Genomic DNA, 144179 nt, shown 5'->3' with positions numbered 1-144179 from the left:
CCGGCAAAATCGAATTACCAGCAGGGAAAAACAAAGGAGCCTTCACTGCTCCCCTCCCCTTCCCTCACCGTTAAACATAGGGTTTTATTTGTAAATCAGAACCTAAACTAAATGAAGTTGCCAACATCAAGCCTTCCTGATTATCTTCCATCCATCCTAAATTGTCATGTGGGCCACGTAAGTAAAAACAATTTGTTCTCTAACACAGACCTCTCCGAACACGGATCACCACTATTAGCTTCATGCCAATCCTCCCTCCACTTCCATTAAAGTAATGAAAATGAGCTCAGATTCCTCTGAGGACAGAGATAATTGATATGAAAGGAGATGCAGCTGGATTCCTCTGGTCAAAAGCTGAAGTGAGAATGAGGAATGTTTCGTGTCTCTGTAAACTCCCAGGGACGTGCTTTCCCCCCAGAGTCACTGGAAAGGAGGACATTTTCACAAGTCTCTATTTTTTGCTCAATATTTTTAAGAGTGCAATGTTGTAAATGAGCAAAAACTTAGCACTTGAATGCAGGCTCTTGGAATAATTTCAAGGACCCTTATCCATCAAACCTAGCCTCATGACACGCTGGTGAGGTATTGCTAACCCTGGGCCTGCCAGGGGGCTGGCACCTCACATCCCACGTAAGTTGGGGGCAGGTAAGTATCAGCCTCAATATCATCAGCACCGAGATCAGACCTGTGAGAGGCAGGAAGAAGTACAAAATGAAGCTCTTGGACAAGTCCCTTCTAGCAAATCAGGCCGTTTTCAGAGGTCTTTATGGGAGAGTGAAGGAGGTCTTTATGCTCTGGGCTGCTCTGGGGACATGGAGGGTGAGAAGGAGAAGTGGGAGGAGCCTGGGCACCCATTGCCCTTCTGTCTAGCACAGCTCTACTTTTACTTCTTTCATGTACTAAATTTCTAAATAAGATTTCTTTTAAGCAAAGATCATGCTAATTAAGAAAAACAAAAATAGAAAAGCTGTGAGGTTCTTTCTAGTTTTAAAAATATGCTCTGATTATAAATCTATAGAGCAGCCACCCCCAAAGTGGAACGCTGTGATTTGCTGTGGCTTAAGGAGATCCACAAGGGTTTGTTTTTTCAAAAATCTATCCTGTAAGATTCTAGAGGGAGGATTGAAGAGGAACGGCAGCTAGGAGAGGTTCAGATTGCTCTGGGGAGGAAAGGGACCTATCAATGAGCCTGAGGGGAAGCACAAACTGCCTAGGGACATCACAGGGGCACAGAGAACCTGCAAAGAAGGGCCTTGAACAAGGCAGTGAGCACCTAGGAAAATTCCATGCTTTAGCCAAGACTGGCCCTATACACAGGTTAGGCAAAAAGCCTGAATTTTTTTTTCTGGTATCCAAGGAAACAGAATTAAGGGGACACAGGTGGTAATCCCTCCTAGAATTGACAAAAATTCCTCAAAGCTTTGAATACTAGGTTTGTGTCAAACGAACAAGCTTGGCTAATCAGAGGAAATCAGAAACTCCAATTAGATAAGATGAGATAAATGTTAAAGAACTTTGGGCATGGATGGGAAGTGGAAAGATAAGGGCCTTTATTAGATCCTTGTCTCTTCTAAGCCTGAGGAAGAGAGAAGACAGTGATTCTCAAATCCAGGGTCAATATAGAGAAGGTAACATTCTATCTTTGTAATATTTTATGTGACCAGGATTCATTTTGAGCTTATGAATAGTAAACCTTAAGGACAGAGGTAGAGTTATTATTCGTAGAAAAGTATAGATTGAAGATAATTCAGACATGTATTAGGCTATTTCTTTTGATTCTTGAATATCTGTATTCCCTCAGCAGCTTGCACATAATAGGTGTTGAATAAATAAGTGTTGCATGAACAAATAATGAAAAATATTTTTTTAAAAGATTTTATGTATTTATTTGACAGAGGCAGAGACAGCACAAGCAGGGGGAGCAGCAGGGAGAGGGAGAAACAGGCTCCCCGATGAGCAGGGAGCCCTGTATGAGGCAGGGCTCACATGGGGCTCCATCCCAGGACCCCAGGATCATGACCTGAGCCGAAGGCAGACGCTTAAGTGACTGAGCCACCCAGGCACCCCAATATTGGAAAATGTTTGTGAGTATTAAGCCATGGGATCATTGAATGCTTTCCTAACCTGAAGCCACGAATAAAATCTTCTAGGGAGCAGGAGGTGAATCCTTGAGCATTCTCACATGGGTGTTAGCTGAACATCATCACTATTATTATATACTTTAATATCCAGAATCAAGGATTCCTTCGTGGAAGGGTTGTGTAGGGATTTCTGTACATCTAAAAATGTGCTAAGCCTCTTGCTAGCAGTGTATATAGAAACCACAGTTTACTTCCAGGGACTAGCTTTTGGGGTGACAATGTTAAAGTTTTCCAATAATTAATTACAAAAATAAACTGAATTTACTACAGTGGCAATGCAGTGCATTTAAAGTAATTCTAGGAAAACGAAAACAATTGCAATGTAAACAAAGACTTTTCTGGAAAGTAGATCTGGTGTGAAGGCTGAGTTTCTATACATGAAAGAAAAGAAAGCAAGTTTTTATTCCATTTCTTGTCAAAAGATCTTCCTGGTTAGAATTTTTAGACTAGATTGACACAGTCAGGAAGGGCCTGCTCTTTCAGAAGAGGAACTACTCCTAAATGTTCTAAATTTCTTTCTGTGTAAGTCATGATTTTGTGAAATGGGATATGTTTATACAAACACAGAATGTTAATTAGAATCATATTTACATGTCTATTCCCAAATCTCATCATTCACTTGTTTAAATAACAATCTCCTTGATGATTACTGCTGAGCCAACTGTTGAATACTTTAAAAAATTATTCCCTGCTTAGTGTTCAACATTTTTATGATACGGTTGTTATTAATGACAAACCTTGATCATGGCAAGCACCCTGTACTTTTCTAACAAATTCTTCATTCATGAAGCTGTGCATATTCCAGAGAAGATGGGATGATTATAAACCCAAAATCCAGCCTTCTAGCCATCCATTCTATTTTTACCTTTATCTGCTTTTATTCTATTCTGTTAAAAAAGGTGCCAGAATATCTCACTCCTCTGCTCAAAACCCTACAGCAGCCTAAACCCCAAATCCTTACATAGTCTGTACGCTCCTGCCTGGCCTCATCTTCTATGGCCCTGCACCTGTTCACTCTGCTCCAACCACACTGGCCTTAAATAAGCCAGACACACACACACACACACACACACACACACACACACTGCTCGGGACTTTTGCACTTGCTGTTACCTGTACATGGAACATTCTTCTCCCAAATATCCTTGTGGTTTGCTCTGCTTTTCCACAACTTCTCTCAAATGTCACCTCCTCAGTATCTAACATCTCCCCTATTTAACACTGTAATATTACTCTCACTCTGGACATTCTGGACCCCTTTCCTCTGTTTTATTTTTTTCTCCTTAGCACTAATCATCATCTAAAGTAATATATATTTTACCTTAGTATCTTTCTTATCTGTCCCCTCACTAGAGGATAAGCTCTATGAGAGGAAGGATAGTCCTCTGTTTTGTTCCCTGCAGTCTCCCCACCATCTAAAAGAGTGCCTGGTATCTAACAAATACACATAGATATTTGTTGAGTGAAATGCATGAAGTCAAATAGCACTAATCTCCTGAACCAAGAATAAATAGAAAAAAGGTGAGAAAATATGGAACTTCAATTCATTAGGCTTTACTACTTTGGATCAACTGCTTTTGATACGGTTGGAACACCTGTATTATTTGAAGCTTCTGATTAGCAAATATTTTTCATTTACCCAGAGGTTTCTATCTTCCCACAAAAACTTCCAAAGATGATATAATGAGTAGAAAAAATACTGCTTTGTATTTCATCCACTTTCTTTATTCCTTTCTATCACTTTAAAGGCATAATGAGAGAGATTAGAAGTAAAAGCAAAAATTATAGATAATGTCAAATTGGGCAAACAGTCCCTGAAAAAAAAAAGACGGTTGGCCTTTTTTTCTTTTTCTTTAAATTTTTTTATTGTTATGTTAATCACCATACATTACATCATTAGTTTTTGATGTAGTGTTCCATGATTCATTGTTTGTGCATAACACCCAGTGCTCCACGCAGAACGTGCCCTCTTTAATACCCATCACTGGGCTAACCCATCCCCCCAACCCCCTAAAAGACAGTTGGTCTTATCAATGGAAATTATCAAGCATGGCCACAAAAAGGTTTTCTTCAATGAGGCACCCTACCTGGTTTGGGTTGTTTAAGCCACTTAATTCAAATGAAAACATTTTTCCAAAAAATTATGTCGACTAATGGGCTGGGAGGTAATTCTCTTACACAAGGAGGCAGTGTTGCTCAGAAAAACTAAAGATTCCACTTCTTTAGCTAAGTCATGGATATGAATCATCATCATATACCCAAAACCACTACAGAAAGAACCAGCATAATTTTCCATATAACTATTTGTTCAACTTCTCCAAAACTCATTACGTTCTGAATGAAAGTTGCTGCAAGAAACTCAACACAGGTATATTTATAAAAGCCCACTGGAAGGTGCTCTGTTTGAATGTTCACTCAATACAACCTTGTTTCAGATCCGGATTTTGCCTTCCACAAAATCTCCGATAAGATTTTCTTCCAAGAATGCTTTTAAAAGGTAACTTTAAGTGAAAAAAGCAGGCCTTTATAGTCTACAAATTTTCAAGTGTTAAACTTGTTTCAGCAGGAAGTAGAGTCTTACTTCATTTAAGTCTGCACCTAACCGGGGCTTTGTCAGTGCTAGTGATGAGTGCTAAGGATCTCCCTTCTGATGCTCTATCAGTATCTTATTAATTCACTCTTAGAGATAAAGATATTGACAAGGTATGCCATGGAGATTAGAGTTACTGCTGAACAAAGTCACAAATCAACCAGCGTAATGGGTTTTGCTTGTGAAATCAACTCTCAATTATTCCCTATGTGGATTACTATTTGGTACATTTTCTGCGTGGAATGTTAATACCAGCCTGGCTTTCTGCTGCTATCGGCATTCTCCCAAACCCACTCAGCCCACTCCCAGCTGATGGGTGCTTCTCAAACTAAAGTCATTATCAATACCACCCGCTTAAAGCCAATCATAATTAGGAAGGAAAATCCACTACAGGATAATAATGCAACACATTCCAAGACCAAACAAACTACTCAAAGTTTTAAATAATTAGCACCACAGTCACTCCTGTTTCCTATGATACTGGTTGCTAATAGAATTGTACCTTTTTTTGAAGACATCATATTTCTTAGGCATACTCCTTTTATTTTTTGTAGTTTCATGCTTTTATTTAAATTCCAGTTAGTTAACATAGAGTGTAATATTAGTTTTAGGGGAATTCAGTGATTCATCACTTACATATAACACCCCACACTCATCACAAGTGCCCTCCTTAATCCCCATCACCCATTTAGCCCATCCCCCCCCACTTAGGCCAACCGTCCATTTGTTCTCTATAGCTAAGAGTCTGTTTTACGATTTGCCTCTCTTTTTCCCCCCATGTTCATCTGTTTTGTTTTTTAATTCCACATATGAGTGAAATCATATGGTATTTGCCTTTCTCCGACTGACTTATTTCACCTAGCATAATATACTCTAGCTACATCCACATGATTGCAAATGGCAAGATTTCATTCTTTTTGATGGCTAAGTAATATTCCATTGTGTGTATATATACCACATTGTCTTTATCCGTTCATCAGTCAATGGACATTTGAGCTCTTTCCATAGTTTGGCGATTGTTGATAAGGCTACTATAAACATCCAGGAGCATGTATCCCTTTGAATTAGTATTTTTGTATCCTTTGGGCAAATTCCTAGTGGTGTGATTGCTGGATCATAGGGTAGTTCTATTTTTAACTTTTTGAGGAACCTCCATACAGTTTTCCAGAGTGACTGCACCAGTTTGCATTCCCACCAACAGTGTAAGAGGATTCCCCTTTCTCTGCATCCTGGCCAACATCAGCTGTTTCAGGTATTGTTAATTTTAGCCATTCTGACAGGTGTGAGGTGATATCACATTGTAGTTTTGATTTGTATTTCCCTGATGATCAGTGATGTTGAGCATATTTTCATGTGTCTGTTAGCCATCGGGATGTTTTCTTTAGAAAAAGTATCTATTCATGTCTTCTGCCCATTTTTTAACTGGATTATTTGTTTTTGGGGTGTTGAGTTTTATAAGTTCTTCATAGATTTTGGAAGCTAACCATTTATCAGATGTGTCATTTGCAAATATCTTCTCCCATTCTGGTTGCCTTTTAGTTTGTTGATTATTTCCCTCGCTGTGCAGAAGCTTTTTATCTTGATGAAGTCCCGCGGGTTCCTGTTTGCTTTTGTTTCCCTTGCTAGGCATAAACCTAAAGGCTTAATTCAGGACCCTGGATGACCCAATGACTTGCATTTTGACGAGTTGATTCAGAGAAGAACAGATGTGTTTAGAGCTCTCCCTGGATTCTTAGGAATAAATCCAAGGAGCACTTTTCCAATCATTACTTATTTCCTCTTCAGTTCTCTCCTCTATTCCAAATCAAGGTTGACATGTGTTTTAATTTGACAGAAAGTTGGTACAGGAAACTTTTCCAATCTCAGGATAATCTGGGCATGCCTTAGTATTAAAAAGCAGGATTTTTCCAAAAAATTGAACAGTCAAGATAGTACAAAACCTATTGGGGCCAGTTATAATATTTTTTTTTCTATTACACATGAATAAGAGAGCTTAAATAGGTGCTCTTGAGTAACAATAAAGACAAGGAAACAGGGTGTTTACAAGGAGACCCAATACTTAGTTTCAATATATAAATCGCTAGAATTTAAGGAATGAGCCAATGAGTACAAGAACATCTAAGTGACTATTATGTGAGCCCAAGTTGGGCACTCCAGGTTTTGTTAGAGAATATTATCATCGCCCTTTGTGCCGCAAACCATCAATGAATGTATATCTGAAAAAAATGTGTTGCTGACCATAACTGCAACGTTATTTGCACTCCAGTTTCTTTCCAAAAATATGATTTTATACACGTTGCTGCTAAACTCACATGGGCAGCTTACCAACCAGAAATATTTAATAAGAGTTGCCTCCCAAATATGCCATACATTTATTTCTCTAGATCAGTGATTTTTCACTTTTTTAAAGGCAAAGATTGCTTTCTTCAAAGTAAATCATATTTAGAAACCCAACTTTTAAATAAAATAAGGCTACCCTGGTTGAAATGGGGGTGGAGGCTCAGAGCCCCTTTCCCACACACCACTGACAGACCCCCAGTAAGACCTCTGTGCCACCCTAAAGCTCTGAGTGGTTTGAATCCATTGAATCCAAGATGGATATTCTCAATCTTCTTGTTGTATCAAACCAAACCATCAGAGAGATATACATCTGAACAATGATCTGGGTCTTTATAGAATTAATTTTCCAAAACTGCATCAAATTTACTCAAATTGCATTGAGTTACCTTATTTTCAAATTAATTTGGATATACTTAAAAAGTAAGCCCTACGATAAGAGTCGTGTTTAGTATAATGGTCAAAGGTGTAGATTTCAGAGCTAGACTGACCAGGTTTCAAATCACAGACCTACCATTTATGAATTGCATGATCTCATGCAAATTACTTGACCTCCTTGTGCCTTTGCTTTCTCATTTGGGAAAAGGAGTTGAGGGCAATAACAGTACCTACCAGAGAATGCTGTGAGGACTACATAAAACAATTGGAACAACACTATTTTTGAAGCACCATGGAGAATTCTTTCCTTTAGCCGTCAGCATTAAGAAAGTGTATCTTTCACCCTAAACTGTATATTTTTATTATGAAAGTATTGCCATTCTTTTATAATGACTATGAATTCTTTGTTGTGACTAAATATAAGGATGTGTCTCCACTTCTCCCTTCAGGGCTCATGGGTGGCACAACTAGCCACTCTCACACTGAAATCATACAAAGCCTCAGAATATTTTGTGAATAATCCAGGTAACTACTTCTACTCCTCCTCCTCCTCCTCCTCCTCCTCCTACTACTACTACTACTAGGTCAAAGCTGTCATGTAAGTAAAACGTGCTACTCTCCACATGCTGCAAGTGCTCCTTCCATTAAACCACCTTGCATTCCAGGTCAAAGGAAGAGCAACACCAGAGAAATGAATATGGAACATGCTTATGAAATAAAAGAAGTCAGCCTAAGTTTTTATTTATCAAAAATTAACATTAAGATACTATGTACCGGGTCCTTTGAAATATGAAGTGTTAATATTAAATAATATAAACCTCATGATAGCCCTTTTGAGGTAGATATGATTATCCCTATTTTACGTATAAGAGAAGTGAGGCAGAGAAAAGTTGAGAAACTTCCCAAGATCACACAGCTAGTAAATGGTAACGCAGGCAGATCGACTGCAAAGGACAGCGTTTAATCACCTTGTGATGAAGCCTCTTTGGAGTAAGGAAGAGAGAATGTCAGAGCTGGACTTAAAGAGGATTAACCAGAGGGCAGAAAGTAGAATGAACTAGGAGAGCTGAGCAGTGACATTTATTATTATGTGCTGAACACTGATTATGTGCCAGGCATTCTACTGAGTACATACATTCTGCCAGCTAATGCTCACAGCAAGCCTTTGAAGTCAACACAATTGTGTTCCCCATTTTACAGGGAAGGTAACTAAGGGTCAGGGAGGTTCAGCAATGACACATAGGCAGGAAGTGGCAGAGCTAGGACTCAAACCTAGTTCTGCTTGACTCCAAACCTATGTTCTTAACTGCTCACAAAATATGACTTTATGGGGCACCTGGATGGTGTAGTCAGTTGAGCGCCCAACTCTTGGTTTCAGCTCAGGTCATGATCTTGGGGTCATGAGATCAAGCCCCATGTCAGGCTCTGCTCTCTCTCTCTCTCTCCCTCTGCCCCTCCTGCTCATACACACACTCTCTCTAAAGTAAATAAATAAATCTTTAAAAAAATATGCCTTTATGTGACATATGTGAAAAATAATAGGAATGAAGAAGGAAAATTGATGTAAGATATACGGCAAAGGAGAAATCCATGGAGTTTAGACGGTTGCAACATTATCAAAGAAAGAGGAAGGGTTAGAGATGACTAAGGTTTGAAGTGTGAGTAACTTGGAGAAGAATGACACTGATCAAAGAGATGGAGAAGTCAGGAAGAGCCAGCTTCTGAGAGCCAGGTGAGTTCATACTTAGACAATACTCATTCTGGAGCAGGAAAACCGTGTGTGGGACAGAGTTGTCATTTTTACACTAGCTCACATTACTCAACCATCAGATTTTTCTAATACCCATGCAGAGGCTGGACTGGAACTCCTGGTTTTTGCTTACCCAAACAGATTTCTCTGATCTCTTTTACTTTGTGAACAATGAACATGATTTTAAAAGTCAAGTAAGAAGGAAAAAAATTTTAAGTTGTTGGTTTCTTAAAGAACAGGTTGGTCTATTTCTTCAGGAGTTACCGGTCTGTGTTTAACTTTTAGGCGAACAACAAAACCTCTGCACAACAGTCACCAATATCTTTTTTTAAAGATTTATTTATTGATTGATTTGAGTGAGAGAGAGAGAGAGTGAGTGAGCATGCACATGAACAGAGGGAGGGGCTGAGGGAAAGGGAGAGAGAATCCCAAGCAGACTCCACGCTAAGCATTGGAGCCTGACACGGGACTCGGATGCTTAACCAACTAAACGACCCAGGTGCCCCAATAGTCACCAATATTTTGGGGTGAGATATACAAGGAACATCCTAATAGGCAATGCCATCTTAGCAGAAGGAGTTCCACATTTTTGTGAAAACTTCTGTTTCTTCTATACACATTATCACCACCACCACTGCAAAAAGATAGTGAGAAGAATTGTTCTGAGAAAAAAATTCTCAGTTGATAAAAATGTCAGGTTTTGGCTATTAATTAGTTGTGTGACCTAGACAAGTAATGTGACTTTTCTGTTCTCACCTCCTCCCTCTATAAACTAAGGAGGTTGTTTAGATTCAGTTTAGCTCAGACTTAACTAACATTAAGGGACCCGACGGTAGGATTCTTTCCCACACTTTATATTCCATTATTCAAGAAGGTAGAAAGAGGAACTAAAGGTCTGGAGCCTAAACAGAACATTAGAGCTGAATGTGCTGCTTCAGGTCAATTCATGCAATTCCCTTAGTTTATAAACCAAGAAAATGAGGCACAGAGTTTGGATCCAGCTCGGTAGTGATGAAGTCCAATCCAGAACCAAAATCCTGATTCCCAGTCTTAGGTTTTTCCCAGTACACCCCATTGTCTTTTCTAACCAACTGACTGATTTAGAAATATTTGCCTTGGATGAACTCAGAATGAGTTGAAAAAAAAAAAAAAGCCAAAATACAAAGCCTCCCTGACCAGAGAGAGATTCGTGTGTTAGACTTAAGGTCCTTATAAAATGAAATCCCACAACACTTCAATTGCAATATAAAAGTATTAGACTGTGTTGTGTGCTTTTTATAGAGCGGTATAATGGCGCAAGCCTCAGACAGAACTTCTGGTCTTGCTGCTACAAACACAGTGTAACCTGGAAAAGTCACTCTGAAGTCTCAACTCCTAAGACCACAAAACGGAGGTGATAGTATCCTCCTACTTAGGGAATGCCCTTGGCCAAGTCTGCATTTGCTCCCCACATTGACTCAGCAGCTGGAGGAGCAAAGAGGAAAAAAAGATGTCCTGAATACTATAGACAGGAAAGAAAGTGGGTGACAGAGAGAGTGCCAGCCAAGTCCTCCACCCACATCCCAGATCCCCATCTTCAATTCCCTCTCTCTTTACCACTGGCCCTAAAAGGATACAGAAATAGAGGAACAGCAAATACAAAATCCAAGCACAGAAACTGAAGTGAGAGTCAGCTTGTCACTGCCTGAGGAGCTATGGGCAGAAGTACACCCTGCCCACCCCAAGGGCTGGCTCTGCTCACACCTCTGTACTGAGTTGCCAGGTGTAACACAACCATCTGGGAATTATCTTGGAATTCCTTAGAGATAAGCACTCAATGAACACAGAAAAAGAAAAAAAACCAACAAATAAAACAATTTCATTGTTTTTATAATCAGGGTATTTATACCTTCCAAACAAGAGCAAAAATGAAAAGATGAAATTCACCACATGCCTCCTTTGTGGCAAAACCAACCTGGAACATAAAATAGCCACCCCCTCTGAACATAAAGGAGCATGCCTCCTCTGACACTTAGATCTTCAAATCTACTTTGGGGTCCTTTTCTGAATGATGGACCTTCTGCTATTCACAATTCCAGGCCAAACGTGTTTAGGACAACTCTTACTCCAAAATGAATTTCTTAAAAAAAAAAAAACACACATTAATATTCATTCACTAAGAAGTATTTATGAAGTGGCTCCTATGTGCCAGGCACTGTTCTGAGGGCTAGGGAGTACAGTGAAGGAAACAGACAAAAATCCTGTGCTCGCGGAGCTTACGTTCTGGTTGAAATTTCTCCCTCTTTGTTTGCAAAGTGCTTAATTTCATAGATGTTTGTTGAATGAATAAATGACAAAGAATATTTGGGATAACCTGTGAGAATCAAATAGATTACTGTATAAAGATGAGTAGTGAGCCACATAAAACTTAAAATGTATATATATATTTTAATCAATCCTTAAATTTCAGCTCCGTTCCCCTTCAACTCTCCTTTTTCTTATTGACTAGACTGTAACAAAAATGGAGGTAATTCCTAGGAAGTGTTTCCCAAGGCCCAGTTAAAATATCAACAAAGGAAAAAAGAAGCTCTTACAAAGAGAAAAGAAGGGAGAGCCTACTAATGATCACCCTCATTCAGTGAAGTCCTACATTTAGACACCTCACACTTCTATGCTGAGCATCAATTTTTTTATTGAAGAATAGTTGACATACCATATTATATTAGTTTCAGGTGTCCAATGTACAACATAGTGATTTGATACTCATATACATTATGAAATGACCACCATAACAAGTGTAGTTACCATCTGTCCCAAACAAAGTTGTTGCATGTTAGTGACTTTATTTTCTGCTGTACATTAAATCCTCATGTCTTAATTATTTTATAACTAGAAGATTGTACCTTTTAATCCCCTTCACCTATTTTGTCTATCCCTCTATCTCTAAGCATCAATTTTTTAGAAATCCAATGACGTGGCATCTCAAAACCAATACTAAAATAAGTAATAATCTGGCTGAAAACTTACTTCAAGGAGGTTCAGAGATGACCCTCTACAGGATGGTCTTTGGGGTTCCATGTTGGTTTAGGTTCGTCTGAACCCAGCAGAGTACTGCTGGCCTCCAGTCAGTGGCGACTTCATTTTCATAGTGTCCTGGGTGGTGCAACCTATGGAGGGATGGGTCAGACAAACCCAGGTGTTTCATAATATAGTCAGGCACAAAGCGTGTCCTTTGCCTCTGGGGAGTAAAGTTATGAGGATAAAAGGTTATGAGGGAAATCACCTCCAGCATCAAGGAATGGCAACAAATACGGAAACATAGACATCAAAGCCGAGGTGATTATTAAAACAAATCTCCAAAGAAAGAAATGCCATCATTGGATGAAGCTACCCCTCACCCTCCCCTTCTAAGGTAACTAGATGAAAGAAGAGAGATATTTATTATTATATCAGAAGGTTAAAAAATAACAAAATACCAGAACACCACAATCATGTAACATTTGGTAGCACAACAACGCTACCTTCACCTCAGTGTAGCCTCTCCTTGGAAGGAAAGCCTATAATAAAAGGAATGAACTTGGCTTTCTTTGCCATCCCTCTTGAGCAAAGTACCATTTATATTACTATCAGTTACATCCATATCCCAACAAAACAGCAGAAGTCAAACAAAAGTTTTCAAATAATTCTAAGGACATACAGGTGAAAAGAAATCATATATATATATTTATATTTATATTTATATTTATATATAACATATAATTTATATATGTTATATATGACATAATTACATATAATTACATGTATGTGTGTGTTTGTGTGTGTGTATATATATATATATAAAACATGAGCAAGAATAGAAAATGACATTACAAGGCCAAGAGGACAAGCTACCTACATCTGATGATGGTAGCAAGAGGTGGAGTCAAATCTTGATTCCCCTCTTGGGTCACCCCTGTAAGAAGGACAACTTTACTACTGGTAATGAGAAAGCAGTCAGAAGTAGTTCTCTGTTTAGAAGAACCTAAGTAATGATGAGCAATAACTCTAATATGTATATTGAGAGAACATGTTCAAAACCATGGTGACTTTTGTGAAATGTCCCTCGTCAGCTGAAATGTTCTGTATAAGAAAGGTTTGGGCAGGAGATAGATGGTGGTGGAGATGCAGATGTAAAAGGAGAGAAGGCATACGTGCTACTTTATGTGTTTCTGTTGACACCTTCTCTTCGCCTCCATCCTCTATGTATGGCAAGGCCCCGAATTTCTGTGTCGAAGGAAGGAACAACACGCAAAGGGAGAATGAGAATATGATCAGGATTAGAGGAAGAACTGTTTTTCTCCCTTGAGCACTGGTTCTATGAAAAGATTTGTATAAGCTGGTGAGAAATATTGCAGAATGTGGCAGAGATGGACACTTAGGAAAGGAAGTCCACCATTCTAAATTCCAGTCCTGACACGTGATTCACTGTACCTCCATGCATTTCCCCATCTGGGTTTTATTTACATAAATAAATACAGGAAGCTTGGAATGGCAGACATCAGAAGGTGTTCATGAAAGAGATGACTAAGACAACACCTTGCCAGTGACCCTAAAGCCAATGTTTAAGATGGATAGGCTGTGTCCCAAACACTCTGACCAGAAGGAAGAGTGGCTTCCAAGAGCTCTTTCAGATGATCTAGAAAATGCATAAAGATTGTTCACCTTTGGACACAGGCATAATCATTGCTGGCATTTTACTGACTAAAAAGAGCCACTATAGACCCAAGAAGGCAATCTAATACATCTAGTAATAAACGTACACTCATGAGTAAAATATTAAGTAAAACAAAATATACAAAAAACACAGCAAAGTGATAATAAAGATGTCTTGAAAGATACCACTATTTTTATATTAAACTATTGGGGTGTTTTAAAGTGTGAACTTCTTTTCTTTTCTTCTTTTGTGTCTTTTCATTTTTCTTCTACCTCCAACCCTTTTCCCAATTCAAGGACATAGGAATTGATGTGTTTATTGGCTCTGAGTAGCTTTTGGGCAAAGTGGAAAGTAGAAGAGGCCTTCAAATCTTTCATTACTCTTCCAGGACCTTGGGAGAACATAGTAGTTTTAGGAGGGAGATGAAAGTCTCTATGCTAAACATTGAAAAAAGTGTCTTGGCCAGAAATAAAAAGGAAAGAGGATTTTCACAGGTAGAGATCTCCCTTGTTCCACATTGGTGGTTGAGGGGAGAAGAGAATGTGAGCGGAGGAGGTCTGCAGGTTCTGAGAGCAAAGCAAACCTAGTCCTACTTCTTGCCAGCATACTAGTCCAGCAGCAAGACCCACGGAGGAAAGGGCTGCCTGCTGTTTCTAAGCTTGTGGGAATACAACAACCTTAGTACAAAATTTCAAGCTATTTTTCAGTAGGTAAAGGTAAGCAGAGCATCCCCACAGGTGAGGTATAAATCAAGGTACTTGGCTTGGAAGCAAACTACACCTGGTTTGCGCAAAAAAGAATGTATTACCGTCAAGCAAAAATGGAATTCATTGGAAGGTTATGGGGAAGTTCAAAGAATCAAAAGCAGTCTGGGAACACCTAGTTTCAGAAAGGGGAAGACTGAGGTAAATTTGGAGGCCTGGATAACAGGAAGTATGGGCTTCCTCCAGGGTGCTGACAGCAAGTGAATCAGCTATAATCTTTTCTCATCCTCGAGTCACTCCTCGCAAAATTTAAGCTCCTGGAGAAAAGGAAGGAAGCTTGCTCAGATCCTTTGTTCAACTTTCAGCTAAGGAGGGTCTGACAGCTTGTCTGATCATTGTAGGCGATTGTAGGCATTGGAGAAGTGTTAATACTCCAAAGAAAGATGAGCTGCTATTATAAAAAAATGGAAGAAGGAAAGAATGGAGGCTGGGCCGTCATAAACAGTATATTCCCACTACAGATGGCCCTTAAGATACACAAAAATCTCACATGCTTGATTACTGCTTAAAACACTATTCATGTGTGATAATCAATTGGAAGAAGCTGGAGCTCATTTTGACTGAGCATTCAATACATCCTGTCACTTCCCTGCTTACAACCATTTATTGACTCTGTTCTTTCCAATCAAGTTCCAAATTCCTTCCTGTTCTTCTAGTCCTTGCAACTTCCTCCAGCTTCATCTTTAATTCTCTTCCTTCCCTGAACCTTATGTCCCCACAATACTATGGGACTTACAGTTCCTTGAACACATTATCCTATTTCATATCTATGAATCTTTACATGTGCCATACCCTCTGCTCAGAATTGCCTTCCCGATTCCTTGTCTGCCTGGAGAACTTGCTCACCCTATTCAAACATTTCCTCTTTAGGAATGCCTCTCTGATGCCTTCTTATTCCTATCACCCTTTCCCCCCACTACTTCTCTTCTTCATTTTGGTACTCCTACTATACATCTTGCACATGTCTCTATTTTTAAATTTATTCTCCTGTGTTGTAATTATTTGTGTATGTGTTTATCTCCCCTACAGATCTATGAGCTTTTGGGGGGGGTAGGTTCTGAATAGATGGTTGTTGAATGAACTAATGAACTTTCCAATCAGACACCAATATTCACCAAGGACCCACTCTGCCACAGAAGGCGTTAATAGAGAGTCATGCAGCATATCAACTAAAGGAGTAAGTCTCTAGGAGGGGTATGCCGACCATCAGTAGGCAGAAAAAAGTGGTCTAGGTAGGACAAAAGGTTTTTATTAGAATCTCCAAATAGTCATTCTTCCTTAATCCCCATGTCCACTTGCAAGCATAGGGCACCACTTTTTGCCTACTTTATTTGCTTTATTTACTTTTGCAAATTTTTACTTCTCTTCATTTCACATCTGTAGTGGTAAAGTGTATACTCCAAAATATTATCATCTTTTTATTTATTAGTGAAACACTTGGTTTCATATAGTGGATCATTTTATAGTGTAGCCCCTAAGAATATGGGTACAGGAGCCAGACTGCCTGCATGTGGATCCTGGTTCTAGTCCAATGACTCTGGGCAAGATATTTAATTTCTGTGTGCCTCAAATGTCTAATCTATAAAAATGAGGCTCGCTATAGTACCCAGTTCATGGAACTGTTGAGAGGATTAAATGAGTCATAGATGTAAAGCACTCAGAACACTGCTTGGCATGTGAACAGTGCTAAATAAATGTTAGCTGCCATTATTATTGCAATAAAATGTACTTCCTACCATACTACCACAATTTTTGGTCAGTAAAATAATACAGTAAATGAGAAGTATAATAACAGAATGCCCGTAACCATGAGTTTGTTTTCATCATCGTAAGATTCAGGTTCTTGGTGAAGTAATTATCAGGACATAAGAAAAAATTCAAAACCACTGTAATTGAGAATGACCCTTAAGGAATTGATAAATAAGTGGGGGCAGAGAATAAACACAAATCCAAATCCACTCAGGGATAGTTGAATATGCTTTCTTGCATAAGAGCTTAGTAATTGGACAATAATCAAATATGAGTCCAAAGGAGTTACTTAATTTGAGTGGCCAAAAAAAGAAAGGGGGCTGCCTTTTAGTTTGGAAGGAAGGCAGGAAAAAGTCTCAACCTTTCTGAAAAATAATTTTTTTGCCCCCCTTAACATGGGGAACTAGAACTAATTAATGAATCTAGCTGGTTCATGAGTCATTATTTACATTTTCAGTCAGTCTCATTTCCTAGGGTCAGAGCTACAAGGTTTATTAATCAACCATGTATCAGAGTCTACTCATTTACCCCAAAACTGACTTTCATTAAAGGGAATTTATGTAATTTGCCTACTCACCTAAGTCTGTAAATCCAGTTTAAGCTGGTGCTAGATAAAACTGGTTTTCCTGGTTTTCTAAGCATGCTGGTCGCTCAGTGAAAATGATATAAGTGAGATATATATTTCCAAATGGTCACTTTGTTTATACGGGAAGATGTTTGAAAATCCAAACTTATTTCTGTAGTTTTTATTACAAATTGATATTTTTGTGGTCATGAAAATAAGCACTGGCTTTAAGGTCCAGGGTCAAAGCTGAGTGATCTTAATGATAATTAAGTCTTCAGAATCCTGAAATCACTGAAATATATTTTCCTCTTCCCTGATCTCTTAGGGTTTAGCTTTGTTGGGGTGTATATTAATGAGGGCAATGAGATTACTGGCTATGGAAAAGTAACTGTGTTATTTCGTACATTTGGAACAATATGTGAGGATGTCTTGGAGGGTGAGAGAGACACGTCACCTTGGAAAACGCCTTAGTCAAATGGAATTTGGAATCTAAGAGGCTTCCCCTGATGATGGTAAAGCAATAATAATGAATAGTCTTTTTTTCAGTTAGCTAAAACCTCACCCTATGACCTCACCTCTACTACCTCAACAGGTCAGAAACTCTCGGTTTCCCAAACTGAAACCTACACCTCTATGTAAAATTGCACCCACACTTTCTCACTTTCCTTTTTCCTATCTAAGGTTGGTCCTCTTCCGGTGCTCTGGATCCCATCCCAAGTGCCTTCTCTCATGTGTTCAATTCCTAATGCCCTCTGTACTGGATCCTTTGCATCAGCTTTCAAACATACTCAGTCTCTTCACCTCTGAAACATTCTCCTTCAACCCTACCTCCTCCCCCTACTACCACCCTGTCACTGTCCTCCCCTCCACAAACAAACTGAGAAAGGATTTGTCCACTCTGTCTTCCTTCTCTCACTACACACTGCTTTTCAGACCCACTTCAATCTAACTTCCATTTGCACTCCCTTGAAAGGACTGTCACTAAGTCACCAATGGTCTCTAGGTTGTTAAACCCAATGGACATTTTAGTCCTAACCTTACTTCATCTCTCAGCAACGTTCAACATGTTGATGATTCTTCTTATCTCTTGGGTTCTAGTCTGTCACACACTCCTTGTTTTTCTTCTACTAGTCTTCCCCAGTCTCTTTTGCCAAGTTATCGTCCTCTATTCAGCATTTAACTGTTGGAGTTCTTCAAAGAGCAGTCCTAGACCTACTGTTCTTCTCAAGCTATGTCCTCTCGAGCTGGTTACATGCATATTGATGCCCTCAATTATTATCTATACAACAACGACTCCTAAATTTCTACTCCTATCTCCAACTTCTTGGAGCACCAGGCTCTTTGTCCAGCTACCTAGTTGATAATTCCAGCTAGATGTTTAAAAAGTACCTCACGTTTGAACCCTGCAAAATCAAAGTCAGGGCCTCTCCTTTACCCTGACAACCTGGTCCTTTCTTGACTTAACTTTGTCTCACCATCCCTTCATTTTCTAGGTCAGACATGTGGAATCACCCTTGACTTTCTTCTCCCTCATCTCCCATATTTGGTGTTTCGGGATGGTGAACTGTTCTCTCCCTGTGCTCTCAGGATTGCTACCAAAGCTCCAGAGCTGAAGACAACAGGCATCAAGGAACTTCCATCATCTAAAGATATCCAGTGGGTTAATGAGATGCAGCAGAACCGGTTTTGCTCTCCCAAGCATCAGTCTCCTTTCCTTCTCTCTTCTCCCCTGCACTGTGTGTGTGTGTGTGTGTGTGTGTGCGCGCGCGCACACGCACGTGAGTGTGCCTATGTGCACACACGTATACTAGAGGAACATGAAGGGAGTCCCCGGGGGCAAATGATGTGCCTCTTCCCCTCCCACAAGCCAAGTTAGAAAATCCAAATTAATTGCAAAGACAAGAAAAGCCTTCAAGAAAAAGACACAAGCATCTCATTGCTAATTGGACATCTACTAAGGCAATAGACTTGCCAATTTGCGGGCGCCTGGGTGGCTCAGTTGGTTAAGCGACTGCCTTCGGCTCAGGTCATGATCCCGGAGTCCCGGCATCGAGTCCCGCATCGGGCTCCCTGCTCAGCAAAGGAGCCTGCTTCTCCCTCTGACCCTCCCCCCTCTCATGTGCTCTCTCTCTCTCAAATAAATAAATAAATCTTTAAAAAAGAAATAGACTTGCTAATTTGCTCTCAGCAGAAAAACAAGAATTGGAGAACAAAGAGAAGTAGCACCAGTTGGGGTGGCAAGACCAGTTGGGGTGGCAAGATGTTCAGATTTCTCAGAAGGCACCAGAGAAGAAAGCCACACTTGAAGAAATTGCTGGTATCTTCCCAAGAGGGCCACACCCAAGTGAGGGGACCCCAACACCAAGAGGCTGTGGGCTACATTGCTAAGGTAAGCTATCGAAAGAGGTGACTCCTCCCACATCAGAGAACTCTACAGAGGCCCTTGCAGGGCGTGTCTTTTTTCAGCTATGTCTAGTACATTAGGGGCGTCCTCATTTTGTACAATGCTAGAAAGGCACAGTCTTCTAACAGTTCAAACAGTACACCTTCTTTTAGCAGCTCAAATTTTAAACCTCCCCATGAATGGTTTGAATGTAAAATCTTATTCCTGAGAAAAATTTTTTATTCCTGAGAAAGAAACCGGGAAGATCAATCAATCATGCTCCTGGTCTCTAGACCAGCAATTTTGTAATTGTGTCAGCCAAGTAATTTTCAGTTTATTACCTCACCTCCGGGAATCAAAAAGATCATTTTTCCCACTTTCTATAATTGGGAACCCCTGAGGTAAGTCTCCCTAGTTTAATTACATATATGGGAAACAATACATCAAATGTTTATATATTTTTTAGCTTAAATTCATTTTGCCAGGGCCCCTGAGTGCCTTTGGCTCAGGTTATGATCCCAGGGTCCTGGGATCGAGCCCCGCCTCAGGCTCCGTGCTCAGCGGGGAGCCTGCTTCTCCCTCTCCCCCATGCTTGTGCTCTCTCTTGCTATCTCTATTTCTTTCTCTCAAGTAAATGATAAGATCTTTAAAAAATAATTCATTTTGCCAAAATTGTATCAAGCTTCACCATATGTGCAAAAGAAAACAGGTTGAAGTAGTTCAATGTAAAACAAATATTGCGCCTACATTCACTACTTCAAACTTCATGTGTCTGACTCTTTTAAAGGATCCACACTGCACTTCATCCAGTGCTTTGTTCCTCATCATTCCCTGCAGTCAAGAAAAGAAAATGAGTTATATGCAGATGTATGGGGTTGTGTTCATTTAATAATTTACTCTAAGTAACATGGATCTAAAGGCATGACTCATGATTAGTTGAAAGAGCAATGGCCTAAGAATTATAATTTGTGGTTTAATCTGGATGCTGTTTTTTATCTCTTTGAATTACCATTTTCCCATTGGAAGAATGGTGATAATTCCTACCTTGCATCTATTTATAAGAATTTTAGAAGGTGTGAGATGATATATTGGAAACATTTTGAAAAACTCTAATGTTAGATGTATCATTATTCTTCATATTTTAAGTAGATTTGGTTTTTGTTTACAGAAATACTACCAACGAATATCAGAGAGCTAAATGGTTCCTTCTGTTACACACCTTTTTCAGAATTTCTCAACACATATAAAGAGCCACAGCAAGATAATATTTGTGATCCTTAATTACCTTAAAAAGCAAAATGTAATAAAACAAAAAGCATGGAAGAAATAAGACTGGTAACTTTCTGTTAGCCCAAAATTTATTTTAGAAATGTTAACTTCACCACGAACTATTCACCTTCAGTCTTGAGTGTATTTCATATGGATGATTTAAATTTTTGATATTCTGGTTTCCACTGACAAATTCTGCATTTTGACAAGTTTTGATGAAGTCTATTCATTCTAGACAATTTATGCAAACCTAACTTGAATACTCGATTTTGACTTTATCCCTTTGAGTTCCTAGAACCGCCCTGATTAAATTTTAAAATATAATTACAGGTAGCACATTGAGTCAGTCAGTTAGTCAGAGAAATCTGAGCTCTGAATGCCTACTTCCTGCAGTGCACTGCATTAAGTGCTCTGGAGGAGGGCGGGGGTGGATGGGAACAGTCATCCACGAAATGATTTGAGGATTATTATTAAAACAACATATCACCAAGTACAAAGTACTCAAGTAGGAACTATACATAAAAGTTCAAGGAATGAAGAGTAAAGGAAGCACATTTCCGCTTTAATAGCCTGTCCTATATATTTAGCAAATGTGTTTGGTGACTGTTAGTAGTCATCTCTTGCTGGCATCCCAAGGAAACAAATTAAACAATGTTGCTCCACCTGACAAATGGGCAGCCTGGGTTGGTCAAGAGCAGTTCTCTAATTTCTTTTATCTGGTAATACTTCAACAGCTTTGTTAAATGAAGGGTCAGGCAGAGCTGATGAGGTTTGTTTTAATAATTTTTAAATTTTGGAATAATTTTAGATTTGTGAAAATGTTGCAAAAGTAATACAGAGAGTTCCTGTACACCCTCATCCAGTTTTCCCTAGTCTTAACCTTCTACTTTGCCATACCACATTTCTCAAAAGTAAGAACCAACAGTGGCACATTACTATTACTGAACTTTAGACTTCATTCAGTGTTCATTAATTTTCTGCTAATGTCTTTTTCCAGTTCCAGGATTCAATCCATATATCACATTGCAAAGAAACTTTAATGTCTTTCGGCTGAGATTTTAAAAATCAGCCATTTGGGGGCAATGAAGCTAATCATTGTCAAAATATTAACGTGAGGAATGATAAAAATAAACCGAGAGTCTAAGAGCCACCTGAGCAAACCACAGTGTCAGGTTCTTAACTAACTGTAGCAAGAAGTAAGCATGATCTTATGGTCAGTCATTATCTCTCTTTTATTTACTTAAAGACTATGATTGCATCAATATGAGCTTTACCATCATTGCTAGGGTATTTTTTTTATATCCATGAGAATTATTCTTTTTGTATCACATAGGATGGGCACCTACATTTTCCTATATGAAGACACAGATACAGACTGATTGGGTTTCCAGTTAGGGAAGCTTACCACAGTCACTAGAGAAACAAAACCTTAAATACTCTGCTTGTATGAATCAGAAGATAATAATGGATCAAGACAAGTGGGTCTACAACTGGGGTATGCATCAGGATCACCTAGAGGGCTTATTAAAACACAGATTTCTGAGTCCTGTCCCCAGAGCCTCTGATTCAAAGGGTCTGGGTTAACCCAGGCATCTGCATTTCTAACAAGATTTCTGGAGACGTGGATGCTCCTTGGTCCTGGTACTACACTTTGAAAATCACTTTTGTTGATAGTTGCCTGAGAGAAAAGTAAAGTCATTTTGTTCTGACAAGGTATCATATAGGTCCCTAGATTAATGTTGCCTATCAGTCAGATAGGGAATCTGTTAAATCTCATTCCAAATCTGTGCAAGGACCAAGTTGGAAAATAAAACAAAAATATTAGTTTTCCATAATGGTTTTCACCATTTGTCTTCCTTTCAGGGAATGCAATCATTTTTAAAATAACAAAATATTGTTTTTAACAATAGTAAAATATCATTATAAATAAATCTTAAATTTGTGGCCTGAAACAAGGCCTCTGGCTGATCAATAGAAATCAATAGGGGTGAGGGATGTAACTAACACACATCTGCTTCAGCAGTGTTTCTTAAACTTTAACATCTTTATGAATCATCTAGGGGTCTTTTAGTTCATCTTGGGATGGACCCTGTGATTCTGCATTTTTACCAACTTCTAGATGATGTCATTGCTGCTGGCCCACTTTTGCAAAGTTTTAGCAAATACAAGGTGTTCTAGCATCCAGTGATCCCTGGAGAACATTGGAACTTCTTAGCATGTCTCTGTCATAGAAAGAGTGCCATTAACTAAGGCAAATTTTGGAATATATCAATCTGTATCCTGAACGCTAAGCTTTAGAATAAAGAAGGGATGGTTATAGGGAAACTAAATTAATAATATCTCCCTGGAGTATGACTGGAACATGGTGGAACTTTTGGAATCTGATCACTTACTGAGGGGACTTTTATTCCTAATCTCCACTTTTTCAGCCTAGTATCAATCTAGTAAGAATGACATAGGGAAAAAATACATAGGATAAGAGCATAATCCAATTTTGCAATCTCTGCCCATATCACTATTGTTAATGCTGATCTCATAAGCAAATCTTCAGTTCCTCAGACCAATCATCCATCTCCTTACCTCTCTCTATTCCAGAGGTCCTCCTGGCTCTTGTGATGAAGTTTCAAGAAAGCTACTGACGTTTGTTATTTCCCCTAAATGAAGCTTAGCAATTTCTCAATTTTTTGAAAGCAAAGACCAACATGATATAAGATCTTATCATTCCTATTGGAGTGTAAAGGGATAAATAAGGTGTCTTTTCTTGCTTTTTTTTTTTAAGATTTGTTTATTTATTTGAGAGAGCGTGCACATGCGAGCAGGGGAGGGGCAGAGGAAGAGGGAGAGAGAGGTAATCTCAAGCTGACTCCCTGCTGGGTGCAGAGCCCAACCTGCGGCTTGATCTCACAACCCTGAGATCATGACCTGAGTTGAAACCACGACTCGGACACTTAACCAACTGAGCCACCCAGGCACCCCAAGGTGTCTTTTATTTCTATTTGATCTGGTTGCTACAGGAAAAAAAAAAAAAGGAAACTTCAGAAAAATTGAAAAGGTTTGTTGATTGCCTCAGGAGAAGACAGACTATGAGAATGCATTCTCTTCCACGGTGGATCAGAAAAGAAAAACACTTCAGTCAAAAGCAACAAATGGTACAAACATTGGCTCCCTCAAGATGCTGCCTTATGATCCATCATATGGTGGGTTGGTAGCTTATATCCTGCACAAATTAATAGGGTGGAGGAACCCCAACAAAGCAGTCCTTGGACTGCCTCTGTAAGTAGACCAAATATATTCAGGTCTTCTGATAACGTTGCTCTTGCTAACTAACGGTGGCAACGGAAAAGTAAGCCAACTTTCAGGGGTCCACAGATAAAGGAAAGGCCCTCATCACAAACAACTCCCCTAAACCCCTGCTTCCAGCCCCTGCATTGTCATCAGTAATGGGGGTTGGGGGTAGGGGAGGTGGGAGAAAGTCCCCATCCAGTGAAAATCAGAATTTGGGGAAACTTTTCTCTACCACTATAAGCTTGACAGCTTACCAGTACCAGTATTTGAAGACTTCTCATGAGATTAGCAGTGATTTTAACAAATGTGATTTTTTGATGTTGTATAATGAAATGTGTCAACTTTTGGAAGATATGCATAACTCAGTGAACCAATAGTTTTCAAATGACCAATAAATGTATGATGTTACAAAGTCATGCATGGGTAAAAGATCCATTCAAAAGGCAAGACAGACCTGTAGATTTTAACGTGATAGAGTACATATAGTCTGTTAATATATTTCAGATTACACAGTACAACGAACCTTTAGGAAACTTAAAACTTCTCAATTTTTGGTGTAATATCAAAGATGAATATCCGTAGTTAACTCAAAAAGCTCTTAAATACTCCCTTTTTCAGCCACATACATGTTTGAGGCCACATTTTCTTCATATACCTCAACCAAAACAGTATGTCACAACTGGTTAAATGCAGAAGTAGGTATAAATCCAGCTATTTCCTATTAAGCCAGACATAAAAGAAATTTGCAAAGCATGTAAAAAATGCTACTCTTCTCACTAATTTTTTTTTTTGTTTTGGAAAATACAGTCATTTCCATAGAGCGTGTATATTATCATAAAATGAGTTTATTGTTACTATTTTTGGATAAATAAATACATATTTAATTTGTTCTCAGTTTTAATTTCTACAGTGTATATATTGATATAATCTAAATAAATAAAAACTCTTTGGCGTTCTCAATAATTTTTAAGAGTGTGCAGGGGTTCTGAGACAAAACGTTTAAGACTTGCTACTCTAAGCTAAGGACTATGCCTCATTACTTTTCATTTTATTTTATTTTTTAATTTTTATTTAAATTCTAGGTAGTTAATATACAGTGTACCTTTCTTTTCTTTTATTCATTTGAGAGAGAGAGCAGGGGGAGGGGCAGAGGGAGAGAGAGAGAGAGAGAGAGAGTCTTAAGCAGACTCTGCGCTGAGCGTGGAGCCCAACATGGGGTTCCATCTCACAACCCTAAGATCATGACCTGAGCTGAAACCAAAAATTGGACACTTAACCGACTGCACCACCCAGGTGCCCCCTTTCATTTTAAATATTGTGTCTCTAATAATTGCCCAAAATGTTTGTTATATTTTATGTTTGTGAAATGTATAGTAGAGAATGTTTTATTTCACATAGTAATTCTTTCTAAGGTTATGGAAAATTAACACATAAATATGGAGAAAAATTAAACAGTAGTGGCTGAAAACAAAAGAAACAAATATTTGTGTCTTTAGTCTGGGTGATCTAATCACTACATATAGGTTAATTTTTATGGAAAATATATCCTCAGCTACCAAGAAGGGACTTACAAATACACCTAATCTGGCTCTTAGAAGACATGAGAAAGTGTAATTCTAAATTTGGTCTTGACTATACAACAAAGTAGCAGTCATAGAAACTTTTACACTTTTTGGATTTGCTTGTGTGATGGTTTGTCTTTCCCAATGAAGTTCTTTGATGACAGGGAATAGTTTCTTTTTGACTGCTATAGCCAGAGGATCTGGCATAAAGTATGACTTAATAAATATGTGTTGAATGAATGAATCAACAGAAAAAATTCGTAGACACATAAAAGCCAATCCAGGTTGTTATTTAAGTTGTATTTATGGTTACTCCATTATCAGAAACATAAGCCAGAGACACCATATACATTCCAAAGATATAAATGAAAGCTCCTTTGATGAACTCAACCAATCAGAAATCATTTTAGGAGATAATATTTTAGTGAAACTGAAATTTGATTGTGGTGTTGCTTTCCCTGGTCAGGTAAGAGTCAAGAATATGTATCACCAGAGGTGCCTGTCTGGCTCTGTTGATAGGGCATGCGACTCAATCTCAGCGTCATGAGTTCAAGCTTCACATTGGGCTTGGGGCCTACTTAATTCAAAAAATAAAATTAAGTTAAATTAAATTAAATTAAAGTAAAATAAACTAAAAGTGTATCACCAGACAAGACACATGTGGAACTATATACACTACGGAAATATTAACAGACAGAAAAAAATCTGTTTATCCAAGCAGCTCACCTTACTGCTAAGGATCAAGCTACTTGGAAAATATAGCAAAAATTGCCCTTGTATCCTATAGCATCATGACCAAATTTAGGATATGCTGGAAAAAGTTAAATTCCACCGGGGAATGATGAGAAAATATTCCAAAGTCACAATCTGAAGACTTATTTCTGGAAGAAAACTTTTGGTTTCCTAATATATTTCTGGTTTCTGGAAAGGCCAGCGTATACATTAAGTCTCTTTCATAGTGTGGAGTATACAGAGATGACATTATTCACCATATGATTACTCTTCAGTTTTTTAATATTTGAAAAGTTTTCATGTTTGAGTCATTAATTCATTTTCCAGTAGGAGGGGGTGTGACTCTAACATCTCCCAAAATTGTACTGATTCTATTCTTCTTGACTTTAACTTCTTTCAAAGGAGAGCAGCTATTGTGAGAGTCCTATTGACACTATAAATCCCTATAATAACTTTTCAACCTACTTCCTGGCTCAGTAAAGCCTGAGAAACAAACCTCATTAATCACCTAGATAACCTAAAGTATAGAACAAACAAAAAAGAGTTCTCAAAATTCCTTGAGATAAGTAGTTGAAGTGCCAAAAACAGCTCTCGGGTACCTATGAGACATCCACAGATGAGAGGCTAGCTCTGTAACAGGTCTATTGTTCTTGTCAAAAGAAAATTCTGAGAGCTTTATTTGATATGAACATTCTATTGAGCAAGAAACAAAACTGTTCACAGACCAACAGGGAGACTTCAAGCTAAAAGGGGCTAGGAGCTCAGCTTTTAGCAGCTACAGCTCAGTTTATAAATCATGAATGAGGTAGTACTTTGGGAGTTTTTTAAAACTGTGATTGGTTACTAAAAACTTAGTCTTTTCAGCGTAGTAGCACTGTGCAAGCTTAATTGTGTGCAGCTGATTGGGTAGGAAGCTATAAAATGACATTGACCTGAAAAAAGCTTAAGTTTTGTTTTAGGTCAATCAGTATTTTGTGGAAATCAGGATAGTTTAAGTTTTGGTTACATGACTATGAGTGCTGGCCTAGGCATATTTTCAAACTGTGGTCTTCATGTTGGTTTTTCTTTAGCAGTTCTTACCAACAAATTATATGGCATAATTCAAGTTCAGGAAGCATTAATTAACTTGGTGTTTGTCAAAGATTTATACCACATTGTAAATAAAACATCTTCCAACGCCCAAACTGGTGCCCCTTGTTCTTATGCAATGGATTCATATTTTGTGCCTTTGGAATAGTTTTGTGATACAAAGAGCTTAAGTCATATTGTAAAATGATAGATCCAATATTCTGAACAGAACTTTGGTCATTTATTAGTTTGTATCGTTGAATTCATCCGGCGTCCAAGAGTTGTATTTCAGGGTAGCTCATATGTCAGAACTAAAACAAGCAAAAAAATATTTATTAAATATTTAAAATAAGTGTTTCATCTTAAAATAACATATACTCTATTGGGAATGTGCCCTAAAACAATGAAGCAATTAGTGGGAAAAAGCAAATGGCTGAAATGGTTAGATTTCAATAGTTAAGAAGCACTCTACACTGACCACTATTCAATACACACACTAGAATTGTGCTTCAACTTCTTCTAAACTATAAGCTACTTGAGGGCAATTATGTCTTTTTTTTTCTCCACAATGTTTGGCATAATCTCTTATACCTAGAATTATAAAAACAGCTTGTTAGCATTTATCGGCTGTGTTTCTACATGGCAATATAATTAGCCCCATTTACAGATCAAGAAATTGAGGCTTACATTGAGATTATGTGATTTAATTGAGATTTTATAGCATCTAGGTGACTGAGTAAAGGTCTGAACACAGACCTGAACATAGAGCCCACTGTTTCCATCATATTCATTCACACTGTTCATTTATTGAGTAGCTTAAATATATATCTGCTGAATTGACCGAAGTTTTTGTGACTTCTTCAGAGTAAGGATTTTATTCTGATCACAGAAATCCTTTCATTCAACTCACACAACTGTTATTACAAATAGGCCATGAAGGAAAAATAGGAAGTCTCTATGTTAAACAGCTATGGTCTCATTTGTATGGTACCTCTGAATAAATTTAAGACAGTTAATTAAATCCATTTCAGGACTGTTTTGTATTTTTATGAGGCAAGGGTATATTAAATGTAGGGAGATACAATATTAAGACTAGAAGATACTTCCAAAATATTTTTTCAGTCTATATTTTTTCGATAAAGGCTGGTTTGTCTCCTCTTGCTTCCCCCTCCTCCTCATTTTTGATCTGGTTATTCCTCTTTAAATAAGCGACATAATATTTTATGACTTATTGCAGCCAAACCCATATGTCAGGGATTTTAAAGCTCAACATTTTTTCCTTTCTATTGTATTGCATAAGTCAGATCCAGTGTTGTATCTAAGGATGATGGTTTTAGTTTTCTAATCACATTTTCAGACTTACAGCTTCATAGCAGGTTTTGATGGAGTTTGTATTCTGGAGAATGCAGTTTTGATGTTTTCAATATCCTGTTTAAAAGAAATTAAATGGGTAAAAAATGCAGTGTGGACACCAAACTACTGGAGTATCAAAACACTCAATGTCAATACTGAAACATATTATTTCAAAGTAAGGCAGTTTCTAACAATAAACCAAAAGGAATTCTTTTGTCTCTGGAGGACATTTTCATAAAATTAAAATGAGGAATACAGAAAAATTTAACCATTGGGTAAATACTGTCTTCACTTGGCTTCTATGACACTCCCTTCATTTTCCTTTCTCATTCTCTTTTACTGGGTTCTCCTTTTCTCTCCAGCTCTTTATGTAGGACTGTTCCAGTGATAAGTCCTTGGTCCTCTTCTCTTTTTCAGTTCTTTATCCACACTCACTATAATGATTTGAAATACTATCTGTATGCCAATGACTCCTAAATTTTTATCTCTAGTCCATACCTTTCTCTCCTACTGCAGAATCATACATCCCAACTGAAAACAACAATCAGTTGACTACTGTCTCAAACTCAATTATTTCCAGAACTGAAATCTTGATCTTACCCTTCAAATTTGCTCTACCTGAAGTCTCTCTCATCCCAATTGATGGTAACCCCATCCGTCCAGTCGCTTAGTTCAAAAGTCTTGGGGTCATCCTCGACTTCTCTCTCTCATGCGCTTCATTCAATCATCAGGAACTCCACCTTGCAAAAGAATCTGATCACTTCTCACTACCTCCCTTAGAACTACTCTAGTTGAAGCCATTGTCATTTCTCCCCTTTCACTTTCCTTCCCCTAAATAAAGTCTATTCTCCAAAGAAGAGCCTGAATGATGCTTTCAAAATGTAAGTCAAATCATGTTGTTTCTTTTCTCAAAATCCTCCAGATGTGCATCTCACATAAAAGCCTAAGTTCTTACAAAATCCTACACAATCTGCTATGTCTAAACCCTTCCCCCACCTACTCTCCTCCTTTCTCATATTACTCCTGGCTTCCATGGTGTTACACAAACATACCATGGTTGCTCTAGACTACAAGTCTTGGAATTCTATGTTTCTGTTGCTTGGGCAGCTTTTCTCCTAGATAACCAGCTTTACTCAGATGAGCAGCTCTTCCCTCAAATAACTGCATAGTTTACCCATTACCTCTTTCAAATCTCTGCTTAATTTAACTTTTTCAATGAAGGCTACTCTGACAATCCTATTTAAAAGGTGCAACCGGCCCCTTTACCCTCTCATCTTCCTTAATCCTATTCTATTTTCTCCATGCCATGTGTTACTTTCTAGCTCACCACACTGTTTGTGTGCTCATTTCACGTCTTCTTCCAGTAGGACATAAACTTTATACAGCAAAGACTGTTTTGTTCCAGTATTTTGAGGGCTTGGCCCATAGTAGATGCTCAATAAAGGATTCTAACAAACTCATCATTTCAGTATTCATACAGCTGGGCAAACCCCCTAAACTTTTCTCAAAGCTAAATTTCACCATTTCTTTTTATTTATTTAAGATTTTATTTTATTTGAGAGACAGAGCGAGAGAGAATGAGCAGGGGGAGGAGCAGAGAGGGAAGCCGGCTCCCCGTTGAGCAGGGAACGAATGAGTGGCTCGATCCTGGAATTCCGGGATCATGGCCTGAGCTGAAGGCAGACCCTTAACGACTGAGCCACCCAGGCGCCCCTAAATTCCGCCACCTTCTTAAATGGCTAAAGATCACAAAGTACTAGTCCACCTTTTTCTTTAAGAACTTCCTGACCCCGGAAGTAAAAGATTAAGTAAGGGAGTCACAGGGGGAGCTATTTCCGTTTCCGTACAGACGCCTAGAAGCAAACACCATGGCGAAAGTCGGGGATAAGAGCGGTAGCCGAGGAAAGAAAGGCCTGAAACGGAAAGCGACCGCCGAAGAACCTCAGGAGGCTGCAGCCGCTGAGGATGGGGCGCCGGAAAGCGGGGTCCAACTCCCGAAAGCGGCTGCCTTCCCCCCGGGCTTCAGCATTTCGGAAATTAAGAACAAACAACGGCGACACTTAATGTTCACGCGGTGGAAACAGCAGCAGCGTAAGGTAGGACGGGGCGGAGGCGGCAGGGCGCATGCGCCGCGTCATTCTTGCGCGCGTGTGGCAGTGGGGCGGGGAATAGCGCTTGCGTGGTCGCTCTTGCCTCGCGTCCCGGAGACGGTAATTAATCTAGACGAGTGAGAATGATGTTTTTGTGTCCTGGTCCCCTCACACTGTTTGGGAGACTTTCTCTAGGTTCAGCTTTTTACCTGAGCGTCAAGGTTTCTCTTCCTTTCTAGCCCCTTTCTAGGTACCCCCTCTGAGAATGAAAGCGAGAAGTACCGCTCTCCTAGCAGTGAAAATACCCCAGCTGACCTGGATGGCGAAATTCTTCCATCTCTGTGCTTCGCCTACTCCATCTAACTTTGGCTGATTCCTAGAATCTGTAAAACGGCCCTGCATAAACCCAAAGTGATGCTTCTCTGATTCCTAGACAGCAACTCTTACCGAAATTAATTCTGTGAAGTTTCTAGTAATTGTATTTACAACGTTCCCTTCAGCCTGTTCTAGGAGATAAATATGAGGAGATAAAGCTCAAGGTCACAGTGCTTATTTGTGGCTAAATTGAAATTGGAAGCAAGCATTTGTTTATTCTTGTACGTCATAAAAGTTACACACATAATATTCTTTTTACTTGCCTGTCTCCTCTTACTAGATGCTAGATTTTTTGAGGCGGTGGATTGTGCCTTATTCATTATAAGCGCCAAAGTGCTATTGGAGTACATAGAGAATCTAACTCATTCTAGGTGAGCGCGTTTGCGGGAAGGGTCTCCTAGAATTCTGACTTCTTGACACCATAATCTAAAACTTGATGGGTGGAGGGTAGATAGGCACTGGGGGGTGGGGGGGAGAGTACTTTGTATTGTGTGTTAAGCATTCTGTTTAGAAATCTCCGGAAGGTACAGATTTACAGTACAATTGTAATTCACCTTGCAAGTTCTTAATAATTTTAAAAGCATATTTTGATTATAAGATTTATGGAAAACTAATGGTGGTTCATTGGAAGCAATCTGAAAACATATCTCCCATTTTCATTAAATTTTTAGTACTTTCCAAAAGAAACAAGCAGCATAGCCATGGTTTTCTTTAGAACGCAACTTGTTAGGAATGCAAAATAAAACAAAAACTTGTTTTAAGTATACATTTTACATTTTTACTTAAATTGAGACTTTTTTTTTTTAAAGATTTTATTTATTTATTTATTTGAGAGAGAGAATGAGATAGCGAGAGAGAGCATGAGACGGGGGAAGGTCAGAGGGAGAAGCAGACTCCCTGTTGAGCAGGGAGCCCGATGCGGGACTCCATCCCAGGACTCCAGGATCATGACCTGAGCCGAAGGCAGTCGCTTAACCAACTGAGCCACCCAGGCGCCCCAAGATCTTTATTTTTTATTGATTGGCCAGCTTATTTGGTTTACATTAACTTAGGTATGAAAATCTGTGTCAGGATGTTTAATACATTACAAAGATTGCTCAGTTTAAGTATTCATAGCATTAGTAATGTAGAGTTTCTGTATGTGTTTGTCATATAACTGGTGGTTTCTCAATATTGTTCTTTGCTTTAAACTTTTTAGGAAAAGTTGGCAATTAAGAAAAAACTTAAGAAAGAGAGAGAAGCTCTTGGTGATAAGGTAAATAAAATTTTTAGCCATCTGCTTTTTGTCTTATATTGAGGAATGCTTCCAGATATTTATGTTGTATCATTTTCTTTTAAATTTATTATAAAATATTCCCAGTGTATAAAAGATGTGAAAATAAATAGTATAACAAACCCCTTTCTATTCTTCACTCAGCTTAGAAACAGTGCGTTTAGCAAATAATATTCAAAGTCTTTTGGATGCTTCTTCCTGATTGCTTTCCCTTCCAAAGATAACCACTTATGAAATTGTCATGTTTTGTTCCCATGCACTTCTTTTTTTGTGTCCCTAAACAATGAAGACAATAGTGGTGTTTTGCATTTTTTTCAAAATTTCATATAAATGGTGTGTCTGCTTCATCGTGCTTATTTTACTTAATTTTATGTGTTTGAGAGACAGAAACTCATCTTCCTGACTTTGGGAATGGGGAAGCTCCCCAGTCTAGGCCTTGCCAGACTTGCCAGTATTAGACTGTTTTGACTTGCAGAATCCTATCAAGTAACATTAGTCTCTTAATTTTCTCAGTAATCAGTCAATTACAGCAAATATGCCAATCACCATTTGGAAATTTCACCATTCTTGTTTTTTGGACTGAAAGATGACTTCCTAGAACTGCCTCCTTTAAGAAATTACTTTTAAAACTTAATATTTGTTTCATAGAATAATAAAAAATAAAATCCTAGTTTATCAGTTCATACTTCTTCATATCTCTGGTAGCATACATATGTTTTGAATTTGTTTTAGTCAGTGTAGGCTTACAATTCTGTGTTCCTGCTCCTTAGCATTTCATTTACACAGCTTTTTGGTCTAAGCTGAGAATGTATGTTGCCAATTCTAACAGTATTCCATTATGTTAAAGTGTCGTAGTCATTACCCTCTTATGTTGGATATATGCCCTATTTGCTGTTCATTTCCACCAATAATAGTGACACTGCATATTTGTTTATATATTGTTCCTCCCTTTCATTCCTTACCATAAATGCCTCAAACTAGAATTACTAGCTCAGAAGATTAGATTTGTAGCTTTTGTTACTTATTTCTGAATAGCTTTCTGGAAGTATTGGAAAGGTAGATATACCTTTGTACAGCCAACCTTTGAACAGCATGTCAGTTGGGTTGCAGACCATCTCCACTCCTGCACAGTTGAAAGTCCCAAAAACTTAACTATGAATACCCTACTATTCATCTGAAGTCTTAATGATAATGTAAATAATCAATTAACACATATTTTATATGTTATGTTTACTATATACTGTATGCTTACTATAAAATAAGCTAGAGAAAAGAAAATATTATTCAGAAAATTATAAGAAAATACATTTATAGTCTTGCACTGTAAAAAATTCGCATGTAAGAGGGCCTGCACAGTTCAAATCTATGTTGTTTTAGGGTCAACTGTAATTTTTTTCATTCTGTTTAATAAACTTAGCAGATAATTATTTTAATTCCACTTTCTTCTTTCAGCTACTTCTGTATGGTTTTAAGTCATTTCATTCAGTTAGCAATTCTTCTGGGATGTTTATGTTTCTGCTCAGTGTTAAAAACCTCTTACTCGGTATTATTATTAGGATTAATGTAGCAGTGGAAGTGAGGAACAGATTTAGTTTTTGGATTATTTGTAAATTTCTGTTACTCTTCCGCAATCAGAATGCAAAATTATTAATGTAAATTGTTTCTAAAACTTAATCTTTTTTGCTTTTATTTAGGCTCCACCAAAGCCTATACCAAAGACCATTGACAACCAGAGAGTATATGATGAAACTGTAGTAGACCCTAATGATGAAGAGGTAATGTTACAAGTCTTAAATAAATTTGGATGGCCACATTTGCTAAATCATTTGTTCATATATTGATACTTAAAGTACTGGCTGGTGAAGTTGTATAATGGACTGATTCAGCTATAATGTTGGCATATTATTTGCTATAGATTATTTCATAATTGAATTTCTCAAATATTCTAGAAAAGGGCAGTGGGATTACTTATTTTCTAGAAATGTATGCTATTTTATGTCTAGGTAAACTTTTTGTCATTTAGTATCTTATGTAGTGCTTCTGTTTTTAATATCATTCGAAAATTATTCCTCATACTATAGATTTTTGTAGTATTAGACATTTTGATTTAAGGATAACATTTGGTGGTATTTCCTGTGTCCTCATAAAACTCTTGGCTTCAAGATAATATCCACTTGTCACTTTTCACATTTTCCTTTTGAATAGTTGGCAACAGTACAGTGAGAGAATCAGCATTTTTAAACTTTTTTTTTTGTATAGCAGATTTGGTTTTGGTTATATTTGATCTCGAACAGTACTGTTAGTGACAGTCTTTAACATTTCCTGATATAGTCATTCATTCAATCAGTCTGTCAATCTTCCAGCAAATGTTTGATTGCCTGCCATGTATTGGGATCTGTTTTAGGGACTTGGAACCCACTAGTGCACCAAACACTCTGCCATATATACACACAAAATATCAGCCCACCTGGAACTTACATTCTAGGGAGAGAGACAAACAGTGAACATAATAAAATAAATTATGTGTTGGGGGAGTGAAAGAGGGGGCCTGGGTGGCTCAGTCATTTATGCGTCCCAGCTTGATTCTGGCTCATGTCATGATCTCAGGGTTGAGATCGAGCCCCAACTCAGACTCTGAGCCCCAACTCAGACTGTGCTCCACGGGGAGTCTGTTTGAGATTTTCTTTCTTCCTCTCCTCCTGCATGCGCCTGCTCTCTCTCTCTCCTCCTAAAATAAATCATAAAAAAAATTGGGTAAAGTAGATTTAGGACTACCTGAGGTAGAGAGAGTTTGCAATTTTATATATATATAGGAGTATGTGTGTATATACGTTTTATTTAGTTTGACATAATTTCAGACTTAATAGAAAAGTGGGAATTCATATATGCCCTTCACCTAGATTTCCTAAATACTAAATTGTACCACACATGTTTTTCTTTTGTATTCTGTCTGCAATGCTTGAGAGTAAATGGCAGCCATGAAGCCTGTTTACTCCTATATAATATAGTGTATTTTACTTATAAACAAGTGTGTTTTTCTTAAACACAGGGTATAGTTATCAAAATCACAGAATTAACATTGATTATTATCTAGTCTAGACATCTTACTCAGATGTCTACAGTTGTCCAAATGGCGTCATTTTTAGCAAAAGAAAAATCCAGCTCATGCATTTTATTCCATTATAATGACTTTAACCTCCCTCGATTTGGAACAGTTCCTCGGACTTTCTTTGCTTTTAATGTCCAGGTATTTTGTGGAATGTCACTTAATATGAGTTTCATAATTGCTCATGATTATGTTCAGTTTATGTACTTTTCTTTTTAATCAGTTGTTTGTTCATGTCTATTGCCCATTCTGTTGGTTAGGGTTGCAATTCTATATAATGATGGTCAGAGTAGGCTTCATTGAGAAGATGACATTTTAGCAAAGACTTGAAGGATGTAAAGAAATTAGCCATTTTTGGATGTAAAGAAATTGGCCTCCTTGCAGTTCTGCCCCACTTGTTTCCAAGGGATGGCCAGTGTAAAAACTAGTGCATAAACAGTTAATGCAAAAGCTCTAAGGCAGGAGGAGCATGTTTAGTATGTTTTTGAAGAACAGCAAGGAAGCCAGTATGCTGAAATATAGTGAGCAAGAGAGAGGGTTATAGAAGAGGTGCCAGGGAAAGTATTGGGAAGAGCAGAGGCCAGAGCAGTGGCTTTGTTGCCCATCGTGAGGACTTAGGCTTTTATACTTAGTGAAATGAGCCATTGGATGGTTTTGTACAGAGGAATGATATGATCACACTTAGTTTTTAATAGTAATTGGTTGCTGTCTGAGAATGTAATTAGAGAGGCAAATAGATACTTAGGAAGCTACTGCAGTAATCCAAGAAAGAGATTATGATGATGATGACTTGGGCTATTGGGCTACAGTGGTTACAGTGTGTGTTGAGAATCAATTTGATTCGGGTTTTTTCCCCAGGTGTATATTTTGAAATTAGAGCCACTAGAATTTCTTGATAGATTGGAAATGGGATATGAGAGAAAGAGGATTCAAAGATGGTATTGAGGTTTTTAGCCTGAGCAGTTAGAAGGATAGAAGGATGGAATTGTCATTGAAGAGATACGGAAGAGGTCTTGGCTGGAGATAAATTGGAAATCATAGGTATTTAGAGGCTACATATATGTAAAAATTTCCTAAATATTTACCTGGGGGAGAATTGTTGGGTCATGAGGTGTGTAAATGTTCAACTTTACATGGTGGTGCCAAAATGTTTTCCAAAGTAGTGGTATCATTTTTCACTTGCATAGAATAAGGGCAGTATTTCTGGTCATCTACATTCTGACCAATACTTCTACATTCTGACCAGGACTTTGCCTAGTATAAAGGACTATCTCATTGTGGTTTGAGTTTGCGTTTCCCTTACTCCTAATGTGGTTGAGCATCTTTTTCATGTATGCACTGTTTTTGCTAAAGTTATGCAAGCTCATGTCTTTTGCCCAGTTTTTTATCCTATAGTATATTTTACTGATTTGTAGAACTTCTTTTTATATTTTGGATACTAATCTTTTATTAAGTATCTTCCAATTTGTGGATGCTCTTTTTACTTTTTCTGTGTTGTCTTTTGGTGAATAAAAGTCCTTAATATAGTTGAGTTTAAAGTTTTTTAATACTTATGTTAATTTTTGTTTTTTTGGTCATATTTAAGAAATCTTTATCCTGTGATCATATGTTCTCATATTTTTTTTCCTAAAAAAATTGAAGAGTTGATTTTCACATTTATGTACATAATCACCAGGAATCAATTTTTTTTGTTTGGCAGGAGAAAGAAAACCAGTTTCTTTCTTTCTTCCCCTGCCCCTTTTCCTACCCCCACCATATGTAACCAGTTTCCCCAGCACCATTTTTGCAATAGTACAACCTTTCCCACTGAATTATAATGCCTTGTCATAAATCAAGTATCCATATATACTTGGCCTTTTTCTGGACTATTGGTCAGTTTGTTGCTGTATGACTTCTTTATTTTCTTAATTATTTATCTTCATGGTAAGTTTTGGTATCTGTTAGAGCAGAATGCCCCTCTCTGCCCCTATCCTTTAATCTCTCTCTTCAGGAACGTTCTCTCTGAAACTTTCATCTGCCATATAAAATTATAAATTGTATTAGAGCAGATAACTTAGGGGTTCCATTTATATATTGCTTTTTTTAGATAGGTCTTCTTACTGAAAATGCATTTCAATGAATATAGTTTTCTTCATGCAAGTTTTATACATAAATTTTGTTAGAGCTATTGCTGTGTATCTTGTGTTTTTTATTAGTGTAAATCACATCTCTGAAAATTGTTTTATTTGCTGATTTATAAAAATGCCATTGATTTTTGGATTGTGATCTTCTAAACAGTAGTTTACCTAAATTCGTTTCTAATAATTTGTTTAAATATTGTTTTCATTTCATGTTTAGCTAATCATTTCTGCAAATAACTTTCAGTCCATTAATAATTTATTTCTTTTGTGCTGACTAGAACCTCCAGCATGTCAAATAAATAGAAACGGCAATAGTGTTATCTGTGCCATGTTCCTAATTTTAAAGAGAATCCTTCTAACATGTCATCATTAATGTTTATCTTTAATGGTAGATTCTCCTTATGAGTTAAGAAAATCCATTTATTCTTTTCTTGCTGGCGGGGTTGTTTGTTTTATCATGAATGAATGTAAAATGTTACCAGATACTTTTTCTGCAAATATTGAGATGAGTATGCAGTTTTTCTCCTTTATTGTATTAATGTAGGAAATGAAATAGATTCTCTCATGTTAAATCTCTTTTGCATTCTTGGGATAAATTCAATTTAATTAAGATGTTTTATCTTTTACACATTGTTTTGGTTTGTCAGAACTTTGGAATATGTGTATCTGTGTATATAAGGGAGACTGCAGTAATGTTCCTTTCCATTCCTAATATTATCTATTTGGGCTTTTCACCAGAGATAAAATGTTTTGTTAACTCTTTTCAAACTACTTTTTTGATCATCCCTATTTGAAACTTTGTTTTCTAATTTATTTATATCTCACCTTATCTTTATCATTTATTTCCTATTACTCTCTTGAGTTTATTCTTTTTATTTGATTAACTTATTTTTCAACTTCCTTTCTATAATGAGCAATTAAGGCCACAAAATTCCCTCTAAGTACCACTTTTGGTATATCCCCCAAGCTTTAAGATGTGTGTCCTTCCTTATTGTTCAAATCTTAGTATCTCTTATAATGAAAGATTTGTTGATTTCTTCTTGTAATTTCATGTTTTTGGTTTTGCTTTTGTTTTGTTTTGCTTGGTGTATTTTATTTCATTAGTTTTTCCCCTGATCCTTGTATTTCTTTTCTTCTACTTACCTAAGATTTCATTTATTCTTCTTTTTCTAGTTTCTTAAAATGGAATCTTACATTACTAGTTTTACACTTTTCTTTCTTTTTAATATAATCACATAAAGCTATGGTTTTCCTCCTAAGCACTGCGGTAGCCACAGCCCATACATTTTGATATGTTTGTTGTGTTTTCATTTTCATTCTGTTCAAGATATTTTCTAATTTCTCTTGGGATTTCTTCTTTGGTTCATTGATTATCAAGAAGTGTGTTGCTCAATTTCCAAATACTTGAGGATTTCCCAGATATATTTCTGCTGTTGATTTCTAATCCAATTTTATTGTGGTTCTGGAACATACTCTGTTTGATTTTAGTCCTTTTCAAGTAAAGAGACTGTTCTGTGTTCTAGGGCAAGATCTATTCTAGAGAATGTTCTGTGTTCCTTTGGAAAACATGTATGTTCTGCTGTTTTGAAGTAGATTGTTAAGAGAGTTGTTTTAAGTTGGTTGATTGTGGGGTTCAGATTTTCTATATACTTGCTGAATTTCTAATTCTATCAGTTACTGAAAGAGGAATATTGAAATCTCTAATTATAATTTTCGAATTATTCATTTCTTCCATTCCTTTCAGTTTTGCTTCATGTCTTTTTGGGGGTTCTTTTGTTAGGTACATACCTATTTTTTTTTAATAATTTTTTATTGCTATGTTAATCACCATACATTACATCATTAGTTTTTGATGTGTTCCATGATTCATTGTTTGTGCATAACACCCAGTGCTCCACGCAGAATGTGCCCTCTTTAATACCCATCACCAGGCTAACCCATCCCCCCACCCCCCTCCCCTCTAGAACCCTCTGTTTTTCAGAGTCCATCGTCTCTCATGGTTCATCTCCCCCTCCGACTTAACTCCACTTCATTCTTCCCCTCCTGCTATCTTCTTCTTTTTTTTTTTCTTAACATATATTGCATTATTTGTTTCAGAAGTACAGATCCGTGATTCATCAGTCTTGTACAATTCACAGTGCTCACCGTAGCACATACCCTCCCCAATGTCTGTCACCCAGCCACCCAATCCCTCCCACCCCCCACCACTCCAGCAACCCTCAGTTTGTTTCCTGAGATTAAGAATTCCTCATATCAGTGAGGTCATATGATACATGTCTTTCTCTGATTGACTTACTTCACTCAGCATAACACCCTCCAGTTCCATCCACGTCGTTGCAAATGGCAAGCTCTCATTCCTTTTGATGGCTGCATAATATTCCATTGTGTATATACACCACATCTTCTTTATCCATTCATCTGTCGATGGACATCTTGGCTCTTTCCACAGTTTGGTATTGTGGACATTGCTGCTATAAACATTGGGGTGCACGTACCCCTTCGGATCCCTACATTTGTATCTTTGTGGTAAATACCCAGTAGTGCAATTGCTGGATCGTATGGTAGCTCTATTTTCAACTGTTTGAGAAACCTCCATACTGTTTTCCAGAGTGGTTGCACCAGCTTGCATTCCCACCAACAGTGTAGGAGGGTTCCCCTTTCTCCACATCCCCGCCAACATCTGTCGTTTCCGGACTTGTTAATTTTAGCCATTCTGACGGGTGTGAGGTGGTATCTCATTGAGGTTTTGATTTGGATTTCCCTGATGCCGAGCGATGTTGAGCACTTTTTCATGTGTCTGTTGGCCATTTGGATGTCTTCTTTGGAAAAATGTCTGTTCATGTCTTCTGCCCATTTCTTGATTGGATCATTTGTTCTTTGGGTGTTGAGTTGGATAAGTTCTTTATAGATTTTGGATACTAGCCCTTTATCTGATATGTCATTTGCAAATATTTTCTCCCATTCTGTTGGTTGTCTTTTGGTTTTGTGGACTGTTTCTTTTGCTGTGCAAAAGCTTTTTATCTTGATGACATCCCAGTAGTTCATTTTTGCCCTGACTTCCCTTGCCTTTGGCGATGTTTCTAGGAAGAAGTTGCTGTGGCTGAGGTCGAAGAGGTTGCTGCCTGTGTTCTCCTTTAGGATTTTGATGGACTCCTGTCTCACATTTAGGTCTTTCAACCATTTGGAGTCTATTTTTGTGTGTAGTGTAAGGAAATGGTCCAGTTTCATTCTTCTGCATGTGGCTGTCCAATTTTCCCAACACCATTTGTTGAAGAGACTGTCTTTTTTCCATTGGACATTCTTTCCTGCTTTGTCAAAGATTAGTTGACCATAGAGTTGAGGGTCCATTTCTGGGCTCTCTCTTCTGTTTCATTGATCTATGTGTCTGTTTTTGTGCCAGTACCATACTGTCTTAATGATGACAACTTTGTAATAGAGCTGGAAGTCCGGAATTGTGGTGCCACCAGCTTTGCTTTTCTTTTTCAATATTCCTCTGGCTATTCGGGGTCTCTTCTGGTTCCATACAAATTTTAGGATTATTTGTTCCATTTCTTTGAAAAAGGTGGATGGTATTTTGATGGGGATTGCATTGAATGTGTAGATTGCTCTAGGTAGCATTGACATCTTCACAATGTTTGTTCTTCCAATCCATGAGCATGGAACGTTTTTCCATTTCTTTGTGTCTTCTTCAATTTCTTTCATGAGTATTTTATAGTTTTCTGAGTACAGATCCTTTGCCTCTTTGGTTAAATTTATTCCTAGGTATCTTATGGTTTTGGGTGCAATTGTAAATGGGATCAACTCCTTGATTTGTCTCTCTCCTGTCTTGTTGTTGGTGTATAGGAATGCCACTGATTTCTGTGCATTGATTTTATATCCTGCTACTTTACTGAATTCCTGTATGAGTTCTAGCAATTTTGGGGTGGAGTCTTTTGGGTTTTGCACACACAGTATCATATCATCTGCAAAGAGTGAGAGTTTGACTTCCTCTTTGCGGATTTGGATGCCTTTGATTTCTTTTTGTTGTCTGATTGCTGTGGCTAGGACTTCTAATACTATGTTGAATAGCAGTGGTGAGAGTGGACATCCCTGCCGCGTTCCTGACCTTAGGGGAAAAGCCCTCAGCTTTTCCCCGTTGAGAATGATATTTGCTGTAGGTTTTTCATCGATGGCTTTTATGATATTGAGGTATAGGTACATACCTATTTTTAATTTTTTTTTTGTTTTTACTTTTCTTCAGGTATGTGTCCGCTTACAATTACTGTATCTTCCTAATGTACTGACTCGTAATCCAGTGTCCCTTATTGTCCCGTCCCTTAAATTGTTCACTGCAGCATTTCTTTTCTTAATGTCTATTTTGTTGCATGTACACATAGCCATCTAAATTCTCTTATGGTTACTGTTCACATGGTATATCTTTTTTCATGCTTTTACTTTTAACCAGTTTGTATCTTTGAATTTAAAATGTCACTTACAGACAGCATATGGTTGGATATTGCTCTTTCATTCAGTCTGACAATTAGTGTTTAATGTTAATTATTGATGTAGTTATATTTATATCTGCCATTTTGCTTTTTTTAACATATTTTATATCTTTATTTTTATTGTTTCTCCTTGACTGCTTTCTTTTATATTAAAAAATATTTTTTAGTATGCTATTTTAATTCCTCTTAATCTTTTGAATTATATATTTAGGGTTCTTTTACCAGTTTCTCTAGGAATTACAGCATACTTCTTTATTTATCACAATCTACTTCAAGTAAATATAGACGTGATGCTGGTAAAGTATAGCAGGTTTATACCAGTGTAGCTTTGTTTCCTCCACTGTTGTTTATGGTGTTGTCATATATACAACATCTGCCTATGTTATAAATGCAGTGTTATAATTTCTGCTTTAAATAATCTCATTAAAAAAAAAATTAAGAGTGTACACACACACACAGTCTTTTGTGGTTACCTTTGTATTTACCATTTATAGTGCTGTTCTTTCTTTTCCTTGGATCCGAGTTACCATCTGCTGTCATTTTCTTTCAGCCTGTAGAATCTCCTTATGTTTTTGATTTTATAACAGATCTAATAGCTAATTACCTCATTTTTGTTTATTTGAAAATACGCTTATTTTACCTTCAGTTTTGAAAGAATTTTGCAAATTACAAAATTCTTGGTTGACTTTTTTTTTTCTTTTAGTATTTGGAACATATTCCATTACATTTTGACCTTCATAATTTCTGATGAGACATCAGCCATTTTAATAGTTGTTCACCTACACATGATTTTTCTTATTTCTTTCAAAATGTTCTGTTTTTGGCTCTTAGCAGTTTGACTTAGATGTGTTTAGGTTATTGTTCTTTTTATCCTATTTGGGGTTTGTTGAGCTTGTAGCTGTATGTTAAGAATTTTTCACCCATTATTTCTTCAAATACTTTTTTCTACATTCTCTTTCCTTCAAAGAGTTCCTTTTTTTTTTTTTTTAAGATTTATTTATTTATTTATTAGAGAGAGAGAGAAGGATCAGGGGGAGAGGGAGAGGGAGAAGCAGGTTCCCCGATGAGCAGGGAGCCCAGTGTGGGGCTTGATCCCAGGACCCTGGGATCATGACCTGAGCCGAAGGCAGACGCTTAATGGACTGAGCCACCCAGGTGCCCCAGAGACTTCCTTTTCACACACTATTGAAATGGTTAACATTGTCCTAAGTTTCTTCAGTTTACTCTTTTTTTGATGATTGTTTTCTCTGTTCTTCAGATTGGATATTTATTAATCCAATTTCAAATTCATTGATTCTTTTACCATCTTAGATCCACATTAAGCTCCTCTTTTCTCTTAATTTCTTGAATAGATTTATTATGCTACTTTGAAATTTTCACTAAATTCAACATCTAGGCCCAGTCAGAGACAGTTTTTATTGGCTGCTTTTTTCCTGATTATAGGTCATACTAAATACCTAATTTTTTGGCCGAAAGCTGGACATTTTAGACAACATATTACGGTAGTTCTGGACTGTTTTATTTTCTGAGTTATTGATTTTTTTTGTTCTAGTAACTTGCCTAGATTTAAACTGTGTAATGAATATGTCTCCCCATCAGTAGCACTGTCGATGCAAAATGAACAAATCTTTTAGAATTTCTAAAAAAAAAAGAGAGAGAGAGAAAGGAAAGCAAGCAGCCAAGCCCAGTTGAGGACAGCTGGTCAGGATACAGTCTTGACAAAGAAGAGAGTACTCTGGAGAAGGAACATCTAATACAGGGTTATGTATGTTTTTTGTTACATCAAGAGTTACAAAGCATCATGACAAAGGACATTTCAGAAAATTACAAACTTTATCTTATGCTTTTAGTATGTGCAAGGTTGCAGGCTTTGGAGGTATGGGAGTGGAATTTAGGGAGATTTTTACTCATCTTTAGTTTAAAGTGTTCTTCTGGAAAGTTATTTGTTAACAAAGTAGATATACAGTGTGTGTTTGGGTCAGAAATAGAGCCCATGCTTTGAAGTTTGGTGAAGTCATGCTAACCTTGGTAAAAGTTCGCTTCCTTGGGAGCCCAGGAGCAGGGCCCACAAACATTAAAAGTTGAATTTCCTTTATCAGCAATGTGTGTCTCTCCTTGTTTTTTTATTGTTATTTTTAACCCCTCCCTAGAGATCATCTCTTTGTTTGTATGGCTTAATGGTAAGCCAGTGATTTGGGTAGAGATTGTGTTGAGGTACCTTGAGCCTCTCAACTTCTATCAACTGAGCTGGGTGTGGGTTGAGGATTGCATTCAAAGTTGCAGCCGGTTCTCAAGTCTCTTTCGCCTTTCATGTGAATTGGTTTCTTAGAACGCTCCCATGTGTAGTTCGGCTGTCAGCCAGGGATTTGTGGAGATTATCTCAGCCCCTCTATGGCTCTTTCACTTCCTTAGCTCTCCTTTATATTTCTGGTTGGTCCACACCTACCCTGAACTGGCCTAGTAACCTTGGACTAGCAAAGCAATGGTTTTCAAATCCACCTCTCCCCAATCCAGTCCACCACCCTTAGATTCAAGATTGCTGGTTCTTGCCTACCATCAGACCTAAAGTTGATAAAGTTACTATTTTCACAGCCATGTTGATGGAAGAAATGGAATAGTTCTAAGCAAGATTCCTGATGTCCTTGCCCCTAGCCCTAGCCATTTTTCAAAAATGAACACAGCTCAGGGCGCCTAAGTGGTTCATTTGGTTAAGCACCCAACTTTTGATTTCAGGTCAGGTCATGATCTCAGGGTCGTGAGATCGAGTCCTGTGTTGGGTTCTGCACTCAGCACGGAGTCTGCTTGAGATTGTCTCCCTCTTCCTCTGCCCCTCCCCCTGCTCACACACTCTTCTCTCTCTCTCTCTAAATAAATAAATAATCTTTAATCTTCAAAAGAATAAACACAGCTCAGTTTGTGTCTTGAAATTGTTTTTTGACAATTTTTTCCAGTTTTATACTTGTATTCTGCAAATAGAAAATCACTCAGCCTATTCATGTTGCCATTGATATAAGTCCTTCTTGGCTTTCTTTAAATCCCCTATCAGCTAGGAAGGTAGTCAGTGTCATTGAATCCTGCTGGAGCTACTTTTAAAATTTTGGCCTAGTAGAGTATTTGTTTGATATAAGATTATATTTTTTTCTGTTCACAGGTTGCTTATGATGAAACTACAGATGAATTTGCTTCTTACTTCAACAGACAAACTTCTCCCAAGATTCTCATCACAACATCAGATAGACCTCATGGGGTAAACATATCAATCAGTATAGTTATTGAATTCTTAATTTTCTTACATTACTTAGACTATTTAAAAGAACTCCTTTCAGAAGATCTGAGTTAAATTATTAGTAATTGCCATAGATAATACCTGTGAATAAGCTAAATAAAATTAATACTGTGATGTGATACAGCTTCTCTAAGCATGATTTTTCAGGATAGAGTTTATCAGCCTCAGCACTATTAGCATTCTGGGCTGCATCATTTTTTATCATGGGGATAGTCCTGTTCATCATAGGATGTTTAGGAGCATGCCTGGCCTCTGCCCACTAGATACCACTACCCACCACCCCTACCACTACCACCAGTTAGAACTATTTTTGCCAAGTGTCCTCCAGTGGGGCATAATCACCCCCATTTGAGAACCACTGCTTTAGGATGATCAGCCTTTGATAAAGGATTAAATACTGTTCAGATATCATTCTTTCCCTACCCTTGCCCTTTATTAATAACACTTATATTAATCATTGCTTTTTTCTTTATAAATGTATTCCACATAAGACTGATTCCTTTTCACCTTCTAGGATTTCTGTTATTTTGTTTTGCAGAGAACAGTACGACTCTGTGAACAGCTCTCCACAGTTATACCAAACTCACATGTTTATTACAGAAGAGGACTGGCTCTGAAAAAAATTATTCCACAGTGCATTTCAAGAGATTTCACAGATCTGATTGTTATTAATGAAGATCGTAAAACACCAAGTATCCTTTCTTTATTAAAGAAGTTTTCCTGTCTCACCTTCAGCCCCCTTTTAAAATATATTTGAAAGAATAAGGAAATGTTTTCTATAACTTTAAGAACATAATTTTTTAAGCTAGAAAATTATGAATCTAAGATTCTATGAACTTTTCATGTAGCAAATATTCATCAAGTAAATGCTACAGGCAAGACATTACTTTAATCCTTAGTAAAAGATGCAGAGATGAACAAGAGCTTCAGGGAGTTCATAATCTAGTAGGAGAAAATAGATAAGCAAACTAACAAAAATGGAGAGTGGATAGTACAATTAGAGAAATACACTGCACACTCTGGTAAAATCTGTCCTGGGGATATCAGGGAGGAAGGACTTGACAGAAAATATGCTTAAGCTCAGTCAAGGTGAATATGGGTAAATGAGGTGAATAAGGTGGAAGAAGAGTGCCCAGTGCAGATATACTATTTGTAAAGGCAGAGGCATGATGGAGCTGACCCAGCTGGGGATCTGCAGGTAGTTAGATATGGCTAGATTTTATGTTACCAGGGGTGGTATCACAGGAGTACATTTTTGAGGTAGATGTTTGAGCCCGTATTATGTATTTGCTACTGTTTCAGATGCCAAGAATACTCTATCCTTTTTTCTGTGAGTCTCAGATCTGAGGTGACTGTGTCACATGAAACCAAGGTATTTTTTTTCCTGTTTGGAGATGAAAGAGCACATAAAGATGCCTAGGTTTGTTTTTGTTGTTGCTGCTGTTTTACTTATTTATTGAATGGTGCCTATGAGCTCATTAATGTAATTTAATTTTTTTAAAGATTTATTTATTTTTAGAGAGCACATGAAGCAGGGGAAGGAGCAGAGGCAGTGGGGCTCAACCCCAGGATCCTGAGATCATGACCTGAGCAAAAATTAAGAGTTAGCCACCCAGGCTCCCCTGTGAGCTCATTAATTTTGAAGATGATCATTTGAATGGGTCAAATTATTAAAATTATTAAGGATTCATAAAAAATAGGGATAGGACTTTGCTGCTGCCAGAATAACATTTTTTTTTAAATCAATGAACACTGCCTTTTTTTTTTTTTTTTAATAATAGTTTAAAAGCTATGTTTTAAAAACCTAAATAACTTTTAGGGCCTTATTATTTTCAGTATAAGTTAAAGACATTATCCACTTGTACAGGTTGCTTTCCAGAGACTAAAATAGGCTAAAACTAGCTTTCTAATGTGATGTTTTGTTGGCCATATTATAATTTGGCTTGGATTGTGGGTTAATGTACCAAAATAACTAAAATCTCTTGAATACGTAACTATTCCAGAAGAGATGTTTTTAATGTAGTTTCTGCTTTCTTTAAAACTGTCTCTCAAAATAAAGTGGCAGGGTCTGTGTTCCTCTCTTATTTTTGGCAGTTAAAAAATTATTACCGTTTTAAGGCTGCTAGCAGGCATTCATCAATTCAATAAACATTGTATCCTTGTTTTAGTTGAGGTATTTTATATAGGTTCGTAAGTTTCACTTATACCATCTATTGCCTTTAGACTTATGTTCTCTTTTCCTTATAAAATTGTATTGTCTTTTTACCCAAAGTATATTAATATTTTTCTGATTACCGTATTGGACACCTTCAGATCATTAAGGTACCATCAGTACATAGACCAGATTTATATTAAGGAAATAACTAGACTAATTAACCCAAGTGTGAGATTATATTCCTATATACATAAATATATATATGCATACATACATATGCATGTGTTAGGTGTCCCATGATTGTAGGTTTTGAGTATAGAATTGTGTAGTTTTTAAAAGTCCTAATGAATAGAATTTTTATAAGTATAATCCTGCCTGGATGTTGATTTTTTTTTTTTTAGATTTTATTTATTTGAGAGAGGGAGATAGTGACAGAGATAGTGAGAGAGAGCACAAGCGGGAAGGAGAGGGAGAAGCAGGCTCCAGTGGGAGCCTGACGTGGGGCTTGATCCCAGGACGCTGGGATCATGACCTGAGCCACAGGCAGATGCTTAACTGACTGAGCCACCCAGGTGCCCCTGAATGTTGATTTTTATAATTTCAAAGGTACTTCATTTTCTTTTCTAATTGATATGTACTAATGCAGTTGATGGCAAAGTGTTGGTGGAAGAAGCTAGGAAAGCAGACCTCCTAAATTGCTTTTGTGTTCTCTTAACAGAGAATGGTCTTTAAGACTAATAAGGACATTGATAAGGGGCATTGGAAGTCCATCTTGGTTAAAAAGATTTTAAGATAAGGCCTAGAAACTCTGAATAAGGTCAGATATCCTGGCTTCAAAGAATATCTGCACAAACTTGTAAATGAGACTTTGCTAACTCTGAGGAAGATATGAGACAGGCAAATGGAAGGAGGAGGGGGAGAGGACTGCCAGTTAGTATTTGCCATGATCCAGAAAAAACATGTAGAATAATTAAAGGGAGAATAATTTGTAGGCACATAATAGGAATGGCAGTGTGATTCCTAGAGACTTAACATGGGCTTACAAATAGTAAGTCACGATTCCTAATGGTGACACTTGGAGAAAAGTTGAAAGAATTGAGGATATTCGGCCTGTGGGAAATTAGAATATGGGGGCATGACAAGATACTGGAAGGGCTGCTGTAAAAGAGTAGTGCCAAATGGTGGAAATTTATGGAGATATAACCTTGATTTCCTCTAGAAAAGAGCTTTGTCAGTTATGTAAACTGTAGTATAGTGGCTTTGGGTCAGGCAGATGTGATGTCAAATACACTTCATTACTTGCTGCTTTTGTAATTTTTGTCAAGTTTCTTAGCTACTCGGTTTTCTCCTATTTTAAAGTAAGAAAAAATAGCTAAATCTTTAGGGTTCCCACAAAGACCACATGAAATGTATTATATTTCCGCGGCTTAACGCCTGGTCTGTTGTAGGCATGTTAATAAATGATATAGGGGGAAGCATGGAAGTTTTTTCTGGAGAGACCTATGTCCTCTATTCAGTATTTTTAAATGGAAATTTGAGCTAGGTAAGTCTTTGTGCTGTACTTTTGGCGGCTTGTAGGCTGTTTTGCATTCTTGGCCTTTGGGTACTGAAAGTCAGTTTTACCTCAGTCTTCATAACAGAATGCCTCTATGCATTAGGGCTTGTGCACAGGTGTAATCCCACCTAGTAAGATCTGCCACCTAGCTCTGAAATTTGGGCTAATCTGCCTAACCCTTCTCAACCTCTTTTCCTTGTTACTGAAATAGGGATAATGACTCCTATTCTTCATGGTTTATGTTAGGAATTATCAATAACATAAGTAGTAAAGCTTTTTGTACATTGCAGGTACTTAGGAACTGATAATTTTGGATTTTGTAGTTTTCTTTTGACAGAAGCCACAATTTAGTGGGAATGTTCTAGGAAGGAGTCAAGTCTTGATTTATGTTGGAAGAAATTATCTTTACCTTCTTAGCATCCTGAGATTTCATGGTTTTTTCCAGTGTGCAAATGATCCAGAAATACTTTTGGTTATACCTCATGAAATTGAACCTGTGGTGAATTTTTGAGAAGTAGGAAAGAATTCAAATAACACTGATTATCTGCTATGTGGTAGGCACTAGTATTTATTAGAAACAAATCTGTCTTCCAAGAGTTAACAGATTAGTTGGGAAGAAAGTCATTTACATGATTATAAGTCAAATAAGTGACAGGTGCTAAAGTTAAGTAACAGTGACAGCTGAGATTTAAAGCTTAATTTTAACTGTGTAAAAAGAGGTGGCATTTGAAGTAGGCCTCAACAGTACTGCCCTTCTTGGTCAAGCTTGCCTCAGTCCTAGCACGGCGAGCCCCTTCCCCAGAAGACCAGCACCATGTCTCCTGACCAAAGAGTTCTGCAGGGCTTCAGATCTAGTGGAAGTAGTATCAGGTCTCATTTAACAAACAGATCAGAGCACACCTAGTTAAAACTCACCAGATTCTGGCCGAGGACCAAACACTGCCCACTGCAGGCCAGGAGAGCCTCTGCAGACAGCTGGCCTGAAGGACAGAACAGCCAGAACACAAGGTAGAGCACACACAGCACACACCAGGGACACTTCCTAAAGTGCCAGGCCCTGGGCCGTATAGGACCTCTACTTCCTAAAGCCATTACTGTTTGGAGCAGGAAACATAACGAGCTTTTCTAACACAAAAGAAAGCAGAGACTTTGACAGAATGCCAGATGGAAAAATTTATCCCGAATGAAAGAACAAGATAATGTCACAGCCAGAGATCTAAGCAAAACAGATATAAGTAACATGTCTGCTGGAGAATTTAAAGCAACAATCAAGGATATTCGTTGGGCTTGAGAAAAGAGATTTCAGGGAGGCCCTTACCACAGAGATAAAAGAGTTAAAAGAACCGAAAAATGCAATGACTGAGATTGGAAACAGGCTAGATACAGTGAACACAAGGCTAGAAGAAGCAGAGGAATGAGTAAGTGATATAGAAGACAAGAACGGAAAATAAGCTGAACAAAAGAATTATGGAACATGAGAACAGATTTAGGGAATTCAGTGACTCCATCAAACATAACAATACTCATAAGAGTGCCAGAAGAAGAGAGAAAAGGGGGCAGAAAATTTGAGGAAATAATAGTTGAAAACTTCCCTAATCTGGGGAAGGGAATAGACATCCACATCCAGGAGGCACAGAGAACTCCCATCAAAATCAACAAAAACAGGCCATCACCAAGATACGTTGTAGTTAAAATGTCAAAATATAGTGATAAAAAAAATCTTAAAAAAAACCCAGTAAGACAAAAGGAAGTCCCCAACTTACAAGAGAAGACCCAAAAGGCTAGCTGCAGATTTCTCAACAAACTTGGCAAGCTAGAAGGCAGTGGTATGGTGTATTCAAAGGGCTGAATGGGAAAAATCTGCAGCCAAGAATGTTCTATCCAGCAAGGCTACCATTCAGAATAGAAGGAGAGAGAGTTTCCCAAACAAAAACTAATGGAGTTTGTGACCACTGAACCAGTCCTGCAAGAAGTATTAAAGGAGACTCTTGAGAGTAGAAAGATCTCCAGAAACAATGACAAAACAAGTAATAAAATGGCACTAAATACATATCTGTCAGTAATTACTCTGAATGTAAATGGACTAAACGCTCCAATCAGAATGGATAGAGAAGACCCATCTATATGCTGCCTACAAGAGACCCATTTTAAACTAAAGATACATGCCAATTGAAAGTGAGGGGATGGAGAAGCAAAATGGATGTAAAAAAAAAGCTGGGGTATCAGTGCTTATATCAGACTTACAAACTAGACTTCAAAGACTAACGAGATGCAGAAGAACACTATCATAATATAGGGGACAATTGAACAAGATCTAACAATTGTAAATATGCACCCAACAAGGGGGCACCCGGATATATAAAACAATAACAAACATAAAGGCACTCATTAGTGGGTCTTAGGGATGAGTTACAAAATGCAGGTATTTGAAATAGCATGAACAAAAAATACATAATAGCATTAATATGTATGGTGTATAAGAGATTGTGTGCCTACCAGTTAAGAAACATAGGCACAAGGGAGACAGATTAGAAAGGTGATTTGGGGCCACGTGAGAGCTGTACTGATATCTTTGTTTTGTAGATGAGCAGTCATGAGAGTAGTTTGAAATTAGCTTACAGCTGTCAAGACTCAAGGTGTATCTAGTTTGCTTTTCACTTAGCGTGAGAAACTGTGGTAGATAAAATGACAGTTGCGTCCCATACCTTATTACATATAAACTTGATTTACAGTCTATTAGAAAATGTACTTGGAATGGTAAGGGGTCAGACCAACTAGGATACTGTTTTAATGTGGTGGAAAATCTCAAGGACCTCAACTAAGAGAATAGCAGTAAGGGTAAAGAGGAGGCTATGGAAGTCCTTAATGTGAGGGTAAAAGCAGTAAATAGGATTTGGTAAGGAAGGGAAGGAGGAAGTTGAAGATAACCCATGGGCTAATGGGAGAATGTTGATGCCTTTATAAAAAGATGGCAACATTTGTTTTGTAAAACCATGTGCAGATAATTTGGAATAGTCTGATTCTGACCTTTTAAGTTTCCATATTTGGAAGAATCAAGTTGTGTCACAAAGACTTGAGGAATGTTGTATGGGTAGCTGCGTTCCAGACTTTTAAAGCCCTTGGGCTGCTAACCCTGCCAGTTGTAGATATATTTCATTTATAGTTTAGTACGTTTGCCGGGAGTCTCTGTGGTAGACAGTCAGTAAAAACCTGGTTATTAATTAGTTGATTTTACTTTGTGGCACAGTAATCCCAAGAATAAGAGCTTGTCTTTTGAGAAACACTAATAACTTTGATTTCAAAAAGAGAGCTTAGGAGTCTCTAGTCTTATGGGACAGTATTCAAAGCTGACAGCATATACTAACCCTACAAATGTATAAAAAAATATGCACACAAGTGTGTTTATGTATGAAAGTGCATTTTTAGGGTTATAAGGCCTCTGAACATGGAGGTAAACTTTTTGTTTGCAATGCTAAAATCATGCTAGAATCCCATCTTACTACTGTTAGGGTAGTGGACATAAGCTCCTTTTGCCTAGTTTTGTTGAATACCCAACACACCCTCTTGTGGGTGATGAGTCATTTATCATATGGTGAAGAGAAAAAGTGGGAGTACTATAGGTTAATCTTTTTTTGAAATACTGGGTTCTTACGGGGCTTTAGTTTTTGTTTTTGTTTTTTTTTAAAGATCTTATTTGACAGAGAGAGACAGCGAGAGCAGGAACACAAGCAGGGGGAGTGGGAGAGGGAGAAGCAGGCTTCCTGCGGAGCAGGGAGCCCGATGTGGGACTCGATCCCAGGACCCTGGGATCGTGACCTGAGCCAAAGGCAGATGCTTAACAACTGAGCCACCCAGGCACCCACGGGGCTTTAGTTTTGAGTGTGGTAAGAAACTGTTAACCCAGAGGCATACATGTACCTACCTATTCACCTAGCTACAAATTTTATAAGCCTTTGGACATACAGAGGCCCAGTTATTTATACAATTTAAGATTTAAATTACAGCGTTCAGTGTGTTCTTAGCTTTATGAACAGATGGATTAATTCTGAGTCACTTGCCAAATGGCCCAACTGCTCATTTTAAGATGAGCAGTGTTCGTTTGCGTAAAGAAATTAAGGTAAGTTTTATTCATTCCTTGATTGGTATTGGTCTCCTTGCAGTATATGCTTAGTCAACTCTGTAGACTTGCAGATTGAATTGCTTTTATAATGGCATTGGTCCTTCTGTTTAAAGCAAGTTTCATCTACTGGCAGTTTTCTTATGAGATTGTAATTGAGTTATGGCAGACAGGCAATAGCCTTCATTACTATGAAACAGGTTACTTTTCTAGTAGGACTTTCTGGTACAGTCAACTGCATGTTAAAATAATTTTAGATGTATTTTATTTAATGGGATTGATAAGTCATCTGTGGTAGTTTGTCATTAAGAAAGATACGTTTAAAATTTTTCAGTTTGTCACATAAATTCTTAAACTCACAGTATCAGGATATAGATTAATTCCTTATTGTGATATTTTTCATCATTTTTCCAGAGAAGAGGCAAGGACCCTACAGAACACATACCTGAAATAATTTTGAATAACTTTACGACGAGACTGGGTCATTCTGTTGGACGTATGTTTGCATCTCTCTTTCCCCATAATCCTCAGTTTATTGGGAGGCAAGTTGCCACATTCCACAATCAACGGGACTATATCTTCTTCAGATTTCATAGGTGAGGAAGGTACTTTAACTCCTTAGACTTTGACTTAAATCATGAAATATATTTTCAATGTAAACATGTTTTCTAACGTATTGTGACAAGTATTGTAGATGAGAAATTTATCTTTTGAACTCTGTCACGTGAAATTACATTTGATTCATTCAGACTGTTTTCCCTTCTTTATCTTTGAAGGTACATATTCAAGAGTGAAAAGAAAGTGGGAATTCAGGAACTTGGACCACGTTTTACCTTAAAATTAAGATCTCTTCAGAAAGGAACCTTTGATTCTAAATATGGAGAGTATGAATGGGTCCATAAGGTATGTGCCTTCAAAAACCATTTAGATCATTTTAAAAGAATGGAATGAGAAGGAAACCATGTACTTTATGCTTTGAGAGTGCTTACATCTCAAGCTATGCTTCTGACCTCCATAAGCTTGAAAAAAAAAACATAAGCTTGAAAAAACCAATCTCTAATAGGGTATTTTGCTCTGGTGATGAACCCTGGTTCATTTGAATTATCCTAAAGATCAGTGGTCCTCAAAGTGGGCCAGCAGCATCACCTAGGAACCTGTTAGGAAGGCAGATTGTTGGCCCACAGACCTACCAAATCAGCATCTTAGGGAGTGGGGCCCAGCACTCCATTTATAAGCCAGTGTTACGATTCTGCTCTATGTTTGAAAACTTTTGCTATAGAGGTTTTGTAAAGTTTGTAGATCATTTTAAATCACAAATGAAAACTTCAATATTTTAAAACCCGTCTCTTTTCTAGTAAGCAATAATTCACTTAGGTATTTTTACTTCAAAATTTTATATGTATATATACACCTACATATAATAAACTTCTAATACCTTTATTAGACCTAGACTATGCAGTCTCTGAACTCTGAAATGGACCCAGAAGGGTTTTTTTTTTTTTTTAAAGCATTGTTACCTATAAATTGTTTTACTTTTTTTTTTCCTAATTTTCAGCCCCGGGAAATGGATACAAGTAGAAGAAAATTCCATTTATAAAATACTGAAGGAATAGTACTGAATTGTGCTAAACAGGCCAATCCTGGATTTATGACAGAAGACCCTTTTCAAAATGTCATTTACTGGTTTCATAAACCTTTTCATGTCTGGACAAAGTATCAAGTGCCATGAATTACCATTCACCGTCTATGTAGTAAATACAAATAAAAGTCATTTTGGTGAATTTAGAAGTTGCAGTTTAAGTTTCCTAAAAATTCTCTTATTTCTAGGTACTTATAAGTTGGACTCAAGATTCAAACTAACTTTTCCACGTGTACTTTCATGGAACATGTGGCCTGGAGAGAAAATACAGTCCTTGGTAGATACTAACCCAATCAATGGTTTTCTACCAGCCTAATCTTGGATCTGGCACATAACTTTAATTCTGTTTCCTGCATGTATATTGGGAGGCCAGGTTTCTGGGATGTTTTCATATTTCCTTAAGCCTTTCAGAATGGTAAAAATTTAAAGCAAAATGGTTTACCAAGGACTTAACAGTTGCAAATTACTGAAGCTAAACTTTGGTTCCTTTTTTCTTGGTACTTTGTACCTCATTACATCGTACTATAGTATTCCACCCAAGAAACGTTTAAAAGTCTGTTTTTCTTAACATCTTCTAATGGAATTCCTATGTCCAGTCTTTACTGGACTCTCCTTATTAGGAGAGTAATCTATTAAGAAGTAATTAACTCTTAGCTATAATGGTAATAACCCTACACAAGAGCTTATTAGAAATATTTATTATTAAAACAAAGTTAATCCTGCAAATAACTCATGAGTAGGACTAGTACTAGCAGCTTCTTCTTGACCTTGAAAGGATACAGAAGTCTGCAACTTACCTTTAATTCCCTATAGTCTTTCAAATAAATGTATGGCATAAAATTATATGTGAGATGAGTTGGTAGGAAAAAACACTATAACTTAACCCCTTCTTAATGACAATGGGAAACTGTCATGTATCTTAGGTATTCAAAATACATTAATAGTCTATTTAATACCAGTAATTAACCAAAAAACTTTTACACTAAGTATTTTATTGTATGCTGCTGCCAGTGTATATATAAAATAATTACCCTTGTGAAATAGAAATTTATGAAAATTCAGAGAGGTAGATGTTAAGGACTGACAAAAGTAGAAGTTTATATAGTATGGCACGTGTTACAGGGATAATAAGCTTTTGTACAGGCTTCAAATTTAATTCTCCTTTGATATTCACTGGTTCATGAAAAGTGGTTTAGAAAACCTGAAATGGAAAAGAAAGAGTGAATTAGGGTACAGTACCAAAGCACAATAGTTTTTTCTGGAAAGTAATACATCTATTACTTTAAGGGCATACATTTGCATATGAGCTTATAAAGTGCTTTCAATTAAACTAAGCCTGTTTTATTTTTTAAAAAGATTTATTTATTTCAGAGAGAGCCAGCACTGGTGTGTGCGCAACTGGGGGGGGGGGAGCACGGGAGAAAATATCCAAGCAGACTCCTGACTTGGGGCTCGATCTCAGGACCAATGAGATCAAGATGACTGAGCCACCCAGGTGCCCCCAACTAAGCCAGTTTTGTTTTGTTCTGTTTTTTTAAAGCAGACATATCGCAGGGTTTCTAGGGGGAAAAAATGAGAAACAGATCTCTGATGTATAAAATGTAACTTCCTCTTAATTTTCACAACCACTCTGAAGAACAAATCACTTCTGGTTTATAAGCAACAGACTTAAAGATTAACTTGCCAAGATCACTCCCAAAGATACTCTATGTCCTAATAAAAAAAAGTTAATGTAAAACTCTCTTAAATTCTGAAAAATCTGAACATCCCTGGAAAATGAGCAGTTAGCATTGATGAGAGCAGTCTGGCTCCATCTACTAAGGTAAAAGATGCAATCCCACTTCTATTTACCTAGATAAACCTACGCTTAAAGAGAGACATGTACACGGATATTGACTATAGTGATGTTTTAACAGCAAAGAACTTGAAAGAGCCTAAATGTAATGCAATAGGGGAAAAGATAAACCAGGATTTATACATATTGTTAAATACTATACAGCAGTTAAAACAATTTACATGGATCAACACAAATCTCAAAAATAATACAGTAGTTGTTCCTAAAAAACAGTAAGTTATATGGAAAGGTAGAAAAAATATCTTTTAAAAAATTTTTTGATACATGGTTCTCTACTTATTTGAAAATTTCTGATATTTTATAACAAAAATGTTCAAGAAGCTTAAACAGAATCAGTGATGAAAAAACAAAATGTCTAACCTCGATTAACATCTGAATTAATGCAAATTTAAAAAACTAAATAGGCAGAAAATGAGGGTTGTTTAGCAAGAGCTCAACAAAAAAAGCATTCTCAAGGTCCAGGTGGAAAGTTTGCTCCTAGTTATCAAGTGTCATTAAATTTTAAATGTCATTCCTTATTGAATAATTTTACTTTTATTTTTTAAAGATTTTATTTGAGAGAGAGTGAGGAAGAGAGAGCTTTAAGCCAGGGGGAGGAGAGCAGAGAGGAACAAGCAGACTCCACCCAACACGGGGCTCTTTCCCACAACCCTGAGCTCACGACCTGAGCTGAAATCGAGTCAGAAGCTTCCAACTGAGCCACCCAGGCACCCCTAAATAATTTTACTTTTAAGAAATCGATCTTAAGGAAACAGGTAAACTATACACAGGAGTACCAAGATGTTTGCCTCAGTGTAGCTTCAAACTTGGAAACCTCAATATTTAATGATGTTTAAGTCATAACCATTGAAAATCTCGTTTACAAAGAATTTTTAAAGAAAATTCAAGTGTTTTTTTTAAAAGCAGAATAAAAACTACATACTATGATCCTTATTGTCTGTAAACCTGCCCATAAATATTTCTTCCTCTTAAAAGGAAATCTAATCTATTAACAGTGATTGCTTCTAAGTGTGCTGATCATGGTAATTTCTATTTTCCTTGTACTCTATCTACTACTAAATTATGTTGTCTTAATTTAAATGATCAAAACTATATATTTTTAAAAGATGTGAAAGACTGACATGTAGATTCTTTGCATCCAGGCCATTTCACTGTGGGCCACCCAGGACCACCAGCATCAATATAACCTGGGAGTCTGTAAGAAGTGGTTCACCCCTAGAATTCAGACCTATTGAGAATCTGCTTCTGAACAAGGTGATTTGCAGATACATTCAAGTTTGAGAAGAAATGCTTTTACATCCAAATGTCCTTTTCCTGGACCAAGGTGTTTCAAATCATACCTACAAACTTGTTTTATTATACCGCCAGGATTAGTAGCAATTATTTTACTCTGAAATTTGGGTTCTTATCCTAGCTATATTTATAACTTTGAGCAAGTCATTTAAACACCTATCTGCAGACTCTTGTGAAATGAAACCGTTAACAGCCAGATAAGAAGCCAGGCTTCTTAACAGTATTTTATATCAAATGAAAATAAACCCCTTTGTAAAGTGAATACAACGGGAACAGAGGTTAAAAAAGAATCTTTAATAAGCCATAAAAAGAAATTTCTAAAAACTGCCATGAAGAATTAATATTACTAGAGTCAAAGAACTATTAACTATTCCAAAATGAACGTGTTAAGCTGTTAAAAAGAATGACTTCCTCATGGGAAACCTGTTACTCAAAGGTGGTTTCTGGTGTTTCAAAATCTTAACCAATTTAACCATTTTATTTACTGGAAAGGGCACAACTATGTAACACGGTATTTTAGGAAGCAGCTTCCTGAACTTTGAGGAGTTAGAATGTTTGTAAAGGGTGTGTGCCACACAGTTTTTTTTAAAGCACTATTATTTTACAGTTGCTTCTCAGAGGTCAGTACAGGTGAGTAAACCCTCTGACTAAAGTACCGCGTATTTATAAAAGCACCCTTGGATTACACTTTAAATTCTCCACAGCATGTTTTTTGGTCACAACTCTCTTGGATTAACATTCTATACTTTTGCACACACTGACATTTGATCTGGAAGGTACAGATTAATATATAGACACATGCCTTAAACCAGCAAATTCTTTAGTTTCTTAATCTTCTGAAGTCAAATCCGCTGCCTGCCACCATGAACTCATACACTTCATTTCTCTCGTTCTATCTTTACTTAACAAGAATAAAGAGTAAAACCTGTTATTCCCCACTACAAATGTCAGTTTATTCAATGATCTCTTGATTTTCTCTTACATTCCCAACTCCCAATTCTTTGCTATGCTGCGTTATAGCTGGGTTCTATTAGAGAAATGACATCAGGATTAATCCAAATCAGTTGGTAGTATTTAAAAATCATCCCCATAAACACTGCAGATTTTTTTAAAACTGTCTAAATATTAAGGCAACTTACCATCCAAAGATTCATTTTACTACAAAAAGGAACAGACTTTTTGGGGTCTGAAGGGATTCGTACTTGAAGATACACCAGTTAGCAGGGGGTCGTGTTGGGCATTCTGCAGACAGAATTGTTTCAAATCTGCAGCTGCCTGGGAAACCTGTATAAGACAAAGAGAGGGTAGTGGGAAGAGGCGAGAATGTTTTTTTAAATTTTATTTTATTATGTTAATCACCATACATCATTAGTTTTTGATGTTGTGTTCCATGATTCATTGCTTAGGCATAACACCCAGTGCTCCATTCAATACGTGCCCTCTTTAATACCCATCACCAGGTTAACCCATCCCCCCACCCCCCCCAGAACCCTCAGTTTGTTTCTCAGAGTCCATAGTCTCTCATGGTCCGTCTCCCCCTCCAATTTACCCCCTTCATTTTTCCCTTCCTATGATCTTTTTTTTCTTTTTATGTGCTATGGTGAGCACTGTGAATTGTGTAAGACTGATGAATCACAGCGAGAATGTTTTAATGAAGGTTTTCGTCAAATCTTTGAAATACCTGCAATAAATACCTCTCTCTCTTTTTAAAGATTCTGAGCCACCCAGGCGCCCCTATAAACACTTAAGTCAAAAGATACATACTAATTGAAAGTCAACAATCATATATATACTGAGCTCATACTCAAAACACTACATGTACAGAGGACTAGTTTATGTTTTCTTTTGCTTGCTTATTAAAAGCATCAAATGATTCAGTACATCTGCAAAATAAAACCTATCTTGCTAGTTTATTAATAATCTTCAGAGGTATTCCACCTTCAGGGCCTCAATGTTTTTTATTAAAAGCTGTACACTAGATACAAAAGGCGTTAAAATTCTAGCCAACTATTATTTTGTCTTGAAAGCAATATTATTGGAAAAATGCTACTGTGAATGAACATTATGTTCTAAATCTGAACCATTCAGTTCATTGTTTTGGTATTATGTACCATTGCTGTTTAAGGTTACGAAACTAAACAGTGACTGCTTTCTGCTTAATGTCATGTGACTGAAAGGCTGATAGCAGACTTCAAATTATTTTAATAACTTCACTGAGCAGCCTGCCTTTAAAAAGCAGTCTGTTTGCTTAAATGTGATTTTAACAATTTTCATATACATATACAATGCCACTCAAACAGGACTTAAGGAATTATCACTTAAATGTCTACTATTTGTATACTGATAAGGTGATGCAGAATACCAAAATAAAGAACCGAATGGTTCAAATGTAGAACATGAATAACTAAAAGATGTACCAAATGAATACAATATCCTCAGTCTTGAGGTTTAGGAAGATGGGAAAAATAATCATTTATTTTCAGTTTCAACTATCCCCAAGGAGGGTGAGAGCAGGTGTCCAGTCCGGCTGGGCATTTGCCTATGAAAGGGAGGTAAGAGCATCACAAATACCCTCTATAAGAAGAAATCCTGCAGATTACTGCTGTATCCCAGACATTTACCTGGTAAAAGGATACATGATCCTGAGATGAATCTCAAGTCTTGAAATCTATTTGTATGTTTGGGTTATACTACAGTCCAGAGTAATGAGTTCCATAGGTTTATTTAGCAACTGTGTTAAAATATAATGTAAATACCTGATACCAAGTGCTACAAAAAATGGCCGCCCTGTTTACCCACCAAAAGAAGGTGTAAAGGAAGGTGTAGCTAAAGTGGGGAGTATGCATGGTATCATTTTGCACAATCTTAAAACTTGGTTTCATTCACATTAACTAGCAGTAAGGATAAAGTATTAATTTTCTGCCTAAAAGGGAGGCAGGCTCCAACTTAACTAATTCCCTTTTACAAACTTCTCAAGCACTAGTATGTGCCAAATATACTCTAGGCACCGAGAATACCTAAGAACAGCCAGGTCCTTGTTACGGAGGTGACAGTTCGGAGGAAAATACAGACAGTTCAGAGGAAAATACTCTTTTTTCTTTGGAAAAGATCGTGCCTTAAGGGAAGGTGTCTCTGGGGAGGTGGTATTTAAACTTGAGATCTCAAAGACAAGAGAACCAGCCAGGTAACTATCAGTGAGAAACCAATCAGAATTCTAAGCAGTGGGGAGAACTAAGACAAAGGCTCTAAAACTCAAAACAAACTGCTAGCCCCTAAAGCATTGTAATAATCACTATCCAGGAGGTTGAAACCCTATAATCCTGGCATAATTATTACTGCCCTCTTTCACTCAAAACTGTCCTGGGTTGGCGAAACAACGTATATCACCCTACATATGGTAGAGTTTGTCAAGCATTTGTGAAAATTTCTATCAACTGTACTCAAACAAAGGTTTAACAGTAAACTTGGCTAGTTTAAAAATAAAAGAACACCCAAAAAAGCATCTAGCAGAGTCATGGATAAAATAGGCACACAAAATAAAATCGAACTAACCACATTTTACAACAGATTTAAAGAAAAGTTCATTTAAAGTCTCAAGGTGGGATGCCCTCCCTTCCTTGCTACAGCCCCTAGCAGGAGATGAAATGAGAACTCTAAAACCGAATCACCTATGGTGGCTTTAAGGCTCCTGACCAGAAGCCTCCTGAAGAAATGAAGTATAGGGAACAGGCATCACTCTGGAGAGTTACTGGAGTAGCTGAGGTTTTCATGGTAAACCCTCAAGTACTTTAGTCTGAGGACTTCCATCTCATTTTCTTTTGAGACAAGGGCTAAGTACTCCTACTGAACACTTAACTGCTTTCAACCAAACTTTTTTTTTCCTTTTGCCTCCCATACCCCTCCCCATTTTTTTCTTTCCTGAGCCACTCCAACTATGGTAAAGGCACACCTGAATGATAATGTAATGGTTGGTTAAGAAACAAATTTCAGAGTTAAATCCAGCCAAGAGTGACCATAAACCACTGGGATGAAGTATCTGGATATGAGAGAAATGGACTCCAACAACAATGGAGTCTACAGCACTTAAGGCCAGGGGTTAAGGAGGGGAATCCCACACCAAAACTGATGGGAATTTCCCTCCCGTCCTGAGGTGACCACAACTGGTCCCTGACATTTCTATTTAAGGAAATAGGTAAATGGGAGGCTGTCTTACTCCACAGAACATTTCAGGGAGAAGTAAAGACTAGCCCGATAAGTACACAATCAAGTCATCTTGGAAACTGGCTGTTTTTCAACGGAGTGCATGATTTATATTCTTCTGTTTCATTTTTTTTAATTACAAGAGTTTCACTTGTAAGCTGACCTGTGCCAGAAAGAAGCCAATCCATTTAGGATTTTAAAAATCAGGAGAAACTTGGAATAGCATGTCAATGTCAGGTTATCCTACCAACACACACAAAAGGTTTTTTTCCCCCAAAGTAAACGCCCAAGGTCAGCGTTAACCAGTCGGCAAAACAAATAAAACTTGTCCACCCTGTTCAGTAAGATAGAGCAGACCAGTAGATATTCCCAAGGTCGGATCCCAGCAAACTGTGCCAAATAGGTATGCAATGCACGCTTTGTACGAGGTTGTACAGGGCACCAGTGGGTACCTTAGACACTGGGAACGTTCTGAAAACAAACACGCTTCTTTAACCTAAAGTTTGCGTTTGCAAAAATTCGTTTTCAAGTATGTGTTCGGTGGATAAGAAGAGCTGGAGGTAAGAATCTAGTACTAAAAGGAGTGGGTTTGGGAACGTTCTTGACATGAAAAGAAAATTGGTTGTTCTGAATTAAAAGATAAAACTGTCCAGTGAAAAGAAAGGGTGGAGTCTGGTAAGCTGAGGACTGGAAGGGTGCAGACGGCGCGCGGAGGAGCAGCTGTTCCCCAAGCCAGCCACGGAGTCACTGCGGAGGGAGGGAGAGAGAAGGGCGAACGGAATGCGGAAAGCCGCAGTTCAGCCCCGGGACCAGCCGCCTTGGAAAGCCCTGGCCGCAGAAGGGCGCACTAACCGGTACCCCAAGCCACAGCGCCGACCCGCGCCCCTACTTTTTTAAAGTTGGCCGCTCCCGGAGCCTCGCCGCCGAGCGCGCGCCCTACCCAAGGGAAGCGGGAGCCGGACGCGAGTGCAGCCAGTCCCAGCCACCTCGGCCTCCCGATCCCACACTCCGCCTCCGCCCTCCCCTCCCCCTCGGCCGCCCGCCCCCGCTCACCTTCACGCGGTTGAGCCCGGCTTCCAGCCGGAGCTGTTGAACCACTTTCTTCATAGCGGCGACGCTGGAGGAACCAGACATGGCGCTCTCAAGAGCGGGCAGATTCGTCCGTGCGTGGATCGGTCGGTTCGTGGGTCCGCTGGGCCAGACGGTGGGGCAGGGCGGCGGGGGGCGGGGCTCGGAACTTTGTCTCTTAAGTTTCCGGTTCTTTGCCCAGCGGCTCCACCCGCGGCGCGCATGCGCGCTCCTCCTCCGAGCTCAGTTCCAGCTCCTCACCCCGGCGGGGAGCGGAGCCGGAGGGAGGGGGAGAAGGGAGCGAGAAGGGGCGGAGCGGACTGTGGGCAGAGTAGCTGCTGGACGCGAGCGCGACCGGACGCCCATCTTCTCCTTCCTCTCCCGAGAGGCCGACTTTGGAAAGGTAAAAAAGAAAAAAAAAAAAAGTTTGTCATTAGCCGCCAAGACCCGAGGGGGACCCTGAAGAGGACTGGTGAGGGAAGTCAGGTGCTTGAGAGAGTTTATAAAAGGCGTGGTGGCAGGCTGACAAGGAGGTTCTAGCTTTCCTGACGGCGTTGGTGGCAGAGGTTGAGGGAAGACAAGGACCCAGCCGAGGTGTATAGGAGCCAGAAGTACCGGGCGCGAGTCACTGATACCCTACCCTGTCTCCTTAGAGACATGTCTCTTAAGTGACTCGAGTTTGTTGAACGGGCGGCCAGTCCTCAGCCAGCTTCGCGCCATCAGACCCCTGAGGCCGAAAAAGGGCACGTAGGTTGCTGTAACCGACCGGGGAGGAGCGGGGCGACGGCGGCGGAGCAGGGGTGCTGTTTTGCTAGGGAAAAGCGCTTCCCAGGATTTGGCTTCTTTCGCCTCTTACCTCTTGGTTTTCTCGAAGAGGTTGTGAACAAGCCAAGGTACTTGCTGAAGATTACACCCATCTCGTTACCCATTTCATTTGGGGGATTAACGCTTATACCTTAAAATACAACATGTGTGTGTTTCGGGAAAGTTTGTTCTGCATTTCAGTTGTAACTCGTTACCTGCTGCCTGAAATTGACCTTCAGAGGAGTTTCTGGAGAGAGAAACAGTGGGATCTAATCAAGCGAAATAGACTCAGGCAAAGTGTGTTTCACCCATGGAAACGTATTTATTGTGGCACAGCACGTAGAACAAGTGTTCCCTATGCAGCGATTCAAGTACATCAACAAATACACTGATGTTTTCAATAAACGGGAATAATTTAATCACTAAGACGTTACAGATTTTTTGTATGGTGAGAAAATCCACATAATTTTCCCTAATTGACAAATAAAACCTAACTTATTTACTAAACGGTTTAAATCATTTTTTAAAAATGTACAATGTGCTTTAGTATATTAATTCATACGGTAGATGTAATGACTAGGGTTATAAACCAAGGTATAAGTCCTGGCACTACGACTTACCTTGGTATTCCTAGGCAAGCCACTTTAACTTCCCCGAGCCTCTTGTTTCCTCATTTTTTTTCCTAAAGATTTTATTTGACGAAGAGAGAAAGAGCACAAGTAGGAGGAGCGGCAGACTGAGGTAGAGGGAGAATCAGGCTTCCTGATGAGCAAGGAGCCTGATGTGGGGCTCGATCCCAGTACTGTGGGATCATGACCTGAGCGGAAGGCAGACTCTTAACCCACTGAGCCATCCAGGTGCCCCTGTTTACTAATTTCATAATGAAATAATAAAGCTTCCCAGAATTTTTTTTTAATTGACAACTATTCATTATGCTGTGCTCACCACAAGTATAGCTACCGTCTGTCACCATACAATGCTATTACAGTACCATTGATTATATTCCATGCTGTACCTTTCATCTGGGAGACTTATTCCATAACTGGAAGCTTGTACCTCCCACTCCCCTTCACCCATTGTGCCTATCCTCTCAACCTCCCTCCCTCTGGCCACCATAAGTTTGTTCTCTAAAATTATGGGTCTATTTCTGGTTTTGTTTGTTCCTTTGTTTTTTAGATTCCACATATAAGTGAAATCATATTGTATTTGTCATTCTCTGATTTATTTCACCTAGCATAATATCCTCTAGGTCCATTCATGTTGTAAAGGGCAAGACCTCATTCTTTTTCATGGCTGAGTAATATTCCATTACTGAGTAATATTCTACATATTCTTTATACACTCATCTATTGGTGGACACTTGGGTTGCTTCCATACCTTGGCTATTGTAAATAATGTTGCAATAAACACAGTGGTTCGTAGGGGGCACCTGGGTGGCTCGGTCTGTTAAAAGTCTGCCTTTGGCTCAGGTCATGAGCTCAGGGTCCTGGGATGGAGCCCTGCATCAGGCTCCCTGCTCAGTGGGGAGTCTGCTTCTCCTCCTTCCTCTGCCCCTCCCCCTCCTCATGCTCGCGCTCTCGCACTCTCTCTCTCTCTCTGTGTCTCTCAAATAAGTAAATAAAATCTTAAAAAAAAACAGGGGTGCATATATCTTTTCAAATTAGTGTTTTTGTTTTCTTTGGGTAATATCAAGTAGAATTATTGGATGGTAGGCATTTCTATTTTTTTATGGTATTTCTATTTTTAATTTTTGAAGAAACTGCATACTGTTTTCTATAGTGGCTGCATCAGTTTATATTCCCACCAACAGTGCATGAGAATTCCTTTTTCTCCACATCCTTGCCAACACTTGTTATTTCTTGTCTTTCTGAAACTAGCCATCGTGAGGGGTGTGAAGTGGTATCTCCTTGTTTTGATTTCTCTAATGATTAGTGATGTTGAGCATCTTTTCATATGTCTGTTGGCCATCTGTGCATTGTCTTTGGAAAAATTCCTGTTCAGGTGCTCTGCCCATTTTTTTTAAAGATTTTATTTATTTATTTTGAGAAAGAATGTGAGCAGAGGGAGGGGCAAAGGGAGAGAGAATCTTAAGCAGACTTCATGTCTAGTGGGGCTCAGTCTCAGGACCCTGAAATCATGACCTGAGCCAAAATCAAGAGTTGGATGCTTAACTGACTGAGCCACCCAGGCAACCCTCCTCTGCCCATTTTTTAATATCAGATTGTTTTTTGTTACTGAAGTATAATTAACATACAATATTATATTAGTTTCAGGTATATAACATAATGATTCAATAGTTTCATATATTATTCAGTGCTCACCACCATAAGTATACTCACCATCTATCACCAATGTTATCACAATATTATTGACTATATTTTTCATGCTGTACTTTTTATTTCCATGACTTATTTTATCACTGGAAGTTTGTACTTTTTAATCCCCTTTATTTCACTCATCTCTTTATGGTCCTCTGGCAACCATCAGTTTGTTCTTTGTATTTAAGCATCTAGTTTCTTGTTCATTTCTTTTTTAGATTCCACATATAAGTGAAATCATATGGTATTTGTCTTTCTGAGTCTGACTTATTTCACTTAGCATAATACCCTCTAGTTCCATCCATGTTGTTGCAAAGGGCAAGATCTCTTTTTTTTTTTTTAAGATTTTATTTATTTGACAGAGAGAGACAGAGAGGGAACACAAGCAGGGGGAGTGGGAGAGGGAGAAGCAGGTGCCCTGCTGAGCAGGGAGCCCGATGTGGGGCTTGATCCCAGGATGCTGGGATCACGACCTGAGCTGTAGGCAGATGCTTAACGACTGAGCCACCCAGGCGCCCCAAAGATCTTTCTTTATGGCTGAGTAATATTCCATTGTGTGTATGTAATGAGTAATATTCCATTGTGTGTATGTATACCACATCTTCATTCATCTATCAGTGGACTCTTGGGTTGCTTCCATATCTTGGTTATTATAAATAATGCTGCTATAAACATAGGAGTACATATATCTTTTTGAATCAGTTTTTGTTTCTTTGGTAAATACCTAGCAGTGGAATTACTGGATCGTATGGTGTTTCTATTTTTAATTTTTGAGGAACCTGCATAGTGTTTTCCACAGTGGCTGCACCAACTTGCATTACCACCAACAGTGCATGGGTGATTCTTTTTCTCCACATCCTCACCAACACTTGTTTCTTGTCTTTTTGATTCTAATCATTCTGACATGTGTAAAGTGGTATTTCATTGTGGTTTTGATTTGCATTTCCCTGATGATTAGTGATGTTGAGCATCTTTTCATGTGTCTACTGCCATTTATATACCTTCTTTGGAAAAGCATCTATTCAGTTCCTCTGCCCATTTTTTAGTTGGATTATTTGTGGTTTTGGTGTAGATTGTGTAAGTTCTTCATGTATTTTGCATATTAACATCTTATCAGATATATCATATGCCAAAATCTTCTCCCATTCAGTAGGTTGCCTTTTCATTTTGTTATGGTTTCCTTCACTGTGCAAAAGCTTTTTTTGATGTAGGCCTAATAGTTTATTTTTTCTTTTATTTCCCTTCCTTGAGGAGGCATATCTAGGAAAATGTTGCTAAGGCTGATGTCAGAGAGATTGCTGCCTATGTTTTCTTCAGGTCTCATATTTAGGTCTTTAATCCATTTTGAGTTTATTTTTGTGTATGGGTGGAGACAGTCCAGTTTCTTTTCCCTTCTTTTTTTGTCACTGTCCCATTTTCCCAGCACCATTTGTTGAAGAGACTATCTTTTCCCCCATTGTATATTCTTGCCTCCTTTGTTGTAGATTAAGTGACCATATAATCATTTTTTAATTTCTGGGCTCTCTGTTCTGTTTCAATGATCTATGTGTGTCTTTTTGTGCCAGTACCGTATTATTTTGACTACTACAGCTTTGCAGTATATCTGGAAATCTGGGGTTGTAATCCCTCCATCTTTATTCTTTTCTCTCAAGATTGCTTTGGCGATTTCAGATCTTTTGTGCTTCCGTACAAATTTTGTATTATTTCTTCTAGTTTTATAAAAAATGCTGTTGATGTTTTGATAGGGAATACATTGAATTTGTAGATTGCTTTGGGTGGGTAGTGTGGACATTTGAATAATATTAAATCTTCCATGAGCATGCAGTATCTTTCCCTTTGTGTTATCTTTAATGTCTTTCATCAGTGTTTTATGGTTTACAGAGTATGGGTTTTTTTACCCACTCATTAAGCTTATTTCTAGGTATTTTATTCTTTTGGTGCAATTGTGAATGGAACTGTTCTCTTAATTTCTCTTTCTGGTACTTCATTATTAGTGTATAGAAACACAACAGATTTCTGTTTATTAATTCTGTATCCTGCACTTTTACTGAGTTCATTTATCAGTTCTAGCGGTTTTTTAGTGGAGTCTTTAAGGTTTTCTATATATAATATATATTATGTCATCTATACATAGGGACAGTTTAAGTTCTTCCTTACCAGTTTGGATGCATTTTATTTCTTGTCTGATTGCTGCAGCCTGGACTTCCAATGCTATGTTGAATAAAAGCAGTGAAAGTGGGCATCCTTGTCTTGTTATTGAGCTTAGAGGAAAAGCTCTGTTTTTCACCATTGAGTATGATGTTAGCTGTGACTTTTTCATGTGCGGCCTTATTATGTTGATGTTCTCTAAACCTATCATGTTGAGAGTTTTTATCATGAATGGATGTACTTTCTCAAATGCTTTTTCTGCATCTATCGAAATGATCATATGGTTTTTATACTTTCTCATTAGTGTGACTTACTATGTTGATTGATTTGTGAATATTGCACCCCCCCTTGTATCCCTAGAATAAATCCTACTTGATTGTGGTAAATGATTGTTTTAAATTTTGAAATTCATTTGTTAACATCTTGTAGAAGATGTGATTTTCTCCTTTTTTGTATTGTCTTTGTCTGGTTTTAGTATCAGGGTAATGCTGGCCTGGTAGAATGAATTTGGAAGTTTTCCTTCCTCTTCTGTTTTTTTGGAAAAGTTTGAGAAGAGTGGGTAGTAACTCTTCTTCAAATGTTTGGTAAATTCACCTGTGAATCTACCTGGTGCCCTGACTTTTGTTTGTTAGGACCTTTTTGATTACTGATTGAATTTTGTTACTAGTAATCAGTCTGTTCAGATTTTTTCTTTCTTTTTGATCCAGTCTTGGCGTATTGTATTGTTTCTATGAATTTCTTTCTTTTAGGTTGTCCAATTTGTTGGCATATAATTTCTCATAGTAGTCTTTTATAATCCTTTGTATTTCTGTGATGAAGTTTATTCTCTTTCATTTCTGATATAATTAAATCCTCTCCCTTTTTTCTTGATGAATCTGGCTAACAGTTTATTAATTTTGTTTATCTTTTCAAAGACCCACTCTTTGTTTCATTGATTTTTTTTTATAAAAAATAAAAGATGTTTTGTCCCAGGATATAATTTTTAAATTTTGATACCATTAGAACAATTAGTGATCTCTGGTATGATTTCATAAAGCCGTAATCAGTACCAAATTACAGAAATTGTACACTTTTTTTTTTTACTCACTAATTTAATATAAATCAAGATGGAGCAATGCTTTGGAATCTTGGAGAGGCTTCTGTTCTGGTATCGCTATCTTTTTGTATCCTTAAGGATTGTCCAACTTTGATAATTCTTTTTTACAGTAATTCAGCTCCCTTATTTTTTAATTTTTATTATATATTTATATAATTTAAATTTTACTGTGTTTTCTTGTAAACTGTTATAAATCCTCAGAGGAAAAATACAGGAAACAATACACAAACATAGCTTAAAATACTTAAAAACTGGCATTTTCATCTGGAATAATTGTTCACATTTATTATTGAGGTATCCAAGCCTAGGAAGAAATACATGTGGTAAAATGGTTTTCATCATTCTATAGCCATTTGTACAAATTTAGTCTTTCCATTTCCAGAAGCATAGTTCTACTTTATGTAAAATACCATATATATTTAACTTTAATTTTCAAACTTGAGAAAATGAATTGTTTAGAATAGTAAAATATGCCCTGATCACAATTCTATCATAATATAACTTAGCACTCTATTTAGTTGTATGGGATATATGTTCATTTTATTGCATTCCCAGTCCTACTTACTAGTAATATGTCTTTTCAAATTACTATAATGAGTGTATACTTTCCTAAGTTTTCATTTTTGGTCTATTTTAAAGCCTTCTGTGTTTTTCTTTTCACTTTCGAATGAATCAGAAACCAGAAATGAGTGGAATGCTATCTTAAGTCAAAAATCTGTTACAACCTTTATAAATACTACTTAAATGAAGAAAGATAAAAAAAAACCACAGAATTCCAACTGATAATTACCCCATTCAGACACTGGTGAATATGTCCCTCAGTCCAAGCCGACCTTCCTCCTCAGAGGTAAGAAAATCTTTTAAACTAAAATATAAGAAAGACTTGCTTAACATTGCTTTTGAAGAGTTCTGAGGAAGAAAAAATATGGATTGTATAAAGTTTTAGATATTAACTCCACTGTGTATCTCATTGTCTGATTATAGTTATTTTATTACAGTTCTTTTATCTCTAGCTGATTGTACTGGAACCCCCAGTGCATTGATGCTATCACTTTTTTTTCTTTAATTCTTCACCTTGTGATGCCCTCCATAGCTTAAATACTACAGAGCAGTCTTGATTACTCTCTTGCTTATACTTTTGACTCTTTGCCTCTCTCTCATTTCATCATACTGCTTGGCAAAACAAAAACCCTGGTTTATTGAATTCTTCACCTATGCTATACCCATGCCAGCAATGGAACGTGACTGGAAAAAAAGAATACCAACATGAAGACTGTTCTCACTTTAAAGTCATGACCATGAATCTAAACTAGAACCTTTTGCTGGTAGGCAAACAGACTATCTTCTGCTCACTCACTTTTCTACTGTTCTAGACAACTATTTCATACCTTTCCATACCCTCAGTACCTTCTCCATTTTCTCTTTAAACCAACTGTGATCACTTTCATTCTACTGCACCAAAATTGCTCTTGTTAAATTTACTTCTACATCACTAAATATGTTGTTTAATTCTTACCCCACATATTCTGATCTATCTGTGCAAAACAGTTGACACTATTGATCACTCTTCTTTGACATAATTCCTTCACTTTTAGCATACACATATCTTGGTTTTCCTTCTACTTGTTCATTTTCAGTCTCCTTTGCTGGTTTTTCTTCTTTTTGACCTCTTAATATTGGAGAATTTCAGGAACCAGCTCTTTGTTCTCTTCTGTAAATGCACTTACTCTTTGATGATCTCCTTCAGTATAATAGCTTTAAATACCAACTTTATGCTAAGGATCCCAAATTTATATCCCCAATCTAGTCCTCTTTCCCAAACTACAGATGTGTATTTTCAACTGCCTACTTGACATCTCCACCTGGATGGCCAGTAAACATCTTAAAATTAGCATGTCTCAAACTGAATTATGAATCTTTTCCCCCCTCCCCTAAACATGTTCTATTTGACTTTCTCTATCTCAGGTAATGGCAAATCCATCCTTTGACTATCTAAGGCCAAATACCCTGGAGTTGTACTTCTTTCTTAAACTTCACTTCCAATGTACTGACTTTAGCTTCAAATTATATAAAAAATCTGACCACTTCCCATCATCTCTACTGCTCGTACCTTGGAGTGAGCCACCATCATCTCATATTTTAATTATTCTGATAGCTTCTTAACAGTTTCCATTTTCTTATCCCTTACAACCTAATCTATTATCCCTTTAATAGTTACTAAACATAGCAAAATTTGCAAGTATAACATTATATGTGTCCTAATGTGAAGCAATATGAAATACAGGCACCATTTATAAAGTTTTATGCCCCTAGGTGACTAATTTGCATCAGTTGAAGGCTGTACAGAGAGATAGAGGACTTCATTTCAAAAATGCTTATGAAATGAGGTTGGCTGGGAAGATGGCAGAATAGGAGGACCCTAAGCTCACCTCATTCCATGGATACAACTAGATAACATTCTTATCAGTGTAAGTAACCCAGAAAATGACATGAAAAAGACTGGCAGAACAGACTCTTCAACTAAAGGCAGGGAAAAAGCCACACCAAAGGAGTTAGGAAGGGCAAAGACATGGTCTGAGAGCAAAATGGACCATGGCCATCTTCACTGGGCAGAGAACCAGTGGTAGGGAGGGGGCGGAAAATAGATTTTCACACCAGGGAGCCCATGAACAGGGAGGACGAATCCCTGTAATATTTGCCTTTGTAAATGAGAGGGGCTGAATTTCTTGAGTTCTAACAACCGGTGCAACTTAAAGCCTGGAATTTTAAAAATCAGCAGGCTCTGCTCTGGGAGAGGACAGAGGGCAGTAGGAAGTGGAGGCCCTGCCCATACAGAGCTCACAAAACAGCCCATGCAGATACAAGGTAGAACCAGCAGTTAGAAAACCGGTGGGGGAAGGAAAGTGATTTGCTCATCTCAGAGCATACCTCAGAGACACAGGGATCACCAGGAGACCCCTCCAGGAACAAAGGAACTGGCACCTACTGGTAGGTGCCATTTCCCTCCCCCACCCCCAGAATAAACAGTGGCCACTTGTAGGAACCAGTTGTTACCTAACTTGCTTACACCAAGCCCTGCGCCCTCATGCTTTGGCAGATTAGCCCTTCCCAGTCCCGCTTGTCTCAGACCTGGTGCTGCAGGTTCTTCCCCCAGAAGACTGGTGCAAACCCTGCCAGCACCAAATCTGCTCACTCATGCATTTCTGATAGTAGCAGGAACAGGTCTTATTTCATAAGCAGATAACCACACACCTTGTTAAAATGCACCCCATTCCTGCTGGGGACAAAATGATACTCATAATAGGCAAAGAGAGCCTCTGCAGGCGACTAAAGGAAAAAGAGGCCAAGACTCAACAGCAGAGCACATGCAACACACATAGGAGACACTCCCTGAAGCTCCAGGCCCTGGGGAATGGGACACTGCACTGCAGGGCACTATAGGACCTCTTCTTCATAAGACTATTATTGTTAAGAGCAAGAGAAATAGCTGACTTTCCTAACACAGAGAAACAGACATAGAAAGTCAAACAAAATGAGGAGACAGAAATCTCTCCCAAATGAAAGAACAGGACCAAACCACTGCAAAATACCACAGTAAAACATATAAGTAATATGCCTGATAGAGAATTTAAAGTAATGATCATAAACATACTCCTGGACTTGAGAAAAGAGTGGAGGACATCAGTGAGACCCTTAAGAAAGAGATTAAAAGATCAGAGATGAAGAACACAGTAAGTGAAATTAAAAATACATTTAATGGAATAAATGCCAGGCTAGATAAAGCAGAGGAACAAATTAATGACCTGGAAGACAAGTAATGGAAAATAACCAAGCTGAGCAAAGGAGAGGAAGGAAAATTATGCATATTGAGAACAGTCTTCGGGAACTCAGTGACTCCATCAAGCATAATAACATTTGCATTATAGGGATCTCAGAAGAAAACAAAAATTACATGGAAACAAAATGAAAACACAATGGCCCAAAATCTTTGGGCTGCAGCAGAAGTGGTCCCTAAGAGGGAAATTTATAGCTTATAGCAATACAGGCCTACTTCAAGAAGCAAGAAAAGTCTCAGAGAACCTAACTTTACACCTAAAGAGCTAGAAAAAGAGAAACAAAACCCAAACCCAGCAAAAGGAAGGAAATAATAAAGATTAGAATAGATATAAATGATAACTTAAAAAAAACCCAATAGAACAGATCAGTGAAACCAGGAGCTGTTTCTTTGAAAAGATCAACAAAATTGATAAACCTCTAGCAAGATTCATTAAAAAAAAAAAAAGGACCCAAATAAAATCACTAATGCAAAAGGAGAAATAACACCAGAGAAATACAAACAATTGTAACAGAATATTTTGAAAACCTATATGCCAACGAATTGGACAACTTATATGAGTAAATTCCTAGAAACATATAACCTACCAAAACTAAAGCAGAAAGAAATAGAAAATATGACTAGACCAATTACCAGCAATGAAATTGAATCAGTAATCAAAAACTTCCCAAAAAACAAAAGTCCAGGGCTAGATGGCTTCACAAGGAAATTCTACCAAACATTTAAAGAGTTAATACCTATTCTTTTTAAACTACTCCAGAAAATACAAGAGGAAAGAAGACTTCTAAATCCAATTTATGAAGCCAGTATCAACCTGATACCAAAACTAGATAAAGACACCGTAAAAAGAACTACAGGCCAGTATCTCTCATGAATATAGATAAAAAAATCCTCAACAAAATATTAGCAAACCAAATCCAACAATACGTTTAAAAAAATCATACACCACAATCAAGTGGGATTTATTCCTGGTATGCACGGGTAATTCAATATTCATAAAACCATAAACATATGTAATATCAATAAGAGAAAGGATAAAAACCGTATCATTTCAATAGACGCAGAAAAAGCATTTGACAAAGTACAACATCCATTCATGATTAAAAACTCTGCAAGGTAAATCTAGAGGTAACGTACCTCAACATGATAAAGGCCTTATATGAATAACTCACAACCAACATCATACTCAGTGGTGAAAACCTGACAGCTTTTCTCCCAGGGTCAGGAATAAGATAAGGATGTCCACTCTTACCACTTTTATTCATCATAGTACCAGAAGTCCTAGCCATAGCAATTAGACAATGTAAATTAAAGGCATCCAAATTGGTAGAAGGAAGAAGTAAAATTTTCACAATTTGTGGATGACATACTATATATAGAAAACCCTAAAGACTCCACCAAAAAACTAAAACTCATAAATGAATTCAGTAAAGTCACAGGATACAAAATCAATGTATAGAAATCTGTTGCATTCCTATACACTAATAATAAAGCAGCAGAAAGTGCAGTTAAGAAAATAATCCCATCTACAATTGCACCAAAAACAATAAAATATCTAGAAACTAACCAAGAGGTGAAAGACCTGTACTCTGAAAACCATAAAACACTGATGAAAGAAATTCAAGACCGTGCAAAGCCATTCCATACTCATGGGTTAGAAGAGCAAATATTGTTAAAATGTTTATAATACCCAAAGCAATCTACAGATTTAATGCAATCCCCATCAAAATACCAATAGCATTTTTCACAGAACTAGAACAAACAATCCTAAAATTTGTATGGAACCACAAAAGACCTCGAATAGCCAAAGCAATCTTGAAAAACGAAACTAGAGGAATCACAATTCCAGATTTCAAGTCATATTACAAAGCAGTAGCAATTAAAACAGTATGGCACTGACATAAAAATACACACATAGATCAATGGAATAGTACAGAAAACCCAGAAATAAACCCATAATTATATGGTCAATTAATCTTCGACAAGGAATGAATATACAGTGGGGAAAAAGACAGTTTCTTCAACAAATGGTGTTGGGAATACTGGACAGCCACATGCAAAGAATGAAACTAGACCACTTTCTTTCACCATACACAGAAATAAACTCAAAATGGATTAAAGACCTAAATGCAAAACCTGAAACCATAAAAATCCTGGAAGAGAGTAATTTCTCTGACATCGGTCAGAGCAACAGTTTTCTAGATATGTCTCCTGAGGCAAGGGAAATAAAAGCAAAAATTAACTATTGGGACTACATCAAAATAAAAGGCTTCTGCACTGTGAAGGAAACAATCAACAAAACTAAAAGGCAACCTATGGAATGGGAGAAGATATTGCAGATAACATCCAGTAAAGGGTTAGTGTTCCAAAGTATGTAACAAACTGATACAACTCAATACCCAAAAAAATAATAAAAAATGGGCAGAAGACATGAACAGACATTTCTCCAAAGACATCCAGATGGCCAACAGACACATGAAAAGATGCTCAACATCACTCATCATCAAGAAAATGCAAATCAAAACTACAATGAGATATCACCCCATAATACAAGAAACCAGTGTTGGAAAGGATATGGAGAAAAAGGAATCTTCTTGCACTGTTGGTGGGACTGCAAACTGGTGCAGCCACCATGGAAACAGTATGAAGATTCCTCAAAAAATTAAAAATAGAATTAACCTTCAATCCAGTAATCACACTACTATTTACCCAAAGAATATAAAAACATTAATTCAAAAGAGTACATGCACCCCTATGCTTATTACAGCATTACTTATAGTAGCCAAACTATGTAAGCAGATGAAGTGTCCATTTGTAGGTGACCAGATAAAGAAGAAGTCTTTATATACAATGGAGTATTATTCAACCATAAAGAATGAAATCTTGCCATTTGCAACAACATGGGTAGAGATAGAGAGTATAGTGCTTAGCGAAATAAGTCAGAGAAAGACAAATACTATGTGATCCTACTCATACGCGGAATTTCAGAAACAAATGAGCAAAGAAAAGGGGAGAGACACGAACCAAGAAACAGACTCTTAACTGTAGAAAACAAACTGATGGTTATCAGAGGTGAGGGGGGTTGGGGGAATGAGGAAATAGGGGATGGGGATTGAAGAATACACTTTTCATGATTAAAAAAATCTTTATACTATGTTTTTAAAAAAAGGGATTGGAGAATTAAGTTAAATGACATCTTGAGATAATAAGGTAAATTCAGAATGCAAAACATTCTTTGAAACAACTGGCCCAGTCTCTTCAAAAAGTTAATGCCATGAAGAAGGGGAAAAAGAAAACAGGTATGGAAGAATTTGCGGATTAAGATATTTAAGGATGTGACAAACCAGTTGCAAAGTGCTATCCTTGATTGGATTGTAGATTGAAAAAACATTGAGGAAATTTGAATATGGAATGGATATTATTTTACATTAAGGGATTATTAATTTTCTTAAATGTGAAAATGGTACTGTGATCATGTTGGAGAAATCCTTATTTTTAGAAGATGGCTGCCAAGGTATTTAGAAGTATATTTTCACAATGTCTAATTTACTTTGAATGGTTTATCAAGAAAGGGATAGAGGATGTGAGGACACTCTGCAACATTTGTCAGCCCATTGATCGCCAAGGTTGATTTGGCTGATCTGGCTGGCTAGGTGGGTGTCCCCTTCCTCCCTCACCACTCCATGTGCATCCCTCCCAAAGCTGCATGCTGGGTTGAAGAGGAGGACCTTCCCCAATAAAGGAGCACCATTCTTCAGTCAAGGGTATATGAGCAGCTGTGCTCCCCTGCTAGAACCTCCAAACAAGCTCTCAAGGTCCATTTCTAAGACTTAAGACACATCCAAATAAAGCGCTGCAATGTGGCAGTCTGCCTTTAAAAAAGAGAGAGAGAGGGTGAGAGAAAGTAAATGTGGCCTGATGTTAACTTTTGAATCTACATAGTAGGTATTTGGGTATTCATAGTATTATTCCTTTTATTTGTATGTATGTTTAGAATTTTTCTTGTTAAAATAAAACTGTAAAATGAATGTCAGATGTCCTATTAAAACTCTGTATTGGCTTCCCATTTTCTGAAATGGAAGATCTTAAAATGGCCTGGAAAACCCAATTTATTTTGTTCCTTGTCTTCCTCATTTTTCTTACTTTATGTCTTACTGTTCCCTGCTTCAGTCATACTAGCACACTCTCACCTTAAGACCTTTATTTTAGGGGTGCCTCGGTGGCTCAGTTGGTTAAGCGGTTAAGTGTCTGCCTTCAGTCCAGGACCCTGGGATCTAGCTCCCTGCTCAGCAGGGAGTGTGCTTCTCCCTCTGCCCCTGACTCCACTCTCTCTCTAGCAAATAAATAAAATCTTAAAAAAAACAAAAAAAAAAAAAACAAAACTTTAGCTCTTCTTGGAACTCTTTCCCTCTGCATCATCACTTGGCTAATTGTTTCTTCCCCTGCAATCTTTACTTCAATCTCACCTTTTCTATAAGACCTGCCCAGACTATTTAAAACTGAAACCTATTTCCCCTTTTATCTTTTCAGTTTGCCTTACCCTGCTCTTCTTATCCTTTTCCCCAGCCCTTTCTCATGTGCTGTATAATGTAGAAGTGTTTTATATTTAGTAGTTATTGTCTGTGTCCCTCACAGGCCTGGGACTAGTCTGAGGCAAATGAGTCACTTGCCTTGGGTGCAATATTTAGGGGGCACACACACAAAAAACCTCCATAATTACGATAAATAATCAATACAAGATTTTTTTTAATGAAAAACTGATGCAAAAGATCCATAAAAGCAACATTTTAAATAGAAATAGAATCTGATAGTGCTATGCCTAGCCATTTTGGAGCCTGAGGCAAAAGGCAAGATATGTGCCCCTAAATATACCTTTTAGTATATTTTTAAATGTTTAATAGTTTTGATGAAAATATTACTGATGAGCTTGCTTCCATGAGAGCCAGGAAGGTAAAATTATAATAAATTCATGTTTTGATATAAATAGAATATTTGACCTTAAAATAATGTTGTGAATTTTAATACACACTTTTGAAATTTTCAGTATTTTTTTCAACTACTTGGTTATTCTGGAAAAAGTTGACCATTAAGAAATGTGTTTTTTTTTTTAAGAAACATGTATTGAAGTTCATATTTTTCCTTTTTCCTCAGGCTCTAATAGTAGTATTAAATTCTGTATTTAAATTTTTGATATTTTGTTTATCATGAAATTTTTTGCATTGAGTTACGTTTTTTTTTAATGTTATTTATCTTGATTACTGAGGTTTTGGTACAGCCTTAAATTTTGTATCTGAGGTGCCTCACTTGCCTCACCCTTCTTATCCTGATACCTCATTAGAATGTAAAACTATGCGCAGGCAAGGATCTTTGTCTTATTGACTGCATATTCCTGTTGCCTAGACCAGTGCTGGCACATGGTAGACATTCAGTAAATATTTGCTGAGGGAATGAATAAATACAAATTCACTATAAATTATTTTACAGAAATGTTTTATTAACTATATTTTCTCTGTATTGCCTACTCATTTAATTAAGGAATTAAATCTGTACAAACACTTTTATAGTTCATGAATTATAAAAAATATTGACAGAATTTACTTGGTTTATAAGAACAGAGTAAAATGTTTAGTTCAATAAATATTTTTATCCTGTAAATTATTAATGCATCTATATAAAGGATAAGGTCATATTAAGTGTTCTGAAGGTTTTGCAAATATATAATTGTGTAACTATTAAATATTCTAGTATTAATAGTATAGTGTAGTGTTAGCTAAGAATAGTATAATATAGCTAGGGAATTTTAAATGCTCTGGTGTTCAAAATATAGAATATGGCAAACTTCACATCAGATCTATACATGTATCAAATGCATAGAAATAATTTACTTGGTCTATAAAAACAACTTGAGCAAAACATTCATTTCAAAAATGAATTTTATCTCCTGTAAAAATTTCTATTTTTAATGATAGGTCATATTCAACTTTTTAAAGTTTTTCTCAGGTATTTAATATTGTAGAGCATAATCATTTAAATTTTAATATGCAATGAATAACATCATTAGACTAAAGGATAGGAATATTTGCTATAATTGTTCTGTTTCTGTTGTAATAATCTAAATATTCTTCTAAGTAGAAGGATTCTAATTGAGGTTTAACAAAACACTAATAGAAAAGAAAGTGGCATTTATAAGGACAGTCAAGCTAAGCTGACAGACATGACCTATGTAAGAACAACCATTTCCTTCCCTATAACCATCAGGAATAGGTTCTTCCTAGAATTCAGGGAAACAAAAATATTTCCCAAACCACGGTATTCACACTTTTGCAGTTGCTAGGAACTAGCACTTATCACAACTATGTTAGGGAGACAATATGTAAAGTATAAGGATTCCACAAGATCACCCCAACAGAACTGAGTAGGTAGGGATCAGGGGAAAGGAAAAGGTTGGTAAGCAGAAACTGATCTTGGTGGTCTCGTACTCTTACTTCAAGCCACAGAAAGAACACTGTATTCAGAGATGTTAGGGTACCCTAGGACCACGTCTATGACATTGTTTTTAAGGAAAAGATGTGCTCCAAGTGCCAAGTAGCCAACTAACCAAAATTTTGGCTCTTCATTTTGTTTTCTGTGTTTGTTCAGAAGGATACATGTATTCCATGTTTATTTTAATTATGTTTATTAAGCTTAAAATTCTAGAGGACATCAGTTATTTTTTTCACTTTAAAAATATTTTAACTGACATTCTTCTCAATTTATTCAGTTGGTGGAACTTCATGTTTTCTATGTCCCTGAAGGATCATGGAACTATAAGCTAAATACCATTTCAATAGAAGTTGTTAACAAATTCATTTCAGCTGGATTTATAAGGCAAGTATTTTGTGGTCATGTTATAATGTGCCTGAAAAGCAGTCTTTTTTTTCTGCAGAGAAAAATGTTTTTTGGAAATTTAAGTTGTAAGTGAAAAACTCTGGTCCATGTTATGGATCCAGTTTCTAACTTAATACTATCAATAAATAATGCTATGTAACAGTTAATAAGTACTGTAGAAACAGATGTCACTTAGCCAGGTGTCACTGACACCCAGAGAAAAGGGTATAACTGGGGTATTACTATCATTACACACAAAGAGAATTAATAGAGAAATTATCTGTATTTAGAAACCTGTTGAAGAGCTGTGAATAGTGGTTAAATCAGTATATCCACAATGACTTTTTTCACTGAACTGTTTCAAAATCGAAACAGACTATATGTGTACATACACTTACATGTATGTATATGTAAATGTATATACATGTATGAAGCGCACATGACATTATTCCTTATCTTCCCCATCACTTCAAGCATATTGGCCTTGTTTTTGTTCTGGAACACATCAGACATGGACCTACCTCAGGACCCTTGTACTTGCTCTTCTCTTAGTCTAGAATGCTCTTTCTGCCATTAGATATCCTATTTCTTCTTTAGCTCTTTACTTCAATATTACTTTTTTGTTTAGATCTTCTCTGATCACTATATTTAAAATTGTAGCTACCCTTCCTTCCCTGCTTTATTTTTCTTTATAATACTTAGCAGTGTCTTAGGAATTATATGTTTTCATAGTTTGTCTATTTTTCTTTCCCACCATTAGATTTATAAAGTCTATAAGAGCAGAGATTTTTGTCTCTTTTGTTGATTGCCATTTTCCCACCCTTAGAACAATGCCTGACATATAGTGGGGGCTCAATAAATATTTTTTGGTTGAATGAATTAATTACATAATGTTTCCCATAAGATTCTAAAAAACAAAACCTCAAAACAGTACCATAAATGATGGCTTTAAATTTTAGATGTTGAGGAGTGAAGTATTCCTAATGAGCAAAGATGTGGAGTCTGACAATACTTGATTATCAAAGAAATTTTAAGCACTAGCTAATCCTGTCAAACTTCCAAAATAAATATCTGTGGCTAAATCATTCTTTATGTATAAAAGTATATAAATTCCATAGCAAAGTTTTTTTTTTAATAATACAGTTCGGAGTATCCTTCTGTGTTGATGATGAGAAAAGTAGACAAGCATTTTCCTTTTCAGTACAGAAAGGACTTTTATAAACAGTATTTATTTGCATAATCATTTTATTTTTTAAAAATTTCCTGAAGTTTTACAAAGTGCCACACAATGTAAAAACACAATATATTGATCTATATGTGATACATTAAATTAGTATTTATGTTTGAGATAGCTGACTAATGTTATAGAATTTGTAGTATAGCTGAAACCTATTTCATTTTACATTATAAGGCAATGTCATGATATTTCAGAGTATCTCCTCACCTTACTTTACAAGCGCTGAGAGAGCGACTTGGTGAGTTCCTTGGTGAAGATGCTGTTGCAGAAAAATTTTTATTTCTGAAATGCATTGGAAATAATCTAGCTGTGGTAAGTTTTCTTATTTTTTTCCTTTTGATTAAAAAAAAGCATAACTTAACAAATTATGTTTTTTAAATGCTTATCAACTCAGCTTCTTGTCAATTCAGCTTCTATAAATGGGATAAGTATTATCAATCATGACAAAATGGAAATATCACTAAATACATAGATCATCAAGAAAGAAATGGGTCTTTTTGGCATATTATTGGGCACTAAAAGGATGGGGATATTTTGGAGTGTGCATTTCCTTGGGAAGAAAAGGAAGACAAAGTTAAAATGTGATTATGTACATAATATGTATTTTTAAATTTAAATGAGTGTTTAAAAACTTTTGAGAGCGAGAGAGAAAGCACGCGCATGTGTGTGCATGAGCTGGGGGGGTGGGTGCGGGGCGTGGGGCAAAGGGAAAGAGAGAATCTTAAGCAGTCTTCACATTCAATGTGAGCCTGACATAGGGCTCAATCTCACAACCCTGAATCCAAATCATGAGTCGGCCGCTCAACTGACTGAGCCACCCAGGCACCCCCTAAAACATTTAAATAAGTACTTGTGTTCTAGACAAAAATGGGTTCTCATTGTTCGGGCCACAGCTAGCCTCATTTGATGTGAAATGATAGGACTCCAACAAGTTTTTGTTTGTTTGTTTCAACTATTATCTCTTGAACACTCCTGTTTATAGTTTCTGTGATTTAATGACAGGATTTTCTAAGTAGAATTTTCCTAGCTGAAATTCTTAATCCAGCAAGCTATCAGATCTCAAAGTTTCTGGTTTCTTTTAACTACATAAGGTTTATTTCTTTAATCAAGATTTTCTATATTAAAAATAAGGTATATTCCTATTTCACTCTAATTAACATATTGTCTTTAGTATTTATGTGATTGTTTATTTAACATCTGACTCTGCCATTAGACTATATTTGATTATCAAATAAATTTTTATATAACTCCCTGTGAGCTGGGACTTTATTCACAATTATTTATACGGTGCCTAACAAAGTGTTTAGCACTTAGAGGCATTTAAATGCTTATTGGACAAATTAAATAATGGTAATGGGGAAAAAAAGCATTCCCAAAGTAAAGGAATTTGCTATGTGGAATTCTCAAGATCAGCTAAATATGAAGTTTTTGTCATTTGAATTCTATTCAGTATGGTAAAATATCAATTTACTCATCTTTAAGTTTTTCTCAAACAAGGAAGAAAAAGAACAATTCTTTTTGTTCATAATATCTAAAATACAAAATATCAATCACAGAATCCTATGTTGGAAGAGACCTTAATAAAGATAATTTAAATCAACTTCTGAAGTCCTAATATTTATTGATGTTTTTCTATAAACAAAATGAGAAAAAAGAACTGGATATGGATCCTGCCCTTAAAGAGTATTCACTGTAGTGGTGAAGAGAGAATACGTAAATAATTAAAATAGTGTATTTTGTATATTCAGAAGAAAAAAGGACTTCTTCCAGTAGGAGAAGAAGGGAGATAGAGGACTTTCGTTTGGATCTTGAAAGATAAATATTTGGGGGCACCTGGGTGGCTCAGTCAGTTAAGCATCTGCCTTTGGCTCAGGTCATGATCCCAGAGTCCTGGAATAGAGCCCTGCATCGGGCTCCCTACTCAGGGCTCCCTGCTCAGCAGAGAGCCTGCTTCTCCCTCTGCTTCTCATTCGTGCGCTCTCTCTTGCTCTCTCACTCTCTCTCAAATAAATTAAATCTTTAAAAAAAATAAATATTTGATCTTGCAAAAATGTTGGGTAGGAAAAGCTTTCTGAGCAGAGAAAATAGAATGAGCACAGAAGTGGAAAAACAGGCAACTAAGAAAGACTAAATGTTTCCTTTTTTATTGGAACATGGTGTAAAACGTAATAGTAGAGAACAAGTTGTAAAGTGATTTGTTGAAGGTCTTGAATGCCAGATTAATGAGTTTTGTTTGTTTCTGAAGCATTGGAGTTTTTGAGCAAAGGATGACATGATTGGAGCCTTCAGAGACTAGAGGCAGGGATTGTAACTAGGAGACTTTAGGAGACTTTTGCAATGGTTAGGCCAGAGATACGGAGGGCCTAAGGAATAGCAGATGAAATCTGCTGCTATTTTTCTTCTTGGTTCTCCATTTCAAACGCAAAAATCCTTGGTCCTCAAATACAACAAACTCCTTTCTGATTTATGTTCTTTGCACTTGCCTGGAAATTACTTCCCCATGATTTTCAAATAACTTGCTTTTTCTTTTCATAATTCACGTTCTCAGTCTCAAGTACTATCTTTGCAAAAGGGTCTTCTCTGACCACCATATTTTAGATATTCTTTCTCTTAAGTTGTTCTCTATTACATCAGTTTTTTGTTTTCATAAATCACATATCACTATCCTAAATCATGTTTATTTAACATCCATTCTCTTAAGTAGAATATAAGCTACATGAGAGCAAGGACTTTGCCCTGTTTACCATTGTATCTCCCACCATATAGAACACATAGTTCTGACCCATAGTGTGGGTCTGCCTGACCCATAGTATGCCCTAGTATTTGTTGAATGAATGAATGGTTGGATGGATGAATAACAAATGAACTCTGTGGGTTGTATATTTAGGAAATAAAGTTTACGACATTGGACTCTGGAGCCAGATTATCTGGTTTTGCATCCCAATTTGGAAAATTTGTAGTTATAAAATCACGGGCAAGTTATTTAACTTCTCTTTCCTCAATCTTACTGTCTGTGAACTATATGTAATATGTGTGCCTATCACATGGAATTGTGAAGATTAACTGAGCTAATGTATGTAAAGCACTTAAAATAGTGCTTGGCATATAGTGAGTCCATGCAAGTGATAGCCATAATTATTACTACTAAATGACATAGAATTTCTTTTATGTTTTGTATAGTGAATAGAAATAGGATTATGTTCTACATTTTCTAGACTCTAGCCTTAGTTATCAGCTTTTAGATTTGATTTTTATGTTACAGGTATGTGCCTTCTGCAAAAAAAAGGAATAAAAATAATTGAAAACTTACAAAAGCTTTATTTTTTTGTCATTTATTTATTTCTAGGTGAAGGTAAAGCAAGAATCAGAACTGAAACTCAAATCATTTGCTCCTCCATATGTATGTAATGTGACATTTTAAACTTATGTTAATTTTTTTAACTTTTTTAAATTACAAACTAATTTTTTTTAATTTTCTATATGTTTTAGGCTCTTCAACCAGAATTATATTTGCTTCCTATAATGGATCATTTAGGAAATATTTATTCAGCATCAACTGTTTCTTTAGATGGGCAGCAGACTAATAATGGTGTTGCTGAGGCTGATGGAATAATCCACAGACCACTTAGTGTAACTTTGTTGAACGAAGAACCTGGAACAGATCCCAGTTTTTTAGTAAACACTTTGAAAGAGCTTCTTAACAAAAATCAGGAAGAAGGTGATTTCAACTGGAATGGGAAAAACAAAGAGGTTATTATAGTACGTTTTAGTAGTCAGGTCTGTGAGCAAATTCTGGGCAAATCTAGCCTTACACAAATGTAGCAGTGTAAAAGGAAAGCTACAATTCCATTTGGGGATTTTTAAAAATAGTTTCACCAAGTGAGAGAAAAAAAAATAGTTTCAGATAAAGTTAAGGCTAAAGGAAAAAGGAAGTGATCACTGCATAGAACCTTGGTGTTATTACTGTAAGTGAGAAGGATCTTAGCCACAATAACTGTATCAAACCAAAGCAAATCAACTTTAATGCTGGGAGACATTTGTATTTCAAAGAATCATAAATTTTTATATGATTACATTCATCAGTGTAGTGATAGTTCAGTTCTTAAAAAGTGGTAGATAAACAAAATTAAACCTATAAATAAAGCTGGAACTATACTATAAGAACTTACTGAAAAAATATTGTGTAAGGAAATAAACTGTTTGTGATGGAAAAGCAAATATATTAAACATTTGTAAATGAACCCCTCCAATTAATGACAACGTCCATTACAGCTGCAAAATATACATGTTCTTAACCAGTTGCATTTTTCTCCATCATCAATTATAGCCATTCTTACATTCTAAGTTTGTGCTATATCCAATAATAGTTCAAACTTAGCACCTTCTTTAGTATTTACCCTTCTGATATGTTTTATTATTTCTGATGAGACATGTGGATGAGATCCACCTATTTTATTTGATGCCAGTGAGATGCTCAGTGAGAATCTTTACCTCCTTGATTTAGGCTTGTCTCTGCTACACTGTTAAATATTGCTTCCCAGTCATGGTATTACTTAAAGGTTAAAGGGGAAAAAGACCTGGGAAAAAAAATTCAGAGTAGAATCCCAGCATTCCTGAAAAGTACAAAGTCAGGTGGCTGATGAAGTGGGCAGTTGCCTACATAAAGCTGTGAGTAGTGTCATATTTCATATCCTGGGCTACTGGCCAGACATTTGCACAAAACCCCAAAATATCTGTGGTGGGAGTATTTAACCCTTGAATTTTGTACAAGTGTAGTTTTTAAATTGTATTAATTTCTTGGTGCTTTACTCCAAAAAAAGTATGCTGGCCAGCATATGCTCATTTTTAAAAAGTTCTAGAAACACCAATAACTATGAAGAAGAAAATTAAGATTAAAAATAATTCTACCATCCAGAGATGGCTTCTGTTAGTATTCTGGTTTATATTCTTTCAGTTATTTTTTTCAGTTCTTGTATGTAATAAATATTTTTAACTTTTAAAAATGAAGATACAAACCCTCTTAGAGCCTCTTCTTGTATTTTAGAATATATTGTAGATATTTCATATCAATAACTATAGATGTACATCATTATAGAATTCCTTGTGGTATAACTTATGTACCCAACACTGTATCAGTGTTTTTGCTGTTATGAATACTGCTGCAAGCAACATTTTTCTAAGTGCTTTGTGCATTTGTCCTGTTAATTTTTTTTTATTAGAAGTTAATGGCTGTTTCTAAGGCTGTGTTTTTTGTTGTTATTCTTTTTCTTATAAGAACTTTTCAACATTGTATGTCTTCCTCTGGTCACATCCTCTTTCTTCCTAGAGATGATTACTACTTTGATTTTTTTGAGATAATTGTTTTCTTTATAGTTTTACAACCTAAATATGTATTCCTTAACAGTAGTTTAGTTTTGTATGTTTTGAATTGCATTAAGATGGAATAATATTGAAAGTATTTTATTTTTGACGACTTTTGTTCAACATTGCAAGATTCAATCGTGTTTCACATAAAATACCATTTCATTTTTTCATTGTTGTATAATATTCCATTATATGACTGTACCATGATTTATTCTGATGATGGACATTTGGTTTGTTGCCAGTTTGCAGGTATTACAAATATGCTTTTATGTGCATTATTTTACATGACTCTTAAATGTACATGTGCATAAGGATATCAAGACAGTATACCTAGCACTGGCATTGTTTGTACATATTCAGCCTTACTAAATAATGTCCACATGTTTTCCAAGGTGGTTGTACCCAGCAGCAATGTCTGAAAGTTCTATTGAACCATAACTTGCCATTGTATCAGATATTTTCTGTCTCCTGTTTCTCTGCTGTACATTTTGGATAATTTCTGCAGATTTTTCTTCCAAATCTATTTTACTAATTCTCTCTTTAGTTGTGTCTTGTCTGCTGTTAAATCCTTACACTGAATTTTTAATTCCAAATATTTTATTTTTCTTTTCTAATGGTTTTCTTTGGTTGAACATGTTTTCATATATTTAATGGCCATTTGGATTTGCCTTCACTCAAATGTTTTGCTCATTTTCTTTCAAATATTGATTCATTTAATATACATATGTATTTTTTCCACGATATGTGTGTGTGTGTGTGTCTGTGTATTTAATTCATTCTAGATTTTAGTTCATGGCTTGTCTTTTTATTATCTTTATGATTCTTTTGATGAAAGGAATTCTTAAATTTTGTCAACATGCTCTAACAGTTGCAAGGATTATGTTGACATCTTCAACTTCAAATCAGTTTTGCTTTATGTATTTTGAAGCTGTTATTAAATGCATGCACATTTAGGATTATCGTGTCTTCTTGATGAATTGACCCCAATGTGATTATGTAATGTTTCTCTTTATTTCTGGCAATAGTCTTTATTTTAAAGTTTATTTAGTCTGATATTAATATAGTCACTCAAGCTTTCTCTTTATTAGTGTTTGCATGGTGTATCTTTCTCCATTTTTTTATCTGTTACTGAATATCCAAAGTGGGTTTCTTGTAGACAGCAAATATTTAGATCTTACTTTTTAGTCCAGTTTGACAATCTGTGCCTTTTACTAGGGGTATTTAGACCACTTACATTCAGTGTAATTATTGATGTGGTTGGTTTTAAATCTACCATCTTGCTATTTGTTTTCTATTTGTCTCATGTCTTCTATCTTCCTAGTTTTTCCATTTTCTTGCCTTTTTTTAGATTGTGAAGTTTTTTATGATTCACTTTTATCTCTACTATTGGCCCACTATTTCTCATTTTAGAAAATTGTTACTGGTTGCTATAGGGTAGAGGTCAGCAAATACCTATATTTATACTTTTTAAATTTTTCTTTTTAATTTTTAAGTAATCGCTACACCCAATGTGGAGCTCAAACTCACAACCCCAAGATCAAGAGTTGCATGTTCCACTGACTGAGCCAGCCAGGCACTCCTATTTTATTTTAATCTATGCCTATGGCTTGTTTTCATAAATAAACTTTTATTGGAACACAGCCTTACCCATTTGTTTACATATTTTCAATGATTGTTTTTATACTACAATGACAGACTTGAGTAGTTGTGATAAAGACCAAATGTCCATGAGCCTGAAATATTTAGTATCTGGCCCTTTAAGAAAAGGTTTGCTGACTCTTGCTCTAAGGTATACATTATACACTTTTAGTTTGAAGTCTACTTTCAAATTATATACAACTTCATATATAAGAACCATATAGCAGTATTATTTCTATTTCCTCCCTCAATTCCTTTGTGCTATTGTCATACATTTTACTTCTGTGTATAACTCCACAATAAATTTTTACCATTTTTACTTTACATTGTTAGTTATCTTTAAAGAAATTAAAAGTAAGGGAAAAAATGACTTCTTATATTTAGGAGAGAGTTTTTTCCCCCACCCAGTGGTAGTAAACCTATGCTTTGTATCAGTGCATGATCCTGGGTCTGAGATGATCCTTACGGCTTTTGCTTCTACCCTTCCTTTAGGCCTTGCCTCGGACTGGTGATGAGAGGGTTTCCTACCCCCTCCCCAGTGATAAGACCTTTCAAAGCTAATATTGTTGGAAGGAGAGTCACCTGCTTTTCCCTTTAGAGCTGATGGCTTTTGCCTCTGTTCCTCCATGAGAGCAAATAGGTATTTGTGTGGGTTCTGAGATGGGAGAGTTTCTTGTTCCTCCCCCCAGTGGCTTAAGTCTTTTGCTTTGTGTGAAGGGGTTTCTCTCCTATGTGCCAATGATGGTTCTTTCAGGTCTCCTGCTCTACCCCCAGTCTTTCCTATAAGTATGATACAGGCACATGGAAAGGAGCTTGCTATTAAGTATTGACTTCCCTTTGTGTTTGAGGATCCCAGAGATTCTAAACTATCCTGGTAGCCTACATTGGCCTTTAGAATTCCTTTAAATTTTAATCTGTTTTCTTCTTATTTCTTTTAATAGTAGTTACTCCTTCCTCCTGTGTTCTGCCAAAGATGAAACAATTTTCTCCTAGGAGGGAATTGGAATTCAACTCCTTGCAACTATAATTCTCTAATGAGTTCAAGAAAAGTTATTATTTTATAGGTTATTTACCTTTTTCTCCTTGTTCAAGTGGGAGCACTGTTTCATCTTTCTATAATCCTAAGCAGGAATGGAACTGTAGTTCTTAAATTTTAATATCATCAAGTTTACTGGCATTTTCATTTATGGGTAGTTATGTCTTTTTAAAAAATCCCTTTTCTGCCCTGAGATGTAACATTTTATGATTTCCTTTTCCAATTTAGTTTATTAATCTACCAGGAACTAATTTTTATATGTGATGTGAGTTAAAGTTCCTTAATTTTTTTCCATATGTACTCTTCCCATTTGTTGATTGTTGTGCAGTTTCTTAAAAATGCCAAATTACTCTTTTGTGGTGCATGAGAATGCAAAATATCTGAGGTCTAACATTATATTATTAAATATAGCTGTTAAGAATGTGCATTTACAAGTCCTTTAATGAAGTAGACAAGAGTAATGCTTTACTCATTTTCATGTTGAAATGGGTATTCCCTTCCATTAGATATCTTCTGTTCTTTCCCATGGGTCTGTGCTTCACACCTCTACATTTTTGTTTAATGTGTTTAATACTTGACTCTATTGTTGCCCCCAAATAAGTATACTTTTTTGACTTCTTTGGTTTCATCATTCTTCTAGCTGTTCAGACTTTAAGCCTTGAAATATTCCTCACTGTAGAATAATAGATTGTTAGAGTAAAGGAACCTTGAAAACCATTTCGTAGCCTCCTTATAATCTGCTTTCCAGTCTGTTCTCCAGAACGTAGTCAGCATCATTCTTCTTGTTACAGGCTGGATTATTTATCTCCCTGCTTGAAAACCTTTGAAAGACTCATTAATTACTATTTAAAGTCCAAGTTCTTTAAGATGATTTAGAGAACGCTTTGTATTCTGACTTCAAAACCAGGGTTGCAAACCCAGGGTTGCAAATGTTTGGCCATGCAGATTGTTCACTGCCTAATGCCAGAAGGCTTCCTTCACAGAGATCATGATATGAATAGAGCTTTCAGGATTTGCTTAATGTGGTTGTTGGTTCGGTAACTTTATTATCATTACTACTACTACTACTACTACTACCACTACCACTACCACTACTACCACTACTACCACTACCACTACTACTACCACTACTACTACTACTACCACTACTACTACTACTACTACTACCACTACTACTACTACTACTACTACTACTACTACTACTACTACTGTTTGGGGGTAGAAGGGAAGGAAGAAGTACCATGAAGTACAACTGGAGAGGTAGGTAGGGACTTGAACTGCAAGAGCCTTGGTTCCAAAACTAAGGAATTTTTAGGCAATGAGAAGCCATCTGAGCTTGTGTTTGTTTATTTCAAGTTTTTATTTAAATTCCAGTTAGTTGGGGGGTGGGAGGGATGGGGTGGCTGGGTGATAGACATTGGGGAGGGTATGTGCTAGGGTGAGCGCTGTGAATCGTTTAAGACTGTTGAATCACAGACCTGTAGCTCTGAAATAATACATATGTTTAAAAAAAAATAGTAGGAAGGGGAAAATGAAGAGGGGGAAATCAGAGGGGGAGACGAACCATGAGAGACTATGGACTCTGAGAAACAAACTGAGGGTTCTAGAGTGGAGGGGGGTGGGGGGATGGGTAGCCTGGTGATGGGTATTAAAGAGGGCACATACTGAATGGAGCACTGGGTGTTATATGCAAACAATGAATCATGGAACACTACATCAAAAACTAATGATGTATGGTGATTAACATAAAATTTAAAAAATAAAAAAATATTCCTGTTAACATACAGTGTAATATTAGTCTCAGGAGTAGAATTTAGTGATTCATTACTTATGTTTAACACCCAGTGCTCATCACAAGGGCCTGCCTTAATACCCATCACCATTTAACCCATCCCTCCATGTGGGGGGTGTATATTCCTGGTAGGGTTCCTTAATTCTTTTTTTCTCAAACTATTGAACAAAGAATTCTTCACATAAACTGTTTCATGAAATTCACTTTGGAAATTGTTGCCTTATATCATGAATTGTAGAGTCCACGGAGATTCTGAAACATGGGACAAGATTATAGTATGTACATATATATATATATTTGTATGAAATTTTATTTTACTATTTTCTTAATATTATGAACTTTATTTGCCATGGATGAACAGCACCATCAGCTGGGGGAAAAGCCACTCCAAAAGAAAACCAGACTGGAAAAAATCACATTGGAAATTCTGAAGTTCCAGGATCATTGGGAGAATCAAATAGTGATTATTTTAGCAACAAAAAAAGGTAATTAGTTTAGATGTTGATTCCACATATCATAGTCTAAGCTATAAGAAAGAGTGAGATATCAGGGTACTTTTATAAGGACTTCTAATTAGAACAAACATGACTGAAATTAGTGATATTTTTAGTTAAAATGACCTTGATTCTAATCTCTACTGTTATATATGAACATGCCTCTCTAACATAATGAATAATTTATCACTTAAATTTATTTCCATTGTAATTATTTTATCATCAAGGGCAGAGTAATGACAGAAAAATTTGTCTTTATTTGCCCTTATTAGAATTTTTCTGCCTCACTTAGATTCTTGGTTATGGGTAAACTAACCAGTGTGTTTGAGCTTCATATGGAATCATTTCATTCAGAATTATAGTATTTAGACAACAGTTTTGCATATAGTCTTTTGAAGTTAAGGGATTTTATAAACTTTCTCAAAAGAACTACAAATAAAATACGTTTCCAAAATTTTTATTTTACTTTGCTATAGACATTGCAATGTGATTTGAATTTAGCTGTAATATAATTAAATATGATTTTCTTACTCAAGCTAAATGTTTATGTTAATCATTAATGAGTTTGAAAGATAATATGCTAATGGTCTCAGGCTTTTTAAAAGGTTTTAATGTTACATTTGTGTTTACAGAATATCAAATAAGATATATAAAATGTGAATAATATTCATGGAATCTTTTTTTAATATGATTTTCAAATCTGTCATTCCCTTTAAGTCAATTTCTTTGGAAAAATGAAGATGATGGAGTTAATATCATTAGAAGAGAGGACAATCAGGTATAATTTTTAAAGTTTTTGTTTAAATGCAGTATTGCAACAACATTTATACTTAAATTGAAACAAAACTGCAGCTTAAAATGTTTAAGGTTATAGGATGGGAGATAAGCCTCAAGAAAATTCAGGAGCTTACCATTTCAGTGAAATTTTGGGGTGTTCCATGGTATGAGTGGGACATGTTGAGGTACGCCCTTTAAGTGAAAGCTAGGTTTGTATATCTTACCCTAGTTATCACTGAGAATGAGTCATTTGATGGACCTCTTGAATTTGGAGAAAGATTTGCCACATTTGGATGTGCTGCTTCAGATTTTTTGTTTTGTTTTGTTTTTTGTTTTTAATCAAGTAATCTAAAAGATGCCAACTTTGGGCCCAAAGCAAGAGAGGTTCAGAGGGTGATCTGAAAGACATTGCAAGCAGTGTTGCCACTTGTGTGGCCAGCTCATATAGTGCTGCCTGACGTGTAGTAGGTTGGGAATGTAGTAGGAATGCTGAATGGAGTCTGAGACAAGCCCTGGCAGGGGAATCACAGCTCAGAGCCCTTGGGTTTTAGAGCAAAAGGTGCATCATCTTCAAATAATTGTTCTATTTTTGCTGGATATTAATAAAACATGCTATCTTCATGCTTTAAAATTTTTGTTGGTCTAGTGGATGCTTACTGCTATCCATGGTTTGAATTTTAATTTCCCAGATTATCCATAAAGTTGGTCCTGTTTTAATATTTTTATGGACTCCATTTTGGTAACCTTTTGAAAGTACCTTTTCAAGTGTTTCTTTTGAGTTGTTTGCTATATGTTTCTGATTATATATATAGTTATATAATATAGAGTATATATATCATATATATATATGATAATGTATAATTTTTTTAAGTACTCTGAAGATATTTCTTTGATGCTTGTGTATGTTGCAAGCATCTTCTACTCTGCACCTTGTCTGCACTCTACCTTGCTGAGTGCCTTCAGTGTTCCATATCCTTTTTTCCCATATCCTTATTATTTTCTCTTGCTATGTCGTAGACTGAGAATGGTATATTAGAATCTCCTATTATTAGTGTGTTACTGTTTATCCTTACATTTCCTGTGGTTTCTGATCTATTTAGATTTCTATATGTTATTTGGCACGAAGTTCTTATGTGAATACTAAAATCACTTTTGCACTTTTTTGACTCTTTTAATGCTTTTTTTTTGGCCTGAATTCTTCTTTATTGTGTATCAAGATACTAACCTGCTTTCTTTTTGTATACATTTATTTGGCAATACCCTCATCTTCCTTCCCCACTTCTTATCCAGCCTTTCTGAATTGCTTTGTTTTAGGTATGTCTTTTTTTTTTTAAGATTATTTATTTATTTATTTGAGAGAGAGCACAGCAAGAGAGAGCGAGCATGAGCTGGGGTGAGGGGCAGAGGGAGAGGGACAAGCAGACTCCCTAGTGAGCAGGGAGCCCGATACAGGGCTCGATTCCAGGACCCTTAGATCATGGCCTGAACGGAGGCAGACGCTTAACTGCCTAAGCCACCCAGGCGCCCCTAGGTATGTCTTATATGTACAGCTTAGATAGAGTTGGGTTTTGCTTTGTGAGACAGTCTGAAAATATTTTTCATTTAGTAGGTGAGTTATGTCTGCTTACGTTGATAGCACTGATGTGTTTGTCCTGAGATTTGTCATTTTATTTTATGTTACAGTTAGTATGAGTTACTATGTAGTTTATTTGTACTTTTCCCCCCCTCCTCGTTTTAGGAGGGTTGTATTTTTGTTCTAGTGCTTACCTTTATACTAATACATTTATACTAGTATTCTTAGTCTTTTTCCTTTTTTAAAAATGTATGCTTCTGCTTTTGTTACCTCTAAAATTATCCACTGACTCCTACCTGTTATATTCAGGGCGATCAAAAAAATCTTTCTTCTCTCATGTATTTTTAGTTGTGTTATTTCTACTGTGTCAAAGAATATAACATTTATATACCATACTTCTAGTCTACCCCCTCACCTTTTGTTTTAGTCTCAGATCTCAAATAATTAAATATATTCAACACTTACTGCCAGTTCTTTTGCAGATTTTTCAATCATCTCTTGGTTGGATTAAACTCAATTTAAAAAAGCACTGAACTATTCTCTTCTTCCACATTTAAAACTTTGTCTAGAGCAGAGTTAAGCAAACTAGGGCCTGCAGACTGTTTGGTAAGGCCTTGGACCTAAGAGTGTTTTCTATATTTTTAAGGAATTGAAAAAAAAGAAGAATCATGACAGAGACCATATGTGGCCCACAAAGCCTAAATTATTTACTCTCTGGCCCTTTACAAAATTTGTTAATCCCCGCTATAGAATTTTGTTACCGGAAGGATAGCTTGATTGGATATCACATCCTTGGCTTAGATCTTTTTTCCTTTCAGTTTCTTTGAAATGTTGCTCTACTGATGTCTTGTTTTATATATGTTACTAATAAGTGTGGTGCCTCGTTTTCTTTTCTTTGTACACTAGCTTGCGTATATTTTCCTGGAAGGTCAGAGGATTCCTTTAATGTGTACTAGTTTTACCAGACTGTATCTCAATTGAGAATTCTAGGTCAGGTTTTTCTGGGTACACAGTGGATCCTTGCAGTGTGAAAATTAGGACTTCTTTATTTCAGGATATTAAAATTATAATTTCAGAAAATTCAGTTAGATCCATTCTACTGTTTTGTTTTCTTTTTTCTTCTTTACCTTTTATATATGTTACTTTCTCTAAATAACGTATATAAAATAGATATAAATAAAAATAGTAAAATAGATATATTTTACCATATTTTTGTGTTTCATCTTCGTTGCTCTTTTTATTTGTATTCTCCACTATCCTTTTTTTGGCCCTATTTGTTCCTTCTTGGATACGTGCTAATTTGTTCATTTGTGAAACAATTTTGTTTTTCCCTTAATTTCTTTCTTCAGTTTAGCCAACTTTCATATCTTCCTGTTGTTTTTCCTATTTTATTCCGAGTTTTAAAATTCCTGATTTATTGTGTTGTTGGTATCTGCAAATGCTTGCTTAATTATATTTAATCTATATTGGAAGTATTAAGTCTTTCTCTGCTTCGTGGCTGCCTGTTTTGTCTTAGTTCTCAGTTTTGAGGGTTTTAAAAAGTACATTTGTGTGGATCCTAGATTATTTTGTATTACGTTTACTTGTGTTGGATTTCTCCATATAAGTAATAATAACGGGTGTTCTTACAGAGGAACAGGGAGTGGTGGTTTGGTAGTTTCTTTTGCTTTTTAGATCAGGAGCTCCCTCTTCTGTTGATATAGCAAAATGCAGCTATTTGTTTATTTCTTAAATGGAGTCTTTGGTGTCTATTTTCTTTTTTTTCTTTTTTTTTTTTGTTTAATTTATTTGACAGAGATACAGCGAGGGAGGGAACACAAGCAGGGGGAGCGGGAGAGGGAGAATCAGGCTTCCTGCTGAGCAGAGAGCCCAATGCGGGGCTCGATCCCAGGACCCTGGGATCATGACCTGAGCTGAAGGCAGACGCTCAACCGTCTGAGCCACCCAGGTGCCCCAGTGTCTATTTTCTTTGAATTCTCTTCTACTAATTTAATTCGGCAAAGCTGTTATTTTGGCCACTTTCTTCTTTTCTCTTACCACCTGGCCCTTGGGAACACCTCTTCCAAAGTATTTTTCTCTCTCCTAGAAGCTGTCTTCCCATGATTACCACCTCTGGCCCCCTACATTTTATAATCCATTTCTTTTGGCCTCCTACTCAAAAGTGCTCTAATTTACAAGATCTTATCCTTACTCTCAGTATTTCTTCTATGCATGTGGGGCCCTCTCCTCCTAGACTAAATCGTGGTTGTTTATTGTGTTATCTTTATATAGCAATCTCTAATGCACAGTCCACATATATTTGTAGGTGGGAACACTCTGCTAGTCTAGGGTGTTTATTTCCCCACTTATATGTAAAGTATGTGTAAATTAAAGGAGTCTGTGTACTAGTTATGCTGTAGACATAAATTATGGGTAATTTTATTTGCTTTCCTTTTATAGTAATTGGGAAGATATATGGAGAGATTGTAATTTAGGTGGTTGCCATTATCTTATTGGAACCTGAACATTAAAAACTAGGAAAGAACAATAAAACAAAGGGGTAAGGACTTAATGAAGATAGAAGAAGAAACTAAGAAGTTAACAGAAGTAAAAAACCTAGCAGAATTGAAAACAACTCAAGATCTATGAAGTGCTAGTGAGAGAAACATCAACATCGGTAAGGCTTAAGGTAGTTTATCATAAAAGGGTGGTAACACAAAAGTTAGGAAAGGTAAAGGTGATACAAACAAATACAGAGCAGATAAAATATATGAGAATAAAATATATGCTAAAATTTGAAAATGTAATACATTTTCTAATTTTCAAAGCAGATATAAATTATCAAAGTTGACCCAATTTAAAAAAAAATCAATAGTCATCTTAGAAAAATTTTAAAATCATAACTAAGAAATCTTGGAAAGAAATCATGTTTAGGAAGGATTAATGGATTTTTTTTTTCCTATTAAGTGAAGTGCCTGTGTATAATATCCAAGGAATAGTGGAGAAGCTGGAGCACAAGAGAGAATCTCTGTAGTTATAAATAAAGATTTGGGAGTTTGTCACCATATGAGTAAAAAAAATGCATTGCTGTTGTGAATTATCAAATGCTTACAGATAGGTGAAAAGTAATGTGTCATCCTACCAGATCCTACTGATTTTCATATTTGCTTACAGATAGGTAAAAAAGAGTGCATCACCCTACCAGATCTTATTGATTTTCCTTCACTTCCTTGTCAGCCTGCTCTTTCTCCCAGAATAACTGATACCTCTTTATTACACATTGAAAGTAAGTATGATGACACTATAAGTACAGATGATTCTATGAGATAAAGTTAACTATTAATGGGAAGTTATTGCCTAATGGGTACAGAGTTTCAATTTGGGAAGATAAGGTTCTAGAGATAGATGGTGGCGATGGCTGCAAAGCATCATGAATGTACATAATGCCACTGAACTGTACATTTAAAAATAGTTAAAACTAAATTTTATTATATGTATTTTACCACAAAAATGTTACATTATTTTAAAGTGTGTGAATTATATGTTAATTACTGCATATGTTTAATCACTAATATTTGTGTTTTTTTTTTTAAGGTTTTATTTATTTGACAGAGAGATAGCACAAGTAGGCAGAGCAGCAGGCAGAGGGAGAGGGAGAAGTAGACTCCCGCTGAGCAGGGAGCCCGATGTGGGGCTCGATCCCAGGACTCTGGGATCATGACCTGAGCCGAAGGCAGACACTTAACGACTGAGCCACCCAGGCGCCCCATATTTGTGTTTTTAAAAATATACATTTGTTGGGGCACCTGGGTGGCTCAGTCTGTTAAGCATCCGACTCTTGATTTCAGCTCAGGTCATGATCTCAGGGTTGTGAGATTGAGCCCCAGGTTGGGCTCTGTGCTCAGTGCAGAGTCTGCTTGAGATTTCTCTCTCCCTCTCCCTCTCCCTCTCCCTCTGCCCATGCATGCACTCTCTCTCTCTCAAAAATAAATAAAATCTTTAAATACATATGTGTGTACACACATTTTTTATGTAAGGACAATAAGTCTAGGTCCAAGATAAATTTACCAAAAGAATTAAACCAAGATGCATAACTACTTTAACTTTACCTAATTTCTACACATTTATGTAAATGTGAAAGAGACATATGATATTCTTTACTTATCTGGAAATCCTCTTATGTATCCCTGTTAGAAACTGAAATGACTCCTCAGTATTTGCCATAGTGGCAAATGCTATACTGCAGCAAAAAAAAACAGACTTTTGGGTAAAATTTACTCTTGCTATTTTAATTACTTTTAAGTTTTACACTCCCAGCTTTTAGCTTTTAGACATTGATGGGTTATTACCTTTTAGGAGAGAAGATTATTGAACAAATGAAACAAGTAAAGGAAGAAAGGCAGTATCTGGAAAGAATTAGAAAAGAACTAATAAAAAAAGTTGAAAAGCTATTTGAACAAAGAAAATTGAAGCGATATCATGGTAAAGTTTTACATCTTTTATCACTAGCATGCTTTACAGGTGGTTTTTAAAATTTAAGTTCAAATTTTTTTATAATTGACATTCATTTATTTGTTTATTCATTTTTGTCTACTGAATTTAGCCACTGTTCTAGGGACTCAGGAGATAGTAATAGGCAGACAGTTTTGTTTCTGCCCTCAAAGAGCTTATAGTCCAGTGAGGAAATGATAATCAAGAAAAAAATGATGCATCCTGATGATCCTATGATAAAGGAATTACAGAATAGTACACAGAGGAGTACAGAGAAAGAACACCCAAATTAGATGGAAGAGATCAAGAAAGGCTTCCAGGAAAAGTGTTAAGTATGCTAGAATCTGAAGTGTGCCTCCTCTTGGCTTTAGGCCTTCAGACATGTTTTTCCCTCTGTCAGCTACATCTTTTCCTTCTATCTCCCCTCTTCCCAGCTCACCTGGCTATTTCCTACTAGTCATTCAATCTCAGCTTAGATAGCACTTACTCTAGAAGCAATCTGTGGATCCTAGTCCTCCCTATATGCTTAATTTTGTGCTATGTGTCTATCTACTTTGCTAACCTAAATGAGTGAATTGAAGGAATGAGAGAAATTAGGTAGAAAAGCAGCTAGTTTTCTTGCAACAGAGTTAGAAACAAGTTTATTATTATTAGAAAAAATGAGCCAGAATGGAGAAAGTATGGGATAATGGTTTGAGAGGTGTTAAAGGGTTTGAAAGGACTGCATTTTGGATTGTATTTGAGGGTTATATGAATAAAAGGTATATATGGAATTAACTGGTTTTAGAATCCTCAATTGACAGCAAAATTATTGCTTCAGTACTAGAATTGACTGAAGGTTATAGGCAGTGTCAGGAGATACTTCTGCAAGTTCCACCTCGTAATATTAAGTGTTATCCTGGAAATGGTGGCAGTGACTCAGCTTTGTTGTCCTGTTAAAAGTGATTTTATCAGACAAATTTGAGTAATGGACTAAAAATCATAGGATCAAGATTCTAATACCAGAGGAATCTTTCACTTTTTTCTCCTCTTCGTGCCTCCCTTTTTCTATTTATAAAATGAGAATGATCATTTTCTTTTTCAACAGGAACGTTTCAAGATAAAAGGCATGTATCAGCCATCAAATATTTATTGAGGTTATGTGCTCCATTCCCTACATTGTTTTAAATGCTGAGGATATAGCAACAAACAAGATAAACAAGGCCCTGCTCATAAGGAGCTTGCTTCTAATGGGAGGAGACAGACAGTAAACAAATAAGACAATATCAGCTACTGACCAGAGCTCAGAAGTCCATTTAAAAAAAAAGAAAAAAGAAAAAAAGCATATTAAAGGGTGATGGGGCAGGAGAGATGCTTTAGCTAGGGTTTTCAAGGAAGGCATCACTGAGGCGATACCATTATGATGTGATTAATAAGGAGACAGGCAGGTAAAGAGAGGGAAAAAACAGTCTGAACAGAAGGAACACTAAAATGTCAAGGTCTAGAGATGGAAATGAGCTTGCAGTAGTAAGGACCTGAAAGGAGGCTAGTGTGGCTGGAATGTAATACAGAGTAATGTAGAGGAAAATAAAAGCTCAGCAAGGAACAGGCCAATTCAAGACGTTTAGATTTTATTCTAAGTAAGGTAGGATGCCATTGTTGGGTTTTTAAGCTAGAGGTTTATATGATTTAAAAAATATTTTTAAAAGATCAGAATGACTGCTATATGGAATAGCCTGTTAGAGGGGCAAGAATGGAAGCAGGGAGACCAGTTAGAAACATAATGTACTTTCAAAAGATGATAGTGGGGTTCCTGGATGGCTCAGTCAATTAAGCATCTGACTTGATTTCAGCTCAGGTCATGATCTCAGGGTCGTAAGCTCGAGCCCCATGTTGGGCTCTGAATTCAGTGGGTAGTCTGTTTGAGATTCTTCTCCCTCATCCTCTGCACACACACATGTGCACGCTCTCAGGATAAATCTTTAAAAAAAAAAGATAGTGGATTGACTAGGGACATAACTTTGAAGAAGGTAGAACGTGCCAGATGCTGGAAGTATTTTGGCAATAGTACCAATAGAACTTGCTGAGGGATTGGATATAAGGCATGAGGGAAATAAACTCTTGAATTTTAATCAAATCACCATATAGACTTTTTAAATTTGGGGTTTTCATTTCTTTGATAATCTTTTAAACATATGCATATTCTGATATAGTAGCATGCAGTTTATGTTCCTGTTAAGTTTGTATGTAGACTCTTCTTGGTGTCAAAGTGATTCCCTAAATTGGCAGTATTTAATTTCTAATTTTCTCAACTAAGGGGCTCAGGGTTTAAGAAATTCTGCCCTATATAAGCTTGGGGATATATTTGGAATAATTTTAATAAGTGATGAATCAGAATCAGCTTATTTTATAAAACATTTTGGGGGCTGAAAAATATGCCTTTCTGTTTATCATTTTAAATTAATGACTTCAAATCAGATTATGGAAAAAAGTGATCAAAATATACACATTTTGCTATAGGTAGTATTTTTAATCAAGATTTTTCAGAAATCATTACAAGTTTAAAGAACTTGGTTCCTGTGTTTATCACTACTATATTCGTAAGGCAAATCCTTTTATTTTCTAATAAACATTTCAGTCTTTGCTTTAATTTCTTCAACATATGAGGGAAGAAGGGTAGGGTCGTAGAAGGGTTTAAATTAACTCTAGTATCCTTTCCAGTTTGAAAAGTTTAATCCTTTAGTCAGACTCACACTATAGTCTTTTTTTTTGTAGCCTGTGATGGTTGGAAGAAAAAATACTTTGAAACAAAGAAAATTACAGCATCATTAGAGGAGGTTTTAACAAAACTTCAAGAAGATTTGGAACTTTACTATAAAAAACTGCTCATGCAACTTGAAGCCAGGGAGATCAAGATGAGACCAAAGAATCTGGCAAACATCACAGACTCTAAGGTACTTATTACTAAATTTTTTCACATTCTATTAGAGAATTCTACTCAAAATACATGGTTTATCATTATTAGTATTATCATATGTAGGATGCTTTGGGCTACAGGTAACAAAACCTTGACTTAACCTGACTTAAACAATAAGAAAATTTATGATCTCATATAATGGGTGCTGAAAAGTTATAATCAGCAGCTTAATATCTTTAAACAGACTAGGTGCTTCCAATAGTTCTTCCCCATTATTTTCAGTGTTGGCTTCATTATAAGACTGCTTTTCCTCATGGTACAAGTAGAGTTGCCAATGGCTAGTAGGGCTATATGCCTCCCAAACAAGAATATATAAAATTTTTCCTTTAGCCTGATGGGGGTTCAGCCAGGCCTAACCTGGATTAATTTAGACTACTTGGGGTCTACCTCTGTACCTGGGGATAGGGTCACTTTCTTTGAATCAATGGAAGAGATGAATACCTGATGGAATATGGCAAGGGATCAACAGTATGCACTACATTCCTTTTCTTTAGCTGGGGAATAGTTAATAAGACCCACAGAATCTAAAGGTGTTAATATTCTAAGGAAATTATTAAATTATATTAAATTTTGATTTTTTTTCTTGAGATAGTATTGAACCTTGATAGATCAGAAATATGTTTACTTTTTAATTGAGTGATTCTACCATATATAAACAAATTCTAGAGGCCATTTATCAATTTTTCTTGGTTGACCAAAAAAGATTATATGTTAATTATGATTAAAAGTATGGATTTAACTTTAGACTTGATGAAATAGTACAAGTTTGCTCTTTTATTTTTCCCATCTTCTTGAGATATAATTGGCATATAACATTAGATATAAAGTATACAACATGATTTGATATATGTATATATTGTGAAATGATTACTACAATGTTTAGTTATAAACTATTTTCCTTGTGATGAGAACTTTTAAGGTCTATTCTCTAAGCAACTTTCAAATACACAATACAATATTTTTAACTATAGTTGTCATGCTGGACATTATATCCTCAGGACTTCACCCATTTCCCCCTATTCTCTACCCACCCACCCCCACGAATCTGTTCTGTTTCTATGAGTAAAAGCTTACTATTTTAGATAAATCTAATGTAAAACTCAAATAGGTTCAAGTAATGGTTTGTCCATTTTAGCTGATACTTTTTATTTTGCATAGCTCATTTTTTGTTTTACCAAATAGTTCTTGTTGACCACTATACTTAATAAACTTTTCTAAACAAAAATAGCCAAAAAGACTTCTTATATAAAATACAGTATTTCATTAACTATTTTAAAGTAATAATCTGATTCAGCTAATGAAGTATAATGACAATTTCAAAAGCTTTCCTAGTATCTTCCTTTTGTAGTAATAGTTCTTGCCTTTGTGGTGCTAATTTAATGGCAACTTGTACAGATATCTACTTATTTTAATAAAACATGAATAAAGGTAGTAGAACAGAAGAGAATGTGGTCCCTGAGACATAAGAAATTTACTCCAAAGCAATGAGTTTATTTTATGCTATAGGTTATTCTTATGATTTGCTTTTTTGGTATTACCACTTTGTAGTTTACAAGGCAATTAAAAATAAAAATAGATGTTATACTAAATAAGGATGTCTTTATGTATTTCACACAGAATTACCTTATAATCCAGATCACTGAAGTACAGCATGAAATTGACCAACTTAAGAGAAAACTGGATACTGACAAAATGAAACTCATAATAGAAGTTAAGGTAATTTGCATTTCTCCTAATCAGATAACATTTATCCTGAAATAAGTTGTCTTAGTGTTTTAATTTTGGGTATCAATAGCATAAGGATAGTAAGGATTGTCTTAAAATTGTTACCTTAACAACCAAGAGCAGGAGTGAAAAAAATGCAAGAATTAAATCCTGTGTAAAGGTGCATGTTATAACAAGGCCAAAGTAAAATTAGTAGAATTTCCCTAAGATTTAAAGGAAAAGGACCTTCTGAATCAGTATATAGAGTCTCAGTATTTCAAAAGTAATTTTCATATATTAGAGTCATCCATAAATAAGTCTGACAAACCACTGAACTCTGAGCTCAATTTTTTTTTTTTTTTTTTACCCGTTCTGGGGGTAATTATCTCATGCTGATTATTTTCATATATATATAATTATATAAAAGCTCAGAGTTCACTTCTTTTCTTTATCTTAATCTTCTATTTCTTTATCAGAAATAGCTCTATGACATGAATAATGACCCCTTTCTAGAATCAGAACTTTCTGCAATGATAGAAATGTTCTGTATCTGCACTGATACAGCCGCCACATGAGGATATTGAGCACTTGAAATGGAGCTTGTTGTGTAACTGGGGAACTGATTATGATTTGTTACTATAAGTAGCTACATGTGGCACTTAGCTACTGTATTGAATAATGCAATTCTAGATTCTTTTCACTAGCAGCATTCAATTAGGGCTGTCTCAATTTTAGAAGGGTAAGATCAAAGTTCATTTTTGAAAGGTGGTTCTTTTTATAGATGAGAAAACAAGCAGTTTCAGATTTACGCACATTGAAAGCTGAACTGGCACAGAAGAAAATTAACACATCTTTACAATCCCAAGTAGGTATGTTAATTTAAAACTTGTCAAAAAATTTAACCATTATTCTCCTTGGCACAATATTTTATATAAATCATAAGTTTTATATTTTTTCACTTTTCGTGTGGATTTTACAAAGTGTTTCAGGAAATATTAGATGTAAAAAAGCAAACCGGTGGCTATTTAGTTTTGAAGCTTTTAAGTATTATAGTCTTAGAGACAGTTTGTTCATTGTATTTTAATTAAAAGCAATCTGGCAATATAAAATGGGGATATTGAACTTACATCCAGAGCTATGATACAGATTAGTATCTAAGAATTTAAAATTTTAGAAATACAAATAGTAATTCAACAAATCTATGGAAAATGGTTGGTTTTCCTCTGCCATAAATAATTCGGTAAATAGGAAATGAAATATTCTCAATAATTCCAATTTGAAGGCAGAATATACAGGGAAGACAGATTTATGTAAGTCCAGAGTTCAAGGATGCAGATTTTTTAATCGGTGTTTATAGGAACTAATATTATTCTTAATTGCCCTAAGAGAACAGAGACCTCTGTACATTTAGAAAAATTCTAATTGTGCAAATAATTGAGAAACCAATGTCTTTAGATAATTTAAAATGCATATATAAGCTAAGAAATTATATATAGATGTATTAGAAAGGTAAACAAAAATTTTGGTGAAAAATATTAGGTAGCTCTAACCTACTAATTCAAAATATTGTATTTAATTCAAAATATTATCTTGTATTTTAATCCTTTCCCCCCCACCCCAGAGGCTTGTGACCCGCTTGTGACCCAGAGGCTTGTGAGTTTACTTGAAGTGCATCAGAGAACTTGAGTACTATATGAAATCAGGAAGCAGAAAAATTGCATCAGCTTGATGCAGGTTTTAAATTTATTGAACAAAAAGTATAGAGCAAAAGTAAACCTATTCTGAGCAAATTTCCCCTTCAAATTATACATATTTTTGAAATTAGCATAAAATTCTGAAAAGTTTTTCCTAATTATAGTATTAAACATAGTTGATTTCTTACCTTTGTTTTTAGACAACCAAAGCATTTATCTGCTTTTAAGTAGAATAAAATATATGACAAAAATGTGTACATTTTTATTCAAGAAACTGATTTAGAATAAAATACATGACAAAAATGTGTACATTTTTATTCAAGAAACTGATTTATACTGATCATTTTTCTAAATCTTAATAGTTTGACAAAACTATTATCTGTCACAGCTTTGGTTTTAAGACTTTCCACATTTCTTCAGTTTGCTGTTTGGCCACAGCATCTCCAGAATAGTCAAGACAATTTGTGTGCCACATGCCAATGCCTCGTAAGCCATGCTTTTGTATGTATGCTGCTTTTAAAGAAATGCTCTGAGGGTTATCATACCACACTTGATGAAAATGGCCAGAAGAATCCTATAAGAATAAATTATTCAGTACAATATTAGAAATTTTAGTGCACAGTACTTTATGCTTCCATGGTTCTGTATGTGATTCTAGATGATTGTGGTACTCTCACAACAGCAGAGATTACACAAATGAGCTTTGTAATACAGTCTGTACTGTATTTAAAGTCCTTCTCATGTTCCCATGCCCTAAGATTCCTTCCTTGGTCTGATCTGATGATTATCAACCAAGATGTACAAGAGCTTTTCAAAATACAAACTCCTGGGACCCACATGAAACCTACTTAATCAAAATATTCCAGGGTTGGAACTAGGACATATATTTGTGTTTTGCCATCCCATTAGGTAATTCTGATACACAGATATAGTTAAGGAGGATCACTGCTATGGTCCTCTAAAACCAGCATATGCATTTTTTTTGTACTCCCTGCAGTTCCTGGAAATGTACTTAGGAGCTCAGCGGATGATTTTGTTTATGACGAATCAGCCAAATCAAAAGGTAATGGGTGGGGAAAATATCTCCTTTAAATCTTACAGAATTAAGAACCATAAACTAGCCTGTAAAGTCCTCCCCAGTATCAACTGCCTCTATCTAGGACTAACACAGTCTCTCTCAGAAGGTAGGTAAGCTATTGGATAAGGGATAAAAAGAACTAGGCAAAAGGGTTAAGGAAAAGGCAATTCTCAGTAGATGCCAGTAATGTGTTTATGGTAGCACCACTGGAATTAGAGTAGTCCCCTAAGATAAATGAATAAACTGTGGCATATTTAAGTACTGTAGACTCATTTGCTACTACAAGCATATCTCATGTTCTTTAAAACTTTAAAGAAATGTCAAATGCCTCAAAATAGTGAAGGATGAAAAACTGAGTAAATGTAAGATTAACGTATGCATGATTAAGGCATATTATTGAGTGCATGATGAAAGTGCATAAGAAAGCAGAATGATTCTCTTCAGTCACAGCAAGAAATTTGATTTGGTTGCTATGGAATTTTACAATAAATGAAAGAGAAAATAGTTTTATAACTAGATTGTTGTCTAAAGTGCCATTAAATGAATGGCCTTCAAAGGCTTATCAAAATGTTTCCTGAATTCTAAAACTTTAAAGAAGCAAAGACAGGAGTATAATATGGATCTGAATTATATAAATTACAAGCCTAATTAATGAATAGGTATAGAATTTTCAAAATTTAGAAAGCTCTACATCAAAGCTTCTTATTAAAGAATATAAATTCTTACTGAAATCAACTTACATCATGACACTTTAGGGCTCCTTTTACAGTGACAAAATCCAAAGTAAATTCAAAGATGATTTGTAATTAGATTTTTGAGGTGTGGAAAAGTTTTATTATGCTAAAGGTAAATTATGAAAAATGTAACTTTTCTTTGCCTCTTTGGTATAGCAATTCCTATTTATCTAAATGACCAGAGCAAGTCTGTCAGGTAGTGTTTCTTCAGTGTTTCTGTTTGTAATATAATTTGTCTAATATCACATAGTTTATACCATTTTCCACTAACGCATTTCTTATTCTCAGCATCATGCCTCCCTATAAGAATCCTCAGACTACTTTGAAATGGAGGTTTACAGAGCCAGTAACCTATTTTGGCCCAAAGCCACAGTTATCGTACATAATTAAGGAAATCCTGTTTGTGATATAACACCATCTAAAATGACAAGTGGCCCATGCAGAGCAGTTCCATTATTACTATAACTTGACCTGCTCACCGGCAAAGTACTTGATTAGACAAGTTTACTCATGTAAACAGTAGTCTGTATATTGTACCCTAAAAGAAAATGGATAGAATAGAGGTTCATAACTTGTGAAAAGTCTTACTTTATAATTATAATAAGAAGCTTGCTGATCTTTATCCCAGTGGCTTCCAGAAATAGAACTATTTACTTGCTTCATAATTATTTTATAGGGCACCTGACGTCCTGAGGTAATACCACAAGAAGCCCTCCAGGAAGGGACTTTTGGAATGGTACAGACACGATCCTAGAAATACAAAAATGTTCATGATATAGATTTAAGCAAATCAGAAAAACTATATTAGAAATAAAACGTATACTATAAATAACACTGACTATACAGAATAAAAGTTAAGTTTCATTATTAAAATGTAACACTCAAACTTCCATGGGATTAAATAATTAAAAATAAACTCTACTTTTAGTCTCAAACTTCTACATATGAAAGAAAACAGGCTTTAAAGAATAGAAAGAAAAAAATTATATAAGAAAAATCCTTACTTACCTCTAATAGATTTAGACAGGTATAATCATAACCATACCAGGGAACACCCATTACAAGTTTCTTAGGGTTAATGCCTATCTTGATGTAGTCATCATACCCTAATCAAATTGGGACAGAAAAAGCATATTTTTTCTTTTTATATTCTAATGGGTTTATACAAACTATGCAGCCATTCAGAATTGAAGTCAGAATTGAAGTTTGAAAAAACAAGTACATTTATGCAAAATACTAATACAGTGTTTCCCTAACATGACATTATAAACATCATCCCTTAAGAACTATAAATTCTGTATCACTTGATAAGTGATTTCTTTTTGAATATAGAAAGCATTCAAAAGATCAAACTGAAGCAAAAAATTCACAAAATTTAATTCTAGGAAGAATGACATTTCAGGAGAAAGCATGTTAATTTTGTCTATTAACTGCTGAGATATATTTGATTTTCTAGATTCTGAAGTTCCAGAAAAGTTCATAAACTTTCTGGAAGGGATGGTCTCAATTTTTTTTTTTAAGATTTTATTTGAGAGAGAGAGCACACATAAGCAGGCTCCCCACTGAGCTTGATCCCAAGACCCCAGGATCATGACCTGAGCCGAAGGCAGACACTTAACCGACTGAGCCACCCCGGCACCCCTCACTTGTGCTTTCTAGAATTACAGCCAGGGACAAGAAATGTCCCCTCAATCTGTAGTTATGGCAAAGAGAAAAATGAACAAATTCCTGGTCATTCCCTTTTGTGCCCAATGCAAAATGTTTTCCCACCAAAAGATGTTCCAAGATTATCTAGAATGTTTAAGTAAATTTGCCGTTTTTCAGAGCCTTTAAAGTTATTACATACTATTAAATATCCAGGTCTCAAACATACTTGATAATGAGCCTTTTATTGATAGAACACAGTTATCTCCTTTATGAAATAGTTTGGGAACACTGGATTAAATAATTGCTTTGTAACATTTTTTATTTTTAAATAGCATATGATCAGACAACTTGGATGTGATAAGGCTAGGTTTTAAGACTTTATCTCTAAAATAAAGGGTTTTTATTTATAAATCAGGGCCAATTATCCCAGAAAATTTCACTTGAGTCCAAAAGATAGCAAGCAATTGTTTTATTCAGTTGGCTGATGGGATACAAACCAAACTTCAGAAAGGCTAATGCAAAGCCCACATCATATGAATGACAGAATAGTGATGTCATTTTTAATATAGCATGGGCACTAATAATAAATGCCAAGTAAGACAGTCCTCTATCAATCATGCATAGTAGGTACTCACATTATAACTACCTTAGCTATTAAATTATTTAATGTTGGTTATTTCAGCAAAAATATCCTATCAAATTCTAGAAAAGCAAATATCTCCTTCATGTAATTTTGGGACAAGAGGGTTGACTTGAAGTTAGTAGTCAGCTGCTCGAGTCCCAACTAAATAATACCTTAATATAAGCAGTGCAATGAGAACTTAACACTCATCATCTGATCTATAATAGAGGATTAATATACCTATCCCACAAGATTTTTAGAAGAATTAAGTGAAAACTTTAGAATGTGTAAACTTGAAAGCTCTCCAAATTAAGTGATATTCATGTTTCAAAGAAGCTTTATAAATGGAAAAGGTATACAAATGACTTAGAAATACTAAAATAATCTTGTTTAAGTGCTCATTTGTGAATTCTTACCAGTTAATGTCTCCTTATAGGGAGCATTGGCTGCTGCAATACATTCTGACAAGGCCTGACTTTGTTCATCATAAGACATCACAAAGAGAAAGTCACAAGCATCTGCAATTCCAGCATAATTATAGCACCTGTCTTTGCACTTTGGAGACCAAGTTACATCAAAGGTTACCTGCGGAAAAACACATGCCTTTTTATGTAACATGATCAAATATGATTATGTCCATTGTTTTTTTGATTATATTTTCTTGCCTCATACTATCCAAGAAAAAAGACCTGTTTACATATATGAACATAGGGTTTGACACTTACAGAAATAGAACAGTTCTAAGATGATTGAGCTAGATATATATTTGGACAGAAGCAGGACGCTGTGTAGAAAAGGAGTTTTAAACATAGGTGTAATGACAGTAGGGTGTAGTGGGGCCTCCAAGCAACTAGACAGTAAAGAAAGCACACTAAAAGAATTCAAATACCGTGTTTTTTTTAAAATATCGCGCAGGCTGAATAGGTCATCTCTTGGCATAGGTTGACTCTCCTGTGTCGGGAGTTTAACCCCCTGATACACAATTACATTACAGGATAGGTTTAATCCAACATTACGGTTAAAGAATAGTGGTTTATGGCTATAGGGATAAATCAACTCAAAATGTTGAACAAATCACTTAAATGGTCTTATTTTATGGGACTAGTCAAATAAAACTTGAGTGATGAATTTTGGTGAGCCAGTCTTCCACAAGGGTGAGTCTATTTAAAATATTTATTGCCTTAGCCAAATGTTAGCCTTATTTTATATACGTGCAAGTGTTCTAAAGTGTCAGTAAAGACTTTTTTCTCTCATTAAACACATTATTACAAAAATTGAGATAGTTCAGTTAAAATTTTTATATTTTGGCCAATTTATCCTATTATAACTTTTTAGGACTTTGTCAAAATTTCATAATTGTCTAAGTATTAGCACTGAAGGAAGCTCAGCTTCACAGGTACAAGCTTTCCTCAGCACTACAGCAAAATAGGTTATAAAGTGAATTTTTTTTTACACATCCGATCCCATTTTATCACTGCCTATTATAAAATAGGAGCTGTGTTCTAGTAATAGAGAAACTTAATGATCACCTCTAAACAGGTAAATTTCAAATCCATTGTATAAGTCCTTACCCTCTGCTGAGCATTGAGTATTTTTACCTGGATTTTCTGCCATAGTTCATCTCCAGCATTAGTATATTAGACAAACCAAAATGATTTTGGTTTTACTCTTGGCTCTATTATAACTGGGTCTATGTCCTTAAAACATCTGAATCTGTTTTCCTACCTGTAAAAAATGATGGTGTAGAAAGAACTCAGGAAGATTTCTAACTCTTTAATTCAATTACCATAATTCTGTAATCTTAATCATCTTTTCCCCAAAACTCATTTCTCCTTCCGACTCTATTTAGTCATTTTTTTCTGGTGGCCAGTTTAAGAACTTTTGGGTCATTATTTGACTTCTCTCACACCCCAAAACTAATCTCACATTTTCCTTTCTGTGGCTTCTCACAGCTGTTCTGCCTCTTTCTTTTCATTAATTAATATTTATTAAACACTTCTTGGTGTTAAGGCTATGCCATCATCCTAATCCAAACTATAAATCTCAAGTTAGTAGACTTGGATTAGTCGGTACTGGTCTCCATTTCTCCTCTAAACTACTAAATACATACTACTATGGAATAACCTTCCCCACTTTGTACCATGTAAACTCATTACATACAGAATAAAATGCATGTACTTCAATCTGACATTCTGGATATTCCATAATCTGACCTGTCTTGGCAACTGTACCTCCCCCTAATTTTGAAATTGAATTTGACAGAGTAGCCCAAATTGTTCGCCTTGCCCCTCAAACATGGAAATATTCCTACTGCAAAGTCTTTGTTCAGTTTCTTCCTCCTTGCCCTTTCACTGTAGGAAAATCAGTACTAGCAAAGAGATTGTTTCCCACACACTAATTCTAACCTATTAGTAACAGCAATCTAGAGACTGAAGGAAACGTTTTCTAAGAAGAAAATTTGTCAGGAGTATGGTGGCCTGCATACCAGGTATAAGATTTTATTTATTTATTTGAGAGAGAGAGAATGAGAGCGAGCACGAGAGGGAAGAGGGTCAGAGGGAGAAGCAGACTCCCGGCTGAGCAGGGAGCACCGATGCGGGACTTGATCCCGGGACTCCACACCATGACCCAAGCCGAAGGCAGCCGCCCAACGAACTGAGCCACCCACGCACCCCCCAGGTATTTGCTATTTTTGATCTAAATTGTATTCATCTGAGGAGGGAGAGTTCAATTCAGTGAGTAGGAAAACCCAGAAATCACCTGCTCCATAGACACACCAAACCTACACCTCTCTATAGAGCAATTTCTCCTGAAGAACTGAGGACTGACTGAACAGCTTTTATACAACAGAAGATAAACACACCACCTAGAGAACAGCAAGAGAGACACAGACACAGTAACAAAGGAAATCCCCACCCCCTGATGCTGCTAACTGCAGTGGGGAAGGATATATACTGGGAGACCGTGAGCAGATTTTTCTGCCTTGGGGCACAGGAGGGAGAAAGCAACTGTGTAAAAGACCAACTAGAATATACAAGATCCAGTCCTAGAACTTTGTCGGACAGTGGGAGAGCAGCTGGAACTCTTGGGATTAGAAGGGCTGGAGAGCACCATGGTTTACATTCCTTCTCTACCTTGATAGCATAAGCATGAACAGGAACAGGGTCTGGGTGATCGCCAAAGCCAACCTACTACCTCAGTAAGCCCTGGGCTCCTAGCCCACACCAGCCCCACCCATCCCACCAATGCAGATTGAGTACAATGCACACAGGACACCCCTGGTCAACACTAACTTCAGTTCCAGGTGTCTCACCAAGGTGACACAGGTGCCAAACACCCTAGAACACTCCAGGCCTACACTGCTTTGGCTCCAAGTGATTTGCCGGGGTACCCCCTGAGCAAAGCACCCTGGGACACCCTGGCCTGCACCTGCCTCTGCTCCAGCCACCCTGCCAGGTATCCCTGCACAGATGCCCCAAGACTCCCTCCCCCCCACCTTCCACCCACTTAATCTTCAGCTGTCCTGCCAAGGCGTCTTCTGTGCAAAGAGCCCTGGACTGCCCCAGCCCATGCCCACTTCAGCTCTAACCATCCCACCAGGGTTGCCCCAATCTACAGGACATCCACAGCTCCAGCCAGCCAGCCAAAATCACCAGGTGCTACAGTCTGCACAGGGGATGATCATACACAAGACCATTTCTTCAAGTGTAGAAGTAGCTCTTCCATCTAATTCATAGAAACAAACACAGAAGGTCAATCAAAATGATAAAGAGGAATATGCTCCAAATGAAAGAACTCAGAAAAAGAACTAAGTGAAATAAACATAAGCAATCTACCTGATAAAGAGTTCAAAATAATGATCATAAAGATAGTCACCAGAGGAAAGAGTGGATAAACTCAGAACATCAAGAAGAGATTAAAAGAAAATTTTTTTTAATCAGAGTTGAATATGGTTACCAAGATGGAAGATACACTAGAGGGAATCAAGAGTAGATTAGAAGATGCAGAAAAATGGACCAGCAATCTAGAAGACAGAGTAATGGAAAGTACCCAACCTGAGCAGCAAAAAGAAAAAACAATGAGGGTAGCTTAAGGGTTATCTTGGACATCGAATGAACAAGCATCCACATTCTAGGGGCCCCAGAAGAGGAGAGAGAGGAAGGCGGAGAACTTATTTGAAGAAACAATAGCTGAAAATGTCCCTAACCTAGGAAGGAAACAGACATCCAGGTTCAAGAATCACAGAGAGTTCCAAAGAAGATGAACTCAAGGAGGGCCACAAGACAATAATAATTAAAATGTCAAAAATTAAAGAATTTTAAAAGCAGCAAAAGGAATTAGTTACATACAAAGGTTAAAACGCTATCAGCTTATTTTTCAGCAGAAACTTTGTAGGCCAGAAGAGATTGGCATGATATATTGAAAGCATGGAAAGGAAAAAACCTCCAAGAATACTCTACCTGGCAAAGTTATCATTCAGAATTAAGGAAAGGGAGAGTTTCCCAAACAAAAGTTAAACAAATTTATCACCACAGTTACAAGAAATGTTAAAGGCACTCCCTTAAGTGGAAAAGAAAAAGGCCAGATTAGAAGAAAATTATGAAGAATTTCATGAGTAAAGGAAACAAAATAAAGGCAGTAGAGCAATCACTTATAAAGCTAGTATGAAGGTTAAAAGTAGTAAATCAATTGTATCTAAAAAAAAGTAGTTAATGGGACTCACAAAATAAGAAGATATAAAATATGACCACATATACATAGGGGGGACTGAAAATGAAGTTCATATAAAATGTGTTTGAACATAACTGACCATCAACTTACTATAGACTGCTATACACTTAAAATATTATATATGAACCTCTTGGTAACCACAAACCAAAAACCTATAATAGATACACAAAAAATGAAGAGAAAGAAAGCAAAACACTAAAAAAAGTCATCCATTACAAAGAGCAAGAGAAGAAAGGGACAAAAACTACCAAAAAAATTAGAGTCATCTGGGTGGTACAGTTGGTTAAGCGTACAACTCTTGGTTTTGGCTCAGATTGTGATCTCAGAGTCGTGAGATCAAGCCCCGTGTCAGGCTCCATGCTCAACGTGGAGTCTGCTTAAGACTCTTTCTCTCCTTCTCCCTCTGCCCCTTCCACCTGTGCACAGGCTTTCTCTAATAAATAAATCTTCAAACAAATCTTTAAAAAAATAATTACTTTAAATGTAAATGGTGTAAATATTCCAAAAGACCTAGACAAAATGGTTAAAAAAAGACAAGACCCATCAAAACAAAACAAAAACAAGACCCATCAATATGTTCCTGCAAGAGATTCATTTCAGACATAAAGACACATAGAGACTGAAAGTAACAGGATGGGAAATAGCCCAGGCAAATGGAAGGGGGAAAAAAGGTGGGGGCATCTGGGTGGCTCAGTTGGTTAAGCGTCTGCCTTCGGCTCGGGTCCTGATCCCAGGGTCCTGGGATCAAGTTCCGTGTCAGGCTTCTTGCTCAGTGGGGAGTCTGCTTCACCATCTCCCTCTGCTACTCACTCTCTCTCTGTCAAATAAAATAAAATAAAATAAAAAAGTGGGGTACCAACTCTTAGACCTAATAGACTTTAAAACAAGTCTGTAACGAGACTGAGGTGAACATACATAATGATAAAAGGATCAATCCAATGAGAGGATACAACAGTTGTAAAAATCTATTATGCAGCCAACATTGGAGCACCTAACTACATAAAGCAAATATTAACAGCAGACATAAAGGAAAAAATGGACAGCAATACATAATGGTAGAGGAATTTAAACCCCACATACATCAATGGATAGATCATCCAGACATAAAATCAACAGAATACACATTCTTTTCAAACATACATGGAATATTCTTCAAAATAGATCACGTGTTAGGCCACAAAACAAGTCTCGATAAATTCAAGAAAACTGAAATCATATTAAACATATTTTCTAACCACGATGGAATGAAACTAGAAATCAATTATCTGGAAAAAGCAAACACATGGAGGCTAAAAACATGCCACTAAACAACAAATGAGTTAAAGAAAGAGGAAATAGATAATACATGGAGACAAATATGAAAATACAATGGTCCAAAATCTATGGGACACAGCAAAAGCAGTCGGAGGGAAGTTTATAGCAATTCAGGACTACCTCAAGAAACAAGACAGATCTCAAATAGACACTTCAACCTTACACTAAAGGAACTAGGGGAAAAAAGCTCAAAGTTAGAAGAAATTAATAAGGATCAGATTAATAAATGAAATAGAGAATTAAGAAAAGATAAATGAAACAACTATTTGAAAAGATAAAGTTAAAACTTTAGTGAAACTCATCAAGAAGACAGAGGACTCAAATCAGAAATAGAAGAACTCCACAGAAATATAAAAGATTATAATAAACTACTACTGAAAAACTATATGCAAATTGGACAACCTAAAAGAAATGGGTAAATTCCTAGAAATAAAGAACCTACCTCCCAAAATGAAATTAAGAAGAAATAAAAAATCTGAACAGACCAATTAATAGCAACAAAATTGAATTTATAATCCAAAATCTCCCAACAAACAAAAGTCCAGAACCAGATGTATTTACAGGTGAATTCTACCAAACATTGAAAAAAGAGGTAACCTATTCTTCTCAAACTCTTCTGAAAAAAAAAGACTCCACATTCCTTATATGAGACCCTGACACCAAAACAGGACAAAGACAAAACAAAAAAGAGAAAACAAGCCAACCAAATATTAGCAAGCCAATATTCAACAATATATTGTTGCAAATTCAACAATATATTAAAAGAATCATCCACCAAGTGGGATTTATTCCAGGGATGCAAGAATGGTTCAATATCCACATACCAACATGATATACCACAGTTAACACAATGAAAGATAAAATCATATGATCATAATAGATGCAGAAAATGCATTTGACAAAATTCAATATCCTTTCATGATAAAAACTCTCAAAGGGGGTTTAGAGGTAACATACCTCAACATGATAAAGCTATATATGATAAAACCCACAGATAAGATCATACTCAATGGTGAAAAACAGTTTTTCCTCTAAGTTCAGAAACAAGGGTGTCCACACTCACCACTTTTATTCAATATAATATTAGAAGTCCTAGCTATAGCAATCAAACAAGAAATAAATGGCATCCACATTGGTAAGGAAGAAGTAAAACTGTTACTATTTTCATATAACATGATACTATATATAAAAAAACCCTAAAGACTGCACCAAAAACTAGACCTGATAAATGAGTTAAGTTGCAGGATACGAAATTAATATGCAGAAACCTGTTGCATTTCAATACACTAATAATGAAGTAGCAGAAAGAGAAATTAAGAAATAATTCCATCTACAGTTGTACCAAGAATCAAATAAAATACCTAGGAATAAACTTAACCAAGGAGGTAAAAAACCTGTACTCTAAAAACTATAAAACGTTTATGAAAGAAATTGGGGATGACACAAATGGAAAGATAATCCATGCTCATAGATTGGAAGAATTAATATTGTTAAAATGTCCATACTACCCAAAGCAATCTACAGATTTAATGCAATCTTTACCAAAATACAAGTACCATTTTTTTTTTTTTTTTACAGAACTAGAATAAATACTAAAATCCTTATGGTACAACCAACAAAGTTGGAAGGATCACAATTCCAGATTTCAAAATACACTATACAAATACACTATATAATAATCAAAACAGTATGGTACTGGCACAAAAAGAGACACAAAGATCAATGTTACAGAATACAAAGCCCAGAAATAAACCCCCATTTATATGGTCAATTAATCTACAACAAAGGAGGCAAGAATATACAATGGGGAAAAGAAAGTCTCTTCTTCAACAGATGGTAATCAGAAAATAACACACTACATGCAAAAAAAAAAAAATGAAATTGAACCACTTTCTCAAACCATATACAAAAATAAACTCAAAATGAATTAAAGATCTAAATGTGAGACCTGAAACCAAAAGTCTTCTAGAAGAAAACATGTCTAGTAATCTCTTTGAAATCAGCCTTAGCAACATTTTTCTAGATATGCCTCCACAGGCAAGGGAAACAAAAGCAAAAATGAACTATTGGGACAACAAAATAAAAAGCTTTTGCACAGTGAAGTAAACCATCAACAAAATGAAAAACCTATTGAATGGGAGATTTTTGCGAATGATCTATCCAATAAGGGATTAATACCCAAAATATGTAAAAAGTGTACACAACACCCAAAACACAAATAGTCCAATTAAAAATGGGCAGAGGACCTGAATAGACATTTTTCCAAAGATGACATACAAATGGCCAACAGACACATGAAAAGATGCTCAGCATTACTAATCATCAAGGAAATGCAAATCAAAACCACAAGGAGATATCACCTATCAGAATGGCTACTATCAAAAAGACAAGAAATAAGTATTGACAAGGATGAGGAGAATGTTTGTGCACTGTTGGTGAGGATGTGATTGGTGCATTCACTATGGAAAACAGTATGGAGTTTCCTCAAAAAAATTAAAAACAAATACCATATGATCCAGTAATTCCACTACTGGGTATTTACCCAAAGAAAATGAAAACACTAACTCAAAGATATGTGCATCCCTGTGTTTATTGCAGCATTATTTACAATAGTCAAGATATGGAGGCTATCCAAGTGTCTATCCATAGATGAAGGGATAAAGATGCGGGTATGCTTCTATGTCTGTCTCCCCCTCTCTCTCCCTCTTTCCCTCCCTCTCTCTATATATATGATGGAATATTTCTCAGCCATAAAGAAGAATGAGATCCTACTCTTTGCAACAACATGGATGGACCTAGAAGGTATTATGCTAAGTGAAATAAGACAAATACCATATGATTTCAGTCATATGTGGAATTTAAGAAACAAAACAAGTGAACAAAGGAACAAACAAAAAACGGACTTCTAAATACAGAGAACTGGTAGTTGCGAGAGGGGAGTGTGTGGGGAGATGGGGTAAATAAATAGGTAATAAATTTTACTCAGCTGAAAAGCCAATTTCTGTACTGATAAAACTTCCTTGCTTACATAAAGCCACAGAGATATCAGTCCTTATATCATTTATTATTTTCCAGTGAATCTCAAATTCATGTTGACCAATTGTACCAAAATCACCTAGCACAGTTGGTAAAAATACAGTTCCTAGGCTCTATGCCAGACCTACTGAATCAATTTCTCGAGTTGGTTTATCAGGTGATTCTCAGATAGTATAAACCAGTGACTCTAAACCTATTTATATGAAATAGAATATATATTTCATATGTATATATTTCCTACTTAACTAGATTTTAAATATTTGAAAGGCAGATATCATTTATTCACTAAATAAACAATTTTTAACATTGTGTTAGATAGAAAGGAGCTGGTCCCCACCTTCAAAAATCTCACTATTTAGTCTTGTATAGGTATATCTCATTTTATTATGTTTCACAGATACTGCTTTTTTTTTTTTTAACACAGATTTAAAGTTTTTGGCAACCCTGCATCAAGCAAGTCTATCAGCACCATTATTCCAACAGCATTTGCTCACTTCATGTCTCTGTGTCACATTTTGGTAAATCTCACAATATATCAAACTTTTTCATTATTTGTTCTGATTTGTGATCAGTAATTTTTAATGTTACTATTGTAATAAGTTTAGGGTGCCACAAACCATGCCCATATAAGATGGCAAACAAGCCATAAATGTGTGTGTTCTGACTGCCTCACCCACTGGTTGTTTCTCTGTCTCTATCCCTCTTCTTGGGCCTCCCTATTCCCTGAAACACAATAACGTTGAAATTAGAACAAATTAATAACTCTACATGGCCTCTAAGTGTTCAAGTGAAAGGAAGAGTCACATGTCTCTCACTTCGAATAAAAAGGCAAAAATGAAGGGTGCCTGGGTGGCTCAGTCATTAAGCGTCTGCCTTCGGCTCAGGTCATGATCCCAGGGTCCTGGGTTCAAGCCCCACATTGGGCTCCCTGCTCAGCGGGAAGCCTGCTTCTCCCTCTCACTCTCCGAGCTTGTGTTCCCTCTCTCGCTGTGTCTCTCTCTGTCAAATAAATAAAGTCTTAAAAAAAAAAAAGGCAAAAATGATTAAGCTTAGTGAGGAAAATTTGTCAAAAGCTGAGAAAGGCCAAAAGCTAGGCTTCTTGTGCCAAACAGCCAAGTTGTGAAAGCAAAAAGTTCTTGAAGGAATTAAAAGTGCTACTCCAGTGAACACATGTATTATAAGAAAGCATCAAAAACTAATGATGTAACGTATGGTGATTAACATAATAAAATAATTAAAATAATATTAAAAATTAAAAAAAATAAAGCAAAACAGCCATATTGCTGATATGGAAAAAGTTGTAGTGGTCTGGATGGAAGATCAAACCACCCAAAACATCCCCTTAAGCCATAGCCTAATCCAGAGAATAAGGCCTTGAATTCTGTGAAGGTTGGGAGAAGTAAGGAAGCTGCAAAAATAAGTTTGGAGCAACAGAGTTTGTTTCATGAGGTTTAAGGGAAGAAGTTCTTTCCATTAAAAAAAAAAAGTACAACGTGAAGCAGCAAGTGCTGATATAGAAGCTGTGGTGAATTATCTAGAAGATCTAGCTAAGGTAATTAATGAAGGTGGCTATACTAAACAACAGATTTTTAAGGTAGACAAAACAGCCTTCTATTGGAAGAAGATGCCATCTAGGACTTCCATACCTGGAAAGAAGTCAATGCATGGCTTCAAGTCTTCATAGGACAGGCTGAGTCTCTCATTAGGGGCTAAAGTAGCTAGTGACTTTAAGTTGAAGCCATTTCTCATTGACCATTCTGAAAATCCTAGGCCCCTTAAGAATTATGTTAAATCTACTCTGCCTGTGCTCTATAAATGGAATAAAAAAAGCCTGGATATGGGCACATCTGTTTACAACATGGTTTACTGAATGTTTTAAGCCCACGATTAAGAGCTACTGAAGAAAGATTCCTTTCAAAATATGACTACTCATTGACAACGTACCTGGTCACTGAAGAGCTCTGATGGAGATAGACAATGAGATGCATGTTGTTTTCATGCTGGCTAACACAACATCCATTCTGCAGCCCATGGATCAAATAGTCATTCCAAATTTCAAATCTTATTATTTAAGAAACGTATTTAGTAGGACTACAGTTGCCACAGACAATGATTCTGCTGAAGGATCCGGGCAAAGTAAATTGAAAACCTTCTGGAAAGGATTCACCATTCTATATGCCATTAAGAACATTTGTGATTCATGGGGGAAAAAATCAAAATATTAACAGTAAGAGGAGTTTGGAACAGGAGGGTTGATACCTACCCTCATGGAGGACGCTGAGGGGTTTAAGACTTTCATGGAGGCAGTAACTGTAGATGTGGTAGACCTAGCAGGAGAACTAGAAGTAGAAGTGGAGCCTGAAGATGTGACTGAATGGCTGCTATCTCATGATAAAACTTTCACAAATGAGGAATTGCTTCTTATGAATGAGCAAAGAAAGTGGTTTCTTGAGATGGAATCTACTGGTGGAGATGCTATGAAGATCGTTGAAATGACAACAGAAGATTTAGAAACATACATTTAGTCAATAAAGCAGCAGCAAGATTTGAGAGAATGGACTCCAATTTTGGGAGAAGTCCTACTGTGGGTAAAATGCTATTTAAACAGCATTGCATGATACAAAGATATTGTTTGTGAAAGGAAGAGTCCATCAGTGCAGCAAACTTCATTTTTGTTTTAAGGAATTGCCACAGCCTCCCCCACCTTTAGCAACCACCACCCTGGTCAGTCACAGCCATTAACATCAAGGCAAGACCCTTTCCCAGCAAAAAGATTACAACTTGCTGAAAAGCTCAGATGATGGTTAGCATTTTTAGCAATACAGTATTTTTTAATTAAGGTATTTACATTATTTTTCAGATGTAATACTATTGCACACTCAATAGACTATAGTAAAGAGTAAACATAACTTTATATGTACTGGAAAGCCAAAAAGTTCATTTGACTTGCTTCATTGCATTGTGTGTGTGTGTGTGTGTGTGTGTGTGTGTGTGTGTGTGTGTATGTGTGTGTCTGTTTAAAGACTTGGTTATGTTGGGGTGCCTGGGTGGCTCAGTCGGATAAGTGTGTGGCTCTTGATTTTGGCTCAAGTCATGATCTCAGGGTCATAAGATCAAGCCCTGGCACCAGGCTCTGTGCTGAGCATGGAGCCTACTTAAGATTCTCTCTGCTCCTCCCTTTGCCCCTCCCCTGCCTGCTTGCATGCTCTCAAAAAAAGGAAAAAAAAAAAAAAGACTTGGTTATCTTAATATGTGGTCAGGTTTGAGATCACTGATCCAAGGCCACATTATCTTTTATTACCCATATATTGCCTGGCAAAATGCCTTCTGCTGTGATCTGCTGTAATCATGCTCACTATGGCAATGGGGAAGGCTTTGTCATAGCTCTGTCAAATTATATGGAGTTAGTACTTAGAGCTTTCTTGGACGTCAGGTGCTTTAGAGCCTATGAAGTGAGTGAGACACTTCCCCAGAACTATGTCTACTCTTAGGCAAGAGCTATTTCTGTCCTACCCTAGTGAAAGCAGGGCCTGGACAGCTAAGCACTTCCTGATTCTTGCTGATCCAATTGCCTATTTAATATCTCTAACCCTGCTGCAAGGCAAGTAGGGAGAATAATCTCAATGCTGTGTCTTCATATGGACAGAGAACAGGGCACCTTAAAATTCTGTAAAACTCTAAGAACCTCAAAAGTTCCAGAAAATATTTTGAGGATATATGTGCTGAAATTCTCTCCTACTCAGTAAAGCTGAGATTCTATTAGTCATACTTTCATGAATACATTTTGATAGGGAAAATAAGGAGGTCCAAAAAATAATAAATGAACTTTTACCTGTGATCCCTTAATTTCACGATGGAAAGAGTCTGTGGTTTCTTTGACTAAAGTGGTTAATGCATAATATTCCGGTGATAAACAATTAGCTTCTTGCTCTATGTCTATATTAATTCCATCCATATATTGTGTTTTGGCCAACTTAACTTTTTGAGCTATCCAGGATGCTCTGAAAATAGGATCAGTGATACCCTTTAAGGGTGCATCTCCTATGGAAGAAATATACATCTTTTGTGCATATATGCTTTTTGCAGTTTAATGACATTTATTTCACAAAACCTTTAAAACATCTCATTACTTTGGAATACTAAGCCCCCGACTTAAGTTTTTGAAGTAGAGAAATAATATACCAAAATAATAGAAAGTCATTGCTCAATCTCCAAAATAACCATTATGAATAATTAGTAATATAATTCTCAAATTAGAAGTAGAAATTGAAGACTATGACTAGCTAAAAGTCATCATGCTAATTAGGATTCACATTTTGCTCAAAATCATAGTGGCTTATTTTTTTTTTAAGATTTTATTTATTTATCTGAGAGAATGGGGGAGAGAGAGTGCATGAGGGGGGAGGGTCAGAGGGAGAAGCAGACTCCCCTCTGAGTGGGGAGCCCGACGTGGGACTTGATCCCGGGACTCCAGAATAATGACCTGAGCCGAAGGCAGACACTTAACGACTGAGCCACCCAGGCGCCCTCACAGATAGTTATTTTAACTATCTCTCCCACTGCCCCTGCTTGTGTTCCCTCTCTTGTTGTCTCTGTCAAATAAATAAATAAAATCTTTTAAAAAAATCTGTGAAATGAATTAGTATATAAGGTTAATTTTAGGATGATAAAAAATATACCAGATAAACATGAAAAGGGATTTGGAAAGTCAGCATGGCAAACAATGCAAGTAAATTGACTTATTGGCTGGACACATCTGGTAAAAACTGTAACTCACCTTTTAGCACTACTCTGGCTCCATGTGAATGAGCATAACACATAAGTTCTGGGTCATATTTTCCAAAAATCACCACAGTTGTAATCTGTGACCAATCATAAAATTTCCAAGTTTTATTTCCAACATCAAAAGCAAACACCTGCCAAAACAGCAAAGATAAGCATCATCACTTAAACCAAGAAGAATACAATGCTGACCACCCAAAATAACATTAAACACTGATCATATGCCAGGCATTAAGAGTACAACATCAAACAAGACATAGGTGTCCTAATATAATTGGTGGTGGGAAAAATTAGCCAGGCCTCAAAAGTAGGGCTAGGAAGAAATAATGGAAAGAGCCAAGACCTGGAGGCAGAGAAAGCGTGGTGATTGCATAAGTAAGTATTAGGTATAGCTGACACCTTGAATTTGGAAGGAGATAGCAATAAAGAACCAAAGAGTGGTAGGCAGGGTTAAGTCATAAAAGGCCTTGTAAACTCTCCTGAAAAATTAGTACATTATCCTGAGGGGAAGGGTTTTAAAAGGAGAATGTATACATTTTAGGTATGCATTTATATATACATTTTAGAAAAATACCTTCAGCTGAAGTGGAAACAGAGGCTAAAACTGAAAGAATAATAGGAAAGCTGTTAGAAGAATCTATGCAGGAGATGATGACCTCAAATTAAACTTGTAGAAAGGCAGAGATAAATAAGATAAATGAACAGATAGGGAAGATCCTAAGGGCAAAATTAACAGGACTTTGAAACTAATGAATGAGTAAAGTAAGAGAAAGGGAGGTTGGTTAGTACTTGTTTCTGGCTGCTGTAGATGGAGCTACTCCATCTATACAAATGTACCAGATCCTGCATTTACTATGAATGGTTTTTGGTGAGACAGACTTCTTAGAATAGTTCTAAGGTGGTAGATGTTATGTTTCACCAGTATCCAACCCCCACTCCCGCCCAGATACTTCTAGAAGCACAGAAGTCTCATCATTTTATTCCAAATAAGATGTTAATTCATTGACTTAGCAAATATTTATTGAATTTCAGTAAGCCAATTTCAGGAGGCAATCTGACCCACAGGACTGTCCATGGGAGGGAGGGATGCCATAGGTACAGGGAGCGGTGGGGAGCAGACCCCATACCGGCAACCTGGGCACAGGGAATCCACATTGGGAAGACAAATCCCCATAACATTTGGCTTTGAAAATGGGAGAGGCCAAATTTCATGAGTTCTTACAATCAAAGGGGATTAATACCTGGAATTTAAAAAAATCAGCTGGCTTGGCTCTGAGAGAGCTAGAGGGCAATAGGAAACTGAGTTCTCACCCTTAAAGAGACAGCACACCAAAGAGCCCCTCTAAGACACAGCATAGAGCAGCAGTTTGAAAAACACCAGGAGTATACAAGAAGGAGATTTACTTAATAATAGTGTGTGTTGTAGGGGCAGGGATCTTTGGGAGACTTTAACAACAAAAGAGCTGGTAGATGCCTTTTCCTTCCCCTAGACTAGATACACAGACAACTGCAGAAGACAGTGCTGCAGGAACACTCTCTACCTAGCTTGCTAACAGCATGCTTCACCCCCACGTTCTTCTGTAGGTCTGCCCCTCCACAAACTGGCTGGCCTTGGCAGGTTTCCTGGGTGGCTGCAGCTCCTCTCCCACTTTGGACCAGCACAAACCTTGCTGGCACCATGCATCCTGCCCCCACATTCTCCTGCAGATCTTCCCCCTCCAATACAACCTTAGCCTGAGCCCATCTAAAGTGGTGCCACAAACCTGGAAGTCTACCAGCAGCCCCAACAGGGGCCAGCATCACTCCAAAATGACTCCTGCCCTTGGGAGAGGGGAAGATAACTACACAGACCAGTCCAACTGCAGCCCCAGCAGTAGGCTAGGGGCAGACATCTGATGGCCCTGCCCACCAAACAAAGCTTCTCAGGGGACCACACAGAAAAAGTGTCCTATAGTTCCATGCTACTGCATCCCTGGAAAACACCTGGTCAAACTCAACTCAAGCCAAAGGCAGCCCCAGACTAACCCTCTAACAACACAGGTACTAAGCTCTGCCCACAAGAGGCAAAAAGGGCCATTGCAGATGACTGGACTGAAGGCAAACACAGCTGAGCCACAATAGCAGGGTGCATACAACACACATAGGAGGCATCCCTGAAGCACCAGGTTCTGGTGAACAGGGGACATTGCACTGCAGAGCACCACAGAACCTCTTATTCATAAGGCCACTACTTTCAAGAGCAAGAGATGTAGCTGACTTTCCTAACACAGGAAACTGACACAAAGAGTCAAAATGAGGAGAGGAATATGTCCCAAATGAAAGAACAGGACAAAACCACAGGAAGAGAGCTAAATGAAACAGATAAGTAATATGCCTGATAGAGAATTTAAAGTGTCATAAAGATACTCACTGGACTTGAGAAAAGAGTGAAGGACCTCTGTCAGACCCTCAACAAAGAGACAGAAAACATCAAAAAGAATGAATCAGGTTCATCTAAGTTCTAGTAAGAACTTAATAACTGAAATTAAAAAAACACTAGAGGGAATAAATAGTAAAGTAGAAGAAACAGAAGAATAGATCAGTGACCTGGAGGACAGAGTAATAGAAAGCAATCAAGCTGAACAGGAGACTAAATAATTAATAAATAAATAAACCCAAAATGAAAATAGATGAAAGGGGACTCAAAAACACCATCAAGCATAATAACGTTTGCATTATAGGATCCCAGAAGGAGAAGAGAGAGAAAAGGGGACAGAAAATGTATTTGAAGTAATAGTTTAAAACTTCCTGAATCTTGGGAAGAAAACAGATATCCAGATGTAGGAGGCACAGAGAACCCCCAACAAAATCAAGCCAAGGAGGTCCACATCAAGACACACAGTAATTAAAATGGTAAAAAGGAATGGTCAACAGAGAATTTTAAATGTAGCAAGAGCAAACAGTTACATACAAGGGAACTCCCATAAGGTTATCTGATTTTTCAGCAGAAACTTTGTAGACCAGAGGAGAGCAGCATGATATATTCAAAGTGCTAAAAAAACAAACAAAACCTGCAATCAAGAATACTCTATCCAGCAAGGTTTTCATTCAGAATAGAAGGAAAGATAGTTTCCCAGACAAACAAAAGTTGAAGGAATTCATCACCACTAATCTAGTGCTATAGAAATAGGAAATGTTAAAGGGGACTCTTTGAGTGGAAAGGAAAGAGAAAGAAAAGTAGGAAACACAAAATCAGTAAAATTAAATATATCTATAAAAATCAGTCAAGGAATTCACAAAATAAAAGGATGTAAAGTAGGATACCATATACTGAAAACATGAAGGGGAGAGGAGTAAAAATTTAGTGCTTTCAGAATGGATTCAAACTTAAGTGACTATCCATTTAGTATAGACTGATAAATGCCTAAGATGTTATATATGAACCTAACTGTAACCAAATCAACAACCAGAAACAGATATACAAAAAATAGAAAGAAATCCAAGTATATCATTAAAGAAAGCCAGCAAACTGTGGAGGAAGAGAGCAAGAGAAGAAAGGAACAGAAAAAAACTACAAAAACAATTGAAAAACAAGTAACAAAATGGCAATAAGTACATACCTATCAATAATTACTTTGAATGTAAATGGACTAAAGGCTCCAATCAAAAGACATAAGGTGACAGAATGGATAAAAAAGCAAGGCCCAGGGCGCATGGGTGGCTCAGTCAGTTGAGCATCTGATTCTTGATCTCAGCCCACATTGGGCTCCACACTGAGCATTCAGCCTACTTAAAAAAAAAAAAAAAAAAAAAAAAAAGCAAGACCCATCTCTATGCTTCCTACAAGGGACTCATTTTAGACATAAAGACACATGCAGGTTGAAACTGAAGGGATAGAAAGGCATTTCTCATTCAAATGGAAATGAAAAGAAAGCTGAGGTAGCAATACTTACATCAGACAAAATATTTTAAAATAAAGACTATAACAAGAGATAAAGACACTATATAATAAAAGGGACAATCCCACAAGAAGATATAACAAATGTAAACATTTATGCACCCAACAAGAGAGCACCCAGATACATAAAGCAGCTAATAACAAACGAAGTAATCAGTAGCGATGCAATAATAGGAAGGGACTTTAACAACCTACTTACATCAATGGATAGATTATCTAAACAGAATCAATGAAACAGTGGCTTTGAATGACACATTGAACCAGATGGATCTAATATATTCAGAATATTCCATCCTGAAACAGCAGAATACACATTCTTTTCAAGGGCACATGAAACATTCTCCAGGATAAATCACATGTGAGGCCACAAAATAAGTCAACAAATTCAAAAAGATAGAAGTCATACCATGCATCTTTTCTCATCACAATGCTATGAGATGAGAAATCAACCACAAGAAAAAATCTGGAAAGACCACAAATACATGGAGGTAATACAATATGCTACTAAACAATGAGACAGCCAACCAAGAAATCAAAGAGGAAATAAAATACATGGAGACAAATGAAAATGAAAACACAACCATCTAAAATCTTTGGGATGCAGCAAAAGCTGTTCTCAGAGGAAATTTTAGAGGAATAGAGGCTTGTCTCAATAAGAAAAATCTCAAACAACCTAACTTTACACCTAAAGGAGCTAGAAAAAGAAGAACAAAACAAACCCAAAACCAGTAGGACGGACATAATAAAAATTAGAACCGATCGATGAAATCAGGAGCCACTACTTTGAAAAGATAAACAAAATTAATAAACTTTAGCCAAAACTATCAAAAAAAAAAAAAGAAAAGAGAAGACTCAAAATCAGAAATAAAAGAGAAGTAACAACCAGCAACACAGAAATATATGACAAAAATTGGGACAACCTAGAAGAAATAGGTAAATTCCTAGAGACATATAACCTCCTGAAACTGAATTAGAAAGAAATAGAAAATTTGAACACACTGATTACCAGCAATGAAGTTGAGTCAGTAATCAAAAAATGCCCAACAAACGAAAATCCAGGATCAGATGGCTTCACAGGTGAATTCTACCAAAATTTAAAGAAGAGTTAATATCTATTCTTCTCAAACTATTCCAAAAAAATAGAAGAGGAAAGACAGCTTCCAAATTCATCCAATGAGGCCAGCATTACCCAGATACCCAAAGACACTACCAAAAAAAAAAAAAACAAAACTACAGGCCAATATCTCTGGTAAATATAGATGCAAGAAATCCTCAACAAACTATTAGCAAACCAAATCCAACAATACATTAAAAAAAAATCATTCCCCAGGATTTATTCCTGGGCTAGAAGAGTGATTCAATATTCACAAATCAATCAACATGATACATCACGTCAACAAGGGATAAAAACCATATGATCATTTCAATAGATTCAGAAAATGCATTCAGCAAAGTACAACATCCATTCAACTGAAAACAAATTTAGAGGGAAAATACCTCAAAAAATAAAGGCTATATAAGAAAAACCCACAGCTAACATCATATTCAATGGTGAAAAACTGAGAGCTTCCCCCCTAAGATCAGGAACAAGACAAGGATGTTCACACTCCCCGCTTTTAGTCAACATAGTTCTGGAAGTCCTAGCCACAGCAATAGGACAAGAAAAAGAAATAAAAATGCATCCAAGTTGGTAAGGAAGATCTAAAACTGTTACTATTTGCAGATGACATAGCACTATATATAGAAAACCCTAAAAACGTCACCAAAAAAGCTACTATAAGTGATAAATGAATTCAGTAAGATTTCAGGATGTAAAATCAATAGAGAAATCCATTACATTTCTATACAGTAATGAAGCAGAAAGAGAAATTAAGAAAACAATCCCATTTATAATTGCACCAAAAATAATAAAATACCTAGGAATAAACTTATCCAAGGAGGTGAAAGACCTATACTCTGAAAACTATAAAACAATGATGAAAGAAATTGAAGACAACACAAATTGAAAGATATTCCATGCTCATAGATTGGAAGAACCAATATTGTTAAAATGTCCATACTACCCAAAGCAATCTACAGATTTAATGCAGTCCCCATCAAAATACCAACAGCATTTTTCAAAGAACTAGAATAATACTAAAATTTCTGTGGAACCACAAAAAACCTCAAATAGCCAATGTAATCTTGAAAAAAAGAACAAAACTCGAGGTATCACAATCCTATATTTCAAGATATACTGCAAAGCTACAGTAATCAAAACACTATGGTACTGGCACAAAAACAGACACATAGGTCAGTGGAACAGAATAATAGAGCCCAGAAATAAACCCACAATTATATGGACATTAATCTTTGACAAAGGAGACAAGAAAATGCAATTGGAAAAAGATGGTCTCTTCAACAAATGATGTTGGGAAAATTGGACAGCTACATGCAAAATAATGAAACCAGACCATTTTCTCATATCATACAGAAAAATAAACTCAAAATGGATTAAATGTGAGATCTGACACCATAAAAATCCTAGAGGAGAATACAGGCAGTAATTTCTCTGATATTGGCCATAGTAACATTTTTCTAGATAGATCTCTTGAAGCAAGAGGATAAAAGCAAAAGTATACTATTGGGACTACATCAAAATAAGAAGCTTCTGCACATTGAAGGAATCAGTCAACAAAACTAAAAGGCAACCTATTGAATGGGAGAAGATATTTGCAGATGACATATCTAATAAAGGGTTGGTATCCAAATTATATAAAGAACTTATACAATTCAACACCAAAACCCCAAATAATCCAATTAAAAATGGGCAGAAGGCATGAACAGACATTTCTCCAAAGAAGACTTTCAGATGGCCAACAGACACATGAAAATATGCTCAACATCACTAATCATCAGGGAAATGCAAAACAAAACCACAATGAGATATCACCTCACACTTGTCAGAATGGCAAAAATCAAAAACACAAGAAACAAGTGTTGGTGAGGCTGTGGAGGAAAAGGAACCCTCATGCACTCTTCATGGGAAAGCAAACTGGTGCAGCCACTGTGGAAAACTGTATGGAGCTTCTTCAAAAAATTAAAAATAGAACTTCCCTAGGATGTAGCAGTTCCACTACTGCGTATTTACCCAAAGAATACAAAATACTAATTCAAAAAGATATATGCAACCCCATGTTTATTACAGAATTATCTACTACAATAGCCAAATTATAGAAGTCCAAGTATCCACTGATAGATGAACGAATAAAGGTGTAGTGTGTACACACATGTACACGTACACACACACACACACACACACACACATACACACACACTGGAATATTACTCCACCATCAAAAAGAATGATATCTTGCCATTTGCAACAACATGGATGGATCTAAAGGGTATAATGCTAAGGGAAATAAGTCAGAGAAAGACAAATACCATATGATTTCACTCATATGTGGAATTTAAGAAACAAAGAAAAAAAAGACAAAAAAAAAAAAAACCATTGTTAAATAGAGACCAGAGAATAAAGATGGCGGAGCAGTAGGGGACCCTATTCCAACTGGTTCCCTGAATTGAGCTGGATATCTACCAGACCACTCTGAACACCCCACCAAATCAGCCTGAGATGTTAAAAGATATATCTGGATCTCTACAAACAGAATATCGCAGGCAGTTGCTTTCAAGATATGAAGCAGGGAGCTGTGATTCCACAGGCACATATCTGAAGATAAATGGAAGAGGGAGGGAGCCATGGGGATCCTGCACTGCTGGTGAGCGAAAGCCTCCCACGCTGGGGATGGGGCACAGACTCACAGACAGGTAGCAGCGAGGAAAGGACTTTAGGGCAGCCCCCCAGGCTGAAACCTGGAGTTGTGGGGCTGTGCCTGCGAACTGGGGGTGGCTGGCTGTTTTAGAAGCACCAAAGGGCAGAGATGAGCCCCGACCTGGAGGTGAGGACTGGGAGGGCTGCTGAGAGGTGCAAAATCCAGGACACCGCAGTTTATAGCAGCAGGGACAGAAATGGAGATAGTGTGGCCTGGAGAACTCACTGAAGAACAGACTGTGATCTCTCTGTTCTGAGGCAGAGGGTTGGAAACGATCTCTTCTGCTCTCTCAGAAGAGACGCGGAAAGCCGCCAGAGAACAAAAGCCCCCCAAAAAGTTTTCACTGAGCCCATCCCCCACCACAGGGGGCAGAGCAACTCTACCCAAACAGGGTTGCCTGAGTAACAGCGAGGCAGGCCCCTCTCCCAGAAGACAGGCTGGGAGAACAAGAGGCCAACAACTCTAAGGTGCCTATAAAACAGGTGCATCTTGCTTGGGTTGTGGTCAATAATTTGGACTCTGTACATTCCCTCGACCACCCCTCAAAAGAATGACTAAGAGGAGGAACCCCCAAAATAGGAAAGACTCAGAGACTGTGACTTCTGCCACAGATTTACAAATGGATACAGATACAACCAAGATGTCGGAGATGGACTTCAGGGTAGCAGTTATGAAGACAATAGCTAGAATGGAGAAATTGATTAATGGCAACATAGTCTCTAAGGGCAGAAATGAAAGCTGAATTGGCAGAACTTAAAAATACTATCAGTGAGATTCAATCTAAACTAGACAATCTAACAGCTAAGGTAAGCGAGGCAGAAGAATGAATTAGTAATTTAGAAGACCAATTGATAGAAAAGAAGGAAAAAGAGGAAGCCAGGGAGAAACTGAAATAGAACAGAAATTTACAGAGACAATCTATAGAAACAAGGACTTCACAGGCAACATGATGACAAATTCATATCTTTCAATAATCACTCTTAACGTGAACGGCCTAAATGGGCCCATAAAACGGCACAGCATTGCAGACTGGATAAAAAGACAGGACCCATCCATATGTTGTCTACAAGAGACTCATTTTGAACCTAAAGATGCATCCAGACTGAAAGTGAAGGGATGGAGATCCATCTTCCATGCCAACAGACCTCAAAAGAAAGCTGGGGTAGCAATTCTTATATCAGACAAATTAGATCTTAAGCTAAAGACTTTAGTTGGATACACAGAAGGACACTATATCATTCTTAAAGGATCTATCCAACAAGAAGATCTAACAATTATAAATATCTATGCCCCCCAATGGGAGCAGCCATCTACATAAGCCAACTGTTAACCAAAATAAAGAGTCCTACTGATAATAATACAATAATTGTAGGAGACCTCAATACTCCACTCTCAGCAATAGACAGATGATCTAAGCAGAAAATCAACAAAGAAACAAGAGCTTTGAATGACACACTGGACCAGATGGACCTCATAGATATATACAGAACATTCCACCCTAAAACAACAGAATACTCATCCTTCTTGAGCGCACACAGAACTTTCTCCAGAATAGACCACATACTGGGTCACAAATCAGGTCTCAACCAATACCAAAAGATTGAGATTATTCCCTGCATATTCTCAGGCCATAATGCTTTAAAACTGGAACTCAATCAAAAGAAAAAATTTGGGAGAAATTCGAACACTTGGAAGCTAAAGACCACTCTGCTCAAGAATGTTTGGGTCAAGCAGGAAATCAAAGAAGAACTTAAACAATTTATGGAAACCAATGAGAATGAAAATACATTGGTCCAAAACCTATGGGACACTGCAAAGGCAGTCCTAAGGGGGAAATACATAGCCATCCAAGTCTCACTCAAAAAAAATAGAAAAATCCTGAATTCACCAACTAACTTTACACCTTAAAGAACTAGAGAAAAAGCAACAAACAATGTCTAAGCCATGCATTAGAAGAGAAATAATTAAGATTAGAGCAGAGATCAATGAATTAGAAACCAGAAACACAGTAGACCAGATCAATGAAACTAGAAGCTGGTTCTTTGAAAGAATTGATAAGATCGATAAACCACTGGCCAGACTTATCCAAAAGAAAAGAGAAAGAATGCAAATTAATAAAATCATGAATGAAAGGGGAGAGATCACGACTAACACCAAGGAAATAGAAACAACTATTAGAAATTATTATCAACAACTATATGCCAATAAATTGAGCAATCTGGAAGAAATGGATGCCTTCCTGGAAACCTACAAACTCCCAAGACTGAAACAGGAAGAACTTAACAACCTGAATAGGCCAATAACCAGTAACGAGATTGAAGCAGTGATCAAAAACCTCCCAAAAAACAAGAGTCCAGAGCCTGATGGATTCCCTGGGGAGCTCTACCACATTCAAAAAAGAAATAATAGCTATTCTCCTGAAACTGTTTCAAAAAACAGAAACAGAAGGAAAGCTTCCACACTCATTCTATGAGGCCAGCATTACCTTAATCCCCAAACCAGGCAAAGACCCCCATCAAAAAGGAAAATTTCAGACCGATATCCCTGATGAATATGGATTCCAAAATTCTCAACAAAATCCTAGCTAATAGGATCCAACAATACATTAAGAGGATCATCTACCACGACCAAGTGAGATTTATCCCTGGGATGCAAGGGTGGTTCAACATTCGCAAATCAATCAACGTGATAGAACACATTAATAAGAGGAGAGAGAAGAACCATATGGTCCTCTCAACAGATGCAGAAAAAGCATTTGACAAAATACAGCATCCTTTCCTGATTAAAACTCTTGAGTATAGGGATAGAGGGAACATTCCTTGGGTTCATAAAATCCATCTATGAAAAACGCACAACGAATATCATCCTCAATGGGGAAAAGAGGAGAGCCTTTCCCTTAAGATCAGGAACACATCAAGAATGCCCACTCTCACCACTATTGTTCAACATAGTACTAGAAGTCCTAGCAACAGCAATCAGACAACAAAAAGAAAAGATATTCAAATTGGCAAAAAAGAAGTCAAACTCTCTCTTTTCACAGATGACATGATACTTTATGTGCAAAACCCAAAAGACTCCACCCCCAAATTACTAGAATTCATACAGCAATTCAGTAATGTGGCAGGATACAAAATCAATACCCAGAAATCAGTTGCTTTCTTATACACTAACAATGCAACTGTAGAAAGAAATTAGAGAAATGATTCCATTTACAATAGCACCAAAAACCATAAGATACTTCGGAATAAACCTAACCAAAGAGGTAAAGGATCTATACTCTAGGAACTACAGAATACTCAGGAAAGAAATTGAAGACACAAAAAGATGGAAAAACATTTCATGCTCATGGATCAGAAGAATAAACATTGTTAAAATGTCTATGCTGCCCAGAGCAATCTATACCTTCAACGCCATCCCAATCAAAATTCCAATGACATTTTTCAAGTGCTGGAACAAACATTCCTAAAATTTGTATGGAATCAGAAAAGACCCTGAATTGCCAAGAAAATGTTGAAAAAGAAAAAGTTGGGGGCATCATGTTGCCTGATTTCAAGCTATATTACAAAGCTGTGATCACCAAGACAGCATGGTACTGGCACAAAAACAGACATATAGACCAATGGAATAGAATAGAGAGCCCAGATATGGACTCTCAACTCTATGGTCAAATAATCTTTGACAAAGCAGGAAAAAATATGCAATGGAAAAAAGACAGTCTCTTCAATAAATGGTGCTGTGAAAATTGGACAGCTATATACAGGAGAATGAAACTTGACCATTCTTTAACACCATACACAAAGGTTAACTCAAAATGGATGAAAGACCTCAATGTGAGACAGAAATCCATCAAAATCCTAGAGAACATAGGCAGTAACCTCTCCAACATCGGCCACAGCAACTTCTCTCAAGATACATCTCCAAAGGCAAGTGAAACAAAAGCAGAAATGAACTTTTGGGACTTCATCAAGATAAAAAGCTTCTGCACAGCAAAGGAAATAGTCAACAAAACAAAGAGGCAACCCACAGAATGGGAGAAGATTTTTGCAAATGACACTACAGACAAAGGGCTGATTTCTAAGATCTATAAAGAACTTCTCAAACTCAACACCCAAAAAAACGAATAAATCAAAAAATGAGAAGACATGAACAGACACGTGTCAAAAGAAGACATACAAATGGCTAACAGACACATGAAAAAATGTTCATCGTCATTAGCCATCAGGGAAATTCAAATCAAAACCACATTGAGATACCACCTTACACCAGTTAGAATGGCAAAAATTGACAAGGCAAGAAATGACAAATGTTGAGAAGTTGTGGAGAAAGGGGAACCCTCTTACACTGTTGGTGGGAATGCAAGTTGGTACAGCCTCTTTGGAAAACAGTGTGGAGGTTCCTCAAAAAATTAAAAATAGAGCTACCCTATGACCCAGCAATTGCCCTCCTGGGTATCCACCCCAAAGACACAGATGTAGTGAAAAGAAGGGCCATATGCATCCCAATGTTCATAGCAGCAATGTCCGCAATAGCCAAACTGTGGAAAGAGCCGAGATGCCCTTTGACAGATGAATGGATAAAGAAGATGTGGTCCATATATACAATGGAATATTACTCAGTCATCAGAAAGGGTGAATACCCAACTTTTGCATCAACATGGATGGGAGTGGAGGAGATTATGCTAAGTGAAATAAGTCAAGCAGAGAAAGTCAATTATCATATGGTTTCACTTATTTGTGGAACATACGGAATAGCATGGAGGACATTAGGAGAAGGAAGGGAAAAATGAAGGGGGGGAGTTTGAGGGAGAGACGAACCATGAGACGATGGACTCTGAGAAACAAACTGAAGGTTCTAGAGGGTAGGGGGGTGGGGGGATGGGTTAGCCTGGTGATGGGTATTAAGTAGGGCACGTACTGCATGGAGCACTGGGTATTACACGAAAACAGTAAATCATGGAACACCACATCAAAAACTAATGATGTATTGAATGGTGACTAACATAATTAAATTTAAAAAATTAAAAAATAAAAAATAGAGAACTGATGGATACTGGGGGGGATGGAGTGATGGGTAAAATAGGTGAAAGGGATTAAGAACATACTTATGATGAGCACTGAGTAATGTACAGAATTGTTGAATCACTATATTGTACACCCTGAAATTAATACAACACTGTATGCTAATTATACTGGAATTTAAAAAATTTTAAACAAAGTATAGTTATTTTTAATAGAAGCAATTAGACCTTTACAATATTGAAGTATATATCTCCTTTTATTAACTGTGGGTCAGAGGAGGCGGGGCAAAGTGCACTGGATGCCCTATGACTATTACAAGGGTGAGAGCGAGGCGTTCAAATGGGGGTAGATCTGAGATTTAGAGGACCAACAGTAGTGCTTTAAGCCAAGGTATTTGGAGGATCTCTATTAATTTTGCCAGTTGAATCTTAATAGTGCCATTAGTGCATGTGACTAACCCTGAGGATTGAGGACAATATGCACAATGAAAGTGTTGTAAAACCAGCCAAACAGCATAGAACCTGACCAGTAAAATAGGTTCCCCAATCACTGAAATATTTGAGAGGGGTGCCCCAGGTATAATCTTTTCTGACAGAAGCATTGGCCTGACTTAGAAAACTTTGGTCCAGTGAGAAAACACACAAACCATGACTAAAATATATTTATCCATGAGAGGGGAAGTTGTACAAAATGCATTTGTAGGAACAGATTTCTCTGGATGGTAGGCACTTTGGAAAGCCTCATTAACTTTTCCCCACCAAAATTTGTTCATAAATGCTATAATTTGTCAGTAGACCAATTGTTAAATGCATGTACAGTGGTTAAGTACAGGAAATTTTAGAATTTCTGGTAGGGCCATGGTGTTATTTGGCCCACAACAGAGTTATCTTTTTATGGAGCCAAGAATTACTAGATTTCCAATATTTTTCCCTCCTCTAGGGCCAATTGTTGGGTATTTCTTGTCAATTTTTCCAAAATTATCATTTGAGAGAACATCCCTTTGAGCTATGGCAGAGGTTTGGCCAATGATTTCCTTGAGAAGAGCAATTTTGGCAGAAATAGTGAGGTGGATTACTTTGTCCTCCAGGGAGTGAGTCTGAAATGCCCAGGAACCTTTAGAGCTGGGGCAGTCAACAAAAATATGGCATCTAATAAATTTTGGACATAGGAGCCATTTTAAATTTTATTTCCATTGGAGATAAGGACAGCCCATTGTCCCCATAATATTCCAAAGTCATGAGCTACCCCCAAAACATAACAGTATAAATGTTTGCAATTTTACCCTTGGCTAAATGGGGGAGGGGGTTAGGAGCCACGGGGTGCCAAGAAATAATGTTATTTATTGCTTGGAGGTCTTACGCAAACCTCCATCCTCATCATTGGGTTTTCTCGTAGCTAAAATAGGGGTATTACAGGCACTACTGCAGGAGATGATGAAGCTCCGAGCATTGTAATATTCTATTACGGACTTGATGTCTCCTTGAGAGGCTTATTTACAGGGCATTAATTATGGGAGAGGTTTTAAGGGATTTGAATCTTGATGGGAGGTGCACTGGGGATTTTGCCAGTATCAATTGAGGCTTTTGCCCATAAAAAGGATGGTAGCTTGCCAATACAAATAAATAAAATATGTTGAAGGATCATCTAATTTCCTTGGTTGGCTCTTTTCATTACTGTTGTCAAATTCTAGAATTATTTTTCCCTATTGAGAAAAATATTGGCATGATACTTTTCTAAGAAATCTCAGCCCAATAAATGGAGGTAGAATAACTAAAGAGAAAAATAGTAGGTCTCAAAGGGCCTACACAAAAGGGAAAAGGTTCAGAGACAGGATCTTGTTGAGATTTATTAGAGACCCCCCCACTATTTGAACTGTTTTAGTGCTCTAAGGCAGGGGCTGCTCTGTAGCAGCGGGGTTAAGCACTGAGAGTAGCTCTGGTATCAATAAAAACAGATTTTCATTTCCAGTTCTGGAGAGTGGTTTCTCTGAAGCCAATTAAGAGGGAGGATTGAGAAGAGCCCCTATAATTCCTTGGAACTCTGTTACCGGGAATTAAGAGGACATTGGAAAGGCCAACAAGAAGGCTGAAGGTACCATTTAAGAATGCTTAAATTCATAAAACTTTTTCCCAATGCCCTGGCTCTTTAGAGAGGTAACAACAGAAACTACGGGAATTTTGGTTTTGTTTAGGGGTCTTCATTTGCTGGAGTTGAAAACTGAGATTTTTAGCAGTCTTTCTTTTAGGTGGTTCATCAAGGATGTGAGTGAGCGGATTTGCCAGATTAACTAAATCTGGAGTGGTAAGTTTCTCATTTCATCCTGATCCTTTTAACTAAAAGAGAAAGGTCCCAGTTAAGACCATTAATAAACAGAATGAAATGCTACCCAGGTGGATTCAACATCTACAGAAAGACCAGAATATTCTTAAAATACAATTTGGAGTTGATTGTAATAATCATAAACAGGTTTGTCAGGTCTTTGTGTATAAGCTTGAATCTTGTTTCAATCAGCAGGCTTAACAAAAGCTACTCTAATTGCTCAGTAGAGATTTCCAGTGAGTGTTCTAGCATCTTGTCAAAAGTTTGGGGTTTTTCTAAATCACCATCAGGATGTTACCTCAGGGTTAGTTTCATCCAATATTTGGCCTGGTCCTCACCACTAAGCAGGTGGACTAGTTGATAGAAATCTGAGAAATGAAGTCTGAATATGCTAAATTCTTCAGCAAATTTATGGGGTACTCAGTCACTTTAGGAAACTTTATGGCTCACAATTCGGCCTTAGTCCAGGGATCATAAGAAACTTGGGTTTTGTTTAGGTCAACAAAAACTTTAAAGAGGAAGGTTCTGGGGCACGGGTGGCTCAGGTTAAGCGTCTGCCTTCAGCTCAGGTCATGATTTCAGGGTCCAGGGATCGAGCCCCACCTTGGGCTCTCTGCTCAGCAGTCAGTGGGGAGTCTGCTTTTCCCTCTCCCTCTGCCCTTCTCACTCATGTGTTCTCTCCCTCTCTCTGATAAATAAAAAATAAAGTTTAAAAAAATAAAGAATATGGTTTTTAAGAGGCTCAGGAGAGGAAGGAGACAGAGATTCATGTCTGCAAAGAAGATGAGGGAGGGAAAGGGGGCCTCAGAAGCCATTTAGACTCCTTTCAATTGTTTGCCTCAGTTAGGTTAGAAATAGTATCTTTCAAAGAGGCAAACTTAGAATCCTAAGAACATCTAGAAGCCTCGAGGTACCATTTAAAATAAGCATCCCATTCAGTTTTTTGTTTTGGAGCCATAGCTAACTTTGAGTAAAGCAGGTTTGGGGAGATCGAAATTCCCCATAATGGCCATTGATGTTCTACATTTTGGTTAAGTCAGTCCATTTAGTTATAAATGCATATGAGAGAGACCATAGTTTTTTTGTTTTCTTAAAGATTTTATTTATTTGAGAGTGCAAGAGCGAGCCAGCAGGGACGGGGGAGGCAGAACGAGCAGGCTCCCCACTGAGCAGGGAACCCTACACGGGGCTTGATCCCAGGACCCCGAGATTACAACCTGAGCCAAAGACAGCTGCTCAACTGAGCCACCCAGGTGCCCTGGGACCATAGTTTTTTAAAACAAAACTGGCCAGAGCCTGGCCGGGGGCACCCTCAAAGCATTCTGATGACTGGGATCCCATTTTCTGAAGGTTTTTCTCTAAAGAGAAAAATTCCTAAACAGCAGTTTCAGCAGAACAGCCTGGTTCCAGAAGGAATCAGACCAAAGGCCAGCACAGTTCCAGTAGGAACAGTCCAGTTCCAAATAGGAGTCCTACCAAGGGCCGAGTACTCCCAGAAAACAAACAAAAACATGGCCTTAAAACAAATCCCAAATAATGTCTGGAAAACTCAAACACAAAGCATGGAGCTTGAAATCCAGGAAAAAACTTACCCTCAAACCCCAGGGTCGGCAAGAAAGCAATGAGCACAGGCTGTTTGCTTACCAGCCTCAGAGCTGCTGTGATCTTCTCTGGATCCCACTTCTGATCACTAAGTAATTTTAACCTTAAAAAAACTCAGCTATTTTACCAGCAAAGAAGTGTTTATTTGGGAATAGCAGAGAATTACAAACCAGGACAAAGAGCTACAGCAAAACCACAAAACAAAGGAGAAAAACACTCTTTTTGGAGGAAAAGGGGAAGTTAGGAAGACTGTTATAAACAAAATATCAATTGGAGTAAACTGGGAGTTTGAAGTATAGTGGCTTTTGATTGGCTAAGTTGTAACGATGTCTCATTGGTTGGGCTGTTGCCAGAAAGGAGGAAAGCCTTTCTTCTCCCTGTTAGGGTAGTAAAGTAGCACCACTTGCAAAGTACCCCTGCTTTCCCTATTGGGTCTGTGCTTGAGGAGGAGGTGAGCGCTCCCCCTGCCTGGCCTCCTGACCATTACTTTAGGAAGCTTCCTTCCTTTTTTTTTTTTTAATTTAAATTTTAGTTAGTGAGCATAAATGCAGTGCAATATGGGTTTCTGGAGTAGAATTCAGTGATTCATCACTTATACACAACACCCAGTGCTCATCAAAACAAGTGCCCTCTTTAATACCGAAGAAACAACAGATGTTGGCAGGGATGCAGAAAAAGGGGAACCCTCTTGCACTGTTGGTGGGAATGCAAACGGAGGCAGCCACTCTGGAGAACAGCATGGAGGCTCCTCAAAAAGTTAAATGTTTCCGTCTATTATTTTTCACAGGATTAAACCTTTCCTCCTTCAACTCCTGTTGTAGTTATCAAACTCTAGGGGTCAGGTGGTTTTCACATTGCCTGTGAAAGGGTGTTTGATTAAAGTTCCCCAAAACCTTATAAATTGTTAGGTGGGTACAAGGAGAATTATTTTTACCATCCTTCTTGGAATGTTTTGAGGCGCCAGAAGAAGGGCTGGTAGATAGGGAAAAGCAAAGGTAAGTAGAACATGCTGCATTCCAGTGCGTGTTGGAGTGCTGAGATTCTCTCATGCTAAATATTCATTCTCTTAGAAAATGGTGGAACTTGCTACTTAGGAAATACCTCATTATCCTACCTCCTCGCTAGTATGTCCAGAGTGCCCCCCGAAGAGGCACTGCAGGGCAATGGAAGGAACTTGCCTTTGGGGGTCAGACCTGGGTTTGAACACCTGCCTCAACCTCTCGGAGTTTCCTCATCCCACGAGGAAGGCAATCCATGAAGAGGCCCTCAGGGAGTGGTCAAAGTTGGTGACTGCACCCACAACCACCTCTTTGTAGGGCTGAGTTTTACTCTAACTTCTTACCAGGCCATAAGGACCAGACCCGAAAGGGCAAGGGAGAGGCACTGACCTCGAAGTCACGGTGCTGGGTGATGGGCTGGCACAACGCTGGATCCTGGCAAGGGCAGTGGGCCCCTGCCCAGAATGGCAGCAACAGCACAGCGAGCCCGGGGACGCCATGTGGTGGGCGGACAAGGAGGCGCAGGTGACCAAGCTGCGGCAGGGACATGACGGCAGCCACTCCTCGGCGACAGTGGGTTCCTCCACCTGCTGGCTCCGGTTGAGACTCTCAGCAAGGCGGGCCCTGCCTCGGGGCAGAGCGGACTTGGGAGGGGCTGACACAGGAAGGGCTGGGCAGTCTTGGCCAATGGGGACAAGAAGGTGGGGTGAAGGGGAAAGGCTGCCTTGAACACCTGCCCTGGCAAGCCAGTGCCTCGGGCCCCCAGCGGACCTGTTGACTCGATCAAGTCAACATCATCAGTACCGTTTATACCCCCTCAACACTCTGCACCTGCCTTCGTGTCATGGCCCTTTGTACTCCTTGTACAGTTTGAAAGTGGAGGGGGGCCCCCAAATGGAGAAGTAGGGGACCTTGAGAGGGATGACTGAGCACTATTGCTTGAATGGGGGCGGGGGTTTGGGAGCTTTCCTGGTGTGCTTTGAAACTGGCACCCGCACACAGGGGGCAGGGAGAGACGGAAGAAAGAGGCAGGTCACTCCAGGTTGGCAGGTGGCCGTTTTAATAAGACCAGCGGAGCTTACATACGAGGCTTGAGCGACAGCCCTCCAGATCTTAAAAAGCTTTATAAAGGGGCCCCAACTGGGCTCAGTCACATAGGCCATGCAGGTGTTTTCAATACTCCATCACTAGCTCAAGGTTATGTCCTTGGAACAGCCCTCGGGAGCCAGAAAGGCCAGCGGAACCCACGTTCCAAGGACAGGCGCGGTGAGGAGCCTCAGCGTGCTCACAGGTCAATCGGCGGTCGTGTCTTTTTGATGACACTCCCAACACTCTACCCCTGGTGACCAGCTCTTACAATCTCATGTGCCCCCCTCTTCCACAATGAGGCTTGAGTGGTCAGCAAGGGGTTTCATTAACATGGAGGTGGCTCTTTTGGTGGCTGGCTGGGCATTGGAGGCAGATGCCATAGCGACGATACAGGTACAAGTAAGAGAAAACACAGATGAAGACAATAATTCCCCAGGTTAGTGACAACGCTTTCTTTCAAAAGCCCTGGGATCCAAACCATCAATTTGTTAAATCCTCTAAGCTGGGAGTTGGATCACTCGGGGCATTCACCTGTGTCTTCATGTGATTTAATAAGGATGATACATTAGCAGACTCATTAGGTGGGAGCTGAGAACATTTTGTTTTGATAATGGCACAGGTGCCTCCCTGTGAGGTAGGAATAATGTCCAAGGCCATCCTATTTTAGAGGACAGTTTTTCTCAGAGTCATTTCAGTGTTCAGTAAGGACAGATTTTTTTGGCTATCATTCAGGGCTTGCTGACTGAATTCAGTAAGGGTTTCTCCATGTGCTGTACTACCCTCCAAGCCTGTGGAGGGAACAAAGACTGTAGCCAGTAATCATACCCGTGAGAAGTGTCCACCTGGGCTTGAGGGGAGAGGGAGGTTGGCAGCTTTAGGAATTTGCCTCAGTTGTTCGTACTATGCATGTTGGCCAGGGGAGGCAGCACTGTCAGGCATGAGGAGATCTACCGAGGACAGGATATGCCAGAATAGGGCCCTCACCTTCTCCTCTCTCAACGTGTATGTTCCATTTCAGGCATAGTGCATTTCAACAGGTCCAGCTTGCAGCAGGACAATGGATCCCAGTGGAGAATGAGTAGTCCCTCCTCACCCAGGAATGTGAAGTAACTCGCCAGCCCTGTCAGCATGCCCCATTGCAAATTCCAGTAGATAATTCCTTTCCCAGGCATGACGGGGCTTGGTGTTCTCAGCAGCATGGCATGCTGACCCATGGTTGAGAGTTGGAGCAAGGGTGGTTTCCTGTCACGTCCACACCTGTTTGGTGTTGGGGGCCTTGTCAGGGGTCCCCAGTCTGGGATATGGGGCAACTGGTCCTACTCACTGATTATTCAAAAGTATTAAAGCCTAGACAGTACTTTAGTCTACCTGCCGAAGGTGGTCTTATCTATTAATTTAATCTGCTGTGTTAATATTTTTTCTCTCTACCAACCCTGCTGCTTATGGATCATCGGGGAGATAAAACCTCCATTTGATGTCTTTTTTTTTTTTGCCCCGTCTTATATATCATGACCTTCAAAATGTGACTTGACTCCCCAATTGCTATCTATTTGATGAGGCTACCCATACATAGTACTCAGTTTCTCTGATCCCCTAATTGTGGCAGCCTGCTGTGCGCAGGGGCAGGGGAAAGCTTGGGTTAGGCCAGATGCAGTGTGCACACAAACCAGGGTATATATGGAATCTTCACTTGGAGGGAGCCAATATAATCAGTTTGCCAGTTCTTCACTGGTTGGGAACTGCAGCAAATGGCCCCAGATTCTTTCAGCAGATGCCTTGAGAGTTGTTTAGAACACACAGGACAGCCTGTTCCTTCCTTAGTGAAGTCACTGTACTCCAAGGGCAATTTGGCATCATTGACAAAATGCCATCCCGCCCGGGCATTGTGATAGCCATTCTTTCTGTGCACCCAATCTGCTGTACTTACTGAAGGGTCAGTAGCTAAAGCCTGTGCCTGAGGAAGAGCATCAACTTCCTGATCGCCAGGGGGGTCAGTGCCTTATGAGCTGTGGCACGGAAAACTGTGAGGCCTGCCTCAGACAAGATCTTGCAGATGGACTCGAATGTCTTCCCACACATCTTTACCCCACAAGGGCTTATTCATAATCATCCACCCCTTGGCCTCGCATTGTCCAAGCCATAGAGCTAATCCCTTTGGTAAAGCCCTGCTGTCAGTGTAAGGGGTTAACGGTGAGGGCTCCTGCGTGATCACCAGCCAGACTACTCAGCTCCACCCAGCGGCTGCAGTGGGAGAGGCCCTACCTGGGGGAGCGCTGTGTACCCTGCTAGGAGCAGCTGCTCTATGGGGTATGTTGGGTTTCTGCCCCCTTCCAGAACTGGGACCAAAACCGTAGGGGCACTCTCCCCTGTCCACCCGTATCTTTGGGAGTCACGGGCATATTTAATTCAAATGTTAGCCCTATTTGGGAGATGCCCAGAC

The 144179-nt window shown here is 37.2% G+C and overlaps 4 protein-coding genes across 9 annotated transcripts; 2 read left to right on the top strand and 2 right to left on the bottom strand.

The window, feature by feature from the left end:
• Positions 1 to 30448: 30448 nt before the first annotated feature.
• RPF1 (ribosome production factor 1 homolog) lies at positions 30449 to 54947 on the top strand. The gene is made up of 9 exons (XM_028102457.2): positions 30449 to 30694; positions 32262 to 32318; positions 34031 to 34111; positions 45198 to 45293; positions 45871 to 46024; positions 53077 to 53159; positions 53574 to 53755; positions 53936 to 54062; positions 54715 to 54947. Exons 1-9 carry the CDS (start codon positions 30467 to 30469, stop codon positions 54754 to 54756), a joined length of 1050 nt encoding a protein of 349 aa, XP_027958258.2. The 5' UTR covers positions 30449 to 30466; the 3' UTR covers positions 54757 to 54947.
• An 826-nt stretch (positions 54948 to 55773) lies between these two features.
• GNG5 (G protein subunit gamma 5) lies at positions 55774 to 63386 on the bottom strand. Its single transcript, XM_028102458.2, has 3 exons — positions 63200 to 63386; positions 59086 to 59230; positions 55774 to 55999 (listed from the first exon to the last, which is right to left on the bottom strand). The coding sequence occupies exons 1-2, from the start codon at positions 63278 to 63280 to the stop codon at positions 59105 to 59107; spliced, it is 207 nt and encodes a 68-aa protein (XP_027958259.1). The 5' UTR covers positions 63281 to 63386; the 3' UTR covers positions 55774 to 55999; positions 59086 to 59104.
• A 147-nt stretch (positions 63387 to 63533) lies between these two features.
• On the top strand, positions 63534 to 111286 carry SPATA1 (spermatogenesis associated 1). 6 transcript variants are annotated; one of them, XM_028102471.2, is made up of 15 exons: positions 63534 to 63617; positions 70257 to 70427; positions 80176 to 80282; positions 81714 to 81831; positions 84866 to 84919; positions 85009 to 85237; positions 91711 to 91834; positions 92561 to 92621; positions 97347 to 97458; positions 98529 to 98654; positions 101418 to 101596; positions 103237 to 103335; positions 104105 to 104188; positions 106015 to 106080; positions 109535 to 111286. In XM_028102471.2, the coding sequence occupies exons 2-15, from the start codon at positions 70392 to 70394 to the stop codon at positions 109571 to 109573; spliced, it is 1434 nt and encodes a 477-aa protein (XP_027958272.1). In that variant the 5' UTR covers positions 63534 to 63617; positions 70257 to 70391; the 3' UTR covers positions 109574 to 111286. The 6 variants fall into 6 exon arrangements, with proteins under 6 accessions (XP_027958272.1, XP_027958275.1, XP_027958276.1 ...); XM_028102474.2 differs by having other exon boundaries at positions 104105 to 104192; XM_028102475.2 differs by lacking the exon at positions 109535 to 111286 and adding an exon at positions 107506 to 107621 and having other exon boundaries at positions 104105 to 104192.
• CTBS (chitobiase) lies at positions 105400 to 141199 on the bottom strand. The gene is made up of 7 exons (XM_028102479.1): positions 141041 to 141199; positions 122957 to 123095; positions 122012 to 122220; positions 109515 to 109683; positions 107838 to 107935; positions 107418 to 107579; positions 105400 to 105591 (listed from the first exon to the last, which is right to left on the bottom strand). The coding sequence occupies exons 1-7, from the start codon at positions 141197 to 141199 to the stop codon at positions 105400 to 105402; spliced, it is 1128 nt and encodes a 375-aa protein (XP_027958280.1).
• Positions 141200 to 144179: the final 2980 nt, after the last annotated feature.

The sequence above is a fragment of the Eumetopias jubatus genome, unplaced genomic scaffold, assembly GCF_037043125.1.
Source record: "Eumetopias jubatus isolate StellerSeaLion01/CBP00866 unplaced genomic scaffold, mEumJub1_p1.0 scaffold_4, whole genome shotgun sequence".
In the NCBI taxonomy this organism is placed as follows: Eukaryota; Metazoa; Chordata; class Mammalia; order Carnivora; family Otariidae; genus Eumetopias; species Eumetopias jubatus.
Note: the sequence above shows the minus strand (reverse complement) of the source record. Positions and strands in the feature narration are given on the sequence as shown.

What these genes read in the sequence shown, in the direction of transcription:
- CTBS (XM_028102479.1), bottom strand. Translation starts at nt 141,199, where the DNA reads ATGTCCCTGCCGCAGCTTGGTCACCTGCGCCTCCTTGTCCGCCCACCA. An exon ending in CTATAAGGAGACATTAACTG is followed by an intron (nt 107,936 to 109,514) that starts GTAAGAATTCAC and finishes CAATTTGATTAG; the next exon opens with GGTATGATGACTACATCAAG. An exon ending in CCTGTCTAAATCTATTAGAG is followed by an intron (nt 107,580 to 107,837) that starts GTAAGTAAGGAT and finishes TTGTATTTCTAG; the next exon opens with GATCGTGTCTGTACCATTCC.
- GNG5 (XM_028102458.2), bottom strand. Translation starts at nt 63,280, where the DNA reads ATGTCTGGTTCCTCCAGCGTCGCCGCTATGAAGAAAGTGGTTCAACAG. An exon ending in CCGGGCTCAACCGCGTGAAG is followed by an intron (nt 59,231 to 63,199) that starts GTGAGCGGGGGC and finishes TGTCTTATACAG; the next exon opens with GTTTCCCAGGCAGCTGCAGA.
- RPF1 (XM_028102457.2), top strand. Translation starts at nt 30,467, where the DNA reads ATGGCGAAAGTCGGGGATAAGAGCGGTAGCCGAGGAAAGAAAGGCCTG. An exon ending in GGAAACAGCAGCAGCGTAAG is followed by an intron (nt 30,695 to 32,261) that starts GTAGGACGGGGC and finishes TAAACTTTTTAG; the next exon opens with GAAAAGTTGGCAATTAAGAA. An exon ending in TGAAGATCGTAAAACACCAA is followed by an intron (nt 46,025 to 53,076) that starts GTATCCTTTCTT and finishes CTTTATGAACAG; the next exon opens with ATGGATTAATTCTGAGTCAC.
- SPATA1 (XM_028102471.2), top strand. Translation starts at nt 70,392, where the DNA reads ATGTCCCTCAGTCCAAGCCGACCTTCCTCCTCAGAG. An exon ending in TAACAAAAATCAGGAAGAAG is followed by an intron (nt 85,238 to 91,710) that starts GTGATTTCAACT and finishes ATGGATGAACAG; the next exon opens with CACCATCAGCTGGGGGAAAA. An exon ending in AACTCATAATAGAAGTTAAG is followed by an intron (nt 103,336 to 104,104) that starts GTAATTTGCATT and finishes TTCTTTTTATAG; the next exon opens with ATGAGAAAACAAGCAGTTTC.